Here is a 140,651-nt window from a genome sequence, read left to right as displayed (position 1 = left end):
TGACAAAGGCAGTGTGGTATAGTGGGAAGAGTGTTGTCAGGAGACAATTGGGTTTGAATCCCACCTCTGACCCTTACTAATTATGTAACTATGAGCAAACCACTCAATCTTTCCAAACCTCAGCTTCCTCACCTGTAAAACTGGGATGATAGTAACTATAGAATTTACCCCACAGGGCTGTCATGAGGGTCAGATGAGCTAATGTATATAAAGTACTTCAAAAGCCTTGAAATGCTAGGGGGATGTCAGCAATTACTTCAGTGTTCCATGATTCATGGCCATACATCATCATTGGGAGAAAATTGGTGATAAAAAGATGGATTTTGTGCCAGGGAGTGATTTGGGGTTATTGAAAGCACTGCCCTATTTCCCAAATGCAATCCAGCCCACTCTCTTTTTTCTCTTCAATTTCGAGGCCAGCTCACAATGTCTTTCCATCTGAAGGATGAGATAGATGTACTGAAGAACTAACTAAGCAGACTGCCCAGACAACTAGGGGATATCATCTGGACGATGAGTATTCTGCATCCATTTTTGTTTTCCTGCAGGTGGCCCAAAAGGCAATGGGAAGATACACAGTGGACATCGGTAGATTGTACTGTGTTGCCCCTGATGTCTTGTTTGCAAAAGTAGCAAACATTCATTCAGTTAACATATGACCAGGAGCAGTGAGAGGAAAAAATAGTAGTTTCTATGCTAGAATTCATAATATGTTAAATGACCAAGAGGAAGTCCTCCAGTGCATTGGATAGAATTTCTGTGGAGGATTTATGGGAGAACATGGTGTAGTGGTCTGACTGCCTTAGCAGTATGCAGACTGAATCAGTTTTATTAATGGAGCTGATAGTCTCTCAGTTCTTAGAAGCTGAGCCAAGGGACATGCCAGCTGGGAACACTCACTTGTTAATGGCCCAAACTGTCCAGCTTATTGGGCAAAATACAGGAACAAATGTGCCACTTCTCTACAGAATCAACCTAGGGATCCAAACACTCCTTGAATTTGAGATATGCAACAGTGAAGATTTTTTTGAGAGCTACACGAATTGTGAAATTGCCTAGGCAACCCTTGGGACCCATGTCCCTAGGCATAGGGAACAAAGTCTTTTATCAGTCACAGCACGGGAGGATGGTCTAATAGAAATTGGGTATGGCAGCATAGGTGAATGCCAATGCTTGACTAATAGCAGCACAGGAATAAGGTGCTATTATGACTTCATGTATAAGCAATTCAAGGCATACAATAGTAAGACAAGTCACACAATAATTCAAAAGCCTGGGAATGTTGCCAGTCTGTTGAATAGTTCCCATAGAAGTCCACAATCTATGCTAATGAGGTTCCCCAGATGAGATGGTATGAATAGGTTGTGCTATGTGATGGAGGGATTACCCAATTCATTAAGATCATGGATACATTGAAGTATATAAGAATGATCAAAATGACTTGTTCTTAATGAATTCATGCTGGTTCCTAATTATCCATTCACTCTTTTCTAAGTTCTTTAAATTTTTTTCTTTTTATTGTGAACTTAACATTCAACAACAAACATTTCAATGTATAAAAGAACAAGAAAGAAGCTTGTATAAGAAACCTGGAACTGCAGTTAAGAAGTATATATATATATATATATATATATATATATATATATATATATATATATATATATATATATATATAGTATATATATAATATATATATATATATATATATTATATATATATATAATATTGTATATATAAATATATATTATATATATATAGTCATATATGTGTGTGTATTAAAAAAATTAACAAGGTATTAATAAAACTGGTCTATTTGTGACCCTTCTATGCTTTTTTGTTTCATTTTGTAAACTAGGAAAGCGTTTTTATTGATTCTTTTTTTGGCTTGTATCTATCCCTCCCCACTTATATATACCACCCTACCACTCCTTTTCCAAGTAGAAGCCTTCCCTTGTAGTAATGTCATAGTTAAAATCTAGAGCTTCCAGGTCAAAGAAAAAATAATGTAAGCAGCCAGAAAAAAAGAAATTAAATACCAAGTTTCCACAGTCAGGGTCACACAAGAGTGTATAACAATTTTATAGAAGAAAGAAAAGCTTGGATATACCCCAAAGACAAAAGAAAAGATCTAGACCAAGAACACCATATTCTTTTCTAAGTTCTTAAAAATAATTAAAAATTATCCATTCTAGAATTTTGTTAGAGATTGACATCAAATTCATATGTATGGAGTTTCTGGAATCTACCCTTTTTTCTGCTTTTAAAAATGACTCAGTATTTGTCTCTTCATTTTTTTCTGCTGCTTCTTCTCTGTGATTTCTCAGAAATTAACAATTATGTGCCCCAGAGTTCACCATTTCAAGCTTTCTCTGCATTGTAGGATATAGTTTGTGCATATCTAGAGATATGTATTCACATATATAGTCCCTTGACTCTCTGTTACTATCCTTCATGTATGTTGGGACTTAATTCCTCCTTTGCAATGTTTGTTCGAGGTCAAAGGTAAGATACTCATTGATGAAGGTTATGGAATCAAAATAGAAATTGAGGAGTTGTGCATTCTTTTTGTCATTTGTTTGCATCATTCCATCTTTCCTGAAATGACTGAGCGAAAACAACAGCAGCCTTTCCCACACTGAGAGGTAACATGGTATAATAGAGTCAGGAAAGACTGGGTTTAGGTTGTGCATCTGACACTACCTGTGTGACCACAGGCTAGTCACATCATTTCTCCAAGTCTCAAGCTTCTTCATATGTAGTAGCTATCCAGCCTACTTCACAGGTTAGTTGTGAAGCTTAAAGGGATTAGTGCTTATAAAGTTATTTGGAATTAGTATGGTTCGATGTAAAGAGTGTTAGATTTGAGTGTTAGACCGGAGTTAAAATATGAACTCTAGCTATGTGACCTTGGGCAAGTCGCTTAAACTCTTTGCAATTCAGTTTCCTCATCTACAAAAAAGAGAGTTGCACTAAATGATCTTTAAGGTCACTTCCAATTTTACATCTATGATCTAAGTCTTAACTTTGCTACACCTCAGTAGCCTGATCTGTAAAATGGGAATAACAGCAACATCCTTGCTTACTTCATAGAAGTATTATCAAGATCAACTTACCTCCTATAGCTTGCATGCTCAGACATGTGCCCCAGAGAGTAAATCCTCACTTCTTTACTGTTTCAGGAACAAGGTGTGAATGCTCTGTCTTTGATTTTCAGTATTCTGTCATTTTTTTGTTCAGAGAGCAGTGAAGATCATTGTGTGGACACTCATGACAGTATTAACATACTGAAGGACACAGAGAGAAAACTGTACATGGAAATCCCAGGCTTCACATAGTCCTGAAGAGAGGTCTGAGAATAATTGTGGCTTCTACAGAGAACCGTGTGTATGCAGGAGATGTGGAAGGAAGGAATCAAAAAAAACATTTATTAAGCTCTTATCATGTTGTTGTTCAGTTATTTCAGTAATGTCTGACTCTCTGCATGACCTCATTTGGGGTTTTCTTGGCAAAGATACTTGGAGTGGTTTGTCATTTCCTTCTCCAGTTCATTTTACAGATGAGGAAACTGGGGCAAAAAGGGTTAACTTGCCCTGTCACACAGCTAGTAATTGTTTGAGGCTAAATTTGAACTCATGTCTTCCCGACTCCAGGTCCACTGTGCCACCAGGCTACCCACAACAACAACAAAACCCAGGAAATACAAGTACAAAAGTGATACAGTCCCTGCCCTTAAGAAGCATATCTCATTTTGTGTAACCAGCATTTGATGGGAAGGAGTCAAGCCTTCAAGTCTAATCTTGGTTTACCTTTGTCTTTTAAGGGAGAGTAACCAGGAAAGGTAGTGGCTTTGTTGCTTTTGAATAACAAAAAAAGTTCCTCTAGACCAGCAATATTTGGAAGGGCAGAGAGGTATAATTCTAGGCTGATATCCCCTCTCAGAGGAGAATAGAGTAGCCAGACTCTTAGCTTCTCCTCCTACTCCCTCTGGGTAAGAATCAAAATATCTCTTATAGAGGGATAGGCAAAATTCCAAAGATATCTATCCATGCCAACCCTGAGCCACCTTTTTATATATTTAGACATCTCATGGGGAAATACTCATCTTTCATGGGCAACCCACACTTCACAAAAGTATGAAGTGGAAAGGGTGCAGGGAAGGTATGAACATGGCAGCAGAATGGCAAGAAGATGGCCAGGGTGGATGGCTGGCATCTGGGGCCAGCTAGATGTAGTGGACCATTTGACTTTGTCCTCCCTCACCAGTCAGGACACCAGGGCTCCAATGCTCAAGTTCCAAAACTGAATGGAGTCCCAAGGGACTTTGGAGGTCTGGTGACAGAATCTCAAAACTGGAGAGAAGAAAGGGATTTAGAGCTTCTATGGGAGAAAGTGGGAGAGGAGACTGAGACGTTCAGCCTCACCCCAACCTGTTCCCAACCTGGAAAAAGGCCTCAGAATCTTTAGGATACCAAGAGGAAGGATTGGGACTGCAAAGAACCATGCTTGCTGAGCAGCAACCTAGACCTATCCCTTCACTCATATGATGAATCATGCAGACTGTACAGGTTCAAAGGGAAGGTAGGACCCACCACGTAGGAGGATTTCTTTTTGATGCTATTCAAAAAGGGGAGGAAAGTTTTCCTGTTAAGAGCCTGCTCTCAATCTCTCTCTCTCTCTCTCTCTCTTCTCTCTCTCTCTCTCTCTCTCTCTGTCTCTCTCTCTCTCTCTCTCTCTCTCTCTCTCTCTCTCTCTCTCTCTCTCTCTCTCTCTCTTTCTCTGTTTCTCTCTAACCCCCCTCCACCTCCATATGTTTTGTTCATTTGTTTAGATGTATAGCCTGTCCTTTGCCCGATGCCTCGTTAGCCCAGATGCTTGCAGGGGAGGTAAGGACCCTTAGAGAGATAAGAGCCATACTTTGTTGTACATTATTTTGTGTGATTCTCACAACAGCTCTATGGAGAAAGATGATGCAGATGTTATTATCCTCAATTTGCCAGTGAAGAAACTGAGGTTCAGGAAGATTAAATAATTACATAGACTTGTTCAAAGTCACAGAGAATCAGATGTAGGACATGAACCCAGGTTTTCCTATCTTTCCAGGGCTTACTTCAACACTTCACTGTGCTGCCATATAAATCAGAGGCTCTCTGTGAATGATTTATTTGAAACAAGACAGTTCATGTGAAAGTTCACTATCCATATTGGGAGTGGCAGGACTCCTGGTCTTTTCCTATCCCCACAAACATTGAAGCATTCCATGGATTAAGCATGTTTCCCCTGGCACCTCTGCCCTCAACAAGCCCCATGAGGTCCCAGGGTCTTATTTGGAAAGTGGTGACCCTGGGTGTCAGCTACTGTGATAAATAAAGCCCAGCTATGTCTGGATGAACTGGGGAAAACTTTCCTGATGAAGGCTGAAGGTGTGTGAAAAGTAGTGAGACAGGAGTGGGGTAGTAATGGTGTGGACAGGAAGAGTGGTGGTATGGGCTGAAGGTAAGAGAAATCCCCTGACCCAGAGGCCCACCCCTTACACCAACCAAACCCTGGCACACAACCTCTGAGAATGAGAGACTATTCAGGGAAAAGGGTGGCTGGGGAGTGGGAAGGGGATGGAGGGGGAGGAAGGGTTTGGCTCGCCTGGGCATGTGCCGGGGAGGAAGTCACATGTGGCACAGGCCTGACCCAGGGACCGTGCAGGGAGGGAGATATTTTAGTCGAGAGAGGAAGGGCCGGGTCCACAAGATGAATCACCACAGCCCTGATTATCCTGAGGAAAAACCTTGAAGGGTGGGAGAGCCTGATAACTGTCCTCTCGAGGTGACCACAGAGCCAACTGTCAGCTGGCTCTTGTGAGGAGCTGGGGGCAGAGCCCAGAAGGGTAGCTTCTCTCTCTCCCCCTCCCCCCCAAAAAGCACCTCTGGCCAAGGCCCTGAACATGCACAATGCTTGGACTCAAAAGCAACGAAGACCAGGATTATCTTTAGGAAACCTGACAGGAAATATCTCTCACTGTCTCTGTCTCTGTCTCTGTCTCTTTTACACACACACACACACACACACACACACACACACACACACACACACACACAAACACACACACAAAACTTCATCGCATTGTCCTTGGAGTAAAAACACTTTGTAACGAGGTCCTGTTGGTATTTCAATAACTTAACCTTATATATAGGATCCAAGTTAGGGCTACATTATTAATATAGTAAGTAGTATTTCATAGATTTCAGAGTTTGAAGGCCCGCTAGGTTAGACCACCTAGTCTAACCCCATCATTTTTTTCATTTTAATTTTTAGGCAATTGGGGTTAAGTGACTTGCCCAGGGTCACACAGCTAGCAAGTGTCATGTGTTTGGTCTGAGGCTGGATTTGAACTCAGGTCCTCCTGACTTTAGGGTGGGGGCTCTATCCACTGAGCCACCTACCTGGCCCCCCTCCATCATTTTTTATATGTGGAAACTGAGAGCCAGATAGAGGAAGGTCATTTAGGTAGTAATTAAAATGAAGATGTGAATCAGGGTCATCTGACTCCACATTTAGTACAGCTAGGTGGTGCTGGGCCTAGAGTCAGGAAAACCTGAGTTCAAATCTGACCTCAGACACTTGCTACTTGTGTGACCTTGGGCAAGTTTCTTGACCTCTATTTGCCTCAGTTTCCTCATCTGTAAAATGGTGGTAATATGGCACTTACCCCTCAGGGTTGCTGTGAGGATCAAATGAGATAATATTTGTAAAGTCCTTAGTACAGTGCCTGGCACATAGAAGGCGTTTAATAAGTGCTCATTGTCTTCCTCTCTTTCTCCTATACCATCATATCTCCACAATATACTGTGGATGCATAGAACCTCAGAACTGGAGAGGATTCACTAGTCCTGTTAGAATGTGAACTCCTTGAGATCAGGGACCGTGTTTTGCATCCCCGGTGCCTGGCACAGGGCAAACACTTAATTCAATGTTTGTTGACTGGTCCTAAGTGCCCAACCTGCACCTTAAACCACGGCAAGCAGAAATCCTTTGCCCAACATCTCTGACAGATGCACATCCAGGCTCTACTTGCCTCCAGCAATTGGGAAGATTCACATTTATTACATTCTGTTTTAGGATAGATCTGTTAGGACATTTTCTCTTCTATTGAGCCATACTCTGGCTCTCTGTAATGCACACCTGTTACTCCTTGTTCAGTCCTCTGGGGCCAAGCAGAACAAGTCCAATCATCCACCTCATGATAAGAACCAAATTTAATCTGTCTGCCACCTTGCCATCTTCTGCATCTGTGAAAACATCTACCATGTCCTCCTCAATTATTCTTGTTCACAAGCTGAACATCCCCAATTCCTTCAACCAATCTTAGTATATTTATATATATGTATGTATATATTTATATATAAAAGTATATAAATAAATAAATAAATTTAATAATAATAAAATTAAATAAAAATAAATAATAAAATAAATATAAATATAAATAAAATAAAATAAAACCACAAGCTAAACATCACCAATTCCTTCAACTAATCTTAGTATATTTATATGTATACATATTTATATACACATAAACACACATGCATACATACAATGCATGTGTATCTATATAATATACATAATAAGTATGTTATACTTGCATATCATACATCATATACACAGTATATTATATATATATATATATATATATATATACATGTATATACAAATGTATATGTACACATACACATCCTTAGAGTTAGACCACTTGGGTGTCTTAAGTGTCTGAGACCAGATTTGTTTTTGTTTTTGCTGGGCAATGGGGTTAAGTGACTTGACATGCAGCCAGAGTGTGGCTCAATAGAAGAGAAAATGTCCTAACAGATCTATCCTAAAACAGAATGTAATAAATGTGAATCTTCCCAATTGCTGGAGGCAAGTAGAGCCTGGATGTGCATCTGTCAGAGATGTTGGGCAAAGGATTTCTGCTTGCCGTGGTTTAAGGTGCAGGTTGGGCACTTAGGACCGGTCAATAAGTGACAGCTAGTAAGTGTCATGTGTCTAAGGCCCTATTTGAACTCAGGTCCTCCTGACTCCAGGGCCTGTGCTCTATCCACTGTGCAACCTAGTTGTCCCAAGGCCAGATTTGAACTCAGGAAGATGAGCCTTCCTGACTTCAGGCCCAGCGCTCTACCCATTGCACCACCTAGCTGTGCTAGCACTGGTAAACAAATAGCAATTTGGTGGGATGGGTCTTTACAATCCTAGCAGCAATCTGGCAAGTGTAAGTCAGGCATTCTTGGGTCCTGATCTGTTGGGCAGTGGGAAGTCATTCTTGGAACTTTGGAGCTTCTCTAAGATGAACTGCAGCCAGGTAAAACCACTAGAAGTCTTCTGAAGCAAAAGGCCTGAAGCAGTGCCCCAGCTTGCCAGGAGATCTGGATTTGTTAGCTGCTGAGCCAGTGTGGGTCATCTGTTCAGCAGTCTCACAAAGTATTTAATAGTCCAAATATTTGTCAGTATATACTCCTGAGTCTTTTGTGTTTTTAGCACTTCTATTGTGGTAGAGGAAATAAATAGTTTTCTGACCAAACCAGAGAACATTATAAAATGCAAAATGGATAATTTTTATTTTATTTTATTTTATAGGCAATTGGGGTTAAGTGACTTGCCCAGGGTCACACAGCTAGTAAGTGTCAAGTGTTTGGTCTCAGGTGGGATTTGAACTCAGGTCCTCCTGACTTCAGGGTCAGTGCTCTCTCCACTGCGCCACCTAGCTGCCCTTTTGTGCCACCTAGCTGCCCCGATAATTTTTAATTACATTAAATTAAAACAGTTTTATACAAACAAAGCCAATGCAACCAAGATTAAAAGGAAAGCAAAACGCTAGGAAACAATTTTTATAGCCAATGTCTTAGATACAGGCCTTATTTTTAAAATATATAGAGAACTGAATCAAATTTATAAGAAGACAAGTCATTCCCCAATTGATAAATGGTCAAAGGATATGAACAGGTAGTTTTCAGATGAAGAAATTAAAGCTATCTGTGGTCATATGAAAACAAAATGCTCTAAATCACTATTGATTAGAGAAATGCAAATTAAAACAACTCTGCGGTACCACATCACACCTATCAGATTGGCTGACATGACAAAACAGGAAAATGATAAATATTAGAGAAGACGTGGGAAAATTGGAACACTAATGCCTAGTTGGTAGAGTTGTGAATTGATCCAACCATTCTGAAGAGCAATTTGGAACTATGCCCAAAGGGCTATAAAACTGTGCATACCCTTTGATCCAGCAATACCACTACTAGTTCTGTATCCCAAAGAGACCATAAAAACAGGAAAAGGACCCACATGTACAAAAATATTTATAGCAGCTCTTTTTGTGGTGACAAAGAATTGGAAATTGAGGGGATGTCCATCGATTGGAGAATGGCTGAACAAGTTGTGGTATGTGAATATAATGGAATAATACTATAGTTCTATAAGAAATAATGATCAGGCAGATTTCAGAAAAATCTTGAAAGACTTATGTGAACTGGTGCTGAGTAAACAGAACGAGGAGAACATTGTACACAGTAACAGCAACACTGTGTAATGATCAACTATGGCAGACTTACCTCTTCTCAGCAATACAATGATCCAAGACAATTTCAAATGACTCATGTTGGAAAATGCTAATCACATCCATAGAAAGCACTATGGAGTCTGAACGCAGATTGAAGCATACTATTTTCACTTTTTTTGGTTTGTTTTTTCTTTCTCATGGTTTTTTCCTTTTTTTTCTGATTCTTCTTTCACAACATGACTAATGCAGAAATATGTTTAACATGATTGTACGTGTTTAACCTATATCAGATTGCTTGCTGTCTTGTGGAGGGTGGAGAGGAGAGAGGGAGAAAAATTTGGAACTCTAAATTTTACAAAAATGAAGGTTGAAAACTATCTTTACATGTAATTGGAAAAAAATAAAACACTATCAAGAAAAAAAAGGAAGAAATAGCTCTCCTATTTCTTACTGTTTTGTCCAATGAATACCTTTCTGGAAGGGCCATCATCCATCCCTTTTGGGGAATTCCTGGAAATGATTCATTGTTAAGCTTTGTTTAAGAGATTTTCCCCTGGAGTTCTTCTACTCTGGGTTAGAAGCACAATAAGCCAGAGTATGACAAAAATTAAGAATCCTTTCTTTTTTGGGGTTAGGCTCCCCCATGACTGAAAATCTTCACAAGACTTTTATAGGAGACGGGTATAGGAGAGGCTGTTATCACTCAGCATCCTTTCTTCCTTCAAGATTTACTCCACCTGCCTTTATCACCCTTTCCAGAGCCTTTCCTGGTTCAATAGATGATCTAGGCATATACAGATCAAGGCATATTTGCAAAATGTATGCTACGGGATGGGTAGAGATGGGTACTAGTAGCTTGACAGGCAAAGCAAGGTGTAGAGTATAAGGTAGCATTTGAAAGAAACTAGGGATTCTGAGAGATGGAGGCTGGGGATGGGGCACAGGGTATTCTCAGCATGAAGGGCAGCCTGTGCAAAGAGAGAAGTGGCAAATGGGGGGCCCTGGTGAGGAAGAGATTGTCTGGAGAGCAGAGAACATGAAGGGGAATGATGACTAGAAGTAATAAGGCTGGAAGTGCTTAGAATATACATATCAATGGAGAGGATGTGAACAGGGAGAAGCCTAGACAATTCAAAAAGGTTAAAAGATGAAACCTTTGGGGTGTTGGTTATGTCTCCTCCATAGGAATCATTAGCTGAATCTTGTGAGCCACTTGGGTAGGATTTAATTGGGTCAGGCTCTTGTAGATCCAGGCTGTAACCTGGGGTCTATAAGAAAAGGCTGCCAGAGCTTTGGGGAGATCCAGAGACAGATTAGAACAAGGATCAGAGTGGAATTTGATTCCCCTGGGAGGTGAAAACTGTGGATTGGCAAAGCCCTCTCTCGGACCCATAAGTACTTACTAAATGTTTTACTTCTCTATTTGCCAGCCACAGTCACAGGGATGACAGCCAAGGAGAGGCTCTTGGCCTGGCAGCTACCTAGCCTCAGGAAACGAGGGAAGCATATGGTGAGAGCTGCTTGACTCCGGCTTCTGGAGGACTGACAAGAGCCTTGGGTCCAGGCTTCTGGAGGAGGCAAAAAAAGTCCAGGATCCAGCATTCTAGAAAGAAAAGGGGGAGGGGCCTGGGCATTGCCTCCTGGAGAGAAGGGAAAGATGCTGTACAGTCTCACAATCCTTTGGAGAAGAGATGCCAACACCTCCTAGGAGGCGGGGGACCAGCAAAGGACAGAGCCACAATCCAGGAGACAAATTTCCACCCCTTACTGTGAGTTATTTAGACTATGCAGATCTGGTAATAACAATAGAAATAACTAGCATTTACAGGGTGATTTAAGGTTTACATATGTTATCATGTTTGAGCCTTACAACAACCCTAGGGGGTTGGTGGATATTATTATCTCCAATTTACAGATGAGGAAACTGAGGCTGGGAAAGACTGATTAACTTGTTCAGGGTTCCACAGCTAGTAAGCATTTGGGGCAGAAGCTGAAGTCAGGTCTTCCTGACTCTAAGTCCAACCCTCTGTCCAGTGATCCCCCTAAATCCATGGAGAAAGGAGCTCCTATTTTGGCAACTCCAAGTGCCAAATACATTTAAGGGAACACAAACCCTTAGGTTATATTATTATAATATAACCTTGTTATATTTTATATTATATTATTATATAATACATCCTTATTATAAGGCTGGAGATCTCTACAAGTCTCTAGGATTTGTTACCAAGCAACCCAAGTCCATTTTCCTTCAAGGGAAAATTGAAGGTAGTAGGATGAGGGGGAGGGACAATGTAGTTTTCTGAGAAGCAGGACTCATTAACAGGGGGAAGGTTAACTGTTCTGGAGCAATGTTTACATCGCCCTAATTATCCCCAGGGTGCAAGCTCAGTAAATAAAATAAGATTCTTTTGGTTATCTCAGACAGCTTCCTCTTACATTCCTTACATCTTCTTACAATTACAAAAAACTTCTTCCTTCTGAAGTTACTGTATCTCTGAGTACCTTCTCCATTATTGGATACTTCCTCTCATTGCTCTAGACCCAAAGGACCAGGAAGAAGAGTAGGTCCATCCTTATCTCTCATTTCCACTTCCATCACCTCCTTCAGCTGCTATCACTCAGCACCCTTTCCTTCTTTGAGATTTACTTCACCTGCCTTTTTCACCCTTTCCAGATTGTGGTTGCAATTATGTACCAGCCCCTAGGTCATCCTTCCTCTTTTTCCAAGGAATTCAGTCCCTGGCCCTCGGTACTCCTCTCTGCCTTTGCCTTAGATAATCACTGAATGGGTGTTGCCTCAGACAAACTGACACCTGGGAAAGACCCTAGCTTAAAAAGGCCAAGGTCTCCCATCTGGGGTCATTTCCAGTTGTCCTGACTTATGTCTTGCCACTGGACTCAGATGACTCTGGAGGAGAGAGTGAGGCTGGGACTTTGTGCAGTCCTGCCTCACTTATATCTATTTTGATCACAAGTCAAGACACCACCCTCTTGATGTCACTGGTCCTATTTGAGAATGAAGGACAAACAACAATGCATATTGACGTCAGCTCAGATTTCTCAGTTCTCATGACCTGTATCTTAACCATCAGCCACCTTCAGGAATGGACATATCCCTGTAAGTGTTCTGCCTCCATTATACAGAATTATGAAGTTCTTCCTTACTATGATCTCATGCCCTTCCATTTCTTCCTGTTTTTTTTTCACTCTTTCTGATCTTATTCTTTACCTGAACCTTGACCTCAGTCACTCCACTCCTGCTACCTCTCCCAGTTCATCACCCCTACTCTGGTCATTCTTTCTATCCTTCCCAATCTTGACCCTGAAGTTGACCAGTTCCAACTATACACTGTCCTCTACTTCTCAGTCCTTGGTACCTCATCCTATCACCTCTTATGTCCTGACAAACCCCTTATTCCCACCATCTGCCATCTCTCCTCTAACACATATGCCGATGAATGACTGGAGGAAGTCCTATAACCATGCCAACTGGATCCACTACAGATTTATGCAATCTAATCTTAACTTTGCTCTCATAGCTGCATGTCAATCCTTTTATTCTCCTGTAGTTGCCTCTTTATCTCATTTTTGAACAATTGTTCCAACTTAGCCCAACCACATGACCTCTTTCCCTCTCAGCAGAGAACCTTGCTTCTTATTTAATTAGAAAATAGAGGATAGCATAAGTTTCCTAATTTCTCTTATTCCTTACCTCACATGTCCTCAACATCATCTCAAACTCCATTCCTTTGTTTCATTTTCTACAAAGAGGTATCTCTTCTGTTTTGGAGAAGGAAATGGCAAACCATTCCAGTATCCTTGCCAAGAAAACTCCAAATGGGCTCACAAAGAGACCCCAAGTGGGGTCACATGACTGAAATGTCTGAACAACAACAAAATCTCTTCTGTTCAGCAAAGCTAAACATTCTGTTTGTCTCCTCAATGCCACCCTTTCCTGTGTCCTCTGGGAGTTTGTCTCTAGAACTACACTCTAGCCTCTTCCGTTCTCTCTTTTCCTGATTCCTTCCCTGAGCTACCAACATTCTCAGGTCTCTATCATCCCTAAAATACCTTCATTTGACCTTAACATCCTTTTTCTAGTCCACTTTGCTTTTTCAAAAGTTTTTCCCCAAAATGTATCTACCCTCCTATCTGTTTTCCCTCCTCTTAATCACTTCTCAACACCTTGTACTCTGGCTTCTGACCCAATCACTCTCCTGAAACTGCTTCCTCTAAGATTACCAATTATTTCTTAATTGCCAAATCAAATGGCCTTTTTTCAGTCCCTCAGCTAATCTGACACTATTGTTTCTTGGTTCTCCTTTACCTTATGACCACCCTTTTGATCTCTTTTCTCATCATCTATGCTCTATTCTTTGATAACTGGTATCACTAAGGGTGCTGTCTTAGGTTCTCTTCTCTCTCTCTCTCTGCACTCCCCCTCACCCCACTCTGTGATCTTATCAGCTCCTATGGATTCAATTGTCATCTCTATCAAGAGGATGTCAAGATCTACATATCCAGCCCTAATCTCTCTCTAGAGCTCTAGTCATAGATCACCAACTGTTGGCTGAACATCTCCAACTATATGTCCCATAGATATTTCAGACCTAACATTCTCAATATCTTACCCTTCTCTCCCTCCCCAACCATCTCCTCTTCCAAACTTTCTTATTTCTACTGAGGTTAATATTATCTTTCACATCTAGTTTTGTAAACTAAACATCTGCTTCAACTTTCCCCTCTTCCTCATCCCTTCCTCCCTTATAATCAATCAGTCACCAGGTCTTATTAATTCTGTCTCCACAACATCTCATGTATCTGCTCCTTCTCTCCACTCAGGTAACTGCTACCCTATTTCAGAACCTCATTGTCTCTTGCTTGGACCATTGCATTAACTTCCTAAGTGGACTCCCTGTTTCCAGTTTCTTCTCTCTCCAGTTCATACTCCATATAGCTACTAAAGTAAGTTTCCTAAACAAAAGGGTAGAACCACCTCTGGGCTCACTCTCCCAATTTCCACTCACACTGGAAGATTGGGTCCCCAGAGGAAAATTTACTTCTCAAGGTTATAGGGGTAACCCTGAGGGGTCACGGTTTTTAATACTGTCCCAGACAAGACCCTAACCAGTATGGTCCCTGACATTAATTAGCTTTTATAAAAGGATATTTATTAAGAAGGTATAGCAAGAACAGTAATTATAGAAACAACTCCTCCCAGCCCTCACAAAGCAGGGATCATATTCTCCCTTTGAACACATGCAAGGTCCCTGAGGAAAGTGGCCGAAACTTAAAATATAAATGTAATCAGGTACACTCTAAAGACTATATGAGGCTGAAAGTATCTCTAAACTCTTGGGTGGGTCATTTTCTCCCTTTTGGGCAGTGCTTATGAATTCTCCTTTGGGGGTATCTGTCAGTTTGGATTCAAGGATCATTGCTATGGCTGGCCCTTCTCTCTGTTCTATGTCTGGAGCTGCTGCCATCTTCAGGTGAACTTCTATTTGCAGGTATTCTGTCAATAACCCCTGCTACCATTTCCCATGACTCTGTTACCACCAATAGTTGTGTGTGGGGAACCTCTGGGGGAGAGGTCTTACCCGTTCTTTTGTTTGCAAATTCATTTCTGGCCTGCACCTTCTGAGTAATCAATTTCTATGGACCTTCTATTGGCAGCTAAGTGGCACAGTGACTATGGTGCTGAGCCTGGAATCAGGAAGACTTGAACTGAAATCCAGCCTCAGACACTTACTATTTTAAGTACTGTGTGACCCTGGACAAATCATTTAACTTCTGTTTGTTTTAGTTTCTTCATCGGTTAAATGGGAATCGTAATAGGATCAAATGAGATAATCTTTGTAAAGCATTTAACATAGTGTTTGACACATAGTAGGTACTCTATAAATGCTAGCTACTATTATTATCAGGGCAGCTAGGTGGCACAGCGGATAGAGTGCAGGGCCTGGAGTCAAGAAGACTCATCCTTATGAGTTTAAATTTGGCCTCAGACACTTACTAGCTGTGTGATCCTGGGCAAGTCACCTCTGTCTGTCCCAGTTTCCTCATCTGTAAAATGAACTAGAGAAGGAAATGGCAAACCCCTCTAGTATCTTTGCTCAGAAAACCCCAGATGGGTCATGAAGAGTCAGACATGACTGAAAAATAATTGAATGAAATTATTATTAACGACAGCCAACCAGAAGATTCACCAACACATAACACTATCTTCACTATCCCTCACCCATCTCCTCCCCATTCACTCACTGTTAGACAGACTCATAAAGCCTTGACACTGGGTTGGATTGCAAGCAGGCTGGAAAATAGCTGTATATATATATATATGCGCATGTGTGTGTGTATATATGTGTGTGTGTGTGTGTGTATAGATATAGATATAGATATAGATATAGATGTAGATATAGATATAGATATAGATATAGATATAGATATAGATATAGATATAGATATAGATGTAGATATAGATATAGATATAGATATAGATATAGATATAGATATAGATATAGATATAGATGTATATATAAAATCTGGGAATCCTGTATAGAGATGATAATTGAATCCATGGGAGCTGATGAGGTCCCTTGATAGAGAGTTAGGGGGTACCCACAGTTGGTGGGTGTGGCATAGACTAAGAATCAGCAAGGGAGACAATAAGTGGTTGGACAGATAGGAGCATGTCACAAAAACCTAGAGGGCAAAGAGTATTTAGATGAGCAATAGTATTAAATGCCACAAAGAATCCAAGTTTGACCAGATCATTCCCCTGCTCAGAAAGTTTCCTCAGCTCCCTATTTCCTCTAGGATACAATTCTCAGCTGGACATTTAAAGTGTTCTACATCCTGGCTCCTACCCACCTTTCCAGACTGCTTCTATACTCTTTTCCTTTCTACACAGGAGGCTAGTTGGTGAAAAAGCATGGAAGTGAGAGATAGAGTCTTGTAGGTAAGGAACAGCATGAAGGCCAGTGTTTCTGGACCGTAAAGCACTTGGAAAGACTAAAATCAGTGAGCTGAGACCTGAACTCAAGTCCCCTGACACAAGGTCAGGTGTTCTTTCATGTACAATTTGCTTGTATTTCAGGCTATCAAAACTCATGGGTTTACTGCTCCTCAAATTCAGCATTCTATCCCAATTCTTTCTTTTTTATCTATCTATGCCCAGAATGCACTCCCTTCTGATCTTTACATTCTCTGCATCCTAGAATCCCAAATTTCCATCTCAGACTTTTTTTTTTTTACTGGACCTGTGATTTCTTCAGGGTAGGGATCACCAGTGATTCAGATGCACTTAATTTGTAACCCATTGTCTTAGAGACCTGCTCAGGGTCAGACCACTAGTATGTGTCAGAGACAGGATCTACCTGATTTTAAAGCTAGTTCTCTATCTGCTACACCTGACTCCTTTTCCCTAGCCTTGAAGCTTCATCTCTCTTGCTATCTTCCATAGAAAGCCTTTTATGACACTGCCCCACCCCCAGTTTTGCTCTCAAATAATCAGGAATTACCTATAGTCCCCCATATATCCTCCAATAGACTGTAAGCTTCTTGAAATCAGGGGCTCTATTTTGGTTTTGTCTTTGTAAGCCTAGCACCCAGCAATGTACCTTGAACACTGAAGTCCCTTAATAAATTTTGTTGGCTAAGATTGCATGTTCTCCAGGTTCCATTGTTCAAATATCTTTAATTCCCCCTTTGCTCTCCCTCACCTTCCACATCTTCATCAAGTGCTGTTCATCTTCACATCTTTTCCCACATCCATTGCTTTCCTTCCATTCATTGCCACCACCCACAGACTCTAATCATCTGTTTAACGGGAAAAAAAACCCCTTCTAACTGGTTTCTCTGACTCCATTTGCTACAGGCCACTCTGCACAAAGTGTCAGAATAGTGTTTCTAAAGCCTAACTCTGATAATGTAACTTCCACACTCAAAATTCTTTAGAGTTTTCTCTATTGTTTCTAGGATAAAATTTGTCCAGAAAGGCTCACAGATTTCCATCTTTGGGAATGGAGGAGTGGGAGTCTTTTGAAATCTTCTGTAGGGTTTTTTTTTTTGCAATAGGATTTTAATACAAAATGGAACAGCTAAATTTAACTATTTAAGCTGACTTAGCTAGCAAATAGGACTTTGGGGGAACACCTGATAAACATGGTAACATGCTCAAGGAGTGACAGGGTTTTCATAGAGATTATTTGTAGATTTTTAACTACTCATCAGAAAAAAAGGCCTTTAAACAGAGCTTGTGGGAAGTTAGGCTTCTTCTAGGTTATTGAGCTTTCCTCATATTTTCTGATGAGGTAATCAATCAATAAGAATTTATTGAGCCCTTTCTGGTGCCAGGTGTTAGGCTAGGTATTGAGGTTACAATGTTAAAATGAAACATTTTCAGGATGCTTTCATTCTATCCAAGAAGACAACAGTTACATTTCCTCCTATACACAAAATAAATACAATATAAATTTTTTGAGGGAGTTAAGACCCTAGCAGCTTAAAGGTTCAGGAAAGATGTAGGTTTTAGTCTAGCACCTGCCACTAATTGCTGTATAATATTGGGCAAATCATTTTACCTTTTTAAGCCTCAGTTTCTTTATCTTTAAAATGAAGGGGTTAGAATAGATGATCTCCAAGGTCATAGGATCAAAGATGGAAGGGACCTTTTAAGGTAATTTTATAGGCAGTAAGTAGAAGATGCAGGATTTGAACTCGAGTCTTTTGGACCTATATCTATCATATTCTCTCCACTGTGCTATGCCGCCCCCTTTCAGGGCTCATATTCTATGATCACTATCAGAGCTCATATTTCTTAATGCTTAAGTTTTACAAATGTCTCCTCACAATGACTCTGTATGGTCAACAGTGAAAGTATTATCCCCATCTTACCGATGAAGAAACAGAGGATGGGGTTGATTTGCCTGCAGTAAAACAGCTAGTTCAAGTCAGAGCCAGGATTAGAACTGAGGGGTCTTGACTACACGTCCTAGTCTTCCTCACCTTCACAAACTTCAGCCAGAGAGAGTGAATTTCTCCTCTCCTTGTACTTTCGTCTCTGGCGGGGCTGCCTCCCTGCACCTGTAACCTTAGAAGGCCTGGCACTAGAATTGGCCTCCACCTGTCTGTCCTCTTAGCAGGGACTTTTCCTTGACACAGGCGATGCACCACTCCCTCATTCCCGCCAGGTGGCGCAGCGAATGCTAGCTACTACGGCTACCCCGGGGCTCTATCCAGGTGGACTGACTTTGTCCTGTCCCAGCCCAACTCTCCTGTCCCAAACCCGGTCTCGCAGCCTATCCCCTCTTCAGATGTCCAGGGGTCCAAATCCAGCCTGGCTCCAAGAGTGGTCGGTGCAGAACTGGCCATGGCATTCTACTTAGCAGGGAACCCTCCTCAGGCGAATGGGGAAGCCCCAACCCCTGTTTTGTAGAGCGTTGCCTCCCTATCCTGGACGATGCGTGGAGCCAGGGTCCTCCATCCATGGCTACAGGCTAGTCCCGAAGCACAGCGAACATGCAGGGCTGTGGTTGGTGTGTATGAGTGTGGGGGAGGAGTATGGTTACTGATTTATTTTTTAGTTTTTTAAAAAAAATATTATTTCCTTTTTTAGGAATAACACCAGGAGCGGAGTTCTGATTCCGGGCCCCACCCCCGTTATCACGGCAGTTCCCTCCCCGGCCCCCTGCGGGGCCACGAGCCTCAGGGCGGGGGCGGATAAAAGGCCGGGTGCGGCCGGGATGCTGGGCACAGTCCCCCAGGAACGAGCGCCAGATCGGTGTAGTGCTCTCAGTGCCAAAGACGACGACTTTGGGCCGGCCGAGGCCAGGGTTGCTGATGCCACCTCCCGGTTCGGGCTAGCAGCTGGGCTGGTGCGCTCTCACACCTAGTCCGGGGCCACAGGGCTCTCCAGTTTGGAGGGAGGGGACAGTAGGGGAGATAGCGAGTCAGTGAGTCTCAGGGAGCAGCCCGGGCGCGTCTGCGTGGCTACCTGGGCTCCAGACCCCAGCTCAGCGTCCAAAGCCCAGCCCCCTGTGCCAGGTGAGGTCCCCTCCAGCCCTGCATTGACAGCTGGGGCCGGCGTGCACCTGGGCGGACCTGGGGGCTCCACCACAGGGCTCCTGGAGCAGGAGTAGCTTGGGATTAGGGCAGAAATCTCTGGCCTCCTAGGACCCTCAGGACCCTGGCTGGTTCCCGACCAAGAGGGAGAGGTGGGGAAAGCCCGGGGAGCGAAGCGGGAGGTGCTGCAGTTCTCTGTGAAGAGGTAGCTCCCGGGCGCAGCGCGGATTGAGCCGGGGTGTTTGGTTTGCGCCGCCAGGCTAGAGGAGTGCGCGAGCTTGCGCGCGCGCGCGGGAAGATTGTATCCCCCTTCTCCTGGTCCCCCCCCACCAGCTTTCCCTCTTCCCTCCCCTACGCGAGGCCAGGACCCCTTGGTTGCTCTCGGCTGGGAAGGGGAGCCCAGAAAGCTACGGGATCGGAAGGAGGACCGTACGGCCCCGGCAGGTGATAGCGAGCGAGTTCTCACGCCCCCTCCTCCTACCCTCCACACAGACACACACGCGCGTACACACACACACGCACACATACAGCCCTCCTCCTCTCCCGGCCCCCACCGTCTCTCCCCCACTCCCGCCCCCTTCTTCTTTTTTTTTTAAGCAGCACCCTACCCCCACCCCCCCCACCTTCCCGGAGAACACGCCCCGAGTATTTGGAGGAGAAGAGGCAGATAGTAGCAGTAGCATTGAACCTGAGGGGCTCCGGCTGTGCGCAGACCTGCCGCTCGCGGAGCGACGGGCGACAGACAAGGCGAGAAAGCCGGAATAAAAGAAAAGGAGAGTGAGGGGTGGGGGTAGCGACGGAGAGGCTGGGAGAAGGAGGGAGCCAGGGAGACAGACATCGAGAACCCGGGAGATCAGACAGACGCGCACGCATACACACACACACACACACACACACACACACACACACACACACGCGGACCCTTAGCCAGCGAGCGCGGGAGAGAAGGCCAGTCTAGAGCCAGACGGACCGACGCCCCGAGACGACCCCCTGACCCCAGCCCCCCCGCACCCCGGAGACCCCAGGGCGGGATATGGTGATTGTCTCCACTGCCTCTCGGGATTTACAAAGACAGCTCCGCCTGCTCAGGGCTCCTGCTCCAGCTTCTGCCCCTAGCCCCCGGGGCCCCGTCCCTCGAGTCACCAGGGGGGGCTCAGCCCCGTGGGGGGCGACCCTGGCCCGAGACTGAGCCCCAAACCCCAGCCCCCTCCCTACCTAGTGCATGTGGAACTGAGCGCCGCCGGCCAGCGGGGAATATGAACCGGAAAGTAAGGCGCTGGATCTGCCCCATCTTCTTGAGCCTGGGCATCGTCTACATCAAAATTGGGTAAGGCACTTTGGAGGGCTGGGCAGGGCTGGAATGGGCGGGGGTGCACGGTCCAGGACGGGCCCCGAGAGCGTGGGGATCCCAGCAATCAGGCTCCCTAAGGAGCTCTTTGTCCCTTCTCCAGCCCGCGCCAGCTCCTGCCTCCGTCGGAAAGTTTGCGGTGCAGACAAGGAAAGGGAGGTTGCGATAGGTAGACCTGGGGGCGGCAAACTTCCCTCTCCAGGACTCTGGGCATTGGAGCTTGGAGCCTGGAGCGATGGTGAAGAGAGCGGAGAACCAGACAGGAGAGGCGTAGGGATGGAGATCAACGCGCGCTCACGTCACCAGATCCACCTAGACCCACAGATACAGAGACACATGCACACACAGACACGCAGGGAGACAATCAGATACAAAGCGAGACCCAGAGTCCCCGGACACCCAGAGACACAGACATCCAGAGTCATTGACTCAGTCACATAAGGTACCCAGAGGACACTCGCACTCTAGCCAGCCAGCCACTGTTCACACACGGTTCAAACTCACCCTCACAGGTAGTCACGCATACATATCTCTCTCTCTCTCTCTCTCTCTCTCTCTCTTTCTCTCTCTCTCTCTCTCTCTCTCTCTCTCTCTCTCTCTCTCTCTCTCTCTCTCTCTCTCTCACACACACACACACACACACACACACACACACACACACACACACACACACACACTCACACACACACTCACTCGCACGCTTATATCAGACAGATGCCTACTCCAATCCTACACAGTTCGGAACCACCGCCTCCTCGAAGTCTCTGATCGATTCATGGTCTAGCTAGCTATCCTCATTCCTAGGCAGCCCACTTTTCTATCTGCCTGGAAGAGGCAGACCCCAGGATCTGGGCGGGTGGGTGGGGTGCAGCAGTCAGACCTGGGGAGTGGGGGGAAAGGTCCTCACTAGCCCTCTATCTTCTGCCCTCGGGGCGCCCCCTTTATTGCACAGCGTATAAGTCTTCCCCCACCTCCCCAGCACCCACCACCCACGAACCAGAGACTTTCCAAACTAACCTTTCAGCCCCTGTGGGACCCCAGGACGCTGAGCAGGTGCTGTTCTGGGCTCGCTGGCTTCCAGCTGAGCACATTCCCCCTACTGCTCACTCTTCTTCCCTCATTCCCCTCCTCCCCCCCAGCACAGACCCCAGGCAGTGCAGCGCAGCTGGGGTGGGGGCAGGGGTAGCCAGCAGGCTAGGCCGCTGCCGTTTGTTTTTCCGATTCTTTTTAAAAAATAACTTTATTGATTTATTTTTCCGCTCCCCCTTTACTCCCCCCACCCCCTATCTCCAGTTTCTCCTTCACACATGCCGGCCTATCGTCCTCATTTAGCAATCAGGAAGCAGGGGGCAGTTTGAGGAATGGCCCACTAGCTCTTTATCTTTTAATTTGAAATGGAGGTTAAAAACAATCTCCCACCCTGCACTCATTGAACCTACTGCTTTCTTTCTGAGGTCAGGGAAAAGGTGCTATCAGACTCTGACCCAAACGTCCTGGCCACTGGAACCTCAGGTTGTACCCTGCTCAAGGGGCAGAGAATTGGAAGTGGGGTGGGTTCATTGAGAAGGGGAGGAGCGCTTTCAGTTTTCCTGGAGTCTGTGTACCACTTACAGTGGAGAGCAGATTCAGCCTGCTTTTCCACTGTCTGGTGCCATTGTGGAAAGGGCACTGAATCCATGCAAATCAGGAGACTTGTGTTCTAGTTCTGTCTCTGACCTCTCTGGGTCTCAGGTTCTTATCTGATTCTTGCATCTAGAGCTGGGGCCTTATAGCTTTTCTAGTCCAACCCTCTCATTTTCATAAGAGAACACTGAGGCACAGAGAGGTTAGGGGATTTGCCTAAAGTTACCCAGGTAGTAAGGACCAGAGATGGAATTTGAACCTAGGTTCTCTGATTTCAAATTAACTCTTTTTCTACTTCAAGTAAAATGAGGGAATTGGACTAGGTTTCCCTTGCAATTATAAGATGCTCAGTTCTTTTTGGAAATGTGTGGGTTCCTTTTGTACTATCATTACTATTTTACTTTTATGACTGAGCTAAGTCATATGTTAACTTATTATAGGAATCCTAGCCTTTTTCCTTAAGAAGATTTTTAAAAATTGTATACTGTATTGTTGATGTAGAAATCTCCCAGTGATACAGTCGGTGTCTAAACTTTCTCTTCTGAATTCTAGTCAAAATGTCATTAGAGAGTCATGGCATGTAAGCTGGAGCTTGAAGGAAACTCAATGACGATTCCAGGGCTAGGATACCTGTGGCCCCGAGGCCACATGTGGCCCTCTAGGTCCTCAAATGTGGTCCTTTGACTGAATCCAAACTTCATTGGATTTGTTTTGTGAAGTTTGGATTCAGTCAAAGGGCTGACCTTGAGGACCTAGAGGGCCGCATGTGGTCTCAAGGCCACAGGTGCCCCAGCCCTGATAGATCAACCTTTTCTTTTTACAGCCCAGAGAGGTTAAGTGGCTTGTACAGACTCTTCAGTATCACAATGTCTTGTTTTCTAATTCAGTTTCCATTATCATTTTCTTTCTTAACTGAGACAACTTTGGTTCATACTAATAATAGTTATAGGCTTATTGGCTAATTGCTTTAAATACTCTACCCATTCCTTAGGTTATTATTGCAAGTACATCCAATTTTAAGCAAATTCATTGCATAAAAATTCAAATTTACAAGTCTTATAATTGAAGGGAGTGATTTTTAAATTGTAATTGATGTCCTCAAATACATTTAAAAATGATTCCGTTTAGAAAAAAGTAATTTACGTGATTTATAGAAACACATTTATTGTACAAATCAAGGTTTATCTATATTGCCATCCCTTTACAACTAATGCATAATTGTTTTATTGTTATTGTATATATTGTCAATATCAGTTTTGTAACCATTCTAGAATCCTTCTTTAAAGCTTCAGGTTCAGAGAACAGACTGTTTTGAGCTGTTATTCTCTTGAACTAGTCACTTGAAATGAGTGAGTGAGGAAGATATTTGACTGAGATAAGGTTGTAGCCTCTGTTGTTAAAAAAGAAAGCTTGGAGTCAATGTTTGCCCCAGGGGGTGGGCTAGGTCTGACCCTGACCCCACAAACTGCTCCCTGCCTTGATGACCAGTCTGTCTCTCTCTTCCTTTGCAGGGGTTTCTCCTCCGTGGTGGCTCTTGGGGCCAGCATCATCTGTAACAAGATCCCAGGACTAGCTCCCAGACAGAGGGCAATCTGTCAGAGCCGACCTGACGCTATCATCGTGATCGGAGAAGGGTCTCAAATGGGAATCAACGAGTGTCAGTTTCAGTTCCGAAATGGTCGTTGGAACTGCTCAGCCCTGGGAGAGCGGACGGTCTTTGGGAAAGAGCTGAAAGTGGGTATGTTACCTCTTCCTTGTTTACTGCAGAGCTAGAAAGAATCTCAGGGCCACAAAACAGTGGCCTTATTTATTTGTGGACTACTGATTACCTTGTAAGCTCCCTTTACCTTATCCATTCCATCTGCTTACTTCATACCCTGTAGAAATGCAATTTTGAAAATTTGTTCTTCACTTGTTTCAGTCTTGTCTGACTCATCATGATCCCATTTGGGGTTTTCTTGGCAAAGATACTGGTTTGCCATTTCCTTCTTTGGCTCATTTTACAGATGAGGAAACTGAGGAAACAGGGTTAAATGACTTGCCCAGGGTCACACAGCTAGTAAGTACCTGAGGCCAGATTTGAACTCAGAGAGATGAGTCTTCCTGACTCCAGGCCTGAACTCCATCTACTTTTTCACCAAGATGCCCTTATTTTTGAAAATACTACCCTTCTTTAAAGGGGTCCTAGATTCACCTGTCTCCCACCCTTTAATGGAGAGAACTCCATCTCTCTCTCTCTGTCTCTGTCTCTGTCTCTCTGTCTCTCTCTGTCTCTCTCCTACACACACACCACACACACACACACACACACGCACACACTGTTCAGATATTTGTTTCTTCGGCAATCAATGAAAACTAGGAGATAAAGTAATACACAGTTAATGCCAATATTTGTCCAAATGCCAGACTTAGAGAAGTAACCAGTCCATGTGGATTTAATGTGGCCTCTTCTCTTTGGCTAAGCCGAGGGAGGCAGAGAGTTGTTGTATGATTTCGATCCCAAACCCCTGTCAAGAAGGAGGTAGTATTTTTTCTTTTGGCCCTAGTTATCCAGATGGACGGCTTATGATAATCATATACCACAGTTTCTTAAATAACCACTGATAAACCGCACTTTACTTGGGATATCACCTAATACCTCCAAAATTCCTTTCACCCCTCTTATCTTACTGGATCCTCACAACCACCTTAGACAGGGCAGGGATTATTATTCATCTTACAGATGGGGAAACTGAGATTCTGAGAAGTTAAGGAACCTGTAGCCAAGATCAAACAGTTAGTAGCAGTGCTGGAATTAAAAGTTTCTTTTACTCTATTACTCTCCCACCTGACACTTCAGGGTCTCTTGTTGCATTTTTTCTATTTCTCTTTTTTTGTGGAAGTTGACGGACTGCTTGGAGGAGTTATTGTTTGTTCTTGTATCAGAGACCATGATTTCTGGAGCAGAAATACTCTCAGGACAAAGGGGAAAACCATCAGAGTTGAGAATAATATTAGAAATATGGCATTCAAGTGGTTATTGTCAATGATGATAATCACCTTGGTGACTGTACTGTCTTGAACTCCTAAGCTTCTTGTCTCTGTGGCCCCACATAGAAAATCTTTCCTCAGGGTCACTTCCTGGAGGAAAGACAAACATGAGACCCATGGCCCTTGGGCATCAAATAGAGCAGCCCCCTTGGAAAGTTGTGGGGAGTTTACACATGAAGAAAGGAAGGACTCTCACTGTGATCACATTGCCTTTTTATGCTAGAGAGAATTCCTAACTCTTAGTAGTGGTGATAGTGCAACATATCTCACTTGGCTACAACAGAATCACACTGGCAATCTGCATTTTGCCCGTGGTCTCCTGCCCCTGACATCCTTAATTAAATATCATCCAGTTAGTCACTTCTCTGGCTTGAGATGGATTCTAGGTTTCATTCCTCGGAATCAGTCCTTGCTGGTTGCTTCTACTTTGACCTTCCTTTAGTGGGGTCAGATAGCCTCGGGGGCCTACCCCTTGGTGTTTGGAGGAGGATGAAGAGGAGTGCTTCTTGCCTCATCAGAGAGGTCTTCTTGGATAAGGAGTGAGATTGAGAGGTAAGGAGTAGAGGATGTGGCCATTGTGAAATGGAAGCCTGTTGGAGGTAAAGCAGCTCAGTAGAAAGTCACACAGAAAGAGGTGAAAGGAAACAGCAAAGAAGGTGTTAAGAAGCAGATGCAGAGGGCAGGAGAATGGTCTCATGGGGTCATGCAGAGCGGGCTTAGGGAATCGAGGAATCTCTGTTAGAAGGAACTTCAGGGATCAGGCAGCTCAACCCCTGCCTGAAATGTAAATCCTGACTTTGTGACATTCTCAAGGTCATCCAACCACTTTCTTGAACACTGTGAGTGACAGAGAGCTCATTACCCCCAGAAGTGGGGCATTCCATTGTTGAACAGAGCTTCTATCCTACTGTAAATTGAGCTCATTGCTGCAGTTCTGCCCTCCGAGGCTACACAGTCCGGTCTAATTCCTCTTCAAAGGGCAGGTGGATTGTAGAGATGTTTCTGCTAGTACTTTTCCAGGTTAAACACCCCTGATTCCTCCCATTGTTCATGGGAACATGATTTCAGTTCCTTTAGTCATTGTGGTTGCCCTCAGTTGGCTGAGAATGGGTGACTTGTAGCCATCACTGCTGGCTTCCTCTCAGGCACAAGTGCCTCTCTTATACTTTGCTCTCTGTTTTCTCTGCTTCCTTTCTTAATTTTCCCCTTCTTCTTATCCTTCTTCTTTATTCTTCCCTACCTATGCCTTAGGATGACTGATAGTAGAGTCAGTGTGGTGTTGCAGGTAGAGTGCTGGACGTGGAGTCAGGAAGATCTGGGTTCAAATCCTACCTTTTACATTTACTAGCTATGTAACTCTCAGCAAGTCACTTAACCTTTCTAGGCCTCAGTTTTCTCATCTGTAAAATGAAAAAGTTGGATTAGAGGTCTGTTTATAAGGTCCTTTCTAGCTCTGAATCTGTGACCCTATGAGCATGTGGTCCCTGATACAATGTAAGTTCTTTGAGGGCAGGGATTGTTTCATTTTTTTTTCTAGTCTTTGCATCTTAGGCACCTCACCTACTGTATCTGGCACATAGAAAGCACTTAATAAATGATTGTTGATTGACTGTTTGAAGTCTCGTGTAGCTCTAGAAGCTATGATATGTTATCCTGCATTCTCTAACAGGAAAGCGTCTATGAGAGAATCAGCCTTGATCAGAAAGAGAACTTAAGAAAGGACTTAATCTTGGAAATAGGATCAGAAGATCATAGATTTTTGAGCTGGAAGGGACCTTAGAGGTTGTTGAGTCCAATCTCCTCCTTTTACAGAAAAGGAAACTGAGGCCCAGAGCGTATAAAGACCTAGCAAGGTATTATGTATTGAGGCAGACCCTGAACCCAGCTTTTCTTGACTCTAAATCTGGCACCCTTTCCACTATATTATAGTACCTCTCAGGGGGAAAAAATTAGCCAAAGACAATTCCACAACTCAGTTTACTGTTTCCAAGTTAGTGAGATTGTGGAAACGTGGGTTCCTCCAGTGGTGGTGAAGAATGGGGCTGAAGAACAAGAAGACAAGGGGAAGAAAGCTGTTTTCCTTCTGCCATGTAGTCTGTAACTCAACGTGAGACACAAAATCCCACGAGGAGATATCTTAGTGAGGGGTGAAGGCTGGACTGGGCAAAGGAAGCAGTCTGAAACTTAGAGACTGATACGAGGTAGTCAGTCGGAGAAACTCTCCCCATGGAGGGAAAAGGTCAGTGAGTGGTCTATGCTAGGGCTAGGCGAGGGGGTGAAGCAATTATTGGACAGGGAACCAAAGCTAAGGGTGAAGGAGCCTTTGAAAGAGATGCTAAGGAAGCTGTCAAGGAGGCTGGCAGAATTCTTGGAGAAAATAAGTCAATATATTCTATGAAAAGCTAACAACTGCTAGCTATGTCAATAGGGGTAGTAGGAGCCAGCCTGAGTTTACTAAGAATAAGCCATGCCTAAATGAATTCACGTCTTGTAATCTGGCCTCTGGCTCTAGCACTGAAGAGGTAGTGTGGTATAGTAGAAAGAGTACTGTTGAAGGATCTGGGTTCAAATAATAGTTTTGATACTTTTTCATCTGTGTCATCTTGACCAAGTAACTTAATCTCTCTAGATCTCAGTTTCTTCACCTGTAAAAATGAGGGGAGTGTATTAGTGGGCCTCTGAGGTCCATTCTGGCTCGAAATCTGTGGTTCTATGATCCTAAGATCACTTCTTTGAGACAGTTCTCTTCATGCCGCTGTCTAGCTATGTACCCTTGGGCAAGTTGCTTAACTACTCTCAGCCTTAGTCTTCTTATCTTTAAAATGGGGATAATAATAGCACTTTCCTCACAGGACTGTGTGAGGATCAAGAGGGATAACATATGTAAAACTCTTTGCAAACCTCAAAGTGATACATAAAAATGAGCTGTTAATAATTGCTAAATCTTATTTGGCCTTTTCTCATCTGTCTTGACCTGTTTGCAGGTTGGGCACTTTTGCTAACTCCTCCCTCATAGATAGTCTTCTCTTCTGGCTTTCTTGACACTGTTCTCCAATATTCTCCCTGTCTGCCCACTTGGCCTCCTTTGTTAGATAATCATGCATGATCTGCTCCCCAATGAAAGGTGTGACCTAGGGTTCTGCCCTGGGCTCACCTGAGGTTCAGATGCCCCCCACTCCAAGACACCTTTTATCATCTTCCTACTTGTAAATAATTGCCCCTTCTTCAGATGTTATGTATTTATTGATTTACACATCATATTCCCCCCCCCAGGGGAATGTAAGCATCTTGAGGGCAGGGGCTGTTTTTTTAGTTCCTAGCATCTAGGACTGTACCTTGTGATTAGTATATGTTTAACAAATGCCCATTGGATTGAATTGACTTTATTGGTAGGTTTACTAGATCAGGGCAATGCTCTAGATGTAGTTACTCTGGGTTTTCAGCAAAGCATTTGATAGAATCTCTCAGTCGGTTCCTGTGGACTAGATAGAAAGATGTCAGCTGGCTGATAGGAGACAACTAGGTAGCATGGTGGATTGGAGTCAGGAAGACCTGAGCAAAATACATTTCCATTTTAGCCATACTGCCAAAAAAAAAAGGTGAGAAAATTATACTTCATTTTGTACTCAGGGTTCAACAGTTCTCTCTGTGGAGGTGAATAGCATTTTTTCATCATGAGTGTGTCTTGGGTCATTGTATTCAAGTCTTTCACAGTTGGTCATCATTACAATGTTGCTGTTACTGGGCACAATGATCTTCTGGTCCTTCTCATTTCACTTTGCATCAGTTCATCCACATCTTACCACAGTTTTGTTTTGTTTTGTTTTTTGTTTTTTCTGAAACCATCCCCTTGTCATTTTTTATAGCACAATAGTACTCCATCATAATGATATACCACAACTTGTTCAGCCATTCCTCAGTTGATAAGCATCCCCTCAATTTTCAATTCTTTGTTACCACAAATAGTTGCTACAAATATTTTTGTGCATATAGGGCTTTTTCCTTTTTCTTTGATCTCTTTGGGGTACAGACCTTTGGGGTATTGCTGGGTGAAAAGGGTATGCACAATTTTATAGTCCTTTGAGTATAGTTCCAAATTATCCTTCAGAATGGTTGGACCGTTCATAACTCCCCAACAGTGCATTAGCATACCTATTTTCCCTCATCCCCTCCAGCATTTGTCATTTCTGATAGGTGTGAGGTGGTACCTCAGAGTTGTTTTGATTTGCATTTCTCTATCAATAGTGATTTAGAGCATTTTTTATATGACTGTAGATAGCTTTGATTTCTTCTTCTGAAATCTGCCTGTTCATATCCTTTGATCATTTATTAACTTGGGAATGCCTCTTATTTTTATAAAATTGAATCCATGCTTTTTCAACACTCCCATTCTACCTTCTCTCCCCTCTCCTAACCATGGTTCCCCCTCCCCCCAGAAGAAATGTTCCTCAGATATGAAAATAACATAAACCAGGAAAGAGAGCTTATAATTGGAACTACCAGAGAAAGGACTCAAAAAAGTCTTGAGACCACCTGGAACATGAGGTTAAACCTCAATAATTTGGTCTCAAACTATGATTTCATTAGTATGAGGAACTCCCAGTAGGGAAGCTCCTTCACTGATACAGATCAGCCACTGTTTTATAACAGTCTCCAGAGAAGCCTGGAGCCCTTTGTCCATAGTCATACAGATTGTGACTCATATTGGAACCCTAGTCCTCAGGCAGGACTGGAACCTGGGTCTTCCTGATTCTAATTCTAGCCATCTGTCTCCTACGCCACACTGCTTTTCACCAATGAGTCAAAATCAAATTAGGATGACTATCCTGAATGTAAGTTAAACAAATCGACCACAAAAGTATAGGATGTATGAGCCTTGGCTTTGCAGCAGTTCATAAGAAAAAAGACAACAGGTTTTAATTGTCTGAAAGCTCAGTATGAGTCAACAGTGTGATGTGGCTGCCAACACAGCTAATGCAATCTGAGGTCATCCTGAGAGAAGTGTGGTGTCCAGAAGAAGGTCAGACCACATCTGGAGTATTTTGGGTGCCCTACTTTAAGAGGGGTATTTATAAGCTGGACATCTTCCATAGGTGTAAAGCAGGGTGGTGTGAGGTCGAGGAAAGCAGACCATCTGAGGAAGAGGCAGAGGAGCCCAGGATGGAGGCTTTGCCTAGCAAAGTGAAGTCCTAAATGGGGTTTGGGGGTGTGGCAGAATTGGGATTGAGTTCTTAGATATCAGTAGGGCCTCTGGAAGAGAGTTTAAATTTCTTTCACATGGCTTCAAAGGACATACCTAGTAGCAATGGGGGGGAAGTTAGTGGGAGACAAGTTTTGGCTTACTTTCTAACAAAATGGGGGAAGGAAGAAATCGTGGTACTATGGGAAAAGCACTGGATTTGGAATAGGAGGACTGGAATTCTTTCCTCGGCTATATTTGGAGTCAGCATGTTTACCACCTGTGTGACCTTGGACATGTTCCTCAACCTCTCTGAGCCTCACTGTCCTCTTCTGTAAAATGAGGCAGTTGGACTACATGGTCTTTCAGCTATAGGGTTTTTTTTTTCTTCCAATTTTCAACTCTATATGTAGGCTCCTGTGCTCAAGAAGAGCTTTCCAATAAGGGAATGGGCTGCTTTGGGAAGAAGATAGGAGGAATTTGCTGGAGCAATTCAGGCAGGAGAAGTAGATGATTGATTACCTTGTCAGGCTAATTAGAAAGGACTTCTAAGCTGTGTAGAGGACTGGGAGGTGGATAGAGCACTGAATCGATAGATTCTGGATCCTGCCTCAGACACTGACTAGCTTGGCGACTCTAAGCAAGTCATATAACCTCCGTTTGCCTTAGTTTCCTCATCTGTAAAATGAGGTCCCTTGCAGCTCTAAATTTATGATCTTATATGACCTCTGAGGTCCATCCTGACTCTGATTCTGTGTTCTGTGATTTTGTGGTAAACTTTAGGTAAAGAGAATTCACAGAGGGGCCAGTAATAGCTAGCCTTTATACAGTGCTTTAAGGTTTGCCAAGCACTTTGCATACGCTACCTCACTTGATCCTGTAAGACTATCCCCATTTGACAGATGAGGAAACTGAGGCTGAGAGACATTACGTGACTTACCCAGAGGCACACAGCTACTAGGTGTCTGAGTCAGGATTTGAACTTTGGTCTTCCTAACCCTAACTCCAACACTCTATCCACTGTCTTACCTAGCTGCCAATGAAATGCCAGAATTGGCAAAAGACCCAGAAACAGATCTAAATGGAAAGGAGTCCCTGGAAAGAATAGTATTTATGGGATGTACATTCCTGCATTCATGGGAGTGAGCCTCCCAAGGAGGTAGCAGGCAGGCCAGGTGGGAGGAAGACCATAGGAGTTTTAGAAGGTCAGTCCTGGTCACCCAAGGCTTGAAGTAGTTTCCTGCCAGTGTTTTGCATTTTGGATTAATGGTCCCACCCTCAAGCTGTAATCTATAGGGCCCTTTGAGGAAGCAGAGAAAATCCGGGGGAGGTGAGATATTAGGGGGAAGGTTGGGATACAGTGGACATGCATTGTCTAAATTCAGGACCCCTCAGACAGGACCTCAGCCTTTGGGATCTCCAGTAACAGCCTCGATGAGGTCTGGGAAACCAAACTCTTACTCTCTGTAATCCTGGCCAGCTTGTGTTTTCTCTCTCATCCTAACCCCCCTAAGGCTTGGAACAGAGAGCAAAAGCAGCTCAGAATCCCTCCCAAGATGTGGTTAAGCTGCTGTTTTTCCCTGTTCTGTGATCAGTGATTCCTTATTTACTGTAAATTAAAAATAAATTTGCCTAAGTAATCCTCCAAGTACACCCAGCAGCTTAAAAGGAAAAGCTGTCAAATTGGCTTGACCTTGACCTTGGGGCTTCCCAGGGCTGCTTCTGAGGTCTTTGCAGTGAAGGGCTCCCTTGGGCCCCATTCAAATTGGAGACCAGGATTTAGGGGAAAAAAATGGAATCAATCACTCAATCAACAGATATTCAGTGAGTATCTCTTATGGTCAAGACTCTGCTAGGATATATTATGGGATGGGAAAAATTATGAGATGAGGTCCTGCCCTAGAGTAGCTTCCACTCTCACTAGGAGGATGCAGTATATGGGCAAGGCTGTATACATGAGTGTTATGGTAGATAGTAGGCCCCATGAAGGTCAGGCAAGGCTTTAAAGGATGTGGGGAAGTGTTGTTACTGGTAGATGAATTCTGACCTCATAGCCCTTTGTTTGGTAACTCTTTAATGCGCTTGTCTTGTATTATTATGTATTATGTGTCTATGTTTGTGCCTTACCCTCTACTAGATTGCAAGTTCCTGGAGGGCAGATGATCTAGACTTTGTGATTCCTATAGTTCCTAGTTCAGTGCAATAGGGGCCTAATAATTATTTTTCGTTGTTTTTGTTTTTATTGTAAAGAAATGGCATGATCAGAAGGAGGTGGGAAGACTGGGCATGTTCAGGTCATAGTAAGATCAGTTTGCCTAGAGGGTGGCTTCTTGTAGGCTAGTGGGAGAAGAAGCTGAAAATGACAGAGAGTTAGGCCGGACCATGGAAATACTTGAATGCTATCCTAAGGACCTAGAACCTTACCTTATAGAGCATGTGGAAACCCTGTAGGCTTTGAAGCAAGGGAATGATCTAAGTGATAGAGGCATTTCAGGAAGATTATTGTCTCTGGTAACAAGGGAAGGGAAGGAATGAAGGCCAGAGAAACTGGAGATAAGGGGCCCAGAGTGGGGAGGGAGGCATTGTGATTATCCACATAGGAGGTGATAAGGGCCTGAACCAGTGTGGTAAGAGTTTCCTGGTGAACCTACAGAGGAGAATGTTATGATGCCTCATGATCAAAGTGGGCTTCCCTCTTGACATCATAGTGGCTCCCCTCCTCCTGGCAGGGGTTAGTCTCTGGAGACCCAGGTCTGGAGGGTTGGGGGAGGGAGGTTAGTGGGGCAGGTGGCAAGATTCTGGACCGCAGTAGGCCCTGCTTTGCTGGTAGATACTGGATGGGATGATGTCGGTTAGATGGCACAGGACATACTGCCCATCTTCTCACAGCCATTGGAAAGGAATGGGATAGACTGGAAGTGAGCAGGGACTTTCAGTGAGCTTTCCCTAGTAATGAAGATTAGAAAGAAAAAATTTTCAGCAAAATCGGTGGATGCGTTGGCCATACCCATGGTTCTCTAAAAGGAAAGGAGAGAGGTACATTGCTTTGTGCTCTTCTTTGGAGCTGTGTTTGTTCATTGAGTGAGTTTCTTTTGCCAGTCCAATTTAAGTTCATCCCGATAGACATTTCTTTAATGCCTACTATGTGCAAGGCATTGTGCCAGCTTGGGGATACAAAACCAAAAACACAGAGGCTTTACCACCAAGGAACTTAGACCATTGGCTGGTTTTATTCACTCCATGTTTCTGATTTTTCCAAATTCTGGGGATCTCACCCTGTTTGGAACCAGCAACCTTGTAATTCTAAGTACTGGCTACAGTAATGTTAGTGATGATGACCTGCCCATGATTAGGAGGACATGAAATTGGAGTTTTTTTCCCACTAGTGGGATCTGTTGTTCTAAGTCACAATAATCACGACAGCCCAGGTTCCTCTAGCACTTTGACATTTACAAAATACTTTCCTCATAACAACCCTGTGAGGAATTTGATACAGATATTCTTATCCTCATTTTACAAATGAGGAAAATGAGCCAGAGAGAGGATCACATGAATAGACAAAGCACTGATTAAATGCTTATTGTGTGCCAGGTACTGTGGCAGATACTAAAAGCAAGTAATCCAAGTATGTGTCCTCAAGGAGCTTCCATTCTAATAAGGGAAGCCATCACATAAAGGGGTTCTTTTATGTGCATGATGGGTTGGCTGGGGGTGTCCAGGGAGTGCTGCAGGGGTCTGAAATGCAACAAGATAAGGACCAAAGCCAGCCTATCAAAGCCTAAGGTGGCTCCTATTAGCAGAATCCATTTTCCTGTGAGAAGGGAGTGGATGTGATGGCCCAAGTGGAGTTGAGTGAAAATAGCTTGTCTGGAGATGTCCAGGTTGTGGACAACTACTCAGTGTCAGAGTTCAGATTTGAACTCAAGTCTTCTGACTCTAAGATCAGTGCTATTCAGTAGAATGTCTTTCAGGGCAGGGACTTTCTCAATTTTGCTCTTGTCGCCTCATTACTTAAGAGTAGGCACTTACTTTAAATGTTTGTTCAACAGGATTGTGTGCTGAGTTACCCACATTCTCTTACCTGTTCCTTCTTATGGGACCATAGAGTTTTAAGAACTAAAAGAGACTTTGGAGCCATTTGTCTAGCTCATTTCACAGATGAAAAAACTGGGGCTCATTGAGTGGAAGTGGCTTGTTCAAAGCCATGTATGTAGAACTCAAGCCTTATGACTTTGAATTCAGTAGAGCACATTGCCTCAGAAGCCTGGCAATGGAGGGAAAACCCAAACAAATGAAATCACAGATCCTTGAATTATTAAAAAAAAATACTGGAAGATTACTAGAATCAGACACTTGGCATTCAGTGGACAAAGTTGGTCATGTACTCCAACCCCCTTCCCAGTGGATGCATCCAGTCTACAACATCACCAACAAATATTGAGTCTTTGCTTGTAGTAATAATAGTTGACCTTTATGTTGCACTTTAAGGATTAGAAAGTACTTTACATAACTCATGCTGTCAACATGTGTTTTTGAGGTGACTTTAGGAGGGCTCTGGCCAGCTCTAGTCAGGGAATAGACATAGCCAAGATATTTGACTTGGAGGCAAGAATGGAACTTTCGAACTTGGCCTCATCTGCGCTAGTGCTCTTTTTCTGGAGAATGTTTAAGGTTTGAAGAACAAAGGGGAGGACAAACCACAAAGAACTGAGGGGCCATGGTGGCTGTCAGTTTTTATACTGCTCAGACCATACAATTTAGAGCTAGAAAGGAGCTTAAAGGCTGTCTTGTCCAACTCTCTCATTTACAGATGAAGAAACTGAGGCCCAAAGAGATTGTGACATTGTTGGTTTCGCTTTCTCCAGTTTCCATTATTTCATGTGTCTCTCTAATTTTTTTCATGAACTTCATGTCTATTGCATTTTTTTGGTATTCTCTTTTGTTGATAAGTTTGTGATTTTGTTGGTATAGGGACTCGGTCCTCTGGTGCCTAACCCTTCTCTGACCTGGTTGGTAGTCTTCAAGACTTGCTGTGGTCTAAAATTTTATCATCCTACAACCAACTCATTGCTCAAATTGATATACCCATCATTTATTCATCCAGTCACTAATGGTAGAGCATATTTAGGTTATTTTCCATTTCTTTGGAATTGCAAACAATATCAGTATCTTTAAACATATGCTGTCGTTTCCCCCCCCGTCCACTTATGATGACTCTTCAGGTACATAACTAATAATAGAATCATAAAGTCAAAGGGTCTGGCTATTGTTTTTTCCTATCTTCTTGTGTATGGCAGATTGTACTTCCAAAAAGTTTTGAGCTATCTCCAGTATATGAATAGTTCTGCTGCCATGTCCACTTTTGGATCTGTCTGTGTACCTATAAAGTTCTGTTACCTTTGATAGTTTGTTTTGATCAGGATATAGTCAAACATCCACATTTTGTCTCCTCTTCTACTAAGCTCTTCATGTATCACCTTAGATATATCTTTCCCCATCTCTTTGTATTGTTTATGTTTGTCATTTTTATGGGGATATTTCCACTATAGTCATAGACCATGGAGCCATTACTTCCTACTATAATATACCATTCAGTTATTGCCATTGGATATGTGGGTTGTTGCCAGTTTTTTTCCCCATTCTAAAGAAGGCAGTTAAGAATATTTTTGCATGGATAGGCCCTTCTCCTCGCCTCTCTTTTAATGATAGCTTTGGGATATAATCTGCAGGTACATAGCTGAAAACAACCAAAAAGATTGACTGACTTGATAAGGTAGCAGGTTGGCTCCAGCACATATTGTCCCTGACTTGGGACAAGAGATAGATTTCTTCCCAAGTTAGTGGACCTTTGTCATAGATTATCACATAAAGGGGGTGACCAAATAGCAAGTGATAAGGATGAGTCACACATTCCTAGAGGGACTTAGCAAAGTTGTTTCTGCCTTTGGGATCTCTTCCTCTCCTTGGCAGGGTCCTTTTAGCCTCTGATTAGAATGTTAAATAATCAATGGGTTCATGAAATAAAATTACACTCACAGAAATAGAGTTGGGAAATGGTTAGAGGTGACAGAGGTTGTGAGGGTTTATGGATTTGCTTTCTTACAGCAAATGTGTTAAGCTATTTAAAGCATTTAGAATTGGAATAAAATACCTTTCTCATGAAACTGAGATCAGAGGGATAACAGCTTAGACCTGTGAAGAGAAATGTCTCTTTGGGATCATGAATCTAGGGGGTATCTATGTGAATATGAGCATGTCGGGATTTTTGAGGAAGATATCTTAAGGATTATCTGTGAAGTATCTGTGGAGGGGGCATTCATAGGTTATTTATAGGAAGTATCTGTGAGGGGGCATTTATAGATTAGTTTGTACGTGGATTAGGGAGGTGTGTCAGTGGGGATGAGTCTGTAGGGTCAATGTAAGCCTCTTGAAGGCAGGGCCTATTTAATTTTTCTTAGTTTTTCTCTTTGTATCCCTGGCGCTTAGCACAGTGCCTGATACATATTAGACATTTTATGAATGCTTGGTGATTGGTTGACACCTATGCGTATGTAGAGGCATCTCAGAGATGTGCATATATATATAGTATTTCTATTGGAGTACCACTAGAAGGGATGTTTTGGGAAAGATATGAGAGGGTACATCTGAGGGATTTTTCTATGGGGTATGTCTTTGGGAATGTGTATTTATGTGAAGGTGTACCTAAGAGGTAGTCTGTGGAGGGTGTGTATAGAGAGATGTGTGTGGAAGGATATCCACACATCTATCCTTGTGGTTGCATCTGAGTGATTATAATCTTTCTGTAAGAGTGTGTATTGGAGTGCTGGTGAGGGTAGTTGGGGGTTATGGGTGTGTTTGTGATGGGGCATATCTCTGAGTCTATGGATTTGTTTGAGGTACTCTATCTGTGGGGAATTTTTCTGACAGGTTTTTTTTTCTGACTGTCTGGGGAGTGTGTCTGTGGGGTTGTGTGATACTTCTCTGATTATATCTACTCATTAAAGGGTCTTAGACAAGTTTCCCAATCTTCAAAATGGGGATGAGGAAACTGGACCAGATGATCTTTGAGGTTTCTTTCAGTTCTAACATTTTGTGAATCTTTGATTCTAAGCATGCCTCTGATATTAATAGTCAAGATTTATGGCCACAAAGGAAGAATAAAATGGAACATTGCACAGTTCTTCAGTGAGTATGACCTATGTTGACAAACTACACATTTGATGAAAGCCCCTTAAATTATTATTATTTGTTCCTTTAGAGCAGTCTTTCGCTCTGACTTACTTGGATAAGTTGCCTTGGTACTCTGTTTCCGTCATCCTGTGATGACACAGATGAGATGTTCCCATCGAGGTCAGCTTCAGCATTTGCAACCTAGTGACTGTAGTCCCAGAGCGGTGATCCAACCATGCTAGTTTTCTCACTCATCTAGACAAGCTGGTTTGGAGGATCTGCCTATTTCTTGATCATAGACTCAGGAAGACCTAGGTTCCAATCCCACCTTGGACACTTGTTAGCTGTGACCCCAGACAAGTCTTTATTCTGCTCTCTAAGCCTCAGTTGCCTTATTTGTCAAATGAGCTGGGTGGACTCAAGAGCCTCTAAGGTCCCTATCGGTTCTAAATCTATGATCATATGATCACCTTCCCCTCCATGATTAGATGAACATAGCACAATAAACTTTGGTCATGTGAGCTAATTTGGGAAAGGTATTCTTGTTTTTTTGTTTGAAAACACATTTAAGGATGCCATGTAGAACACTGTTGTTGCTCTAGAGTGTAGAGCAAGGAATAATGAATGGGCAGAGATGCTAGGGAGGAAGACCGACTCAATAACTTTCTAGTGTTGAAAACTGTCTAAATGGGCAGCCTTTTGAGATAGCGAGTTCCCTATTGCTGAAAGTGAGACTATAAAGGATACTGTAAGGGAGACTCTTGAATTAGGGAGGAGCTTAGAAAAGATGGCTTCTGGGGCAGCAAGGTGGTGCAGTGGGTGGATCACTGGTCCTGGAGTCAGGAGGATCTGAGTTCAAATCCGGCCTCAGACACTTTGACACTTACCAGCTGTATGACCCTGGGCAAGTCACTTAACCCCATTGCCTACTCAAAACAAAAAAAAAAAAAGGAAAAAAAAGAAACAATGACTTCTAATATCCCTTTCAAATCTCAGGTTCTGTGAACCATTTGAAGATGGTCTACTCTTCCATTTAAGTCTTCTTTTCTGTAAATTAAATGTACCTTGTTCCTCCAACCTTTCCTCATATGACTCGGTTTCCAGACTTATCATCATCTGGCCCTCAATGCTCTCTAGTTTATTAGTGGCTCTCTTATGAGAGGGTGCCACAAATGAAGGCATGACTCCAGATGTGGTTTCACTAGTACAGGATACAGAGACACTATTACTTCTTCTGTTCTGGAATGAACACCATACTTCTTTTAAGGTGGACTGATGGACTAGCTTTTTTTTTTTTTTAATCTGAAGCATACTTTTGAGTTATATTAAGCTTGGAATCCTCTAAAATCCTGACTTTTTCCCCGCATGAATTGCTATCAATATGGTAAATCTCATCTTGGATGGTATAAATGGAATTTGTGATTCAGATAGGAGTGAGAAGCAGCACGGTATGGTGGAAAGAGCCTGATCTTTAGAGTTTGAGGCTTTGGGTTCAAACCCTCACTTTCTACTTAACCTCAGGTTAAGTGACCTCAGGCAGATCAGCTCTCTGAACTTCTGTTTTCTTATGTGCCAAATGAAGGGTTTGGATTCATTGATGTCTACCATTCCCTTCTAGACTTAGTGTCTGTGACCTGTGAGGTCTGCCGTCTCTGCCTTGTTAGAAGTAGAAAGAAATCTAAAACTCATCTAATCTCTTCCTGTCTTTCTTCTTAGGATGAAACTAAGGCCCAGAAAATAGGAATCACTTGTCCAAGGTCCCACAGTAACTTAGTAAAAGAGATAAGAGACCCCTAGTCAGGTGAACTTTCTTTCCATCACACCGATAGTTTTGGATGACTACTTTCCATTTGTCCTTGGTTATGTGTACACATACATAGAGTTCCTACATTCACATACATATTTAAGCCATGCTGCCGAGACATTGGCACCCTAAACCTCAATACTCCTCCATCAATAACCAGGTGCCCTTCCTGAGTTTCTGCCTTTAATTTTAGCTTGATTTATAGCCCTATACCTAGGCAGGAAAAGCCAGATCCCAGGAACTAGGCCAGGAATGAGTTTGTCTTCATTGGGCCATTTGCAGTGGGAATCATGAGCTCAGAGGAGCCTTGAACGAAAGCTTACCAACCCACTGGACTGGCAAGATGGACTGTGTTTTCCATCTGTATATTTTCCTAATCATCATATATTTCAGCTCATGTCACTGCAGATAACTCCCTTTCTGACCCATTGCCTTTAAATAGCCTCAAAAAAAAATACAATGCACTTTGTGGTTTCCAGTAAGATACTGTAAATACACCCTGATAATATTCCGGTGCAGACCATTTATAGCAAGCCTACAGGGTGGTGGAATGGAATCTATTAGGCAGGTTTGGATACAACTTTATTTCCTCTGTCACAGCAAGCTGTCCTGGATTATTATCTTGCTGAAATGCAAAGTGGGAGTTTAACCATCCTCCCTGTTTTCATTTAAATGAACTAGAAGTGACAGGCTCTGGCCTCCACTAACAGGGAGAAAAGACTGTTTTGAGAATTCACGAGTTGTCAACACAGGTGTTCAATATTCAGAGTCAGTTTTAAAACAAAATAACTTTGAAGTCAATCTGTCTTTTCCCCCCATGGCAAGACCTCATCTTCAAGCTGGTATTTTTACTCTGGATGATGACTGGGCCTGTCAGCATCCTGGGGCTCTAGAGACAAGAACCTTCCTGTTTACCCCGGGGCTTGCTCTGTGGGCTTGACTGCCCCTCCAGCCTCTGGGGCATGAGCTGGTCACAGAAACCCAGGGTTTGAGAAAGAAGCTTCTGCTTTCCTGAGTGCCTCTCAGGTGGTCTTGGCCAGCTCCAGCCTCAGCTAGGGAAAGGGTGTTTGGGAGGACAAGGGCTCCCTCCCTTCTCATTATGTAGTAGCTTCCTACTTGTGTAAGACAGTCCCTAGGAGAAGAATAACCAAAAAAGGACCTCCATTGTCCTCGGTGGGGAGCAGCCTTACTGAACCTAGAATTAGCACTTGGACCCCAGGCTCGGCTCTGCTGGGCAGGCTTGCCTCTCTGTGCCTCAGTTCTGTAATCTATAAAACAAAGCAAGTGGGCTTGGATAGCCTTTAAGGGCTCTTCCAGTGCCTGGATTCTAAGGATTCTTCTAGCACTAAAATTCCGCGAAGCTCTGACGCCCAGCAAGTGATGGTGCTCATCGTCGAAACTTGTTGACATCTTTTTTGCATCTCAATTCAAAGAATATTCATAAGACAGCACATACAAGTCACTGCTTAATCATCATATAGGAGAGGGCTAATACAGAGACTTCGGGCATTCCAGTAGAGATAGCCCTCCTTCAGTGGGGACAAAAACCACCCAGACAGCTGCCATGTGGTAGAGAGGGGAACACTTGGCAACTCACAGAGAGCAAAGGGGCCTTTTGGACATTTTTTGCTTTAGGAACCCAAATTCCTTGCTTTGCTATTACACTCAGAAATATAAGAAGCTAGGAGGCGATTTGATAGAGTAGAAAGCATGCTAAACTTGGAATCAGAGGATTGGTGTTCAAATCTTTACTCTGCTCCTTTTAGTTCCTCTTAAACCTTAGGGAAAAAGCATGTTATAGTGGAAAGAGAATCAACCCTTTTAGAGGGCCTGTGTTCAAATCCTACTTCAGGCATGTAACACTTGTATAACCTAGGGCAAGTTACTTAACTTCTGTGGACCTCAGTTTCCTCATTTGTACAATAAGATGGTCAGACTCGAAGGCCTTTGAGGTCCCTTCCAGCTCCAGATCTGCGATCCTCTGTCTAGCTGTCTTCTGAGGTCTCTTCTAGCACTAAATCTGTGGTCTTAAGCTGGCTTGATTTGTCACTGAGATTTTTCCAAATAAGGCAGATTGGGCCAAGGCAAAATTATGCATTTAAGAGGCTTGCCTTTGACCCTCCCCTCCCAGGCTGCTCTAATGCAAGGATCTGGACCTTTCCGTGTGTTATGGTCTCTTTTGGTAGTCTGGGGAAAACATAGACCCCTTTTCAGAAGAAAGCTTTTAAATGCATAAAATGAAATGTAGGTGATTACAGAGGGACACAATTATATCAGAATAAAACTATCAAAATACTAAAAGAACAAACAAACACAAGTTCTTGGACACCAGATGAACACCCCCAGCTCTAGCAGCAGGTGCCTGGGGGTCATCAGGCTGATGGCTGGCTGTCTTGGGTAACCCACATGAATTGCATATAGACCTGAGCACTAGACCCCTTCCCCACTCATTTCCAGGAAATCCTGTTCTAGTAACTATGACCTGGGACAGGATCTGACTGGCGAATCCACCAAAAGTTGCTAATGACTGAATAGATCTTTTTGCATTTTCACAAAGCCTAATGACTTAAGTGAAAAAAAAAATGGTTTTCTCATGTCCAGGCCATAGGAAGACAGTGGGAGACACTTGGGGGGAAGGGGAGTTTCTTGGCAATCCTAAAATTCCGCCATATAGGCAGACACTTACCTGCCTCATTTATTTGACGCTTTAAGAATTACAATGTTTTCTTTTTTTTTTTTTTAACCACTCTGTCGGGTTAGTAGTGGAAGGATTACTTTCCTCCTTTAAGAGAGGAGGGAATTGAAGCTTATCTGGTGGAGTGACTTGGCCAAGGTCACCCAGTTAAGTGTTAGAGCTGAGATTTGAACCTAGGTCTCCTGACACCACACCTGGAGTTTTTCCCATTACATCACCGTGCTTCCTTCCTTCTCCACCCTGCTGTCAATGCTATCCCCTCTCACATCCCAGGACATGTTACTGAGGTCTTTTCTTTCTTTTTTTTGGCAATTGGGGTTAAGTGACTTGCCCAGGGTCACACAGCTAGTAAGTGTCAAGTGTTTGGTCTGAGGCCAGATCTGAACTCAGGTCTTCCTGACTTCAGGGCTGGTGCTCTATCCACTATGCAACCTAGCTGCCCCATGAGGTCCTTTCTTAAGGGAGAGATTTCAGTGATTTGAATATATATAAGGCAGAGATGAAGGATAGAGAAATTGGAAAGGCTGGTTAGGAGAGGGGCTGGATTTCCACCCGTCCTCCCATCCCCCTTCCAGTATCAGAAACATTAGACTTTTCCTCTTCTTCTGCTCAGTGTTGAAGTGCAGTCTGAAAGAGCAGAAGAAACTGTCCAAGAATAATTCTTTCTCTGCCCAGGCTGTAGCTGCTGTGTTGTTGCCAAGGTCAGCGAGACCTTGGGTTCCTGGCTGTGGAATTGCCCTCTCGTATGCTTTTTTGGGTAGATGGACCACACGCCACAGCTGAAACCGCCTTCCTGTCTCCCTTTCTCCCTGCCACACTCCCAGCCCACTGTTGGCTACCCTATCTTCCACATGAGTACCGAGCTTCTGGTCTTCATTTCCAGCTTGGAGGTTTAAAGAGGCATTGCCTAGAGAGAAGGCCTTGAAATCGGGAAGATCTGCCTTTTGCATATACTGATAGGGTGACCCTGAGAAGTCTCTTAACTACAGACTGTGCTAGGCAACTTTGTGAGATAGTAAGTTACATAGAAGGTGCCAACCTGCACTGCTAAAAGGAGTTTTATCACAAGGAAGTTCCTGAGACTAGTCATTCTCAAAATGTGGTCCATAGACCCCTAGTGGTCCCTGAGACCCTTTTAGGGATGTGTGAGGTCAAAACTGTTTTTATAACCATACTAAAATGTTTTAATTTCTAATACACTAAATGTCAATAGACACAACTCACATAAATAAAGGCTTTTTGGGGTCCTCTAAAATTTTCAAGATTGTTTAAGGGGTCCTGATACAAACAAGTTTGGGAACCACTACCCTCAACCAATGAAATCACAGATCCATTCCCTGACCCTCATCCCCATCCTAGCCATAATTTAATCTCTCCCTATATAGTCTTTACCTTAACACCCTACGGCTTACAGATGTAGTCAGTCAGTTAACAAGCATTTATTATGAGCAAGGCAATTGGCTTTCAAATAAAATGTACCCTGCTTTATGAGAACTTAGGACACCTTCCTGCCCTGTGGTCCAGAGCAGATGTTTCAAAAGTCAGAGTGACATAACAGCTAATGAGCCGTGGCTACCTGGTGGCTTCCCCGGGAAGATCCCTGCTAATGGCAGCAGCAAGGGCAATGATGATTCTGTAGCTAGAATTATTTTCTTCCTCCTGTGAGTTCTAGACACTTTTCATAGAACATCTCGAGAGAATTCCCTAGTGGCTCATAGCATGTTCACACAGTATCTACTCCATCCCTCCCCTTCCCCAAATTGCTGTTGGATACAATTATACCACACTATAAAAACAGCAGCTGACATTTATAGGGTACTTAAGGTTTTCATGGCCTTTTACCTACAAGGACTCAATTGATCTTCCCAATCACCCTGTAAGATAGGTGTTATGATCACCTTTTTTATAGAGGAGGAAACTGAGACTCAGAGGAGTTCAAGTACCCAAGTTCACCCCGCTGTGAAGTACCGGAGATCTTTTTAATTCTCAGTCTAGCTAGCACTTCATTCACTAGGTCCTATCCAGAATCATAGAGATGAGGCTGGCAGAGTGTGCATGCAGCTCATGACAGTGAAAACTGAGTCCTAGTGTGAAAAGGTATACCTTTTGACATTAAAAAAAGAAGATGCTTTAATGTGTGTAATGATTTATACTTTTAAAATGGTTTTCATACCTATTATTTAGGCAGCTAACTGACTCAATGGATAGGGTGCTGGGCTTGGAATGAGGAAAACCTGAGTTCAAATCTGGCGTCAGACACTTTTTAAGTGGTATAAACCTGGGCAAGTCACTTGACCTATGTTTGTCTCAGTTTCCCTTAACTGTAAAATGGGGATAATAGTAGCACCTCCCTCCCACGATTGTGAGGGTCAAATGAGATAATATTTATAACGTGCTTAGTGTAGTGCCTGGGATACAGCAGGCACCATAAATGCTATTGTTATTATTATTATTATTATTTCATTTGTTCTCTATAATATCTCCTTAATGTGGGTAGGTAGAGAAAGGAAATGACTAAGTCATAGAAGACATAATCGGTTCACTAAAAACAAGTCATGCCAAGTTATACTTATTTCTTTTTTTTTCTTTTGTTGCTTATAAGATGGCTAGAATACTTTAGAGTAAATATATCTTGATTTGATAAAACATTTAACAATGTCCTTATGATATCCTTGTGAAAGACATATAGGAATGTGGGCTGGATAATAGCACTGTTAGGTAGATTGGAAGCAAATTGAAGAACTGTGCCCAAAGATCATTGGTGAGTGAGTAGGATGGTGCAGTAGATAAAAAGTACTGGATCTGGACTCAGAGGACAAGGATTTAAATATCAGCTCTATCACTTACTTCCTCTGTGTGACCTTGAGTAGGTCACTTCATGACCCTGAGGCTCAGTTTCCTCATATGTAAAATAAGGCAGTTGGACTAGATGACTGCCAAGGTCCCTTGCGGCTCTAAATCTATGGCTGGATAATTGCAGAAGGTAGTCTCCCATGGTGGCTGTAGAGCGCTGCCCATAGGTTTGACTTGTTTGATATTTTTATCAACAAATTAAATGACAGTCTAGCTATTGTTCTTTTCACATTTGCAGATAACACAGAGCTGGGAGGGATGGTTAATGTATCACAGGATGAAGATTAAGAATGATTTTTGACAAACTGAAGGGTTGGGCTGAAATCAAGAGGAAACTTCACAGAGATCAATGTAAAATCTTATCCCTGAACTCAGAAAGCTAACTGTCCAAATGCAGAGTTCGGGAGGTATAGCTTGACCTCAGGTTTTGTGAAAGAGACATTGGGACTTTTAAAGGGGCTAAAGTTGACTTCCATCTTAACACTGCCATTTGTATGCAAAAAAAAAAAATCTTTAGGCATTATTCAGAGTCAGGAAGACCTGGATTCAAGTTCTTCCTTTCACATATAATGGCTTTGTGACCCTGGACAGGGTATTTAATCTTTTCATGCTCCTGGATAGCTTGTTAAGATGGTTAAGTTGTAGACCTGCATTGATAGAGGGAGTTTTCCTCTCTGGGAATTCCTTACACTAATGGAATCGCCAGTCAAGATCTCCATTTCCCCTCACTCCCTTCCCTGAAAAATAACTTTCTTTTTCAGCAAAGAGGAAGTAATGAATGGTCTCACCAGATTTGTTCTGGTCGCACACGTCAAGAAACACATTAACCAAATGAAATGTGTCCAGAGACAGGTGACCATTATGGTAAAGGCTCTAGAAACAATACTATATATAGGAAAATGTCATAAGCTACTTAACCCAGAGAAGAGAAAACTCAGCGGACACAGTAACCACCTGAAAATCTCTGAAAGGCAGTGATGAAGATGACTCAGACACTGATTCCAGGAACTACAACTAGAACTAGAATGTATGGGCAAAAGTTACAGAGTAGCTTTGTAAACAATTAAACTGTCCAATAATGGAATAATCTACCTTGTAAGGCAGAGGATTCTTTGTCCCTAGTAGAGTTCAAGCAGAGAGACCTGTGAACGATGATGTAGAGAGAATCACTAAGGGAGATTCCCAACAAGTGGTCTTCTGGCCTTGATTTGGTACAGAGGATGACATGTCCGGTTCTTTCTAGATTTAAGTTCTAGGGTCCTGTGACATCTAGGGCACTTCCAGTTCTTGAGGCTGTGATTCTGTGAATGAGGGGGCTCAGTGAGTAGAGTACTGGAATTGGAATCAGGAAGACCCATGTTCAAATCCGAATGGACACTTAGTAGTTTCACAACTATAGGCAAGTCACTTAAACCTCTGTTTGCCTTGGTTTCCTCCTCTGTAGAATGAGGATAATAACAGCATCTACCTTGCAGGGTTGTTTCAGGACTGAATGGAATGAGATGTGTAAAGAGCTTAGCACAGTGACTAGCACATTTTTTGTTGTTTAGTCATTTTAGCCATATCCGTCCCACTCTCTGTGACTCCTTTTGGGGTTTTCTTGTCAAAGATACTGGAGTAGTTTGCCATTTCCTTCGCCAGCTCATTTTACAGGTGAGGGAAGTGAGCCAAATAGGGTGAAGGGACTTGCCCAGGGTCACCCAGCTAGTAAGTGTCTGAGGCCGGATTTGAACTCAGGAAGATGAGTCTTCCTGACTCCAGGCCTGACACTCTGTATTTTGCCATGTAGTTGCCCTAAACTTATCATGTAGTAGGTTCTTTAACATTTATTCCATTCCCTCTTTGTCCCCCTCCCCTTCCATTTTCTTCCAGATGAGGAAATGGAAACTTGGTTGACTTTTCCAAGGTTGGACAACCAGTTTGTGGTGAATCAGAATTTGAATTTGGGTCTCTTGACTCAGTCAATAATTCAGTGCTCATCCCATTCTACCATGTTTCTTTTATAAACCTAGTTTTGTTTTGGGAAGGTTTATAGATTCTTCATTCTTTTCTCATACCCTGGCAGAAACCTCTCTCCTTTCCCATCTGATCACTTTATTATGTTCAGTCAATGTTATTGATCCACCAACATATATGTATTAAGCACATTCTTCTTTCCCTTTTCAAATCTCCCCTGTTTCCTAAGAAAATAGAAATGCTGTCACATTTGTGTTCCCAAGCTCTCTGGGCCAGACCAGCCTCTCCTCTCCTTAATGCTTTCACCCCCTTCATTCCCTTTGTTGTTCAAGTACCTAACCCTTGTTTGGGAAAAGATGTTTTTCTTCATTCCTTTGGAAGTTCAGCTCTTTCCTTCACCATTTTTTTTTTAAAGATTCCTTCTCCTTCCTGCTGAATAAGGTTTGCAGGGGCCAGCCCCATACCATATTTTATAATAGCACTCCACACCTTGGTAGGAATGTCAACAAATGACTCAGAGTGTCTGGATTTTCTTATCAGTTACCACTTGGGAACATCAGTTAGCAAATATTTATGGAGGGCCTACTATGTGAAAGGCATTGTTTTGATGCTCTGAAAACTGATTTCCTTATTCTCCTGACATGATAACTATGGTCAGCCCTGATACCTCATTTTTCTCTCCTTTTCCCTCAGCTCCCCTTTACCCCAGGACTTAACTATTTGCATATCATATTTATTTCAATCCAATGAACATTGAGTTTGTACTTAACTATATGCAAAGCTCTGTGGTAGGTGCTGGGGGGAGATTAAATAAGATCTAGCCCCTGGCATCAAGGAGCTTATAGTCTAGGACTGGAAATGGGGGTTAATCCATGGATTTCAGGGGGTTTGTGAACATGGATGGAAAAAAAATCATATTTTATTTTTACTAATTTCTAACTGCAATTTTGAAGAAGGAAATGGCAAACCAATCCAGTGTTTTTTGCTAAGAAAACCCCAAATAGGGTCACAAAGAGTTTGGACATGACTGAATGACAGCTGTAATTTAGCATTCCCTTCAACTAGGAGTGTAGGCAACAAACCACTGAATTAAGGCTTTATCAGACTGCCAAAGGGGTCTCTGACAAAAAAGGGTGAGAATCTGTGGTCTAGAAGGAAGAGGATGCCACATCTACAGAAATACCTTTTTTTTCTTCTCTGACCAGACCTTTTGTTTGTCTGATAAAAAGAACTCCCTCTAGCAATGCCGGGTTCCTACCAGCTCTATAATTTCTAGTCTCAAGAGAGTTGGTTAGGAACTGAAGGCTAAAGCACCTGCCTTGGGTCATAAAGCCTGTAGGTATTAGAGTCTGAATCCCTGTCTTTTAAATATAAGGCCACTTCAGTCTACCAGCCCAGGCAGCCCTTCAGACAAATGACAAATAAAGCGATACAAGGACATAAAAGAGGGAGAAATAAAGTGCTGTGAGAGGCCCCAGGAAGAAAATTGCCAGTTGGGGGTGGGGTAGTAGAGAAAAGGATGATAATTGTAAATAATAATAACTAGCCTGTGTATACAGTTGTAAGGTTTGCAGAGCCCTTTACAAAGGTCATCTCATTGGAGGATGACAATCATTCTCATTTCTCTAAGGTTTATAAAGCAGTTTCCTCCCAACAGCCTTGTGAGGCGGGTAGTATGGTACGGTGAGAAGGGGGGAAATGAGGGCTAAATGCTATTCTCTATCAACCAAGCCAGTAAATAGCAGAGATGGTATTTGAGCCTAGTTAAGTCATTTTTCAATTGTGTCTGACTCTCTGTGACCTCATTTGGGGTTTTCTTGGCTGAGATACTAGAGTGGTTTGCCATTCCTTCTCTAGCTCATTTTACAGATGAGGAACTGAGGCAAACAGGGTGAAGTGACTTGCCCAGGGTCACACAGCTATGAAGTGTTGAGGCTGGATTTGAACTCAGGAAGATGAGACTTCCTAACTCCAGGCCTAGTGCTCTGTCCACTGTACCACCTAGCTGCCTACCCAGATTTTGTGTCTTTCCGCTAAAGCCAATCTGCCTTCTCAGTGTCAGGAGTCCATGCTGTTGCAGTATTAAGCTACCTGGCACACAGTAGGTGCTTAATAAATGCTTTTGCTCGGTTGATAGAGGAGTGGCACTTGGAGGATGGGTAGATCTCAGTATCCAGAACAGAGGATGGGGGAAGGGTATTGATTGCCCTTGGGGTTTTCTTGAATTCTTAATTGGTTCACACCGGTTAATCTTGGCTTGGAAGTGATAAGCAATAAATGCCATCAGAGCAGAAGCCATCTTCAATTTCTCCTTTCTCCCATAGTGTTTAGTATGGGTCTGGGCACAGTGGAATGTAGAGGCTCAAAAGACTGTTCAGCCTGACTGTAATTAAGTTGATGCTCTCTTGCTTTAAGAGTGACCATAGAGCCTCGGAAAATAGATCCTCTCAACAGAGTTCATCTGGAGTATGTGAACTTTTTTCTTAAATGTTTAAAAAATTCTTTTTTTAAATTGTTTTTCAACATCATTGGTCTCCTTTGTTATTCTATGTATTTTATTTTACTCTTTTAAAAACATGATTCTGAAATAGGGTTTATAGGTTTCACCTGACCGCCAAAGGGGGATTCTTGATACACGCGCTTAAGCAAATGTTGAAAGACTTAGGGACACTGATCAAACTTGTGGCCAACCACGCGATTCTAGAGGACTCATTATGAAGCGTGCTGCCCGCCTTCGGACAGAGAGGTGAGGGACTCATGCAGATCTGAGACACATTTTGGGGCACGTGATCAATGTGAGAATTTGTTTGCTTGATTATACATATTTGGAGCAGGGGTTTTATTTGTCCCGCCTTTTCAAGTGGAGAGTGTGAGGCGAAGTGGGAGGGATTAAAGGTGGATTTTTGTTTGAAAAAATTAAGTAAACAATATTTGCATATTAAAAATAAAGGTTAAGAACTCTTCCTTTAAGGCCTCATTTCTAAAATATATAGAGAATTAAGGCAAATTTATAAGAACACAAGCCATTCCCCAATTGATAAATGGTCAAAGGATAGGAACGGGCAGTTCTCAGATGAAGAAATTAAAGCCATCTATAGTCATATGAAAAAATGCTCTAAATCATTATTGATTAGAGAAATGCAAATCAAAACAACTCTGAGGTACCACATCACACCTATCAGATTGGCCAACATGACAAAACAGGAAAATGATAAATGTTGGAGAGGATGTGGGAAAACTGGAATGCTAATACATTGTTGGTGGAGTTGTGAAATGATCCAACCATTTTGGAGAACAATTTGGAACTATGCCCAAAGGGCTACAAAAATGTGCATACCCTTTGATCCAGCAATAGCACATCTAGGGCTATATCCCCAAAGAGATCAAACAAATGGGAAAAGGACCCACATGTACAAAAATATTCATAGCAGCTCTTTTTGTGGTGGCAAAGAATTGGAAATTGAGAGGACACCGATCAGCTGGGGAATGGCTGAGCAAGTTGTGGTATATGAATGTAACGGAATACTATTGTTCTATAAGAAATGATGAACAGGCTGACTTCAGAAAAACCTGGAAAGACTTATATGGTCTGATGCTGAGTGAAGTGAGCAGAACCAAGAGGACTTTGTACACAATAACAGCCACGTTATGCAATGACTAAGAATGTTAAACTGAACCCTTCTCAGCATTAAGAGGATCTAAGACATCTCCAGAGGCCTCAGGATGGAAAATGCTGTCCACATCCAAAGAAAGAACTATGGAAGTCGAATCACTCTCGCTTATTTTTACCTTAAGTTGAATTTTGTTTCATCTTTCTGATGGTTCCTCCTATTGGTTTTAATTTTTACTTACAACTTCACTGATGTGAAAATATGTTTAATGGGTATGTAAATGTAAAGCCTATGTCAGATTGTGCGCCGTCTTGGGGAGGGTGGGGGGGGGAGAAAAAGGGAGAAAAAATTTTCAACTCAAAAGCATATGGAAAAAAAAATTAAAAAAAAAAGAAAAAAAAAGAACTCTTCCTTTAAATAGGACCCACTATTCCACAGAATTTGGAGTAATATTTTGGGACCCTATCCTAAAATTGCTGTGTTCTTCAGAGTTCAAGAAGGACTTCCCTAGTTAAGCCAAGTCAACAAGAATTTATTAAGCACCTACTACATAAGTCCTAGAGATACAAAGGCAAAAACAGTATCTGCTCTCAAGGAGCTCATCAGTCTAATGGAAAACATGCAAATGATTTTGTAGAAAAAAAGATAAACAGGATAAATCATCTTAGTATTCTCATGAACATAATTTTGATCTTGCAGATCCCCAGCAAGGGTCTTAGGGACCCCCCCAGAGCGACACCACTGGCTTAAAGCTACTCTAGGGGGCCCAGGTAGGAGCCTTTGCCTCCCCTCATCATAGGCTCTTCCATCTCAGTGGATTTGGAATCAAGTGACCTGGGTTTGAGAGAGTTCCTGGTGAGGAGCTTCCACTAACACAGGGGCACCTTTTTTGGTAATGTCAACCTTTTGAGAGGCAGCCTGGTATACCAGAAGGAGAACCAGCTTTGTGGAGTCCTGGGTTCAGGTCCTGCCTCTGACATATATTGACTGTCTGCCTCTGGGCTATTCCCTTAACCTCTCTGTGCTCCCAGGCAACTCCCTAAGATTGTTGATGACATTGTGTTCCGATAATGTCCGTGGGTGCTGCTTATCAGTATCTCTCTGTCCCCTAGAGATCAACAATGACTCGAGGGCAGTCCCTGGCTGCCACATGTTCTCTGCTTTCCACTCCCCCCTAGGTCCAGCACAATTCATAGAATCTTAGAACTAGAAGGAACATTAAAGACTATCTAGTGCAATTCCTCAATTTTACAGATGAGGAAACTGAAGCCTGGAGGGGTAAGATATCTTGCCCAAAGGCACATGGCTAACAATAGGCAAAGCCAGGACTCAGGCCTGTGTTTTCTGATTTTAAAGCCGATATTCTTACAAGTCCGCCATGTTGCCCTGCTCAGGCTCAGGCAGTACCAAGTACTCTGGGAAGGGGCTGTCTGGGGACTGGGAAGGTTCCCCAGTCCTCCTCTGGCTCCTTACCCAGGCAGTGAGAGAGACTCAGTTCAAAAACCACTTAGTAAACACTACATGCACACAGTACAAAGAGCAATTTTTTTTCTCTTCAGGTATAATTTATTTTTTTTTAATTTTTAATTTTTAAATTTTGAATTATCAGTAATCACCTCCATAAGCTTTTGAGTTTTAAATTTTTCTCCCCCTCCCTCCCCACTTCCCTCCCCAAGATGGCATGCAATGTGATATAGGCTATACATATATATTCCTATTAAACATATTTTCACATTATTCATGTTGTAAGGAAGAATTAGAACCAGTAGAAGGAACCACAAGAAAGAGGAAACAAAACAAAAGAGAAGAAAAAGAAAGAGCAAATAGTATGCTTCAATCTGCATTCAAACTCCATAGTTCTTTCTTTGGATATAGATAGTATTTTCCATCATGAGGCCTTTGGAGATGTCTTAGATCCTTCTGCTTCTGAGAAGGGTTAAGTCTATCAATATTAGTCATCGCACAACGTGGCTGTTATTGTGTACAAAGTTCTCTGGTTCTGCTCATTTCACTCACTATCAGACCATACAAGCCTTTCCAGGTTTTTCTGAAGTCAGCCTGTTCATCATTTCTTATAACACAATAGTATTCCATTACATTCATATACCACAACTTGTTCAGCCATTCCCCAATTGATGGGCATCCTCTCAATTTCCAGTTCTTTGCCACCACAAAAAGAGCTGCTCTAAATATTTTTGTCCATGTATGTCCTTTTCCCATTAGTATGATCTCTCCTGGGATACAGCCCTAGAAGTGCTATTGCTGGGTCAAAGGGTATGTACATTTTATATCCCTTTGGGCATAGTTCCAAATTGCTCTCCAAAATGGTTGGATTGTTTTGTAACTCCACCAACAATGCATTAGTGTTACAGTTTTCCCACATCTTCTCCAACATTTATCATTTTCCTGTTTTGTCATGTTGGCCAATCTGATAGGTGTGATGTGTTGTTTTGATTTGCATTTCTCTAATCAATAGTTATTTACAGCATTTTTTCATATGACTACAGATAGCTTTAATTTCTTCATCTGAGAATTGTCTGTTCATATCCTTTGACCATTTATCAATTGAGGAATGACTTGTATTCTTATAAATTTGACTTAATTCTCTATATATTTTAGGAATGAGGCCCTTATCAGAGAGACTAGTTGTAAAAATTCTTTCCCAATTTTCTACCTTCCTTCTAATCTTGGTTGCATTGGCTTTGTGCAAAAACTTTTCAATTTAATGTAATCAAAGTTATCCATTTTGCTTTTCATAATGTTCTCTATCTCCTGTTTGGTCATGAATTCTTCTGTTCTCCATAAATCTGATAGGTAAACTATTCCTTGCTCTTCCAGTTTGCTTACAGTATCAGCCTTTATATCTAAATCATGAACCCATTTTGACTTTATTTTGGTATATAGTGTGAGATTTTGATCTATGCCTAGTTTCTGCCATACTCTTTTCCAGTTTTCCCAGCAGTTTTTGTCAAAGAGTGAGTTCTTATCCCAGAAGCTGGGCAAAGAGTAATTTTTTAAAGGCAATCTGAGAAACAAGCTTTCCCCATCCTACAGTATGGTATTTATAACTGCCATCCTTAAATAGCCCACATAGCTTGTTTTCTTCTTATAGGAATCAGGAGTGGTTATTGGCCAGTGCTTGAGGAGGCCACTGGGACTTGGCTGCCCAGAGGCGGCACCTCCAGGAACAAGGGGGCACCTCTCTCCACCCTCTCCCCTCAGAGAGTCTACCGACTCACTGCTCACTTCATGCCTGGAATATCCATGGGCCCTGTTCTTGTTTTAACAATAGGAACAATGGGGTCTTTCTGTAGCCTTCTCAGCCAGCCAGGGATCGCAAGTATAGGCTGTGCGTATGCAAAACTCTGAGGACTCTTTGATTATTGGAAGAATTCTTGGTTTACTGGGGCAGCAAGGTGGTGCAGTGGGGTCAGGAATACCTGAATTTAAATCCAGCCTCAGACACTTAATAGCTGTGTGACTTTAGGCAAGTCACTTAATCCTGTTTGCCTCAGTTTCTTCATCTATAAAATGAGCTGGGGGAGGAAATGGCAAACCACTCGAGTATCTTTGCTAAGAAAACACCAAATGGGGTCATGCAGAGTCAGGCACAACTGAACAAATTATTTTTATTAATAATAATTACAATTATTCTTATTATAGTGATTCAGAAAACATTTGTAGGATATCTGCTCTATGTCGAGTTCTGTACTTTAGAATGATACAAATCAGAATAAGACCTAGGTGTTGTCCTCAAGAAGCTTATAGTCTAGAATCAAGGAATCTGAGAGTTGGAAGGGATGTTGAGGCTGCTCACTCCAACCTGTACCTGACTGAGAATCTCCTCTACCAAATCTCCTACAAACCCTCATTCACCCTTCGTTGAAGACCCCTAATGAGGGGGGAACCATTACCTCCCAAGGCAGCCCATGCCACTTTGGGAGATCTCTAGTCTTTAGGACATTTTTATTTAAATCAAGCTCAAATCTGCCTTTATGGCTTCTACCCACTGCTTCCAACTCTGCCCTTTGGGATCAAGAAGTGGAAGAAGCCAAATCTTTACTCCATCTGAGAGTGCTTCAAATCCTAGAAGATGTTGATCGTGTTCCTCTGAAACCTCATCTTTTCAAGACCAAACATCTGATCCTTGAACCAGTCCTCATATGGTGTTATCTCAGGGCAGTAAATAAACTTCTCTTGATGGTTTCCCCCTTGTCAATTTCCTTCCTAGAATATGGTGCTGGATATATAGAATATTAGTGGAACTATTATTATTAATGATGATAATAATAATCACACATTCAACTGAAGACAATCCAAATATAGTCTAATTAGGAAAAGTACAGCCTATACACCTCTTGTATAATGATCATCAATCCTCTCTCTCTCTCTTTTTTTTTTTTTGGCTAGGCAATGGGGTTAAGTGACTTGCCCAGGGTTACACAGCTAGTAAGTGTTATGTTTCTGAGGTTGGATTTGAACTCAGGTCCTGTGCTCTATCCACTCGGCCACCTAGCTACCCCCATCAATTCTCTCTTAAGGAGGCTTAAGCACTTGTTCATTTTTTTGGCTGCCATATGGCACTCTGGACTCTCATTTAGTTGACACCCACTAAGACCCTCAGGTGACTTTCAGGTGAATTTACTTGATAGCCTTGACTTCTCTTTTGTTTGTGATGTTGATTTTTTTCAGCTCAAGACTTTATATATATTCCTATTAAATTTCTTGAATTTAATGAATTCATGAATTTGGTTCAGTGTTCTAGCCAGTAAAGATTTTTTTGAATATTTAATTCTCCTTGATAACATCAAGAATGGAGAGGCATTTTCCCTCCCTTTCCCTTCCTTTCTAGGAGATAGACCAGCCTGGACTTAGATAGCAATTACTTGGCCAATGGCAGAAAGATAAACATTATACAGTATATTCAAAATCATCTCCCCTGCCCCTGCCACCTTAAACTTTCTCTGCAGCTTTTGACATTGTCTGCCATCTCCTTCTCTTGGATAAATTCTCTCCTCTCTTGACTTTCATGAACATTGCTATCTACTTGTTCTCTTTTTATGTATCTGACTATTCTCACTTTGTTGGATCAGCATCATCTCCCACCCCAATGAGTGGGTGTCCCCCAGTGCTCTATTTTGGCTTCTCTTGTCTCTCTCCTGTTGACCTCAGCTGTTCCCATGGGTTTCTAGATTGTAGTTTCATGGATTTAGATATGGAAGGAACCACCTGGTAAAATTCCCATTTTTCTTTGTTTTTACAGATGAGGAAACTGAAGCCTAGAGAGGTTAAATAACTTGCCTAGGGTTACGCAGATGGCAGAGAAAGGATTTGAATTGGGTTTCTCTGACATAAATCCAGTACTCTTTGCACAATACCATGTTTGCTCTCACCTTGTTCAGTTGTAATCTCTAGGTAGCTGACTCTGAGATCTACCATCTAATCTTAGATGCCCTTTTAAGTTCTAGATCACAAATACCAACCATTTGCTATATGCCTTTAAGTTCTATTGGCAGCTCCAACTCAACATGGCCAACACTGGATTATTATATTTCCCCCTTTCCCTTAAATTCACCTCTTCTCCAAACTTCCTTATTTCTGTTGAGGGCACCATGGACCTCCCAATGACCCAGGCTCACAATGTCAGTCGTACTTAATGCTTCCCTTCTTTTTCCATCAAGTCAGTTGCCAAATCTTGTTGAGTCTTTGATCACATGCCTCTGTCCTCTTCTTTGTACTCACACTGTTATTGCTGAGTTGCTTTTTCAGTTATGTCTGACTCTCATGACCCCATGTGGGGTTTTCTTGTCGAAGATACTAGAGTAGTTTGCAATTTCTTTCTCCAGCTCATTTTACAGATGAAGAAATTGAGGCAAACAGGGTTAAGTCACTTGCCCAGGGTCACACAGCTAGTGTCTGAGGCCAGATTTGAACTTAGGAAGATGAGTCTTCCTGACTTCAGGCCTGGTGCTCTATCCACTGCACCGCCTAGCTACTCACCCATACTCACATGTGCAGTATTCTATTTCAGGCCCTCATCACTTTTCAGCTTTGGACTATGGTAATAGCCTCCTAATTTATCTCCCTGCCTTAATTCTCTCCCTATTTCAGTCTGACTTCCAAAGAGCTGCAAAACAGTTTCCCTAAGGAATAGGTCTGACCATATCATTTCCCTGCTCAAAGATCTTTAGTTTTGCTTCCGGTATAAAATGTAAAGTGTCCAGCTTGGAATTTAGGATCTTTGATGTAGAGTGGGAAGGGATCCTAGTGGTCATCTATAGATGTCCAAGGCCCTACAAAATTTAGCTCCAGCCTGCTTTTCTTGCTTTATTTCATGGTATTCCACTTCATCCTGTATCTTAATCAAAGTGGCCTAAAACTGACCACTCTTGGCACTCCATCTGGACATTTCACAGACTTCCCTTCATGCCTGGTATGGAATTCCTCTTCCTCCTCCTCCTGGTCTGCCTCTCCAACCCTTCAGCTGAAGTGCCATCTTCTCTAGGAACCCTTGCCTTGTCCTCCACCTCCCCCAGCTTGAAGTACCCTCCCCCTCTTCACATTCCCATGGAGCATGCTTGCCACTGTTGTATTCTACTGCTAGCCCTAGCCCCAGAAAACGGTAAGCTACTTGAGGGCCTGGTCTAGTGCCCTGAATTGGTGATGAGTAAATGCTGAGTTGCAGTCACTGTAAAGTTTTCCCATCCCCTCCATATTAGTTTTTAGTCATTCATAGTTATTATTGATAGCCCTTGTGGCAATACTCATATGTTTTGATAAGTTCACAGGTTTGGAATGCACAATTTACACAATACGTTAATGATTTAGAATTCTTTAACAAAAATGCTTCACAATTCTATAGTGCTTTGAAGCTTATGAGTCACTTTTCTCTGTGAAGTAGGTAATACCTGTTGGTTTCCATTTTATGGTAAAATGAAAATTAAGTCAAGCAATGCACAGAGGAGTAGAAAATCTTGTGAGATCAGAGGTCAATAATAATAACCCATGACCTGCTGGGGATTGGAGAGATCTGAGATCATTCTCTCCTGTGGTGACAAAGTGGAACCTTCACCAGGTTGGGGTATGGTTAGGACTCAGCCCCAAGTTAGAAACAGTGACTGAGGGAAGAATTTGGAGGGGTGTCCCTTTTAGAACAGAAGGGAATTAATTATTGGTTTCTATATCCCTTAAGTTTCTTCTAAGCCATGGTAGCTTTTGGCTATGCCTCAAAGAGCCTTATAAGCCTTGTGCCCAGACCCACCAACGGCCAGAAGGTGTGTCTGCAGGAGGCTGACTGCAGCACCTGCCAAGAGCCTTTTGGAATGTTGAGTGCCTACCTTGGGGGTGCTTGGTCTTATCATTAGAATTCTGGGATTAAGACATATCTAAGAGGTCACCTGGTGTACCCCCTTCCTCCAGGTAAGACCATCCGATGAGAGTGGACCTTGTTTCCAAAGATCTCCTCAAAAGCAGATTTCTCAACTTCCTTTGTCTTGGCCGTCTCACACATCCTGCCTCTCCAATCATCCTCCTCCCCCCAGGAATTTCCCTTTATAATATTGCTCACTGTCAAAAAAAATTCTTCCTTAAGTCTAACTTGAAGCCCTCCTGATGCAGGAAGTAATTATAGCTTATTTTCTTTGGCCAACCCTCATGGAGAAGGAAATAGCTGATTATTATCTGTTTTGTAATGGACTTGAATGCTAATTGCTATTTCCTAGGTTACAATCTCCGAATCAGTGTGCTAAGATGCATTCATACATCAAAAAGTTGTATTTAGTGAACTTTTGTTCTGGGTTTTTTCGTTCCTCTTTGCTGATTTTTGATCAATGCCATGAGGAAGGTGGGATCCTTGGTGAAAGAAGGAAGGGGTTAGCTGATAGACGTGCACATAGTTCTATAGAAAATTCATGTAGAAGTTGACACCCAATGTGGGGAACTGACCGGTTAAGAGGCACATAGATAATTAGTGGCAGAGCTATTGACGTCTGCAGGAAACAAAGGCCAGTGCTCACGTTGTGTGTACGTCTGTGTGTATCCATGAATCCAGATATGTGGATGGATAAGTTCTTGATTTCCACTGCCACCTGCTTAGCACATGTCCTCTTTACCACCCATGTGGACTATTGCATCAGGCTCTTTACCTGCCTTTGGGCTCTCCTTCTAGTACATACTACTGCCAGAATAATCTCTTACCTGTGGATCTAGTTGGGTCATTCTTCTGCTTAAAAATCTTCAGTGGATCCCTATTGACCCATGTAAAGTTCAGAACCCTTTGTTTGACATTCAAGGCCCTTCACAGTCTGTTGCTACCTTACCTCTCTAGCCTTTTTTTAAAAAAATTATTCATCTCCATGTATTTAATGCTTCTGCCAAACCAAACGAGTCTAGGCCTCCTAAACACGCTCCATGCTCCACTTTCCTTAGCTCTGGTTGTGCTGCGACTCTGGCATGTCCTCCTTCTCTGTGCACGTTGGACTCATTTTCTAAAGCCTATTTCAAATCCTGCCTCCTTTAGGAAACCAAACCTGATCATTGTGTTGTTATGACCTTCCCTTTCTAGCCCTCTGATATCCTGATGACTGAATAGAGCAATTATCAAGTGCTTACTGTGTGCAAAGTGCTGTGGATATGAACAGAAAAGAAGACAGCCCCTGCCCCCCAGGATCTCCCATTCTGGTGGGGGGGAGGCTTTAGTTGAAAGTCAGATTGAAGAGTTCCATGGTCCTTAGGGGGCAGCAGCAAAGTGTATGACAATGCCTCTTCTTTAACGTCATTGCAACTTACAAAATCATATCAGTTTCTGATGCTGAATCATTTAACAGTGCCAGGGATTAATGGATCAGAACTTTCTTTTCTGGGTCTACAACAGAAATGGCTAGAGAACCTCCAGACGTAGTTAGCTGCCAGGCTGTATCTCCGTTGGGTCTGCTTCTGGGAATGATGGCCAATGGTGTTGACCTGGAACCATTTGCAGAGCCTCTTGGGCTGTTTCCATCAGGATCTGAGGGGAGACCATGGTCAAGTGGTGATGGTGATGGTTTGACTCGCTTAGTACATGGTGCCTCCTGTCTGTTCCTCAGAGTGCCCCACTGCCTCACATAGGCTGGCTTGACTGCTCTGTGAATGGCTGTTGGTGGCAGTTAGTGGGGATGCCTGGCCCCTTCTCTATAGGAATTGCCTCAGCTAGGTGGTGCAGTGGATAGAGTATTAGCTTTGGAGTCAAGAAGACCTGAATTCAAATCTGACTTCAGACGCTTACTATCAGGGTGCCCCTGAGCTAGTCATGTAACCCCTGTTTGCCTCAGTTTCCTTAACTTTAAAATGAGGATAGTAATATCACCTGAGGATCAGAGGAGATAATATTTATAAAGCATTTAGTATGGTGCCTGGCATACAGCAGGTGCTATATAAATGCTACTATTATTATCCATCTCTGTTCATCTATCTTAAAAATGCATATATGTATAGGCTTGTTTATGTTGGCAAAATGGATACATCTGTATGGGCATATGTTTGTGGTTGAGTATGGGTACTGCGTGAGTGTTTATATATTAATTGTGCTTAAATAGTACTTGAATGAATGAGTGAAAAAAAACATCTATTAAGTTGTTAGCATGTTCTAAGCACTGCTGAGTTCTGGGGATGCAAATAAAAAAAATTCCTGCCTACCTGGAGGTTACATTCTAATAGATGGAGGAAACATTCTAAACTTACATTCCTATGAGGAGAATGCTTCCAGGGAAAGGAGTTTGGATCTGGGGTGTTAGGATGGTGAGTTAATTCATACATAGGACACACCCTTTCCAGAAGCAATGGTAGTATCAATTTGCTCGCTGTTCCCAGAATAAGAGGCAGAAAACTGATTGAGGAAGGGATGGGATAGGTTCCTGGTAGAAAGAGAGATGACAAGATGACAGGGGTGTATAGATATGAGGCATGATTTAGGCCTGGCTAACCCTCCACCCCCACTTTCCCTGTTAAATTCCAGGCAACACCACCATCCTCCCAGCTTCTCAGACTCACAATTTAGGGGTCATCCTGAACTCCTCACTATCTCTCACATCCCTCCATATCCAAGCTGTTGCCAAGGCCTGTCAATTTTGCCTTTGCACCATGTCTCCAATCTGCCCCCCTTCTCCCCTCTGACACAGCCATCAGTCTGGTGCGGACCCTCGTCACCTCACACCTGGATTACTGCAATAGCTTCTGGGAGATCTGCCTTCCTCAAGTCTCTCCCCACCCCAATCCATCCTCCATTCAGCCACTAAAGTGGTTTTCCTGAAGCACAGGTCTGATGTGTCACAACACCCCCTCTCCCCAACCTTCTCCATAAATTCCAGTGGCTCCCTATTGCCTCCGGAGTCAAATACAAAATACTCTGTTTGGCATTCAAAGCCCTTCATAACAGCCCCATCCTGCCTTTCCAGCCTTCTAACACTTTCTTCCCCACCCAATGACTCTTAAGCCCAATGACACTGGTCTCCTGGCTGGTCCATGATCAAGACACTCAGTCTCTTAGCTCTGGGCATTTTCTCTATCTTCCATGCCTAGAAATCTCTCCTTCCTCATCTCCTCTTACTGGCTTCTTTTAAGTTTCAACTAAAATCCTGTTTTCTGCAAGAAGCCTTTCCCAACCCCTCTTAATTCTGGTGGCCTCCATCTCTTATTCCCATTTTTACTGTGTATAGCTTGTTTGTACATATCTGTATGTTTGTTGTTTACCCTATTAGACTATAATTCCTATTTATGCTGTGTATGGCTTGTTTTTACACATTTGTACATTTGTCATTTATACTGTTACACTGTACGCTCCTTGAGAACAAGAACTGTCTTTTGCCCCTTTATGTCTCTCTGGTGCTTAGTGCAGTGCTTGGCACATAGTAGGTGCTTGATAAATGTTTGACTGAGTCAATCAACAAGCATTTATCAGAGTGCTATGTGCCAGGCACTGTGCTAATCACTGGAGAAATAGAGAAAGGCAAAAAACAGTCCCTGCCCTTAGAGAGCTCACATTCTAGTGGAGGAGACAACCTGTAAGTAATGAGGTATGTACAAGATGTATACAACTAGGTGGCACAGTGGATAGAGCACCAGGCCTGGAGTTAGAAAGACCCAAGTTCAAATCCAGCCTTAGACATTTGCTAGCTGCGTGACCCTGCACAAGTCACTTCACCCTATTTATCTCAGTTTCTTCATCCATAAGAGGAGCTGGAGAAGGAAATGGTAAACCATTCCAGCATCTTTGCCAAGAAAACCCCAAACGCGGCCATGCAGAATCAGACACTCCTGAAACAACAAAAACACCTGTGCTTAGGAAAAGAAACAGAAGGGGCATCGGGACTGAACACCAACAACAGAGGCAGTCAGGGAGGGCAGCTGAGGGAGGGGGACCTAGAAAAGGGCTCCTTCAGCAGTTGGGCTTTAAGCTGAATCTTGAAGGAAGTCTGGGTGGAGGAGGCAGAAGATGAAATGTTGTGTTTGAGGAGGGAAAAGTAAGAAATGAGCTGGATTGTAGAGTTTGTGGAGGGGAGTAAGATTTAAGAATACCAGAAAGATAGGAAGGGGCTGGGCTAGGAAGAGCTTCAAATGCCAGATAGAGGATTTTATATTTGGTCCTGGGGGTAATGAGAGTCACTGGAACTCACTGAGCAGAGGAGAGTGACATTGTCAGGCCTCCCCTTCAGAACAATCATTTCTGTAGCTGAGATTGGAGTGGGGAGAGACTGGAGGTCAGGAGATAGATAAGGCTATTAGAGCATTCCAGAGAAGAAGGTGATGAGGGCTGGTGCTTTGTGGTTGGACAAGTAGAGAGAAGGGGGATGGATATGAGAGACGTTGTGAAGGTAGAAATGGCAAGATTGGCAACATTTAATATGAGAGTGAGAGAGAGGAGGGAAGGATGACATTAAGACTGTGAACCTGGGAGAATAGGAGGATGGCGGTGTCCTCAGCAAGAATAGGCAAATGTCGGATGAAAGAAGGCTGGCAGAGCATGGCTACATATAGTGGAGCTAGGCAAGTTTGCATTCATTCAGTGATCATTTTTGACCAGTCACCAGTCAAGATAGCTAGACTCTTGGGCAGGCGTCCCAAAGGCAAAACGATTAATTCTCCATTGATGGAGAGCATGGTTTTGGGATGTCCAGTCCAATGGTACTGTTCTAGGTGGGGAGAAATGGGGCCACGGGAGCAGCTGGTTTAAGGTTTTAAGGTTCATAAGAGCTCTTTTCCTACCATAACCTTGTCAGATAAGTGGTGCCAGAATTATTAGCCACCATGATAGGGAAACTGAGGCCCAGAGACACTAAATGATCTGTCCATTGTTACTCAAAATACTCCAATCAATCTGGGTCTCATAAGTATGGCTATTAGCCCCACTTATGTAGGTCACAATTTGTGTTATATAGTTAATAAGTGGAGGAGCTATCTTATATGTAAGTATATGTAGGGGTGACTGGGTAGATTTATTATATATTATGTCATTTATTATTATTATAAGATTTATTGACTAAATTCATAGATGACAGACAGATAGATGAGAGGCATGATATTACCTTCTCTCTTATTCTGTCCTGGCAAAAGTTCACAAGTGTCTTGGAAAGAAAACGTATGGGAAGTAGAGTTCTAGGCCTTCCCTTCTCTATGTAAAATTGATCATCTCTTCTTTAGTCTCAATTTAATTCAGTTGAAAAAATAATTCTTATTAAAGACTTTAGAGGTCATGTGGTGTAGGATGGAGTGCTGAGCTCAGTGTCAGGCAGATTTAGGCTTTAGTTGTGGCTCTGATGCTTATTAGTATTGTGATCTTGGGCAAATCACTAATGGTTCATGTGCCTCTGGCAGCTCCTTAGGACTTATCTACTATATTAGAGACAAGTTGGGATTGACCACTGGTGAAAGAAATTCCCCCATCAGGAGTTCCCCTCACTAATGAAATCTGTATGTTAAACCCTTCTGGGGGGGGTGTCTGCTGGTAAATGTTTAACAACAGACTCTCAAAACACAATGTAAGCCTGACACATTTTTAAGCTTATTCTGCATTTTCTCCATGACTTTTTATTAGTTTAGACAATCTACAAAACAATAAATCAAACCTTGATTTGTAGCTTATAGATTTCTAAGATGTAAATGGTAACTCTAACAAATTTAATGATCAGCTTGCCTCATGGCTCCAGTTCACCCCTACTACTGTATACAGACTCTTGTACTGGGTGACAAGTGCCTGCCAGGGTGGAGCCTGTAGTCTGGGTTCCCAATTCCCTTTCCCTCAGTATCCTGGTTCCTACCACGATGTGTTGCCTGTCTTTTCTTTCAGGGAGCCGAGAAGCTGCATTCACCTATGCGGTCATTGCTGCAGGTGTGGCCCATGCCATTACAGCTGCCTGTACACAGGGTAACCTGAGTGACTGCGGCTGTGACAAGGAGAAGCAGGGCCAGTATCACCGGGACGAAGGCTGGAAGTGGGGTGGCTGCTCTGCCGACATCCGCTATGGCATTGGCTTTGCCAAGGTCTTCGTGGACGCAAGGGAGATCAAGCAGAATGCTAGGACCCTCATGAACTTACACAACAATGAGGCTGGACGTAAGGTAGGCAGGCTGTGGGGTCTGGGAGTCAGGCGAGATGGGCTGGGGAGGGCGGGGCATCAACTGTCAATTAGATACTGAAAAATGTGTAAATAAGACATTTATATGGGTTTATATATCTGTATATTTAATATACACTTAAAATGCACTCTACTGTTTTAAAAAAAAACACTGCAAAAATGCAAATAATACAGTTCTCTGAATGTATGTGTGTGTGTGTGTATTGTCTGAACCCATGATTTCATCAGTGTGGGGGAACTCCCTGCTGTAGAAAATTCCTCCCCTGATGCAGATCTGCCTTTTATCTCTAACTTTCAGTCTTTGAGAATTGCTGGAGAGCCATGAGAAAGGGTAAGTGACCTGCTCTTGGTCACACAGTTCATATGTGTCAGAGGAAGGGCTTGATGTCTCAATTCCCATCATGCTGCCTGTCTATACACCCACACACATTGATGGAAGGTGTATCCTACTGTTAGTTCACTTCTCCCCCTCATCAATGAAATGGAAACGAGATAAAGCCCAACATGTTTTCCTAGAACTCTGGAGCCGCTTGGGACCTCTATAAGCTCCTAAAGTATTTCAGTTGACTTCAGCATGATTCAGCAGCCACTGAGAAAGCTCACATGAACTTAAGCAGTATTCATGGAACCCTGGTGGCCAGGGCAGAGCAGGTGATTGGTTGTCTGACTGGAACTTGCCCTGGTCAGACTATATCTGAAGGATGGTGTTAAGTTCTGGGGACTGCCTCTTAAGAATGACCGACAAATAGAAGTGTATTCGATGGAGGGTAACCAGGGTGGTAAGAGCTGGAAACAATGTCAAAAAATAAGAGAAGGCTTGGAGGGTTTGGGAGCATGCATTTGCTGCCTTTAAATATCCAAAGGGCTTTCGTCTGGAAGAGGGAATTAGCTTCTGCTTGGATTCCAGATGGGCCAACTAGGACCAAAGAGTGAAAGATACAGGGAGACAGATTTTGGCTGGAGAGATGAACTCATTACCATTGAAATGGAATGGGCTGCTCCATGAATTCTCTGTCAGTGGAGGAGTCCATACAGAGGCTAGATGACAACATGGGTCAGGTTGTTGTACAGGGAACTCATGGGAGGGGGTTTGAGATTGAATTGGATGCTCTCTAAAGTGCCTTGCAATTCTAGGATTGTGGAAGTCTAAGCTATGATGTTCTGGCCTCCATGTGTGTGTGTGTGTGTGTGTGTGTGTGTGTGTGTGTGTGTGTGTGTGGTTGTTTTCACAAGATGAAAAGTGGATATAGTTGCTGAATCACTGTCAGTATCTTTTGAAAGACCCTGGGGAACAGAAGTGTCCTCAAACTGAAATAGTGTAGATGACACCCCAGTTTTTATTAAAGAGAATGAAATATGCCGATTATTAGATTATGATCTTGACTTTTGATTTCTGGCAAGATTCTAGAACACAGGAAAGGGAGGGTTAGTGAATATTTAGAAAAGGAAGCTGTGCTCCCAAAGACCTCTCATGACTAAATCAAGAGCAAGTCATGCCAACTTAACCTCATTTTTTGGATATGATTACTACACTAAAAAGAATTGGAAACTGAGGGGATATCCCTCAATTGGGGAATAGCCAAACAAGTTGTGGTATATGATTGTGATGGAATTTGCCACCACAAAAAGCTGCTATAAATATTTTTGTATATATAGATCCTTTTCCCTTTTCTTTGATCTCTTTGGGATACAGATCTAGTAGCGGTATTGCTGGTTCAAAGGGAAAGCACAATTTTATACCCCTTTGGACATAGTTCCAAGTTGTTCTTGAGAATGGTTGAACCAGTTCACAACTCCATCAACAATTCATTAGTGTACCTATTTTTTCCACATCTCTTCCAGCAGTTATCATTTTTCTTTTCTGTCATATTAGCCAATCTGATAGGTGTGAGTTGGAGACTTAGAGTTCTGGGGACTCTAATTTTGCATTTCTCTAACTGATAGTGATTTAAAGCATTTTTTATGTAACTATTGATAGCTTTGATTTCATCTTCTGAAAGCTGCATGTTCATATTCTTTGACCATTTATCAAGTGGGGAATGGCTCTTATTTTTATAAGTTTGTCTCCATTCCCTATATATTTGAGAAATGAGGCCTTTATCAGAGAAACTTGCTGTAAAAATTTCCCCCAGTTCTACTTTCCTTCTAATTTTGGCTGCATTAGTTTTGTTTGTACAAAACCTCTTAATTTCATGTAATCAAAATTATCCGTTTTACTTCCTGTGATCCTATCTCTTTTTGGTTTATAAACTCTTCCCTTATCCATAGATCTGACAGGTACATTTTCCCATGCTCCTCTAATTTATTTATGATTTCACCCTTTAAGTCTTAAATCATTTACCCATTTTAACTTTATTTTAGCATAAGCTGTGAGATGTTGTTATATGCCTAGTTTCTGCCAAACTGCTTTCCAATTTTCCCAGCAATTTTTGTCAAATAGTGACTTTTTATTCCAACAGCTTGGCTCTTTGGGTTTACCAAACACTAGGTTACAGTGGTCATTTAAAACTGTGTATTGTGTACCTAATCTATTCTGTAGCCCTATCACTCTAAAAATGGAGCATCATTTGTGAGGAGCAAAGAAAGTGATAGTCTGGGCAGGATATCAGAGTTTCTGAGGGGTAATAATGTATACAGAGGACAAAAAGATGAAGACATGGAGATGTCCAGGTGAATCTGAGAAGATAAAAGTGAATAAGGATAAGAGTAGAGTCATATTGTTGGATTAAAAAAAATCAACTTCACAAATAAGATATGTGGCCAGGCACCAGTTTGTTCAGGTATTTAATGGGTTGGAAGCTTAATAATATGAGTGTATTACAGCAAATGACATGAACAAACAGCAAAAGTATAACAGCCAAGAAAGCTAAAATGATCTTAGTCTGCATTAAGGAAGGAATATAGCTTCTAGGGCTGTCTGTTGCCCTCATCAGATCACAATCTGGATGATCATGTTCAGTTTCCAGTGCCATACTATAGAAAGGACATTGATAGGTGGGAGATCATCCAGAAGGAGGTAATTGGGATGGAGAAGGGCCATATGGTTGGCTGAGGGAGTGGGGGAATGTTTAGCCTGGAGAAAAGATGACTTGGGTCTGGGGTGGGGCAGGATAGCTATTTTCAGGTATTTGAACGGCTGTCACATGGAAGAGAGATTAGATTTGTTTTTCATGGGCCCAGAGGGGAAGAACTGGGAGCTACGGGTTACAAAGAGGCAAATTTAGGTTAGGTTTGATGTAAGGAGAAACTTCTTATAATTAGAGTCATCCCAAAGTGGAATGGGCAGCCATGGGGGAGGAGTGGGTTGCAAGCCCCTACGTCGCACCCCTCCCCCGCCAATTTCTTCCAACAAAGGCTGGATGAGCATTCCTTGAGTTTAGTACAATGCCTGGCACTGGTAGGAACTTAATAAATGTTTATTGATTGATATATTGTAGGGCGGACACTGGCTGGCCCATTTAACTCTGGGATTGGTGAGATTCTGGGATTGAGGCAACTGGGATGTAGTGGGGAGGCAGCTGTGCTGTCAAACTAAGCAGCCCATAATACTCCCAAGTAAAGCCTGAACCAGATTAAAATGTAATTAGGAAATGTTTAACAAAATAAAAATACAGTACAGCATAAACAGTGTTAATTTGTGGTTTTCTGAGTCAATGCGTGGCCAGCTGGGATCTGACAGATTTAAAAGACTGGAGTTCTAGTCTCAGAAGTCATTTAACCTGTCGAGGCCTCAGTTTCCTCATTTGAAAGATTCAGTTCAATCCAACAAGCAGAAAGTGCTTACCATGCTCTAGGCATCGTGCTAAGTGGTGGGGGCACAAATACAAAAAGAAAATGAAAATCAGGGCTTGGTTAGATGGAGGCCCATGAATTTGTTTTCTTTAAAAAATGTTTTGATAATTAGTTCAATGTAATTAGTTTCCCTTGTAAACTGTACATTTTATTTTATACATTTAAAAAGATGATTCTCAGAGGAGGTCCCATGGCTTCCCAAGACTGCCAGAAGGGTCCATAACACCAAAAAAATGAAGAACCCCTGGATTAAACAATCTCTAAATTCTCTCACCTCACCAAAAACCTATCAGTTTATCAATCTATGAGATCATAATGGGCACAGCATAGTCTTTAGGCTGTTGCATCCTCCTTTCCAAAGAAAGGAAGCATGAGCTGATAGAAAGAGTCAGGGGTAGAGGGGCAGGAAACTGGGAACATTCACAAACTGGGTGACCTTGTGCATCAGTTTCCTTATTCATCAGTTGGCATAGGCATCCCTGCCCTGCCTGCCGTAAGCAGATTGTTGGCTAGATCCGATGTTTAGATGTGTGTAAACATACTTGAAAAAGGAAAAAAAATTAAAAAGACGGTACAGCTTCAAGAAAAAGACTGCAAGGCCCCTATGTCTGAGGTGCTGAGAGCTGGTGGCAGCAGCCTCAGCTACTGTGCAGCTGAATTAGATTTCCTTCAGGCTCCAACATGCCTCCTCATCAGCGCAGTAATTGCTATAGGGATCACTTTCCACCCGGCTGGCTGGCTCCCCTGACACTTCGAGAAGTGGTGGGTTGGCAGGAGATCCCAGAGTGCTTCTCTCTCTCTCTCTCTCTCTCTCTCTCTCTCTCTCTCTCTCTCTCTCTCTCTCTCTCTCTCTCTCTCTCTCTCTCTCTCTCTCTCTCTCTCTCTCTCCTCCCTCCCTCCCTCCCTCTCTCTTCTCTCTCTCTCTCTCTCTCTCTCTCTCTCTCTCTCCTCTCTCTCTCTCTTTCTCTGTCTCTCTCTCTCTGTCTCTCCTGTCTGTCTGTCTCTCTCTCTCTGTGTGTCTCTCTCTCTTTCTCTCCCCGTCTCTCTCTCCTCTCTTTCTCCCCCCCCCTTCTCTTCCTCCCTTCCTCCTCTGATGGAATAGAAAACACACTGACCTGGGTTATCTGATGTGAAAGCAGGCTAGAAACATATGAGAATGGGGTATAGTCATATTGGGGGGCAGGGTGCATATTATAGAATGTTCCTAAAGAATTAATTCTGGTCACAAACCTTCAATGGCTCTCCACTACCTATTGAGTAAAGTCCAGACTCCCTTTCCAGCTATTCTAGGGTCCAACTTATCTTTCTATATTGACCTGGGTTGTCACCCAACTGGGCTACTGTTTTTTTCTTTACTCTCTGATCATGGTCTATACCTGTGGCCTCTAGTGTGGCCCTTCATCCTTGAGGCTGCAGGTTGTCCACCCCTGGTATACATTTTATCACATCCATTCTCTCACTAGTGCTATTCCCTCCTGTATGGAATGCCCCTTTCCCTCCTGTCCTTCAAGATCCAACTCAAATACTAACCCTCCATTTCACTTTCTTCTCATTGCAACTTTCTTGGTATCTCATTCATGCTACTTTTCACATTCTGTCTCCCACTAGAGCTCTTTTTGTATATGTCTTATCTGCCCTACAGGAATGTCAGTAAGCTCCTTCCAAGCAGGGACTGTTTCTTGGTCATTTCGGTGTCCTCCTCTGTGACTCATACAGGGCTTTGGGTGTATCAGGTGCTCAGTAATGCTTGTTGAATATAATCACAAAATGCCACATCTGGAAGGAATCTTTGAGGTCATTTTACAGTAGAGGAAGCTGAAGCTTAAGAAATTTAAGGTCTAGAACCCAGGTTTCCTGACTTCTAGCCCAAAGTCATTTCCATTAGGCAAGATCATAGGGTCCCAGATTTGGAGTTGGAAGGAAGCTTTGAGGCTGCTGAATCCAATCCCCTTATTTTACAGATGAAGAAACTGAGGCTGATAGGTTAAGTAACTCAATCAATGTCACACAGCCAGTAGCTGTCCGAGGCTGGATATGAATTCAGGTCTTTGTGACTCCAGGTCCAAGGTGCCATCCACTGTGACATCTTGCTGATTCGGGATGGAGGCATGTTAGAGTGCAGTGTGGATATACTAATGAATGTTAAGGCTTGGCACAACCATGTTAGGGCATGCCATATGTGTTTTAGGGCAGCATGTGGCACTGTTAAGGTACATACATGTAGTAAGGGGTGACTTTTGGTCAAATGGTGACACCTGAGCAGCTTTTCTTTTCTGCTCTCCTATATTACTTTCCTATGCCCCCTTGTCTCTTTTCCAAACTGTCCTAAGACCCCTGACTTGGAGGCCTCCCCAGGCCTACCCTTCCCTATAATATTTCATGGTCTTCCTACTAAAAAAACGTGACCAGTTCTGTGCCCTATCCTTTCTTCTTTCCTCCCTGTTCATTTAATAAGCCTATTTGAATTAGGGAATAACTGATGATAAATCACTGTGTTACTCCATTGAAGGGATTTTTCATTTAACAATGGTTAATACTTTGGACATAATACTTTAGTCCAAAGAAATGAAATCTGTAATTGTAGATTTAAAGACCTGGTGGTAAGGTCGGTGGGGGAGATATTTTGGAGCTGGTGTGGGGAAGACCTTCCAATTGGCTCTCACTATCACACTGTGTGGTGAGGACTGATCCTATGCAGTCCTTATGTGTCCTGGAACAGAACTGGGAGGAAGATGAGCTAGAGGTCTGAGCGTCACCATCTGCTGAGATGACTGGGCAGCTGTGAGAAGGCAAGGCCTAATTCATCCTTTCCCAGCTTTCTCAATGCTCCCTTCATAGCTCATCTACAGGCTGACAGTCAACCGTGAGAGAGCTGTGCATTCTTTTTCTTTCTCTTCTGGGTCCCTGCCTGTTGGCACCATCTGGACTCAGTGACCTTCCAGGACCCTGCCGGATTTAAATCTACAATCTTAGGGTCTAACCCCAGTTGGCTACTGCTTTTCCAGTTCTGTTCCCTGGGCTTGTGGGATCATAGGTCACGGGCTTGGAAGTCACCTTGGGGGTCATTGAGACCGACCCTCTCATTTTACAGATGAGGAAATGAAGGCTCCAGAGCTCACTTACAGACAATGTGGGACTTGCCTGTAGTTGTTAAAAAAGCTACTTACTTGTAGGTATTAAAAAATGGAGTAGGGATTTGAACTTAGGTCCTCTAAATTCAAAATCTTTGTATTAGTAATAATATCTGATATTTACATAGTATCTATATATACACATACACACACACACATACATACATGCATATATCTGCATATGTATATATTATATAGACAGATAGCTTTACAGGCTTTTTTTGTGCCTTGACAACTCTATAGAAGATATTATATATCTTAATATAATATTAATATCAATGATATAATTAATATTAATAATTATTGATATTATTATGGAACTACATATTAGACATCTATTACACATATATACCATATATGTGTATATATATGTTCATGCACATACACTACAGTTGTCATTGTCCCCATTTTACAAATAAGGAAGTTGAGGCTCAGACAGATTAAAATCCTTGAGTTTGGCCTCTCAGCTAGTTAGTACCAGAGGCAAAATTTGAACATAGATTTTGTCTTTGAGTATAGCCCCTTATCCACTATACCATGCTGTCTCTTACTACATCATTCTAGATGTGAATTGCTCCTTTTCCTTCATTTTGAATATTTGTGTTAGGCTGAGTATATTTATGAGTGTGTATGTGTGTATGACTTTATGAGAGATAGATCCAACTAATATTTTCTTTTCTATGGGTATCCCAGACATGGGGCCAAGAGAAGTTTATCAGCAGCTCCTAGAACAAGACTGAGGTACCCAGACCCACGGGCTTCAAGACTGCTTTGCTTTAGGCTGGATCAGCTGGAGGGTCCAGTCCAAGGCTGCAGGATGGACCTTTTTGGAACTGACCCAAATCTGGCCAGGCTCCTGCCTGTGGCTGCTCCTATCACCCTCTGATCCCTGAGGGGTTGGAATTGTTGTTCCTCTCAGGATCGGGGGGATGGGTGTGTTTGAGAAGTGAGAGTATATGCCTACGTCCTTCATGCCTTCAAAGGGAAGGAAGAGAGCCACTCCAGAGAACTGTGTCTCTGTCAGTGGCTGTCAAGGATTGAGATGAAGGGGAAAGGAGTGTGAGACACTTCTATTGTTCTTAGGACCTGTCATCCTGTGTCACTTGCTTGCTCTGTGTGGGTGGCGAGGACAAGATCAAATTGCTTTTTTTCCTTCTGGCTGCCCTTTCTCTCTCCCTTCTCTCCCTCCCCCCACCCCCCTTCCTTGAACAGCAAACCCGTGTGTTAGGGCTACCTCGTGCTGTCTCCTGAGTCACCATGATCCGTCATTCCCTGGTGGCTGTGACCGGAAAGCAAGGGTACCTCATGGTGGCTTCTGATTGGCTGTCTCTCCCTAGAGCAGCCCCAGTCATTTGTGGGAGAGAGAGGGCTCATGGTGATACTTTCTTAAACTGTGGGGTCTTGTCTGGGGCTGTCTGGAATGAGGAGAGCTCTGGAGAAGTATGAGGATGAGACATGCTTTCCCTCCCAGGAATCTCCTGTATGGGGCTGAGAATTGCCCTGAGGCCAGGTTAGGAAGTGGTTTCTAGTACCATCCCTCAATCAAAGTCCTGTTACACTAGCAAAAAAGACTTCAGCAAAATATTCATCACTTATGACCAAGTGGGATTTTTACCAAGGATGCATGGATGGTTCAACAGTAGGAAAGCAATCTAGAAAGCAGTCTCTGCTAAGAAAAGGAATCACTCCGTCAGATGTAACACCATCCCTCTTCTATGAAGGCAGTGTGGTGTAGTAGATACAGCACCAGGCTTGGAGTCCAGAAGACCTAAGTTCAAATTCCACTCTGATCCTTTATTACCTGTCTGATCTTGGGGTGAGTCACTCTCTGGGCTTGGGTTTCCTTGTCTGTAAAGTGAGTGGGTTGGACTAAATGCCTTTTAGTTCAAAAATCTATGATTCTATTGCTATCAAGCAACTGGTAAATAGATGTTGTGCCCTGACTGTGTACAAAGCGCTGACTGGAGTGTCCTGGAGAAGTGCTAGACCCCGTGTCTGCTCACAAGGAACCTAAAGCCAAGCTGGGAGGTTAAGCCTAGTGGTCAGCGCTTTCTCCCACTGAGAGATGTGTGTGTGTGTGTGTGTGTGTGTATTTGTGTATCTGTATATTTTGGTTTTCTTGCTATTTCCTTCCAGTAGAATGAAAGCTCCTTGATGGCAGGGACCATTTTTGGTTTTGCTGTTGTATACTCAGAGCCTGGGATAGCAGGCATTTAAGAAATGTTTACTGGATTTATTATACTGAAAACTCAAACCCATAAAAAGTTTCCTAATGCTATAAGGCAGGTTGTCATGTGTGTTAAAGGGATGGAACAGATAGCACACAGTACAGGGGCTCCAAGAAGAGAGAGGTCCTTGTGGGCAGATGTGTTTAGGGAGGCTTCAAGGAAGAGGAAGAGGCAGAGCTTAAGCTGGTCCTTGAAGGATGAGTACAGGCAGGCTGAATTGGGGTGGCTTTTTCAGGTAGAGAAAAGGCATGAACAGCAGAGCTGCAGCCAGGCATTTTTTTTACCTGGAGCAAAACCTGCTGGGAGTGGATGGGGAGTTATGGTAGTGCAGAGGATAGTCTGACCACAGATGCAGTTAAGCTGGAGCTGATCAGACTGGGACACTTGTGGGGAGTGGGGAAGAAAAATTTCCCTATGTTAGGATAGCAATGGAAAGTCAAGCTAGAAAGGTAGGTTGGGACCAGCTTTTCTGGCTTCTCTCTCAGTCCCATCCTCTTCCCTATACCCTTTGCATATACTCTCTTATGCTTGTTTCTGTTTTTAGAGTTTATAGTATTTAGAAGGGAAGGCTAAATCCATAAATAATCAACAGGGTGCAAAGATCATGGGATTTTAGAATGAGAAGACTCTTTAAAATCATTTAGGCCAGTTACTGAGGCTCAGAGAGGAGAAACAGCGTGCCCAACCTCATCACGCAGGTTGTAAGTCATAAGGCTGGTATTCGGAATTGGATCTCTTGGCGCCTCACTGATTCACTAGCATGTGTTAGCGTCCTCTGGTGACCGACCAGCAAGTGTAAATGGCTTAGACTATGTCAGCAAACTGGGCATGTTGGGTCCATTGTTATCTCTAAGCCAGGGACCTAGAGCCTTGAACTCCCTCCTTGACAGTTAATATTGTTCCTGCTGACGCCCTCTGTATTGGTTTGACCCCACCCACCTCCTGTTTCTCCAGGCTCCAGCTCTTCATGACTTTGTAATTCTTGCTGTAGGCACCCTCCTTAAATATACAGATGGACATCTCTCTATGATGTAGTAGATGTCTTCAAGAGATGCTGTGGCCAAAATATTTATTGCCCGTGGCCAGCCTACCAGTCAGTCAGTCAACAAGCATTTATTAATAGCACTTACCATGTGTCAGGCATTGTGCTAAGTGCTGGAGATACAAAGAAAAAAAAACACAACAAAAACAACCCAAAACAAACCGAAAACAGGTCTCTCCCTTTAAGGAGCTCACATTCTAATGGGAGAAACATGTAAATGATGAGATACATCTTAAAAAGGACATGTGTGTATATTATATGATGTAAGATATATAATACAGATGAGTATAATATGTATAAGTTAATTTACATGTTCATTATAATTTATGTATAATATACATTATATATGTATATAATTTACGTGAGATACATAAAGTACAAAGTATGTGTACATTTGTATATACATATAGTTTGCATTTTACGTATCTTGTCATTTACACGTTTCTCCCATATACCTGTATTTATATAAAAATATAAATAAACATACATGTGTGTATATATACATACACACACATACACATATATAAATAAATGTATATACATGTTAGAAAGAGAGAGGGAGAGGAAGAGAGGGGTAGTGAGTATTCTCTGGCTCACTATCCCAGAGTGAGGAAGGCTACATCTCAAAGTTCTAGGGTACAATGAGGGATGGAGATGTCTTTCTTCCTAAAACCACCAGTTTGAGCCCCCATCAGCAGTGTACCAGTGACAAGTGTTCTACTTCCATTTAATCACTAAACATCAATTAGTTTTTACAGAGGGATATTTATTTCAAAGATATGACAGTAACAAAAGTACAAACATTTCCCCCCAGTACCTTGGGGGACACACTTTCCCCTCTTCCAATTCAGTCTCTGGGAGGAGTGGGCTCAAAATTAGCTCAGTTCTACCTAGCTTTGGTTCCATCGAATTCACATCCAAATACAGCATTACTGTTGGATGCTGGCCTAGGTCCCAAAAGGTCACTCCCTTGCCCCCAGGATTGTTGCTGAACTATCAGCAAACCCAGATGCTGGGATGCCAGTATCTTCGGTCCTTTCACCTAAAATGGAAAAGAACAAAAGTTGAGTCAAGCCAAGAATTCAGACCTGTCCGTCTGGTATCCTTAGAGGGAAGAAGGCCCCTGGTCTGGTGATGCACCTTTCCAGATTTAGCCAATGTGGTTCTCAGATGAAAGATGCACAGTCCGTGATGCCGCCCCTACTTAAAGCTTTCCCAGCTTGGTTGACTTTTACTTGCATTTTCCTCCCATTACCTTTAAGAACTAGAGGTTATCTTTATACCACGACATCAGAGTAGGACTTAACAGGAGGGTCAGTCTATTTAAAAGATCAGCCAGTCATAAATGGCCAGCTGGTTAGGCCTGTGATACTGTGCTGTCACACACATACTCGAGTGATGACTAGTTTCCTCCTTTCCCTTAAACTTAACCACAGGTACAATTTATTGTTTTCTACAATAACTGTCTTCTAGTCAAAACACCCCCACAAAGTTCATGAATTGTTCCTCTCTAGAAGAGGAAATTCACTCTCTTTCTTTACATAACTAGAAGGGAGATGGGTATGACCACAGACAGGATGACTCTGGGAATGGGGGGAGGGATTGGGAGGGTAGAGAATTTCCTCGGAAGGTAGAAATGCAAAGGGTATAGTTTTGCAAGTACACTGGACACACATGGAATAAAGGGTGGGGAGCTGGACAAAGGAGGAAGGAAGGAAGAAGGAAGGGAGCAGGGCCAGGAAGGGATGAAGTTTATCCCTGAAGGATGTTTGGGGGACCCTAGTATTGGGAGGGGCCACAGGAGGAAGTCAAATTTAGACCTGTCATTCACTGCCCTTGACCTAAGTTGAGCTGGCCTGAGCTGTCATGGCTGGAGGAAAAGCCACAAGTTGGTTTAGTGGAGGGATAGATCTGAACTAGTTAGAAAGAAAATCCCTTTACTCCCAGGGCAGTAAGTCTCTCCCTTCTAGACCCTCAGTTCATCTCTTAACAGACCAAATGAAGCAGAGGGTGAGGATTAGAGCTTTTTGAGCCAAGCCTTGAGAGCAATTTCCTCTTCAAATCAAGGTTGCTGGCCACACCCTCCCCAAGTGACCCCCCCCCAAAAAAAATTTCTACAACACTTTTCTTTGCATTGGGTGCCCTTGGCCTTCTGATTTTTTTTAATCTTGGGAAATCTAGCATGATATAGTAAAAAAAAAAATCCCTGAATTTGAGGTCATGCATCTCAAATTTTGAGTTTGTGACCGGGGTCAGGTGAGTATGCTTCTCCAGTCTCAGTCTTCTTACTTACAAAAATGGGTATAACAGTTACACCCACAAACCTGTTGTGAGGATTGAATTAGAGCTGGAAGGGAATTTGAAGATCATTTATTCCTGTCCCTTCGATTTACAGCTTGTGGAGGCTGAGTCTCAGAGATGTCAAATGACTTGTCCACAGTCACCCTGCTGGTTAAGGGCAAAGGTTGATACCAGAACTCTAAGTCCAGTGTTCTTTCTTTCATTCCATGACATCTCTTTAATCCTCATATAATGCACTGGAACCATTCTGTCAATGAAACTGATTTTTTAAAATGTTGTTGAGGCAAAGTTGGCCTCAGAGTGCCCCTGACTTTAGAGCAACCATGCTGTCAGGGAAAGCCTCTGCTTTTAGGGTGTGGCTAGTCCTGGGAAGGATCCATAGGCCAGCTGGTAGGGAGGGTCGGTTGTGCCCAGACCATTAGGCAGAGGTGGTTAGGGACAAGAGAGCCTTCTGGTTAGGATAGTGGTGTGTGTGTGTGTGTGTGTATGTATGTGTGTGTGTGTGTGTGTGTGTGTGTGTGTGTGTGTGTGTGTGTGTGTGTGTAATGAAGCTAGCAGAGGATCCCCTCCTAGGGGGATGGGTCTAGTTTTGTCTCTCAAGGGCAGGGCAGGCGGGACTCCCACCTCACCTAGCCCATACCCATTAGTGATGGACTTTGTTTTGTTAAGCAGCTCTCCAACAAGGGCAGGGCCTGGGAAAAGGTGATCCCATGGTACTCCTCCTTGTCCAGGTGGTCAACAGGAACTAGGCATTAGGAGTGGGGACATAGAGATTCCAGACTTTCCTCACCCTTTTAATTCTCCAGATAAAAGCTCAGCTTTAGTCCAGCCTTGGTAGGGCCAGAGGCTTCTGCCCATCCTCCTCTCTTTAATTCTATTAGCAGACATTTTTAGCACCTAGCTCACAAGGTTGTTGTATCAAGGGAGACGATGTGTAAAGCATTTTGTACACCTCAAAGCGCCATGTTAAAAATGAACTATTATTATTTATACTGTTCTCAAGTGAACAAAGCATTGTTATTTCATTCGATCCTTGAAGCATCATGCCCTGATAGCTCTATACTACAAGTACTTTTTTTTTTTACAGATGAGAAAACTGAGGCTTGAGGAAGTTAAACAACTTCCTGGTTACCTCCTAAGTTCATAAGCATCGGAGGTAGGATTTGAACCTGGATCTTCTTGACTCCAGATTCAGTGTCCTTTCCACTCATCTCTGCCATCTCTTTTCCTTTCGTTCTCTTCTCTCGGCCTTCACTGCCCCTGTGGCAGTGACCTGAGTTTGCTGATGTGACTAGCACTGTTGCACAGTGGTTAGCGCCATAAGCTGGAGTCAGAGGGTTCAGATACTATCTGTGCTACTTGGTACCTTGTGATCTTGGGGTAAGTCAAAGGCAGGATTGCACAGTGCAAAGAACATGGGCTTGGCAATTAAAGGGTCTGAGTTCAAATCCTGGTCTTGGGGAAATTGCTTCCCCTTTCTGGGTTTCATTTCCTCTTCTGTAACATGAGTGGGTTACAGCAGATGGTCTCTGAGGTGCCTTTTAGCTCTAAGCCTATAATTCTCTGTTGCTTTCTCTGGCACTCAGTCCCCTCAGCCCTTGGACTACTTGGTTTCTTGGGACCCTGCGGATTCTCAGCGTGATGATCTCCTGATTAATGGTTGAGTTTTGCTCAGTGGGGATCAGTGGAGCCTCTTTGTGCCATCATGGTGATGACTCCCCATCCTTCTCTCCAAGAGCTTGATGACTCACCTTGGCATCCCCTTTGAGCTGCCCCAAGTAGGCACCCACCTCTTGCCCAGACTGGCCCTCCAGTCCAATCACATGGGCACCATCTAGAGGGAGCAGAAAAGGAAGAATGTGCCTGGGGTCTGGCTGTCTCACTGCCCTCGGGCTGGATGATATTTGGAAGGATCAAAGATGTATTTTTATCACTCGTTCATGCGCTCCTGCCTTGGAGATAGTCGTCCTTGGGCAAGACCCGACCTGACAGACAGGCTCTGTGTCTTGTCAGCAGCAAGAGTGAGAGATAAAGGGGATATTAATGTCATTCTGAATTACGAGATGGCATCAGGCTGCCACGGAGTCAAAATGGTTGAGGAGGAGCTCTCTTCCTACTGCTAATGTGAGATTCTGACCCTTCTGCCCGAGGGACCTTGACTCCCAGCTGACTGCTCCGTCTCCGGGGGTGGAGGAAAGGCTTCCTGATTCATCCTGCAGATTAAGGGATGATGAATTTGCTTGCTCACCTGCAGTCAGCTTTAGAGGCTCAAAGCCTGGGAGCCCAGTGTGAGTGGTGCCCACGCCCAGCTTGGATGTGGGGGTGGTGAAGGGAGCCGTTCTACCACACAGAGTGTGCATAAGTATTGGGGTTTGGTTGTTTACTCTGGGTTCTCCCATTGCTGCTAGGAAGTGTCCAGTATTGGGGATATCTGGCCCTCATTCTGATCTAAGGCATCACATGGTTTAGGAGACGAAGCAATCAGGGTTTGGAACTTGGCTCTGTTCAACCTTGGGCAAGTCATTTGCCTTATGGCCTGAAGCGTCCCCATCTGTCAAATGAGAAGGTTGGACTGTGTGATCTTTGGGGGCCCTTCTCTTCCAAGTGTTATCATCTTAGGATGTCTCAGGGAAACTGAGGCAGCATGGAGTGGCTGTTTTAAGCTCTAGGAAGCAGCAGGTCAGTTCAAAGCGTATGAGGGAGAAAACCACTGGGCCTAATTCTAGATGGTTCTATCTCCCAAGAATAATTTTTCTGAGCCTCTAGGGACAGTTGCCCCCCCCCCCCCCGACCTGGTTGGGCCAGTGTTTCTACTCTGTATTAGTACCTTAGGTCCAGGGTGAAATGTTACCTGTTATGGGGACTTTTGGGGCCAATACTAATTCACTTCCTCAAATGAAACCCAGAGGGGCCTCATGTGATACCTGCATATGTGGAGAAACTAAAAGTAGCCAGATGGAGTGTCTTTTCTGTAGGGTCAAACTGTCTTCTTTCCTATTGTTAGGATTCTCCTCCTCCCCAACCCCCCTACAATAAGCCCCCAACAAGTCTTAGGTGGGAGTAGATCTCTGAAGTAATCCCTTCTTATATTTGGTGCCATCTAAGGAGAATGAGAAAGCAGAGATGCCCGTACTGCCCAGGGGGCTGCTTCAGACTAGGCTAGTACTAGACCAGGTGGATGAGGGCTGGACCAAGTCTGGCTCCATCTTGCTTCCCACTCCCTGCAGCCCCCAGGGTGGGGGACAGGAGGGGCAGGGGTGGCTGGGGCTCAGCCTGATTGGAATGTGCAGCTCCAGGGAGGTGAGCTCAGGGGGATGGAATTTCTCCCTAGCAGGAGAGTGAGGGAGTCACCCCACCAGGCCCTTGGTGGTGGGATTTTGGTCGTGTCCTTTCCTGCCCCTGTCCGGGTGCTTGTGGCGTCAGTGAGAGGTGGATTCCCTTCCCTGCTTCACTGTATGGTGAGTCAGGGACCTAGGAGGTCTTCCAAGGACCCATCTCCATGACTACCAGGACAGAGCAAGTCGGGGGAGTGGCTGGAGATAAAGATCTCCCCACAATGCGGCCCTTTCAGCCACAAGGGCCACTTACATATTTGCCCCCTCTGAAGGGCCAGGAAGCATGACAAGAGCCTAGCAAGAGTGACTGAGGTTTACAGATTCTCCTCCCGCCCTGAGACTATGACAGGGGCTCAGCCTGGGAGCCAGCCACCACCCCACTGGGAAACTCTCTGCATTTCCCTTCTCTGAGGCATGAGTTGGCTCCAAGTTCCCTCAAGTCTAGGTGGGTGAGGCTGTTTCCAGCTCCTCCCACAGGGGTGGGGGTGAGTGCACAGACCTGGGCCTCTGGCCCAGGTATGTCTGGGGTGGGACCTGGGAGAAGGGTGTCGCTGTGGTGGACTCTTAGCTCCAGGCTCCTGTCTCCTCTGCTTGGCTAGTCCTTCAGGACACCATTCTTTCCCCTTCACTTCTGGGAGGAGGTAGCCAGAGGAGCTAGGCTGTGGGTTAGTGGGCAGCTAAGGCCTGCAAAGAATGAGCACAGTGGAGCTTCTCTCTGCACTGAATGGCTCACTGGGGCTGTTAGGGCAGGAGACAAGATGAAGGGATGAGTGGGGAGGAAGGAGTGCCCATTGAGTAATGGGGAGACGGGGGGGGGCAAATCAGACCTAGAGAAGGAGGCCTGTCATGCCTCAGAGCCCATGCTCCTGAAAACGGAAACTGGTGAGGAGCCAGCAGGGTGGCTGCTTGGGGGACAGGCGTTGCAGCGGAGATGGGCACCAGCTGCAGACTGGGGTTTTCCAGCTTCCTGAGATGACATAGCGAGCAGGCATCTCCAAGGTCTAAGGAGCTTATGATGGGGACCTTGATAGCAAAGGCATGGTGGTGGTCAGGAAGGGTGGAGCTGAGATAAGAGGGATTCCTGGGAAGCTGGGAGAGAAGGAGCTGCCAGGGAGAATCTCAGGATTCCATTTCCCACAGAGAAAAGAAAAGGGCCAGCAGTCGCAGCAGCCTTCAGGGCCTTGTGATCCTCTTTCTCAAGGAGATGCCTTGCTCAGGTCCTGGACGATGCCCCTACCTCTTCTCCAACTGTTAGCACTGCAAGAGAAACCCAGCCAGTGTAGACAGGCTAATCCCTTTGGGGAGGTTCCCTACCCCTTTCTCCCTCTCCCCCAACCTCCCCATTTTTAGGAGAAGCCTCCTGTCACTCTGGGATTTAGTTGCCACCATAGGAAAATTCAGGGTGCCTCTGCTTGGGGGAAGAAGTGCTTACTACCAATGGCACACATATAACTAGGAGCTGCCTATGGCTGATAACTTCTCTGCTCTCCTGGCTCCCAATGCCCTGCCATGCTGCTGGAGCTAGGAGGTAGAACAGTCTACTACCAGGCCACTGGGGCCACCTCTGCTCCCGACAGTAATCCCTGCAGCTTTGGGACTCCTGCCCTGGAGTTGGACTACTTTGGTTAGTGAATGGGTGAGCACAAACCCAGTTAGCCCACTGTTATTTCACTGCTCCAGAACACCAGACCAGGTCATACCTCACACCTTTTACAACTCTTTCTCTGGACCTCAGGAATCTAATCTACCACACTGCTATTGTTCCTGGAAAGGACATCTCAATTGACTTCCCTCTGGGATTAACTCACCATCCCTGTGACTTCCAGATTTCTTCCTACCTACCACTCCCCTATAATATGTGTTGTCTTCCTCTATTAGAATGTAAACTCCTTGAGGGCAGAGACTGTCTTATTTTTATATTTGTATTCATCTCTACCTTTTCCCCCCTCCCTTCAAATCCAGCCCAGTGGCTGGCATACAATATTTATCACATACTTATTCATTCATTCATTCATTCATTCATACTTTCATTCATTCATTCACAGATCTATCCATCCATTCATTCATTCACTCATTCATTCAGTTTCCTTTGCTAAAAATTTCTTTCTCCCTCTTCTTTGACTTTCCAAGTCCTACTAATCTTTCAAGGCTCACTTCAGGTCTTCCTTTAAGCCTTCCTTGATTACTGCTTCTGTCTCTTATCTCTCCCTTCTTTTCACTAGCATCTGAACCACACAATCTCATACTTAATCACAGGCTGTTTTGTACTATTGAAGGTGAGGATTTTTTTTTTTGGCTGTTGGTGAGGATGAGAGTGGTGGTTTAATCAGTGTAGGTTGTTGAAGATGAAGTGATCATTGGCTGTGGGAGTGGAGACGATGGCTGCTGAAGATGTGGCAATGTGGGGGACAATTCCTTTTCCTCTCCTTTTAGCCCATCACAGTTTGCTCTTTAGCCAACTTCCTTTTGGAAAATCAGCTGGATTGAGGCCTTTAAAGGTCTTTTCTTTGGGGATTTATCATTGTAAATCTAATTAGATTCTTAAACAAAAATGTCCAGCTCCTGGAAAGAAACACTTAGAGACTGATCTCAAAATTTCCTCTAAGTTTTAATCTTTTTTTTTGTTTTGAAGTTCGCTGCCTTCCCAACTCTAACATTCTGTGTTCTAAAATCCCATTTACTAAGGTCTTTCTCATCTGTCATTCAATGTGCTAACATTCCATGTTCTAAGGTCTCTTCTAGCTCTGATGCTCTGTGCTTCAAAATTCAGTGTTTTAACATCCCTTCTGATATTTTATATTTCAGAATTCTGTGTTCTAAGGTCCCTTCTGGGTCTGATATTTTGTATTCTAAGAAGTCCCTTCCGGCTCTGACATTCTATGTTCCAAAATTCCATTTTCTAAGGGCTCTTTCAAGTCTGACATTCTGTGTTCTGAAATTCTATTTACCATGGTCTCTTTTGGCTCTGATGTTCCAAGCTCCTTCCTAGCTCTGACATTTTATTTTTTAAGGCCGAGGTGTCAAACATGTGGCCTGTAACACTCCCATTGACATGAACCAGATTAAGATGTAGTTGGGAGATAGTTAACAAAATAAATAAAAATACAATAAAACATAGATAAGATTACATTTTAAAACTGTCACTGTATGGCCCCTGGGGATCTTTACCTATGGATTAATGGTCTACATTTCTATTTGAGTTTGACCCCACTGCTCTAGGTCCCCTCCAGCTTAGACTTTCAATGTTCTTAGGTCTCTACCCTTTCTAAAACCTTACATCCCCACTATGGCCTAATAGCTTACAATGTACTTCTCTAACCCTACCTGCCTCAACAGACTGTGACCTTAACTTGGCCTTGTGTCATTAAGATTTTTGGACACAACCTAAAAGAAAAAGCAGTTTGCAATTTTTCTACTGGTTGATTTCCATAAGGGGCTGGGGAACAGCCCCTGGGCTGCAGGGGACATCAGACTCCATCATGGCAAAAGGCTCAGGTGTCTAGTGGCGAAACCTTTCCCCTTGGGGCCTCAAACATTGGCCACTCGATTTCACCCAGGATATGGAAAGTTTAGTTGATGGCCATTCAACTCAGGAACATGTTTGAAATCCAGCCCACCCTGGAGGGGCTAGAGTCATTAGTTTCAGGGGTCCAGTCTTAAGTGAGATGAACTCTTGGGTCTCAGTTTACGTTTCAGTGAGCCCTGAGTCAAATGCTGCTCACTGGTGACAATTGGGCCTTTGTTCCCTAGGGGTGGAGCCTTCCAGTTGCTGGGGACCCACAATACTCTGTGTGTTATCAAATCTGAAGGGGCAGGAGTTGGGAGCAAGGAGGAAGCAGAGAAGCAAAGACACAGAATTGGTTTCCAGAATGGTAGCATTTAGGGTGGGCACGTGGGGGGTTGGCGTAGGAATAACCGACACGGATATCTCTGCCCCTTCTTTTAAGCAAACCGGGTCTATGACATTCCGGATAATGTTAGGGGCTAGCAATTCAGTTGAGAAAAAGATTCATCACAGGACATACTTAAATAAATGGAAAGAACTCTGGATTTAAAAGACAGAAGACCTGGGTTAAGAGTCCCCAGTCCTGGTATATTTTTGTCTGTATGACCCAGGGCAAATCCATTAACCTTTCTGGGCTTCCATTTCCTTGTAACTAGTGAGAAGACTAAACAAGATAATTATGAGAAAATACTTGAAAACTGTAGCATTGTGCAAATATTATTTTTGATGTAATAATGTAACTAACAGTATTTTATGGAGGCACTGTGGCATGGTGAATAGAGTGCTGGTCTTGGAATCTGGAAGACCTGGGTTCTTATTCTGCCCGAACGCACTAACTCTGTATGTTATGTACCAGTTGCCAATCTACTTTCAATGACACTTTCAAGCCATGAGTTCCCCACGTGTTCAGGAGAAGAAAAAGACCCCCAAACTCAAAGCCATAAAACTTTGGTGGATCTGCAGTCTTTTCCATGTGGGTATTCCCTCTGTTGGTCTGTATTGAAATCAGGGTTTTTTAAGCTTTTTGTGAGTCTCATGAGCCCCTTGTGCAGTGTCTGGTGAAACCTTTGGACCCCTTCTCACAATCATAGCTTTAAATGCTTAAAATAAAATATGTAGGGTTACAAGGAAAACCAATTACATGGAAATATAGCTAGTATATATGAAAATATATATTAAGAAAAAAGTTAAGAACCCTTAATCAAAACCTTCTGCTCCTGTGTGATTCTTGTTCAAGGTTTCCCCCTAGATTTTCCACCAAGAGTCCACCCAAGATGCTGAAGACCCTTCTCTTTTTAAGGTTTTGCTGGGACCAGTATAGGACTCAGGCTGTGACCGTGTGTTATCCCTCGCTTTTGCCAAATGACCGACCAAATGGTCCAAGAATTCTCAAAGAAGCTCAGAGAACGAAAAATGACCCTTGTACAGAATATGACATATTGCTGCATGTCTACTCCATTGAGTTAGTCCATCAGTATCTAGGAGAGGTGCTCAAGATCAGTAGTGACTGGATTGTATTTTGGGAAGTTTGCATGCTCTTTTGATCCCCAGCTGATCTCCAGGACACCATAAAACCCTTAAAAATAAAAGATCCTTTTTCTCCTGATGATGATGTGAATCATGGAGCACCACATTCTCTAAAGACTTGAAGTTATAGGTGGGTCAAGTGGAAATATTTCTGATAATGACCTTTACAGAACAAGTGGTTTAAGGGGCGTTATCCAGGAAATGCAATAATTTCTAACGATAGCTGACCACTTTCTAGTACATTTAAAATGGAATTTGATTTACAAAAATTCAACTTACTAAAAGCAAAGGGGATAAATGGCAGCTTCCCTTCAGTCAGTGCTTTCTGCCTTTCCCACCCACACCAAAGCTTTTAATAGGAGCCACGGACATGAATAATCTTTTATTTTTAAGGGGTTTTTTGTATGTTAGAAAGTAGCTTGGGATCAAAAAAGCATGCATAGTTCCGTGCAATGAGTTGGCTTTCTTCATCCTAGTCAGTTCTCTGGGTTCAACTCACTTCTACTTGAGTGCTTCTTCTAGACACTGATAGACTAATTCAGTAGAGCAGACATCCAGCTCTATGTCATGTTCTGTACAAGGCACATTTTTAATTTGTTGCCACACAGCTTTCAGGGGAAATATAACTTTTGTGTGAAGCAAAGTTCACTCTTAACTTCTTTGGAGAATGAGATTCCCTGAATAAATGAAATGGAAAATGAAAACACATTTATTCAGCAATTACTCTATGGCAAGTATGGTGCTGAGGAAAAGGACCATGCCTTCTTCAATGCTGTGCTGACCACAGTACTTTACACTGAACCTAGTACAGAGTAGGTACCCAGGGAATATTTGTGGAATAATAGAATGAAAAGAGAAAAAGACATCAAGGTGCTTTCTGCCACTCCAAGATAGTGTCCTCTATTTTATATTTTTAAGGTAGTTTTTGGTAGTCTTTTCTTGGTCCAAAGGGAGACTATTTTGACCTAAATTCTGGCCTTTCTCTGTTCCCTCTACCTGACTCTGGGTCATTTTACTGCTCACAGGCAAAACCTCCCAGAAAAGGGTAAAGGAAGGAATGAATCCCTTTGTCTCTTGTTAAAAGCTTTGGTGTAGAAGAGGGGGAAAATATTGTCTTTGGGGAGGCTGCTGTTTATCCCTTTTGCTTTGAGTAAATGAGAATGAGCCATCTTTTAACTGGAATCATTCCAAAATGCTTGGAATCTACAGCAAGTCAAGAGGGCTATTTTAGGTGACCACATTGGGGGAGTCCATTGGGCTTGGGATGCTTGGCTTATGGGAATAATAATAATGATAATAATAATGATGATTTTCTTAGTGCCTGACAGTTTGTGAAGTACCTTACTCATAACAGTTCCAAGTATTGTTATTTAATGTAACAACTCAAGTATTGTTATCCCCAATTTCCAGAGGAGGAAACTGAGGCCCACTGAAGGTAAATGACATGCCCAAGGTTATAAATTAGTAAATATAAGAGCTGGTTCTCAAACTCAGGTTGAAGCCAGGGACCTTTTCAGAATAGGCTCTTCTTGTAAATTCATTGCACTTCAACCACATTTACTTACTTAGTTGTCTTCTAGGCGCATATGCCCAGACTTGTGGTAATGACAATAGCTGCTTTTTTTTTTAAATAGTACTTTAAAGTTTGTAAATCACATCATTTGAGCCTTATAGCAACCCTTACTTAGTTCCATTTTACAGATGAAGAGACTGGGGCTCAGAGGGCCTCATGCTCATGATCACACACAGCTAGTGTCAGAAGCAGGATGTAAAACCCAGGCTCTACCCATGGTGCTACTGTGCCTCCTATGATAACTGTGGAAAGAGAGAAAGACCTGAGACCCGTTTTTTGATGTGAATGGCATGAGCCCCGTTTGGGCACACAACTTGTTCTGGAAGGTAAGACTAGTACAGATGAAATGATGACAATAGCTGACGATTGTATTGTACTTTAACGTTTGAAAGACTTCCTTTACACACAGTATCTTGCCCTATGGGGCAGATGCTATTATTATTCCAATTTTGCAGTTAGGGAAACTGAGGCAGACAACTGTGAAGCAGCGTACACTGGGCTACATGCTAGTATGTGTCCAAGGCAGAACCCAAACCTTTCTGACTCCGAAGTTCCTCATTCTTTTTATTACACTGTGATTATAGAATAATCCATAATGGTATAATTAAATGCTAAAATGAATGGTGGTGAATCGAGGTTCATTAGGAGAAAAGAGAGTGCTGCATGGACTGGAATAGTCTGCAGCCTCGGGGAAAGGGGGAGGGGAGGGGGGAGGGGGAAGGAAACAAGCATTCATTTAATACCTACTAGGTTTGCCTGGAGAAGGAAATGGCAAACCACTCCAGTGTCTTTGCCAAGCTAAAGTCCATGGGGTCATGAAGAGTTGGATATGACTGAATGACAACAACAGTGTGCCCAGGCTCTGTGCTAAGTGCTTTACAAATGTTATCTCACAACAACCTTGCGAAGTAGGTGCTGTTATTATCTCCACTTTACAGTTGGGGAAACTGAGGCAGGCAGTGGTGAAATGACTCACCTAGAGTCACCCCTTCTAGTAAGTGCCTGAGGCCAGACTTGAACTCCGGTCTGTCCAACTCCAGGCCCAGGCACTTCTATCTTTTATGCCACCAGCTGCCTCTAGAAAGGAGAGTTTTCTCTCGGACTTTAGGGCAGCATAGGACTTGTATATGTGAAAAGGGGTCAGGAGAGCCCTATGGGGTGGGGAGGGAAGAACAGCTTGATTAGAGGCACAGAGATGGAATGGAAGTGGTAGAGACTGAGGCTTTTTAGCATTAATAATTAACCCTGAGGAGAGGAAAAATGGGGCCAGATGATAGAAGACCTTGAATGCCGGCTCAGAAGGTTTGGCTTGATTTAATTTAATTACCACCAACAGTGGGGCTGGTGAAAGGCAGAAGCTGACTAGCCAACTTATATTCAGAGACATCTATGACCCTGAGATGTACGGTCACTGGTTGCCTTCATGACAGGAGGGCAGTTTCTTGGTGGAGTGTGTGTGGGAAGGGTTGGGGGGGGGCGCAGGTATATCTCAGCTGAGCTGTTTGGATTTTGATGGCAGACACACCCAGGCAGTGTCCCCACATCTAGTCTTTCCAGTTTGAGTTTCTACAACTTAGTGCGGTATAGCGGGAGTCTACTCTGGGCTTTATTGCTCACTAGCCATGGGGAGACCTTTGGTAAATCACTTCCTCTTTTCTGGTCCTCAGGTTCCGTATCTGTAAAGTGTACCAGATGATCCCTGAGGTCCCCAACCAGTCAACAGTTCTGTGCTCCACCTTCAGGCTGGCCCACCTTAGCCCCTGGGCCCTTGCCAGGGTCTCCCAGTTAGCCTGGGTTCACTCTGCTATAGTTGGGGGTGGGTGGGCTGGGGCAGGAGGACAGGGAGTGGGGGTCCTGCCTTTCTTCCTGGGCTCCTCTGTTGGGTATTCTAGCCATGCTCTTTCTGCCTTTTCACAGTTGTGAGTCTGTCAGCATTTTAATTACAGCTCCCTCCTTTCAATGGTTTACAACTCAACCGTAAAAATGTGCCCTGAGCTAAAACTTGGCACCTGTGAGTGATTTACTCCTGTGCTCATTTCTATATTTGGTGCCATTGAAAACCCAGTGGCCAACTCTTCAGAGTCAAAGGAAAATAAAGGCATTTTTAGGGTTTAGAATGGATGGATTTTCAAGTAATTTTTTTATTTGGAGATATCTTTCTACGGTTAAGAAAAATTCCAGAAAGTTTAAAAAATATTTAAGATGACCCAGTGTTTTAGAAGGAACCTTAGAGATCACTTAATCTCTCTTCATATAGATAAGGAAACTGAGACACAGAGAAGTTTAGGGATTTGCCTAGGGTCACACAGGTAAGGAGATCTGAAGACAGGAATCCAGATCTTCTGACCCAAGGTGCAGAACTTGCTCTGCTTTACTAGATTAGCTGGTTACCCCTGTGTTGAGAGAAGGTGCCACCCTCTCCTCATAATTGGTTTATTTGCAAGATTTTTTTTTAAGTTATTTTTGCAAATTATTATTTGCATGTGCTCCTCTTCCCCGTGGGCTGTGTTTTTAGCTGGAGTTGCTCTGCTGTTAGTTTATTAGTTGGTCAGAGAGGCTTACTAGGATGTTCAGTACAATTTCTTCTCCTAGAGCTAATTCTCTCCGGGTTTGGAAACCCGAGCTAATTCTGCGTTCAGATCCTCCCATGGTAGTCAGCTAAAACAGTCAGATCTGGATGGGGACTCCCCCACGACTCAATCCTTTTTTAGTCTCCTGAAAGAGTGGGGCTCCTGGGCCTCCAGCCTCTTTTTGGAATGAAGGTTCTCTAGCCAAAAGGATGAGGGGCAGACTACGAAGCAGCCTCCCCCCATCATTACCTCGGGGTAAAGGGGTAGTGGTTCATGAAGATTCTCCCCTCTCTCTACCCCACCTCCCAGTCCCCACCCAACTCATAGCTGGAAATGGGGAGGAAGGAGGGAGATAACTGAGGGTGGTTCCTAAAGCTGGGCTGGAAAGTAAAAGGATTCCACCAGAAACAGGAAAAATGATATTAGGAAACTGGGCTCTGGGAGCCTGACTCCGGAGGGGAGAAGAGGGGGCAGGATGGAAGCTGATCCCAGCTCCCAGGATGGCTAAACTGGTCACTGGGATACCAGCTTCCTTTCTCCAGATATGTAATAGAAAAGAGGATTTGGATCATTTGGGAAGGAGGGAGGGGCTGAATTCTGATTTGGGAGCCATTTGGCCTTTGTGGGGGAAAAGAAATGAGGGGTCAGGACTGGGAGGATTAAAAACTCCTCTCTTACAACTGGCCAGCACCATTACGCCTTCACTCATTCATTCATTCATTCATTTATTCAACAAATAGTAATTGAGTGCCTTTGGTATGTAAAACCTCGAGCTAGGTGCTGAGGGGGCCACAAAGATGAGCTGTGATTCAGCTCTGGCCAAGGAGAGAGAAATGCTTCTTGTCCCATTTTCCTTCGAGCTTCTCAGAATCAGTCTCTGGCCAGGATCAGTGAAAATTCAGGAGGGTGAGGGTTCTTATGTATTGACATTGAATTGAGGACATGCCATTTGGCAACCATGGCTGAATTGGGTCAATTACTCAGGTGCAGAAATCGATTCTTAAGGTGGCTAAAAGAGGGTGCAGCCTGTGATGCTATCACAGTCAAGATTCATTAAAAAGAGGTAACAGAGAGAGAGAGGACCCATGGGAACAAAAATGGGGGATGGGTGGGAATCCCCAGCCACTGAGACAAAAGCCAGAAAATTCCTCTGGTCTAAATGATCCAGGCTGGCCACCTGCACTGCTTGATTCGGTAGATAATTGCTCAGTTCTTCAACTGTAGATAGTACTTTTCTTTGGAGGATTCTCTGAGGGTACCTTCAGGAGATGTGCCAGGCCTTTGGTGCCAGAAGAGAATTTGGTCTGGGATTTTGTAAGTCCTTTGAGGCAAGGAGAGACTGTACCAAAAGCTTCTTCTTCCTGGCTTCCCTTCCCTGACAACTAGGGCCTCAACTCAGTTCACTTCCTTTCACTAAATTTTTGCTGAGCGGTTACTATATTCTCAGCCCTGTACCAGGTCGCTTGAGAATTACAAGACAAATGCGCTGACTTTAAGAAGTTTAAAGTCTCACGGAGGATAGAAGATCTGTATACATGAAACAGTTAAATTATCATAAAAGGAAAGATGAGCAGTTCCTTTCTCTGGGCCTCAGTTTCCCCATTTGTAAAATGGCATGATTGGCCCAGATGATCTTATAAAGGGCTCTTTTTATTTTTGATCCTATAAGAAGCACAATATATGTCTGATATAAGCAGTTAGGTGGTACAGGAGATAGAGCGCCGGTCCTGGAGTCAAGAAGACCTGAGTTCAAATCCAGCCTCAGATTCTTACTAGTGGTGGACCCTGGGCAAGTCACTTAATTCCTGTTTGCCTCAGTTTCTTCATCTGTAAAATTAGGACAATAAAAGCACCTCCCTCCCAGGTTTGTTGTGAGGATCAGATGAGATATTTGTAAAGGGCTCAGCATGGTGTCTGGTGCACAGTAAATGCTATATAAATGTCAGCTATTATTATTGGTGTACATGGTGCAGATCATAAGTGCTAAAGGAACCTGGAGATGGAGAGAAAGAATAGAGAAGGAAGGCTTTCTAAAGGAGGTAGGTTGAATTTGGATAGGTGGAGAGGAAGGGGAAAGAGAAGTAGCAGAGATGAGAAAAGGGGAGACTCTAAGCATGTCTGGGGATCAGTGAGGGTGGATGATCCAGTTGGAGCCATGCATGTACACATTGGGGAGTTATGGGAGCCACATTTGGATGGGTGGGGTGAGGCAAGGCTCTGGAGGGCCTTGAATGCCAGACAGACTAGTTAGGATTTGATCCTAGAGGTGGTGGGGGTGGGGTGGAGAGTCAGTGAATGTTTCCAGCAGCCAAATGGCATGATGAAACTTGAACTTCCAAGGAGTACAGATTTGGGCCATGAAGTATCACCCTCCAGTTGGTGTTGAAACAGACAACAACGTCATTTTCCCTGCAGACGTCGGATGGACGGACCTGAAGCAAAGCTGTCTGACTCGGGGCAATTTCTCTTGCATTCCAACCACCATGTTTGGAGATAGCTGCCGTTCCCAGCTCAGTTAAACAGGAATATTCGGCAGAAGCCACGAAGCACAATATGACTAGAGAATGTGGCCAGAAAGAAAAACTTGAACTATTCACTGAAGAATTCTTCCCCCCTCTCTTGCTTTCATCTGGATTGTCCAGAAGGAACACACCTGCATCTGAATGAGGTGGGGAGGGACCAACATCAAGTGATGTGGAAGCTGGGGGACGGGAAGGATGGTGATAAGAGTGGCTCCCGTGTCTGCAGCATTCTCCAGGCTTCAGGAACTCTTTCTTCTCACTGGCCCCAGGGAGCAGGCAGAGCCAGGAAAACTGAGGTCTCTAGGGACATGAGACAATTTGTCCCAGGTTGGAACTTCAGCCAGATCTTCTGACCTGGGCCAGGGCTTTGCTGCTCTGAGCCTAAAGCATGTGAGAGCAGCCCAGTGACATAGACTTGTGACCTGAGTGAGGTCTTGTCCATGGGGCTGTGGCCCCAGGGACCGATGCCCAAGTAGAGGCAGGGAAAGGCAGTGAAAAAAGTGTCAGGCAGGAAGACCATAAAAACCCAGGTTTGTGGGTTTTTATGTGTCTGTACCAGTTACTACCTATGCGACTGAGCAAGGTTGTCCTCCTATCATCATCTTCTTATTGATGTATGTGGCACAGACCATAAGTGCTAAAGGAACCTGGAGATGGAGAGAAAGAATAGAGAAGGAAGGCTTTCTAAAGGAGGTAGGTTGAATTTGAATAGGTGGAGAGGAAGGGGAAAGGGCTTTCTGGGTCTTAGTTTCTTCAGTCGTAAAATGAAAAGGTTGGATTCAATGATTACTGAAGTTCCTCCCAAATCAAAACCTGTGATCCTATGACTTTGGGCAAAGCATATCCTGTATTAGGGCCTTGGTTTTCCGATCTGAAAAATGAAGAGGCTCAATGCCAGATAATCTTTAAGGTCCAGTTGGAGTTTCATACAACTCACTTTTCAACACTCTTAAGTGACAAAGGTATTTGGACATTTGTCTTCCTAAGGGCCCCTAACCACTCCAGCCTGGGTAGTTCTTGATTGCATTCTTGACTTTGTCTTGAGGTCCGTAGCCATCTTTGAGGCCGAGCAAGAGACTTCTGTGCCCCAAAGCAATAATATCTAGGTCTTTCCTAGACTCTCTTACGCCTCTAAATTCTTGTGGTCCAGCCTGGTCACCTATAGCCTTCTTTCCAATGTTCTTTTTTTTCTTTTCCTCTTTTACTGACCTCCAAACCTCTCATAAAAGCAAAGGTCCATCTTTTCAGTACTGACATTTTACCATTTTGCTAGAGCACCACTGCTTCCAAAGAAATAAAGGTGTGTGTTACACAAAGTATGATGGTGAGGGGCGTGGTGGATATGAGCAGGTTGTGGCCCATAGCCCATAAGGTAACTCTGAAGAGCAGGATCACATCTAGGGATTGTACAACAGGAAAAGAAGTGGATGGCCAGAATGTTCCCCAGGTACCCTGAAGAAAGTCAGGCCTCAGGGGGCAGCTAGGAGGCACAGTGGATAGAGCACCGGCCCTGGATTCAGTAGGACCTGAGTTCAAATCTGGCCTCAGACACATAACACTTACTAGCTGTGTGACTCTGGGCAAGTCACTTGACCCCATTGCCTAGCCAAAAAACAAACAAACAAACAAAAAAGAAAGTCAGGCCTCTAGCATGTTGGCAGACCCCCTGTGGCAGACTTTTGGAAGGTCATAGAGAAGAGCTGTGTGGAATGGGAAGAGAGGGATGGATTGTCATCTGCAATACCCAAAACACTGTTTTGGGCAAACTCCCAAATCAATGAAAGATCATAGTTCTGGTTGAGTTTGAGTATTTAAAGATGATCACCATGGGACAGCTGATCCCCAGCCTCTTTTCTTTCCAGTTTAGTTGTATATCAGAAAGAACACTGGATTCAAAGTCAGAGGAATTCCGGCTCTGCTACCTGTAACTGTGTAAAAAATCACCTTTCTCCTCTGGACTTCATCTTCTCCATCTGCAAGATGAGGGCTTTGGACCAGATAATTTCTGAATCCCATGATCCTCTGATTCTCTCTGATATATCTAAGTCTGGCCACAGTTAATCCCCTCAGAACTCTCTCCCATCTGGTCATCTAGTGTTCCTTAGCCCACTTCCCTTCTCAGCTGGGACCCCTCCCCCCAACTCTTCCTCCCTTGTCCTCTTTTTTGTTTCCTGTCTGTCCTAACATCAATCTCCTAATAACCAACATGCTCCGGAGTGGGTAGTGATGACCACTCCCTTCCCTAGTACCCTATTACTGGTGACTGGATTAAAGTGAAAACTAGGCTTGGAGTAAAGAGACCAGAGCTTCAGCCTGGTATATGATATGGGACAAGGCAATTAATTTCACTTTGTTCTGATGGCCTTAAGTATAACTAGGAGGCAGTAATTCCCATTTTCCTCTTTGGACTTTTGTGACTCCAAGGAAGAAATACTACAGCTTTAGCTCTTAGGAGAAAAAGTATAACAATCCATTCTAATTATCATTATCCTTATCACCAGCATCATCATTATTAAGGCATTATGGGTCAGGAAGTCCTGGGTTCAAGTCTCAACTGGCTGTGTGATGATGGGTGAGATGCTTAACCTCTCTTTGCTCTGTAGGCAATTCTCTAGGGCTAAAGATTGCAGAAAAGATGCCAGCTCATATTGGTGGAGGGAGTTTTTCTCATCCAGCTGGCCCAGTTCCTGCATATAGTTGAAGTTTGGGGTTATCTCTGAGCAATGCTTAAGTCTCTTATTCCTATCCCTTCCCAAATTGTATTGTTTATTACTAAACCCAATGGGACTATGTCCCTGATAGCCTCTTGCTAGGGCTGCTACTGAGAACGTGATATGCATATTCTCCTAGCTCTGCTCCTGACCTAATAGAAGCTGGAATGCTATAAGGTAGAGGGCACAAGGGTAAAGGGCAGGAACCAGAAGGCCCAAATAATCCTAACCCTGATTAGTGGCCGCCATTTTGAGAGCACTGCTTTGTAAAGGTTGTCTCAACTGATCTGCACAATCACCTTGGGAGGTAGATATTATAACCCTCCTGTTACCCATAGAGAACTGAGGCTCTCCAGAGGCTAAGAGATGTGCGTGTTGGTCACACAGTAAGTCAGAGGCAGGATTCCAACGTCCACCTTCCTGATTCTTAAATCCAGTGAGAGGGAGCCTGATATGGGTAGTGGGTAAATCACGGGACCTGTAGTCAGGATCCTTGAGTGCAAATCCTGTCTTAGACATTCACTAGTTGTGGGGCAAGTCACTTAGCATCAATTTTCTCATCTGTGAGATAAAAAGATTGGACATCATAGGCATTAAGGTCTCTAAATCTCCAGCAGGTTCCCTCCGTAGACGAGCTGAGCTATTCTTACTTAAATCCCTCGGTGAAAGATCTCAAAAAGGAAGAACACACCGCATTCTGCTTTAAGACAATTTGGCATGTAATCTGCGGTACAAAACCAATAAATTAAGAGGGAGATGATTAACCTTATAAAATGATTCTCCGTCTTGCAGATGAGCTCATAGATCCTAGGTCTAGAGATGACCTCAGAGGCAATTTGATCCAACCCTCTCATTTTACAGATCTTGAAGAAATTGAAGCCTAGGGAAGTTGTGGCTTGTCCAAGGTCACACAATTAGTGTCAGAAGCCAGATTTTGAACCCAGGTCCTCTGACTCCAGAGACATTGCTCTCCTTCAAAGTCCCTTTAAATAAAGGTTGTCCCAGTGCATCTAAGTATTCAATTCAGTAAACATTTAAGTGCCTACTATTTGCAAGACACCCTACTAAGTTCTGGGGATACAAAAAGGGCAAAGCATAGTCCCTGCCCTCGAGGAGCTTACAGTCTAATATCGTGCAAACAAATACATACAAAGCAAACTACATACAGGATAAATGGCAAGTAAGAGAGGGAAAACACTGGAATTAAAAGGCATTAGGGAAAATATTTGAGGAACAGCACTGGTCTAGAGTAGAAACATGCTGGGTTTGGAGTCGGGAGACTGGTATTAGCTGTGAGAGCATGGACAAGTTGTCTGATTGCTCTGAGCCTCAGTTTCTTTTTCTGTTACATGGTAAAATGCTAAGAATATTCATATCACTATGAGAAAAAGCACTTTATGAATCTTAGAATGTTCAGAAAATGTAAGTGATTGATCCCTGGTTTCTTTTGGTGAGGAGCCTCTCCCCACCCTCCTGCCCACTGATGCTGCCCCCAGTTTCTCCTGCCTATCTCTTATTTTTGCAGAGCTGTTTGTAAGTTATCCCTTCCATTAGTCTGTGAGCGCCTTCAGAGAGGGGGCTGTTTTTTTTTTTAACCTTTCTTTGATCTCCAGAACTTAGCACAGAGCCTGGCAATGATTGGTGTTTAATAAATGCTTATTAACTGACTGGCTCTTTGACAAAGGGCTGGGTGCAGGGGTGGGGTGAGCAGCAAAGATAGTTTCAGAGCTCAAGTGTCTGCTCATTTCATAAACAACCTAGTTACTGAATCTGAAATGAAAATACTTGTACACTGTAAGGCAGAATTTAATTTACATGAATCTGATTTCCCCAGAACTTGATAGACCTGTGGCTGTTGTGGACAGGGAGGGGTTTCTGTGCTCCAAGGGCCCTCTAGTCCAGGGATGCACTCTAAGTTGGTAGAGTAATCTCCACCCCCTCCCCCCCAGCCCGCCCTCCCTTCCAATTCAGGACCACTTATATTTCTCTGGTTTGGGACACACAACTCACTGGTTAGACTTTGAAAGATTGGCTGTTGGGAAAAAGTAGCAAACCAACCCAAGTGTGATAGTATCAATTCTGGGGATGAGCCAGGAAGTCGTCTTGCGGCCAAGTGTTTCTCAAGGCCCCTCCTCAGCTCTCGGCTTGGAGGATGCCTGGGGCTCACTCTGGTATATTGTTGGTACTCCCTAGGTGAAATGTCAAGGGGAGGACAGTTTCCTCCTTCCTTCCAAGGGTGTGAAAACTCCCTCCTTCCACTTCCCCTGTTCCTGGTACTGGGCAGAAGTGGACAGAGAGGTAGGGAGCTGGGTTCAGGGATACCATTAAGTGTATGGAGTCATGGAATTTTTCAGAGCTGGAAGGGACCTTGAGTATTCAGACTGACTCACTCATTTTGCAGATGGTGAAACTGAGGTTAGGGTGGTAAAGTCACTTCCAAGGTCACCCGGTGAATAGCAAAGATGGAATGAGAACCTTGACCTTGTGGCTCTGAGCCCCCCCCTCCGGCTTCCTCTTTGATCCTCCAAGCACTTCTGTGTGGTATTCACTGTGTATGAGAGAACCAGTTCTGAGACTGGGTGAGGAGACAGAGAGCTGGGTTCACCTCAGGTTGTAAGCTAGACTTTGATGTGGGGCAAGAACTGGCCAACTCGAGCAGAAATGAGGCAAAGAAGGGCAGATAAATCAGAGATACAAAAGTGGACCAGCTGCAGTGTGAGACCAGGAAGCCAGTAGTCTCAGACCAGGGGTCAGCATGGAGGGAAAGATCAGAATGTAGCATTGTGCCCCAAGTCCAGGCAGGGAGGAAGGCAGTTGGAAAGCAGGTGCCCAGGTAAGGATCATCTGCCCCATTTTACTGGTGAGACAATAGAAGCCCCACCAAGAGAAGTGACTTATCCAAGGTCACACAGGTATTAAAGAGGGAAGAGCAAGGATTTGAATAATAGAACTGCAAAAGAACTTAGAGGTAATTTATTTCAATCTCTTCATTTTACAGATGAAGAAACTGAGGCTCACAGAGGTTGTGAGTTGACATTTAGCAGCTGTGTGACCCTGGGCAAGGAACCCTCTCTGTTCCTCACTTCCCTCATCTGTAGAAAGGGGATCGTAATAGCACCTATCTCTCACGGTTTCGAGGATCAAACGAATTAACATATAAAAGTACTTTGCAAACTGTAAAGTCTTTATAAATGCTAGTTGTTTATTATTATTATTGTTGTTGTTGTTATTGTTATTATTAACCAAGGTCATACAAGTAGCAAGCATCAGAACTAAGACTTGTACCCAGGGTTTCTAACCCCAGATTCATTGCTCTTCCATCCTACCCACTGAGACTGAACAACAGGTGTGGGCCACGTTAACAATAGTGAGGAGAGAAACAATCTGATATCATGCCAGCCCTTTGTCTGAGCCCAAGAAGCCTGACTCTTCTCTACCGAGGTAAGAGGCTGGAGCAATGAGCTTGTAGTCGGCTCAGCCTGGGTTCAGATCCTGCCCTTGATACCGGGGACAAGTCTAGCTGCTCACTGAGAGTCAGGTGCCTTGCTAAGATCGACAGGAGGGAAGATTTGTCTCTGGGTGACACTGAGCAAATCAGTTCCCCCCTGTTACTCCTCAGGCATCTCCCTTTAAATTGTTTACAATTGTGGTGTACTTTTTAAGAGGGAGTTGCTGCCCTTGTAGCAGACCTGTGTCTTGCAAGAAAAGACAAGCATCTTCTTCTTCTTCATTATCATCATCATCTTCATCATCATCATCATCATCAACCTAGCTTGCCTCATGGTTACTGAGGGCTCTCATGGGCACTCTTTCACTTGACCATAGTCATCCTCAGAGGTAGGAAGTGCAAGGATTATCGTTCCTATTGTTTGGATGAGGAAACTGGGCCCAGAAGTGCCTTAACCACAGCCACACTTACTCTAGTAAGCAGCTGAAGAATGAGGATTTAAATTCCTATCTTCCCACTCCCAAGTGTGACGGGCTTTCTGCTGCGCTTCATTGCCTTCTTGGATGGAGTAGACAGTGAGTGGAGAGTACAGAGGAGTCCCAGACAAGGGTGGCAGTGGTGTCACTGAGCCCAGAAACTTCCCAGATGAATGAAACACTTACATTTTTGTTTGGGGGGGGTGGATTCTGAAGATGAAACATGGCCAAGCATGAGATTTTTTGGACCACCTGCCTCCTTTGATCCCAAGGAAGTCCTGGGGAGGAGCCTGCCGAGTGACCAGCCCTGGGCCTGGCCTAGATTATATCCAGTTTAATGTCAACCCAATGAGACCACTGAGGCTTCCCAAAAGCATAGTTTGCAGGATTAGGGCTGGTGAGGCTAATGTGATTATAGTTCCATCACTCTGTTTTCTCTGAAATGCCTGCTACATGCTGATCATGGTAACAAAAGGAGAGGCTGCCTCGCTGTAGTGGGGGTGGGGAAAGAGGGGGATGGAGCTCACCACCCAAGTCCAACACCAACTCCAAGCCTCCTGGGACACCAGGCAAAGGCCCTCGTGGAAGGCAGGTGTTTAAGGAGGATTAAGTCACTTCATGCAGGTGATAAAGTGCAGAAATTCCAAAGTGTGTGTGTATGTGTGTGCGTGTGTGTGTGAAGTTGTAGATTAGGATCCAAGGATTAGTTGTTCATAAACAGGCTTAGGCAATTTCTCTTTTTACAGGTATCAGTAAAATCATTGACCTTTACTGCTTACCCAGAATGAAATTTGAGAGTCAGCATGGCACAGTGGATGGAGAAATGTCTTGGAAGCCAAGAGGAGCCAGGTTCAAGCCTTGCCTCTGTAAGAGACTGGCTATGAAATGCTGGGGAGCCAACTTCTCCTTTTGGCTCTTCAGGAAACTCTAATATTGCCCATTGCAAAGAAGGTGAAGAGGGAGCAGGGCCTTGTTAAAGGGCGTGTCTTCACCCAGGAGCTCACTGTGCCTAATGAACTAATAGTTCTGTCCCCTACTCCTGTCAGCGTAATCATTGACATGAAGCATCCTCACTACTTATCCAGAATGAAGGCTGAGAGTCAGTTGTCAAGGGAATTCCATTCATTTTGACAGAGACGCAAGTTTAGGTGGAATGTTATTCCTGCCCTCACGAATTTAAAATCTAGTAAGGGAATATGGCAAGTACACAATAATACCTTTGTTGTTGTTGTTTTCTGTGGTATAGTAATTCTCTTGAGGAACTTCCTCTACCAATGCAGATTGGCATATTTTGTGCAATTAAGGGTCTTGGAGAGTTGCATGAGGGCACTGAGAAGGTATATGATTTACCCAGGGTCCTACACAACCAATATGTGCTACTATCTTTCCTTCCTTAAGTCAGCTCTTTATCCATTGTCTTCCTAACATTTATCCATTGACTTCCAGAGATGTGAGATGAAAACACCATCTGAAACTATTGACGTTCCTAATTCAGTAAAAACAACTCACATTTTTACAGTTCTTTTGAAACGTTATCTTGCTTGATTCTCAGAATAAGAGAATGTAAGCTCCTTGAGGGCATGTGTTTTTTTTTTTATTTGTTTTTTGATTGCTATCTTTCTGTATCTCTAATACCTAGCACAGAACTTTGCACATAGTAGATAATTAATAACTGCTTGTGGAATTGAATCGAACAGTGCCATAAGTAGGCAGTGCCAACATTACTATATCTGACACCTTCAATCTAGTTCCACCCAATACAGAGATGGCCCTGGGTTCTTCAAGCTTGTGTCAGTATACACAAGCCTATTAAAGTAGAGCGTCTGACTAGGGACCCAGTGATTACAGTCTAGGGACTCCATAGATTACAGCAGGAAGTATGGGGGAAGGGAAGAGCACTGACTCGAGAGTCAGAGACTGGAAGGAAGTGGTGCTTTCCACAGAAACAGGTAAGTTTGGAAGGTAGGCAGGAGGGGAGGAAAAGTTATGAGCTCAGTTTTGGACATGTGGAGATTAGGGTGGACGTCCGGCTTGAAATTTCCACCAGTTACTTAATTGGTGGTGTTGGAATGAAGCTGAGGGCAGAGCCTGGGCTTGGATATATAGGTCTTGGAGTCATTTACATAAAGATAATAGTTAAACTCATGGGAACCAATGAGAAAGAGTAGACTGAGAAGAGAAGAGAGCCTAGGACATAATCTTGGGGAATACCCATAGGTAGAATGGGTGAAGTGGATGAGGAACAATCATAGAAGATGACAGATATGGAGCAGGTCCATAGGCAGGAAATAGAGCAGGAGAGAGTCGTGTTATAGAGTACTTGAAAAGAGACAATATCCAGGAGGATAGGGGGTGGGTCAAATGTAGCGAAGGGGAGAAGGTTTAGGACTAAGAAAAATGAATAAGAGATCACTCATAAGTCTACTGTGCTGTATGAATTAAACTCCAATTAACCAGAACCCAACTTAGCAGCATCTTTAATTAGGTGTTAGGAGAAAGTGCAGATAGCGGGAAAAGAAACGGACAACACAAATGTGCATAAGAGCAGAGTGCCTGACACACACATAGTAAGTGCTTAATAAATGTTTGTTGACTTGCATTAACTTGGCTTCACCCATGGGATGCCCTGAATTGGCTTCAGAGAACAGAAGTAAAAACACTGGGTGAAAAAGGTCATAGGCAAAGAGGTAAATGTAAAATTTCCTAACAATTAGAATTGTCCCCAAATGGAATGGCTCACCTCTAGAGGGGGAGGGGGAAGAGGAGGTGGTGGTGGTCCCAGGTGTTGGAGATCTGGGGGCAAAGGCTGAATGATCACTTGTTGGGTATTTTGTAGGGGGAATTCTTTTTTGTGTACACATTATACTTGATGGATGCAGAAGCCTTTTCTACCTTTGACATTCTGTGATTCTGTATCACTCATTTTCACATTGATGGCCCTAGGGGCCTATAATATCCTTTAGTTAACAAGGTCACACACTGCTAGACTTTGCTGATCAAATTAGGTACATTGGACTCAGACATGTTAACAAGAATTTTCAGCAAGTGTTGAGCTAAAACACGGTTCTCTGGTTTTCCAAATTAACCAGAATATTAAATTCACCAGAGCCCATTTCTTGACCATTCCATTTAGCTGAGAATCTACTAGGGGGCAGTTAAGTGGCATAGTGGATAGTTGGGCCTAGAGTGAGGAAGACTTATCTTTTTGACTTCAAATCTAGCCTCAGACACTCACTAGCTGTGTGACTCTGGTTAAGTCATTTAATCCTTTCTGCCTCAGTTTCCTCATCTGCAAACTGGAGGAGGAAATAACAAACCACTTCTGTATCTTTGCTAAGAAAACCTCAAATGGGTTCACAGAGAGTTAGACGTGACTGAAACAACCCAGCAACAATTGTTGTGATTTGGTGTTGGATATTTGGGTTGAAAACAATGAATGTGGCATGAGGCCAAGAGGTCTAGTGGAAAGAACTTTAGATCTGGCTCTTTAAAACTGGTTCAAATCTTAGCTCTGCCACTTACTATGTGTGTGGCCTTGATCAAATACCTTCACCCCTCTCGGCCTTATTTTCCTTATTTGTAAAGTGGAAGGGTTGGACCAGAGCAGGGCTTCTTCATTGTTTTTTGTGTCATGGACTCCTTTGGCAGTCTGGAGAAGCCTTTGGACCCTTTAGCAGAATAACATTTTAAATGCATAAAATGAAATACACAGGATTACAAAGGAAACCAGTTGTATTGAAATACAGTCATCAAGATATTTTTTAAATAGCAAGAAGTTAAGATGGGATCTCAACCAATAGGTTAAGGACCCTTGGACTAGATGATGTGAAAAGTCTCTTCTAGTTTGAAATTCTGTGATTCTACAATGCTATAATCTCCTCCAGGGCAAGAACTGTCTTTTGCCCCTTTTTGTATCCTAAACACATAGTAGGCACTTAATATTTAATGTTTATTGACTGACTGTGGCCCTGTTCAGCCAAGGATCCCACATTTTTGAAAGTTTCACAGAACAAATATGAAAATAAGGTAGTTGGGAAGGTTTCAGTTTATTCCTGTCTAAGGGGAAGAATAATGGATTAACTTACATATGCAGGTCCTTTCTAGACAAAGACTTTTCTGACAGTATGCAAAAGCAGAATGCCACTAAGCTGATTCTGTCCCGGTAGCCAAGCCACACAACCTTGTTACTAACTAGCTGTGGAACTCAGATTTGTCACTTTAATGTCTCTGTGCCTCAGTTTCTCTGTAAAACAAGTGGATTGGACTAGATAATTTACCCTTCACCTCCCCTGGGGTCTTTTAAAAAATTTTTAAATTTTTTTAGCCCTAACATTCTACGTTCTTGGGTCCCTTGCTGCTCTGATATTCTCTCTTCTGAGGTTTAACATACTATGCTCCTGAGCTCTCGTATTTGTAATCAGTGCTCTTAGGATAAATTCAGAATTACAAGATGGAGAAAAGTCCCTATGAAATGGGAGGGCAGGGAACGATTGCAGGAGGAGGGTCTGGCCCCGGGGCTTCATTTAAATGACTTTCTCTCTCTCTCTCTCTCTCTCTCTCTCTCTCTCTCTCTCTCTCTCTCTCTCTCTCTCTCTCTCTCTCTCTCCCCCTCCCCCCCTCTCTCTTCTCCCCCTCCCCCTCTCTCTCCCTCTCTCTCCCCCTCCCTCCCTCTCCCCCATCTTCTCTTCCCTCTTCTCTCTTCCCCTCTTCTCCCTCCTTCTTTCGCCTTTTCCTTCTCCTTTCTCTTCCTGCAGATATTAGAAGAAAACATGAAGCTGGAGTGTAAATGCCACGGGGTGTCAGGTTCGTGCACCACTAAAACCTGCTGGACCACGCTGCCCAAGTTCCGCGAGCTGGGCTATATCCTGAAGGACAAGTACAACGAGGCGGTGCACGTGGAGCCGGTGCGGGCCAGCCGCAACAAGCGCCCCACGTTCCTTAAGATCAAGAAGCCCTTGTCCTACCGCAAGCCCATGGACACGGATCTGGTGTACATCGAGAAGTCACCCAACTACTGCGAGGAGGACCCCGCGACGGGCAGCGTGGGCACCCAGGGCCGAATGTGCAACAAGACCGCCCCCCAGGCCAGCGGCTGCGACCTCATGTGCTGTGGTCGAGGCTACAACACCCACCAGTACGCGCGCGTGTGGCAATGTAATTGCAAATTTCACTGGTGTTGCTATGTGAAGTGTAACACGTGTAGTGAAAGAACAGAAGTGTACACCTGTAAGTGAGCTGCGTGGGTTGGGGAGATACTGGGGGACTGGGTGGGTGAGGGGGATGTGGACGGAAAGGGGGAGGGAACGGCGATGTGCTGGGCCGTCCTCCCATTCTCCCCCTCACCATCCCACTGCCCGCTGAGAAAGGAAAAAGATGGAAAAAACCGAGGAAGATGTTGGCATGTGATCTAGCCTGACCTTCTCCAGGCTGTCACCGAGATCTACCGGGCCTCTTCCAAAAGACCAGCCTTGGGTGGAGGTTTTTTTCCTGACTTCTTATGGGGAAGCTGGTACGTTTCCTGTTAGACCCAAGAGAAGAGCAGAGAGCAGCCAATCCCATCCTCTCCACAAGTACCCTCAGCCGCTAAGTCACTGGAGTCAGTGTGGGCCCGGGTGGCCTTAGGCAGACCACCAGGCTGGGCCAGGCCAGGCCCCTGGGGCTCAGGGTCAGCCTCCCCCTGGGAGCGAATGGATCCATCTGCACAGTGACTGTTTGCTCCCCAGGAATCAAACATGGCATAAGCACTGCGACTGACTACGAGAGAATCTTGGCATGGGGCCTCAGCCCCCCAGCGTGATTATCCCTGCAGAGTGCTACCCACCAGGCGCATTGTCGCCTTAGCGCTCATGGAAGTGCTTCAGGAAACTCTCAGCTGGTTTTCGTCTCACTCAAGTCACTTCGGCAAGCCGCGATTGCTCCTGCTGCTCAACGTTGGCTAGAAATGAGATGGCCTTCCTTTGAGCTGCCATATTATTATTATTATTTTTTAAGCAGGGACGTCAGGCTCCCGGGCTTACTAATAGCAATATTTAACAATTTATTCAGATAAAAAATAATATTAATTTATTTAATTAAAAGAACTCTACCACCACTGGAAAAGATTCTGCAATCAAAGTAGGCTCCTTGCTTTCGTTGTGAGATAATTTTGTCAACTGGGCAAGGAACAATTGGAATTGTACATAGTTATTCTTTATGCAGATATTTCTACTAGTTGATTTTGCAAGTTATTCCTTGCAGTCCTAGATGTTTAAGTATAAAAGCAGGCATCTTTTTACATATATATATTTTTTGCTGTTTGCTGCTAGTTGTCTGGAAACTCAAGTTGGCATTGATCTTGAGATCTTTACCAGTACATACCAATACCTTCTTTCCCCCCATCCCCTGCCAGGTAAGACTCACCATCCTGAAAATCGAGTTTGAGATGCCTATACAGAGAGACAGAAATGAACTCCAGACAATTTCCATCTTTTGGAAAGTGACCCATAGGATAAGAGAGTATATTTTGTAAGAGACTATTTTTATATGAATATTTTATTTATACTATGTTTGCCTGTATCATGCTATAACCTGTTCTACTTCTCAAATCAGGCAGCCAACTCATCCTGTTTATCAGAGGAAGGCTGGTGAGGCCTTGGGATGGAGGAGGATGGAGCTCCGAGTGAGCCCAAGTGGGTCTCTTCCCCTCATATCACACAAACTCCCTCTTGGGATCCAATTTGCCAAGCATGCAAAAGATCCTTCAGTCACATGGTTCAAAAGCGTGATTGGTATTAACAGGATACTCTGTGAACCCATTTGGAGGAAGAAAAAAAAAGCCAACCCCAACAAATTTAAGCTCCCTTCCCCTTGTGGCCTGGATCAGTCAACTGCGGCCCTGTGATTAGCAAAAGCAGTGGGTGTATTGGCCCGGAAATCCCCACATTGTGGTACTGTCACAATGGATCGGATCAGCCAAGATCAGCAGGCTCGGACGTTGCCGACCAGACGAACACACACACACACACACACACACACACACACACACACACACACACACACACACACATCACTTGCCTCCCACAGATAGTGGTTACTCCAGAACCCTGTTTTAATGATGAAAGGGGTTTGAGGAGATGCCTTTGAGTTGCCTAGCTCCTACCAACATTTTCTTAGAGGACTTTTCCATAAGATGCCAAAATATCCCATCAAAAAATAGAACATTCAACCAGTTGACCTTTGGGTTCCTCAGCCTATTCATTGCCAAGCAGCTGCAGCCCCAAACTGACCAGTGGACTGGAGAGTGCATTATCCAAGACTGAAAGTGCAAACCACCCAAGGCAAATTGAGAAAAAGTAGGTTCTCTCTTCTTCCATCCTCTCCTGTCCTCTTTTTTCTTTCCTTCTCTGGGGGGACAGGTAGAGAGAGGCACTTAGGAGTTAGTAAGGGAAAGTTTCTAAATCATGGAAGCTCTTCTCTCCCCAATCTTGCCTGGATCTCCACCCTCTTACACTCATTGCTTCCCAGGCTAGGAAGGTCTCATTTGGGAGAATGTGTACATGACGTAATGAAAATAACCTTGAATTTGGAGACCTAGATTTGAATCCTGACTCTGCTGCTTAATTCTTGTGTAAGTTACCTTCCTTGAACCAGTTGCTTAACTTATCTGGGTCTCAGTTTCTTTATCTGGGGTTGCTCTTAACCATTTTTGTATCATGGCCCCCTTTGGTGAGCTGGTGAAGACTGGGCTCCTTCTCAGAATAAAGTTTTTAAATGCATACAGTACAAAACATAAGATTACCAAGAATAACAACTCTATTGAAAAACTATATGAGCTCTATTTAAAAATGCAAGTTCACGGACCCCAGGTTAAGAACCCCTGGATTAAATGATCTCTCGGCTCCCTTCTAGCTTAAATCCTATGATTCCTAGAGGATTAAGTGCCAAGTAGTTGATGTGTCCCTGTAGGTGGGTCTGCTTCCATATGTGGCTCTGTATATTGTTTGCGTGTGGGAGCATAGGATTTAGAGTTGACTGGGACCTGGGGTGGCTTGAACCAGATTCAAATGTAATTGGGAAACATTTAACAAAATCAATAAAAATACAGTAGAACACAGATAATGTTATGTGGTTTTCTAAGTCAATATATGCCCACAAGGATCCTTATGCACAATTTGGTGGTCCCCCTTTCTGTTTGGTGTAATCTAACCCCATTATTTGAAAGACGACACACAGAAGTTTAGAGAGAAATGATTTGCCCAGGACCATATAGGATTTGAACTCAGGTCTGCTGATTCTAAATCCATTGCTCCTTCCGTCACCACTACCATCTCTATGTAGCTGTTTATGTAGCCAAGTCTATATAGTCATCTTACCTTGTTTCTGCATTCATTGCCTGTGTTCTATATGTTTCTGTGTGCTTGTCACTTATTTTTTTTTTCTACCTAGTGATGAACAGGAGTTGATGGAGGTCATTGGTGTCCTGTTCTTTTTGTATACCCAACTTTTCCTCTTGGTATTTGGGAACTTTTTCTAGCTCCTGCTGGAGAAGGAACTGCCTTTTAGAAGAAAAGACCCTGGGAGAGTATTGGGGCTACTGACTGATCCACAATGCCCCTATGATCATGACACCAGCGAAAAGCCAAGTAGAATGGGGGCCCAGGGTCTCCAAATCACACACCTTTCTGGGGTTGGTCATCTGATTAAGTGGGATTTGGGGGTAAACCTCTTCTTAGAAAACAGACTCTGCTCCACACAGAGTGTAATTAACCCCCTAGCCTGGTGTGCCTCTGCACACCTGCCACCTCCACCCTCCTAGCAGACCTGTTTCCCTACCATTCAGCCCCAGGTGACCCCTATCAAATTGTCATTTACCTTCACAGTGGGGAGTCAGAGCCCCAGCTGAGCATATAATTAAAAGAATGAAAGTATTTTTGGTAATAAGAAAGTTGTTATCTTGTCAGGTTGGTTATTTTCATGCAAAAACATCCCAGGCAGTCCTTGCTTTGGGTTTGGCTTTGGAGATGCACAGCAGACACTGCCCTCGGAGGTTACAAGTCCATCAAGGGCGAGGCCTGTTTCATCTTGTGCCCCAAAACACCGAGGATGGCTCCTTGGAGCTCCTACCCTTTCTCCTACCCCCCCCCCCCTCTCTTCCTCCAGTGCGAGTATGGCCGCCCCCGTCCCGAATGAGTCCATCTCTTCCTGCTTTGGAGTTAGAATCGGGGGATAGATGTCCCATCTCTGCATGGATGGTGGCTGTCATCTTGAATCCTGGCCCTCGTTTGTGCCTGGGGCTTCAGTTTCTCCATCTGTAAAATGGGGATAATAATAGTTACCTCCCTCACAGGGCTGTTGTGAGGATCCCTTCGTTGGTGTTTGTGTGGCACGTTTAAGCTGCAGAGTGATGATGGGCGCTAAGCATTATTATAAGCTCCTTAAAAACACCCTTCTTCCAAACACTTTTACTCACAGGAATAAACATTTGGATCTCTGTATGATGAGAGTTTTCTTTTTCCTTTTGTTTCCTGAAGAAGTGGCTTTCCTCCTCCCTTCCATCCCCATCAAACACCCCCACCACCACCGAACAAAAATTGAAAACTTAAATCGTCGGTTAATATTTGGAAATGGTTCCCAAAAAGGTCCTCTCTAAGGAGACAGTGTGGTGGGAAGCGAGACAATACAATGACCTGTGTTCTAGTCTCAATCTGCCCCTCATGTGCTGTGTCATTTTGGACAAGATCATTCCCATCTGTGGGCCTCCACCATGAAAATGAAGTGGTTGAATTAGGGATTGCTCTCTTCCAGCTTGAACGTCTTATGAAATTTCTACTGGGAAGTTATTCACAAGACCCTTTAGACATACCTCAGGCCCCCTGGATTTGACTAAACTTTAAAACCTAGAAAAATAAAGATTGAAAATGGAATATTTTCAAGGAAAGATTCTATATCATGGGTCAGGAGGATGTGCTTAAAGTAATCTCCGTTGAAGGGTTGTTGACAGAGAAGTGGTGTACAAATTTCAAAGTACTATAGAACCAGTGTGGTTCTTACTCCATATAATAGGCCAAGTGCAGCCCTTTGACTCAATGCAAATCAAAGGGTGCTAGAGGGTCACATGTGACCTTGAGGCTGCAGATTCCTCACCCCTGGTCTATACACACTCCCACAGCTCTAACCAGACCCCTGAATGGCTTTTCCCCTGTCTCAGGCTTAGAGTAGATTCAGGGGAAGGAGCCTCTCACATGTCCCTTGTCTTATTCATGCTGCCATCTTTGCCTTTTATTGGCATTTTCAAAAGATGCTTGGCCTGTTGGATGGAGTAAGAACCACTCACATTCTATAGTCAAAGGGCTGTACTTGAGGACCTACAGGGCCACAAGTGGCCTTGAGGCCTCAGGTTTCCCACCCCTGGGTAGATGAAAGCTGGAGAAATGCTAAGGAAGCCATGTCCCTCTTAGGCTGGGCCTAGCTTTGGTGAATGAAGTTCTATAAGATCACAGACTTAGAATTGGAAGGGACCTGGAAGACCATGTAGTCTGACTCCCTCATTTTACAGGTAAGGAAAGTGAGGTTCACACAAATGAAGTAATGTGTCCAGGGTTCCAAAGGTGCTGGGATTTAACTGCATAACCCATACCCAACACTACCTGTATGACCTTGGGCAATTCACTTAATCTTCCTGGGCCTCAGTTTCTTCATCTGTAAACTTAGGGGGTTGACTTTTGATGTCTCCAGTTCTATAGCCTATGACATACTGCTATTTATACGTCATTGTTTGGCCTTTGGGTAGTCAAGGCTGACCTGGAGTGCTGGGGGAGGATATATTTCTCTATGTCTATGGGGGTGGAAGAAGGTGCCAGTCATCCATGAGAGGAGACAGATGGACCCCTGATGTAGGCTCTCCCATGGCAGGGCTTTAAGCCATCCCCTTTTCCTTGCTTAAAGGCCCTATGTTTTTTGGGGCAAAGCTGCCAGGTCAGTCCCAATGGGGGAAAGGGCATGTGATGTGGCTGAGCCATTTTCATTGACAACCACTCCCCTTGTGAGTTTCAGTCTCATTCCAGGCTCAGACAAGGTCGAGATTCCAGATTCACCTTCTACTTTAGGAAGTCATGGTTGAGTATAGGCCGAGGACTTCTCATCTCCATAAGAGAATCCAAGTGCCTCATTCTATTCCTGATGTTCCTTGGCAGACCCCAGAGGAATCAGGGGAATCTAGCATATTAGAGTCAGGAAGCAGATGACCTAGGAGGTGGAATAGGGCAGTGGAAAGAGGCGTGACTCTGAAGCTAGAGGACTTGGGTTCAAAACCTACCTCTGATATTTACTACATGTGCGATTTTGCACAAGTCACTTGGCCTCGGTCTTCTCATCTGTAAAAATGAGGGAGTTGGACCAGATCCATTTGGCCCTAGGTTCATGATTAGAAGAGCTCTGCAACTGAATTTTAACTCTGCTACTTAGCACTGACGTGACCTTGGACAAGCCAGTCTTTTCAGTTCCTTGAGATAATCTTTAAGGTCCTTTCCAGCTTTAAATTCTACGATTATCTTTCCCACACTATTCATATGTTATAAATGAGGAAATGGAGACCCCGCAGAGTGACCTTAATTTTAGGGCTCCCAGATGCCAATGGCATGGAATAATACCAACAGCTAACCTATTAACAACAGAGCACTTTAAGGTTTGCAAAATGCTTTACATCCCTTATCTCATTTGATCCTCAGAGTCAGACAGCCAAGTGTCAGATGCTATATTTGAATGGAGGTCTTCCTGACTCTAAGTCCATCACTATTCACTGTGCTCCCTAGCTACAAGAGATAATGTGTAAAGTGCTTAGCACAGTGCCTGCGCAGAGTAAGTGCTTAAATTCCTCCCTCCCTTCCTTCCTTCCTTCCTTCCTTCCTTCCTTCCTTCCTTCCTTCCTTCCTTCCTTCCTTCCTTCCTTCCTTCCTTCCTTCCTTCCTTCTCTCTCTCTTTCTCTCTTCTCTTTCTTTTTCTTTCTTTCTTTCTTTCTTTCTTTCTTTCTTTCTTTCTTTCTTTCTTTCTTTCTTTCTTTCTTTCTTTCTTTCTTTCTTTCTTTCTTTCTTTCTCCTCTCTCCCTCCCTCCCTTCCTCCTTCCTTCCTTCCTTCCTTCCTTCCTTCCTTCCTTCCTTCCTTCCTTCCTTCCTTCCTTCCTTCCTTCCTTCCTTCCTTCCTTCCTTCCTTCCCTCCTTCCTTCCTCCTCCCCCCTCCTCTCCTTTCCTTCCTTCGTTCCTTCCTACCTAAGGAAGGGTGACAGAAGTAGATGACAATAGCCGAGCCCTGCCACCCACCACTCACACACTCTGGCTATTCTCTGCTTGGGGATCACAGCAACAACCCATATGTGGGTGGTAGGGCTTTTAGACTGATGTAAACACTTTCTCCACAACAGCACTGTGTAAGTGTTATTGTCCCCAATTTAAAGAAGAGGAAAGTGGGACTCTAAGAAGGGTCTTAAATTGTCCAAGGACACATGGCTCGCTAAAATCTGAACACAGTTTTCTCCAAGCTGTCATCTCACTCATCACCCCATTTATACACTACTAATATTAATAGAGCTGTGATTTCATGGGCATAAAACATTCCTGTTGAGGAACTCCTACAAGTCAGATATGTATTTTTTCTGCAGCTTTCAGCGTTAAAAAGAATTGCCTAGGAGAATTGAGAGTTTAAGAGACTGTCTCAGGAGCACACAGTCAATGGGCAAGATTTGAACCCAGCCTATTTTACAGAGGAGGAAACTGAGTCTTAAAAAGATTTGTGACTTACCCATGGGTCACACAGTTTGTGAATGTCAGAACTCAGATTTGAACCTAAGAGTTTTTCTGCTATACCATACAATACTGGCCCTTTTCTAACCTGCTGAATGGACTGAATTCAGATGTGATCCCATGAGAGCTAAAACCCCAGCCAGCAAACGGCCCTGAGAATGCAGGCTGGAAATTGGAAGAGCAGAGCCCTGGCCTCTAGGAGGCAGGGGCTGGAACAAAATTCACTGCAGGGCAAACAGGAAGCCTTTGCAGGGACCCCTTGGGGTCTCTGACTGCTGACAGAGAGCAGAGGTGCCCTGGGAAGGACCCAGCCCCCCAATCTGTCAGGGATGCTGCCTTGCAGAGCCCGGGCCTAATCCATTGTTCTCCCTTTCTCCCGCTACAATGGCATCTCTTCCATTGACACAGCAGCTACCAGTTGCTACGACAACGCAGACAGCCTGTAGAGAATGCTGTCAAGCTGCTCCGAGAACTTTCCTCCTCCCTTAGCAAAATCGTCACGAAACCCAACAGGCTTGGTTTTGTTTCTGCTGTTCATGCAGGCAGCGTGAGAGCACACACACACACACACACACACACACACACACACACACACACTCACAACACACTACACACACATACAGTAGCCCAAGGAAAAATGCTGAAAAGAATCCCCATTCAGAAACCCCAGTGGAAATGCCAACAGAGAACCCTCCCTCCCTCTTACCCCTGGCCCAGCCTCCATTCATGGAATGTTGGAGCTGGGAGGAATCTTAGGGATCCTCATCAACACCATTTTCACCAATCTCTGATCTTCCCAACTGAGAACTGTCACTCTCCCTATTTCCTAAAATACTCTGGGTCTTTCTCTCTCTCTCTCTCTCTCTTCTCTCTCTCTCTCTCTCTCTCTTTTTTTTTTTTTGCTAGGCAATCGAGTTAAGTGACTTGCCCAGGGTCACACAGCTAGTGAGTGTCAAGGTCTTTCTCTTTTAAAAAAAATTTGTATTTTTTTAATGGATATCTTTTGGTTTTTACATTTCAACATTTCCCAATGTATCCTCCACACCCTTCCCAGAGAGCTGTCTCTTTACAGCAAGCTAAAAAGAAGTAAAAAAAGCCCAGCAACACAAACATCCCAAAAAACTCTATTCTATACAGTGTTCCACACTCACAGTACTCCATAATAGCAAGGGACAAAAGCAACAGTAACCTCCACAGCCACCAAGCATTTATTAAGTGTTTATTCGGCTTGACCTCTGCTGAGCACTTTTACAAACAAATATATGGAAGTGCTTTCTTCCAACTCATATTTGAGCCCAAGCTTCGTCATTATAACTTCACAGCTTTCACTTTTGCTTGTTTTGATGTTCTTTCCATTTTCATTGTTGCAGTTGTTATGCGTGTTATTCTTGTGGTTCTGCTTACTTCACTTCATTTAAGTCTTTCCACATTGACTTCTTAACAGCATTCAGCATATTGACTTCTTAACAACACAATAATACCCCAACACACACACAAAGCATACACACACACAGAGGCACACATGCACGCTTAACTTATTTAGCTATTCCACAATCAATTTTGCGTCTACTGTATCTCACAGAATCAAAGAATCAGGGCAGCTAGGTGGCCCAATGGATAGAGGGTCTTTCTCTTTTGTCACCATCACCCAGGGTCACCCAGCCAGGTGATATCAGGCCTAGGATTTGAATCCCAAGGGTTTTCTGGCTCTTCAGCAGTCTTTCCACTATACTACAGCCATTGTCTACCTCGCATCATTCATTATTTGTCATATACCACTCTTCCCCCCATCTTCCCTCCACCTCTACCTTGAGACCATAAGTTCCTTGAGGTCAAGAATCATGCCATCTTTTCAACTTTCTGTCTCCAGTGCTTTGTCCAGTGCATAACACATCATGGAAGCTTGATAAAGATTTGTTTGATCAAATTATCAGCATCATCACCACCACCACTGATTTCCAATTCAACAAACATTTATTAAGCATCTCATATGTTCCAGGTACTGGGCTGAGATTAGGAATGTATTACATATACAATGCCTGGTATTTAGAAGACATTTTAATAAATACTTGTGGATTTATTGGTACAAAGACAAAAATGAAATAGTCCCTGCCCTCAAAGAGCTTACATTCTACTTGAGGAATACAGGATCCAGGATAGGTAAATAAAAACAAGATAATTTGAGGAGGGAGAGAGGAATGTCAGGGAAGGCTTCCCAGAGGAGGTGATGTTTGAATTCTGCTTTGAAGGAAGAAGGATGGCAAGATTCTGATAGGCAGACGTGTGGCATTTTAGTCATGGAGGACAATTTGTGTGAATGAACGGAGAACAGAAATGGAATGTCAAGTTCTGGGAGCAGCTAGTAAACTCGTTTGGCTGGAATAGAAGAGTTTGTGAAAAAGAGAAATATTAAGTAGGACTGGAGAGTTCCCAGTCAGGCTCCAGTTTCTTGGCGGAGCCTAGTCCAGGAACTTCAGCTGAGAAAATGTTGGGCATGGGTCTGAGAAGGAGGGGAGAAGTGGGGCGTCCTCTTAATGAGCTAGCAGAGAGCTAGAGATGCAAACCATAGCTGGGGGGGGGAGGGGGGATCATCAGCCTACTCATGCAGGTGCATACAAGGACACAGAGATATCTGCCTCCCCAGGGAGGCAGATGCACGTACATCTCAGTGCAGGCGCATAGGCACATGGACACACAACCCTTCTTGTCATCGGCCAGCTCACTGGGGCCTGTGAATTTGTGGGCATGGAAGCTCTCTCCACCATTCCAGATCACAACTCATCTATAAAAGTGAAGGGAAGTGCAGAAGTATGCTGCCTACATTCACATAGCTCTGAGTGCGTGTGTGTGTGTGTGTGTGTGTGTGTGTGTGTGTGTGTGTGCACGTGTGCGAGGGTAAAACTTGAACCCACACCTTTCTGGATGCAAATCCAGCAACATAGATATCATATATGTGTGGAAAATAGTTTGGGTTTCTAATTTCATTTGCCTAAGGAACTCTCCATGAGGAAACTCTATTGGGACACCGATTGGCAGCTCGCCTTTGCCTTTCGGTCTTAGACAATGGTTTAGGGCACAGTAAGTGAATTCCCCAGGGTTACATGGCAAGGAATGGCAGAGGTACAACTCAGAGCTGGATTGTCCTGACTCTGAAGCTGGCCCTTTGGCCCTTGAGCACCACTGCACCTCACATCTGGAGGCAATTGAGCTGGGATTTCAACCATTTGGGGCAACTCCTGGCTGAGAAAATGCCCTCTATTAATGCACCTTACATTTTTAGACATTTGTCTGAAGGCATGGAGAGATTTAAGTGACTTGGCCAGAAACTTGTCAGAGGCAAGACTTAAACCCAGGTCTTCCTAACTCAGACTCTGTCTACTATACTAACACTGCCTCTCTCTTATCTCTCTGTGTGTATAATGTATATATATATATATATATACACATATATACATGTATGTGTATATAGATAGAGACACATATCTATATAATGTCTGTATGCATGCCTATATACACACAAGTGTATGTGTGTATATTGTAGCTAACATTCACATATCACTGTAAGGTTTGCAAATTGTTTTACATGAATTATCTTGCCGGGCGTGATGGTACATGTATAACCCCTGCCTCAGGGAGGCTGAGGTTGGTGGATTGCTTGACTCAGGAGTTCTGAGTTTCAGTGGGACTAAACCCATTAGGTATCTCCTAAGTCTGGCACCACTATGGTGAACCTCTCAGCTGCCTGAGGACATGGGAATCCTGAAGCTTCCATGATGATCTGCAGTGAAGTTGGGCTGTTAGGAGCAGATGCACCTCCTGCCAGGGCAACAGGAGACCCATCTCAGAAATATAGACAAACCCCAAAACCATTTAATCCTCTGCCACAATCCAGGGAGGGAGACGTTATGTCCTTACCCCAGTTTTGCAAATAAGGAAAGATTGAATGACTTTCCCTAGGTCACGAAGTCTGCTAAGCTCTAGGGTAAGATTAAGTCAGGTCTCCCTGACCAAAAGTCCAGTGAGCTCTCTTAGTCTCTCTGTCTCTGTCTCTCTGTCTCTGTCTCTCTGTCTCTCCTTCTCCCCCACTCACTCCCCACAACACACTTCTGTCTTTGCAGCAGTTTAAAATTCACCACAATGACCAAATAAAAGAAATAGTAGAGGTATTATCCCCATTTTAAAGATGAAGAAACTGAGCTTCACAGAGGTGAAGGAGGTAATTTGCCCAAGGTGGTAAGCCACAGAGTTGGACCCAAACCAGGGTCTCTTCATTCAGGCAGGTTAGTACTCTCCGCTACTGGGCTTGCCACAGAAATTGGTGCACATGAAAGCCAACCCACGAGCAAGCACAAGATCCATGTGCCCCTAGCACCCATGTTGATATTCCCTACATGTTTACATGTGTGTATAGCCATGTAGGAATATATCCAGGCTCATGCAGGGACAGAGACCCGCCATCTTGGCATCCTCACGCACACCCCTGGGGCTGGTTTCTAGAAGCTCAATGGTCAGTCAGGACTGTGGAGCTCACAGGGCACTTTTTCCTAACGATAGCGTTAGGAGCCATGCTTAGATTTCAAGGCCATTTAACTCATAATGTACCATGAGCCCCTAGGTTTGAATTCCTTCAAATCCAAAGACTTCTCAGTTCCTCAGAGTTCCAAGTCCAGAGTCCTGGAGTCAGCATGCGGTAGTGGACAGAGCACTGAATTTGGAAATCAAAGGACCTGGGTTCAGATCCCTACTTTGCCTCTCACTCCTTGTGTGACCTGGAGCAAATGTCTTCACCTCTCTAGGAGTCAATTCCTCATCTGTAAAATGAGGAGATTGGATTAGATCACTTCTAAGTGCTACAGGACCTGGAGTTAGCAAGACTTGAGTTCAAATCGGCCTCAGACAATTACTGTCTGGGTGACCCTGGGCAAGTCACTTCACCCTTTTTGCCTCAGTTTCCTCATCCGTAAAATGGGCTGGAGAAGGAAATGGCAAAACCACTCTAGTATCTCTGCCAAAAAACCCCAGATGAGGTCACGGAGAGTCATATGCGACTGAAAAACAACTAAACAGTGACAAAGTTTCCTTCCAGGTCAAGATCTCTGAATCTATGAAATGATAGTTCTCTGAATCAAGTCATGGACTTCTATGAATCCAAGGCCATAAATCCTGAGCCTCCTGAAACTGGGCTGGTAGGGCCTGGAAGTTTCCACTGCATCTCTGGAGGGGTAGTCAGCTGCTGGGTAGCAGCTCCTGCTGAAGGGGAGGGGAGGGGAGAGGAGAGGGAGTTTGGGGGGGAGGGGAGGGGGCAGGAAGCAGGTGGGGCTGGTATGTGGTTGTTCCTATGTTAGAAGTTGCTAAGTTGGGGACTGCCTGTGCTCATAATGATTGAAACTCACATATGGAAACTCGGATCATCAATGGGGGCAGGGAAGCCATTTGACCCAAAGGAGTCCCCAAGGGCCTTCTCCACGAGACGAAGTGTCTTCTCCACTCCTAATTACTCGGCACTTATTTTCTATACATTTTGTATATTTGTAGTGGCATACGATCATTGCTTTTGAGCTGGAAGGAACCTTAGAGGTCACTGAGTCTAACCCCTTCATTTTACAGATGAGAAAACTGAGGCCCAGAGAGATTCTGCAACTTGCTTAGGGTCACACGGTTAGAAAATACCTAAGGCAGGATCCCAACCCAGGACTTCCTCACTCTGAGTCCAGTGCTCTATCTACTACATACACACATATGCACATGTGCACACACATATATGTGTTATGTCCAGTGCTCTATCTACTACATACACACATATGCACATGTGCACACACATATATGTGTTATGTCCAGTGCTCTATCTACTACATACACACATATGCACGCACCACATGCACATGTGCACACACGTATATGCGTTATGTCCAGTGCTCTATCTACTACATACACACATATGCACATGTGCACACACGTATATGCGTTATGTCCAGTGCTCTATCTACTACATACACACATATGCACGTACACACATGCACATGTGCACACACGTATATGCGTTATGTCCAGTGCTCTATCTACTACATACACACATATGCACACACACATGCACATGTGCACATACGTATATGCGTTATGTCCAGTGCTCTACTACATACACACATATGCACGCACACATATGCACATGTGCACACACGTATATGCGTTATGTCCAGTGCTCTACTACATACACACATATGCACGCACACATATGCACATGTGCACACACGTATATGCGTTATGTCCAGTGCTCTATCTACTACATACACACATATGCACATGTGCACACACGTATATGCGTTATGTCCAGTGCTCTATCTACTACATACACACATATGCACGTACACACATGCACATGTGCACACACGTATATGCGTTATGTCCAGTGCTCTATCTACTACATACACACATATGCACATGTGCACACACGTATATGCGTTATGTCCAGTGCTCTATCTACTACATACACACATATGCACACACACATGCACATGTGCACATACGTATATGCGTTATGTCCAGTGCTCTACTACATACACACATATGCACGCACACATATGCACATGTGCACACACGTATATGCGTTATGTCCAGTGCTCTATCTACTACATACACACATATGCACACACACATGCACATGTGCACATACGTATATGCGTTATGTCCAGTGCTCTACTACATACACACATATGCACGCACACATATGCACATGTGCACACACGTATATGCGTTATGTCCAGTGCTCTATCTACTACATACACACATATGCACGTACACACATGCACATGTGCACACACGTATATGCGTTATGTCCAGTGCTCTATCTACTACATACACACATATGCACACACACATGCACATGTGCACATACGTATATGCGTTATGTCCAGTGCTCTACTACATACACACATATTGCACACCACACATGCACATGTGCACATACGTATATGCGTTATGTCCAGTGCTCTACTACATACACACATATGCACGCACACATATGCACATGTGCACACACGTATATGCGTTATGTCCAGTGCTCTATCTACTACATACACACATATGCACACACACATATGCACATGTGCACACACGTATATGCGTTATGTCCAGTGCTCTATCTACTACATACACATATATGCACGCACACAGATGCACATGTGCACACACGCATATGTGTTATGTATGTGTGTATGTATATATCTACTACATATATTCATATACTATATATTCTCATATATGTGTGTCTAAATAGGTATGTATTATCTATCTATCTATTTATCTGGATATATCTCCTCCACATATAAATGCCCTGAGGACATTGACTTTCATATTTGTCTTAGTAACCCTAAAGCCTAGCACTGTGCCTAGCATACAGAAGGCACTTAATGAATGCTTGTTGATTAGTTGTGCTCAAATCAACATCAATCTTTCTCCGCCATAGGTGTCCCCATCACAAGACAGTGGGCCGTTGCGTGGGGATCTGGAGAGAAAGCCACGTGAAGGCCTAAGACATGGAGACAGGGGTATGGGGGCTCTTGGGATACTGGGCCTTACACGTTGATCCTGCAACCCAGGGAGAGAAGGACTGGATGTCTTGGTATGTGAACATGGCAAATGTTCACATTTTTTTTACAGTTTCCCCATCTGTAAAATAAAGATAATTGTATTTGTACTACCAATCTCACAGGGTGGTTGTGAGGAAAGTACTTTGAAAACCTTGCAGATTTCCACACTGTAATTTTTCCATCAAATTCTTACTCTGATTCTGGGTTTTTAAAGGCAGAGGGAAGGCTCTAGGTAAGGCAACAGGAGGTAGGTGATAGAACACTGCAGTTGGCATCTGGAAGACCTGTGTTTAAGTCTCACCTTCAACATTTACTAGCTGAGTAACCCTGGGCAAGTCGCTTTAACTTTTCTGTGCTTTTGTTTCCTCATCTGACAAACATGGACGACAATGCCTACCATACAGTGCTGTGACGATCTAAGAAGAGGAATGTAAAACTCTTCACGAAGCTTTGAGAACTATTTGTGTCAGTTATTATCACCCAGTTGGAAAGTTCTCCAGTATGATCCTAGTGACATACAGTATAACTGTTGTCGGAGAATCAGCCAGCAAAGCTCATTACTAGGTTGGCAACAGGGAAATGAAGTTTGGCCAGAGTTAACTCTCATTTACCGAGTTGTAGAAGGGTTGTCTCTATACTGATGAAATGACTGATAGTTGAGGGTTTTTTTTCCATCCACCACCACCATCATTATCTGTAAAGACACAGGAGCACAATGATTTGCTATGCTGAGGAATGAACAGATGCAAGGTGAGATGTAGAGTTGTTTCTTCCTTCCACACTCCACCACCCAGGTAACACAATGTCATCTACTTGCTCCTTATGTCAAGGTTACATTGATGCCAGTGATTCATCAACTAAATAGCACTGGGAGTCGCTCAAGAGACCTGGGCTCACTCTCTGCTTCTGCTCAGATGACTTTTTCCCAATCTTAGCATTTCCTGTTTGAGGACCTGTGAGGGTCAATACCATGCTGTGTTCTTGGCAAAGTAGAGCAGGGGCTCTCAGGCTGGGCATCTGAAGCTTCGACGGCAGCCTGTCATCCCTAGAGGATCCCTTTCTACTTCTACCTTCCTTCATTTCACTCTGGGCTGGCTAAAATGACTGGGATTACTCCTGGTTCTGCCTGTTAAGAAGGCTCATGTCCCATTCTTGGACAGTTTCATTTTGCCTTAACTATCATAGTTCATATCTCTAAAGTGCTTTAAATTTTACAAAGTGCTTTCCTCACAACAACACCATGGGGTAGGTAGTACAAGGAATATTATTCTCATTTTGCAGATTTAATCACCAGAGGGCACTGCTGGCCACTTACTGTCATGTTCAACAACAAAGACTAAGCTCTTGGCAGTTTTAATTCTCCCACTGGTTGCCAGAGTATAATCGAGGGAAAAGCCAAACTCTTTATAGTTCTCAGAAAGCTGGCTACTTCTTCTCTTAACTCTCTACTTTTTGTGATTAGGAATGCTTGCTTCCTTAGTCTAGGAGTGTGATTTGTTTAGATATATTCAATTATTCTATTGGCTCAGCCCCCATCAACTGGAAAACTCTGCTCTATCCTCTTTGTTGCTGCCTTTTGCTCAATCACCATGGTAGAGTTGAACTGTGTAGAGTACTTTACTCATATTCATAGAAGCAAAGAAAATTATGTCAAGAATAACTCCCACTGAGAGATCTTCACACGTGTGGAGACTCCCAAAGCATCCTGTAACTAGTCAATAATTAGTCCTGGCCTGCAAACCAGGAGTTCTAGGAGCACAGTTTAGTTGCTTTGTTAGCTACAGATGATCACAGACAGGAAAGAGATCAGAAGAGGGCATGGAGAAAATAAATTAGTATAGTTACTATTTTGTTGAAGTACATATATTTATATATTTTTCAATTTAGCAAACTGTAGATTGTTTGGAATTTGTTATTTTTATTGGCGACTTCAAAAGTCTGTACCTTCTGTGTTAATGAGTCAGTGTGGCGCAATGGGAAAAATGTTAGATTTGGAACCAGAGAAACTGGGGTCTTGCTCTCCTAACACCCCCCCTGCTACAGAAAGACTTTCCCAGCCCCTCTTCTTTCTAGCGCCTTCTCTCTGTTCATTATTTCCTGTTTTCCTGCATATTGCTTCTTTGTACATATTCGTTTACCTGCTGTCTCCCCATCAGACTGTGAGCTCCTGGAGGATAAGGTCTGCCTTTTGCTTCTTTTTGTATCTCTTGAGCTTAGTACAGTGTCTGGCACATAGTAGGGACTTAAATGTTTATTGGCAGACTATTTACTCTCTGTGCAACCTTGGGCAAATCTTATATATTTACAAAATTTTCTGGGCCTCAGTTTTCTCATTTGTTAACAAAGGAATTGGACTAGATAACCATTAAGGTTCTTTTCCACTCTTAATTAATTGGGCCCCTGTAAGAAAAGGTAAGCTACCCTCCCTCATTGAATGTCTTTGAGGTCTTCTAACACCTAACAGGTCACTGTCTCTACTATACCATGCTATCTGAATTTTTAAAGGGTTCCAGCACAAAACTGGGCTGGAAAAATAATTTCAGGTGTAGGTCTGAAGAATTTTAAGTATAGATCTGTCATTTGATGATCAGACTAGCTACATTTGGAGAGGTGATCATCAGAAGGATAGCCACAGTGAAAGACCATTAGTAAGTTCCTGTAAGTTCCTCCAGGGCAGGGACTGTCTTTTGCCTTTGGTTTTTTTTTTTTTTTTGTATCACTAGCACTTAGAACAGTGCCTGGTGTATAGTAGGTGCTTAATAAATGCTTTTTGACTGATTTCTTTCATCACTGAGGGTGGAAGGAGAGAAGTACTAACACCAATGGTATTATAGATCCTTGAAGTCTGAAAGTATTGTTTTTCCACCTGGGCTTCCTACCCTTCTGGGTAGATGAGCCTCTGCTCCTACTGATAGTAATAATAACAGTTGCCACTTCTATAATGTTTTAAAGTATACAAAACACTTTACGTTATTTTACTTGAACCTTCAAGCAACCCTGTGAGGTAGATACTAATGGTGCTATTGTCTCCATTTTACAGATGAGAAAATTGAGGCTCAGAGACATTACATGACCTGCCAGTGATCAAACAATAAGCACCAGAGGCAGGATTTGAACCCAGATCTTCCAGAGGCCAACTGCCTTTCAGTACACATTATTATGGTGCTTAGAGAATCCATACCAGCACACCAACGGAAAGCCCAGGATTGACAACTGGAGACTTACGAAAACAATTTCCAAACCCACCATGGGCTTCCTGGGCTTGTCATTTAGAGCTAATTATATACTGTAGCCAGGGCATTATTTCCTGAAAATATGGGTATCCACTTACCCAGAGTGAGGTGGATAACATCTTCATCTGCCAGCGGCAGGATTAGTTCTGACAGAGTTATGTTTACCAACATAAATTTTATCACCTCCTTCTCTCAGCCCCTCCATACACCTGGAATGCGGCAGTGGCTGCTGATTTATGGCGGACGTCTTGACGACGTCTGTTTTTGTTGGAATTGTGCCATCACCGAGTGTCTGCTGTTTGGCCCCACTGGGTCACGGCAGCATATCAGTCAAGGAAGCCACTTAAGTAAATTATTGAGCACTTAAATTGACTTTTTCACTTAATATGTAATTACTTCCTTGAGCAAAATACTTTCCCTGACATCACCAGCCCAGGATGCTGGTGCTCCTATCGAAGAGGTCGTATTGACTGGGTATGAGTGAGCTAGTCCCTTGGGGCAGGGAGGGAAGGGGGTGAGGAGGGGAACTAGGTCCGGGAATTGGACTTAGACCCTTCAGAATCCACTGACCTCTCCCAGTGGTGGGAGAGTGGAAAGAATGCTTTATTAGGAAGGAAGAAAGCAAGCATTTATGAAGCACCTACTATGTGCCAGGCATTGTGCTGAACACTTTACAAATATTATCAGATTTGATTCTCACTACAACTCTGAGAGGTAGGTGCTATTATTATCTCCATTTTACAGTTGAGGGAACTGAGGCAGACAGAGGTTAAGTGACTTGCCCAGGGTCAAACAGCTAGTAAGTATCTGAGGCTAGATTTGAATTCAGGGCCTCCTGACTCTAGACCCAGCACTCTATCTACTGTGCCACTTAGCTGCCTCAAGCGCCTTTTGATAAAGAGTCAGGAGACTTGACTTACTAGTGTAGTTTTGGGCAAATAATTTCCTTTCTCTGAGTCTCAGTGTTTCTCCTCTGTAAAATGGGAAGAACCATGGCCCTACCTATTCCATAGGTTTGTTGTGAGGAGCAAACAAGCCAGTGGAAGTGAAGGCTTTGTAACAATAAAGCGCCACCAGAATGTCAGCTGCTATTTCCTGATTGTCACTTTCTTGGGCAGCCTGGGTACGGAATTCTTCAGTGACTGCCCCTGTGTCTAAGACCTAAAGTCATCTGCTGGTGTTCACCCTGATGGTATAGCCTGTTATCTCCAGGACTGGGGTCCCTGGGAGACTTTGGTGTCATCGTAAGGGAAACAAAGTCAAAGCTATGGATTTGTCGATGTTTCTTAGTTCCTTCCTCTGTGTCTTAACATAGTGTCTAGACTATTCTAAATAATATTCATCTTTGGGAGGGCCCAGGCCTTATTTTTCTGAATTCCTCAAAATGTCTAGAAGGGCACCGGGTACATGGTAGGTATTCAGTAAAGATGTGTGGATAGAGCGAATGAGAAACATTAACAGTGAGAACTAAAGAGGGAGTGTGTGTATAGGCCTTCAGGAAAGTAGTGAAGGGGGGACGTTTTCGATGTAGAACTGTGTGGCACAACTTTATGGTGAAGGAGAATGTGGTGGTGGTGGGGAGGCAGTATGAGGTACGGCATATACCAGAGCTGCTCTTGGGATGTTTCTACTATGTTGGGACTGCAAAGAACAGCTGGATTCAGTTGAGGTTCCCCCAGGATTGTGGTTAGCCAAGGTATTTAGGACAAAAGCACAATCATTGTGGGAGGGAAGCTGAGCCGTAAGCCTTAGAAGGACAGCCGCTGCTGCTAGTGGCCCCAAGGAGGGCACTGATGGAGTTGCATGAGGATGACTGTGTCACACAGCCAGGGGCAGCTGTAGCCTTGACAAAGCCTTCCAAGTCCCTATCCTCATGCAGGCGGAATGGCACTGGGATATGGAAATCACATTGGCCAATCTTTGGGGTTAGTCATGGCGCAATTTTTGAAAGTTTTGTAGGTGAAAGTTTTGTACTTCAGTGGTCTTGAGGTTTCCTTGAATTCCCCACTGTCTCATCTTGTGTAGTGTTTACACCTTGACCTTCCATGAAATGTGATGAGGATTTTGTTTTGGGCTATTTGTGTGGGTCTGGGATTGAGTCCTGTACCACCCCAGAGTGTGGGCACAGAGTGCACCAAAAGGGGCATCTGAGCAACAATGATGATGATGATGATGATGATGATGATGTGTGTCTCATATTCAGCCTAGAACTGCACATATGACTTTCAGCTGCTCTACTCAATCCCTCCAGAGAAAGGCTACCCAGTGGCACCATTGGGCACTTCACTCAAGACTGTGGAGGAGGAGCTGAGATAACAGTAAATTCATTCATCAGATATTTATTGAGTAGTTGGTGAGCTGTGTATATAACAGTTGTAAACCAAGATATAGGTGAGAGTATAATAAGAAGAGATACAAAGGGAGAATTCTATCCCTCTGGGACTCAGTGAACTTTTCTATAAAATGGGGGGAGGCTATTGGACTGGATAATTTCTTCCAGCCTTCATGTTCTATACCATCATTTTCTATGAAGACAGAGACAGGATGAGGGAAGACTTCATGAAGGTTGGTGACATTTGAACTGGGCATTGAATGATGAGTAGGATTTCAGCAGCAGAGAAGGCATGCCAAGCATTGGGATTAGTGTGGGCAAAGTCTCAGAGGTGGGAAAGTACAGAACAGTGCCTAGTCCAGTTTAGCTAGAACTGTAGGTGCCTGTGGGGGAGCAATAGAAGATCAGACTGGAAATAGAGGTTGAGACTCAACTGTGGAATGTGATTCTCCTTAGGTCCAAGCAAAGAACCATGAAAAGTGCTTCCTCGGGGCAGGAAGCATTCTCTGGATTGGGGTGGGCTGTGTGTAAGCTGATTGTCATCTCTTCTGATCTGTTTCCTTTTCTTCTGTTTAGTGTTAGCAGAAGTTGTAGCATCTGAAAATCATTGCTAGAACATGCTGAACTCTTAATAAAAATTCCAGAGAATCTTCTGGGCAGCATATATGAATTTTAGAAGAAAGACATCCTCCATTTTTTAGGAATGTCTGAGAATCAGGAACTAACTTGTCAATGAGGTTGCTGGCATCCTTGCTATCTTCTCTTGCGATGGCAGAGAGTGACCATTTTCATAAGAAAATCAGCAGGTTGTTCATAAATAGGCTATTATGAGCTTTAGTTCATTCAGTAGAAAGATTAATGAGATTAGTTAGAAGAACTGGGTTCAAGTCAAAATTCTTTCACTTAGTGGGTGAGTGACATTACCCTGACTCACAGAGAGCCTCATTGCATTTGGAGACCCTTGCAGCCAATGCTGACTGAATGGCTGACCAGGATGCTATTCAGGGAATTCCTGTACTAGGTCCTCAATCATACTTAGACCTTAATGTAAAAGGGTCAAGGTCTCACACTGCATCTGGGACCATCTCCAGTCATCCTGATCTATGTCTTGCCACTGGACCCAGATGGCTCCAGAGGAGGTAGTGAGGCTAGTGACTTTGCATGACCCTTCCTCACTTAAATCCAATTCACTTGCAAGTCATGGCATCACCTTTGCAATGTCGTAGTCCTATTCAAGAATGAAGAGCAAACAACAGGAGACTGGATTAGGTGCTCCTCCCTCCCTTCTTTTCTTTTTTTCCTTCTTTCCTTTCTTCCTTCCTTCCTTCTCTCCCTCTCCCTTTCCTTTCCTTTCCTTTCCTTTCCTTTCCTTTCCTTTCCTTTCCTTTCCTTTCCTTTCCTTTCCTTTCCTTTCCTTTCCTTTCCTTTCCTTTCCTTTCCTTTCCTTTCCTTTCCTTTCCTTTCCTTTCCTTTCCTTTCCTTTCCTTTCCTTCCCTTCCCTTCCTCAGGAATTCACAGAAATACAAAACATTTAAGTTAACATTGTGAGGGCGCTAGGAGCATCTTGATTGCCCTGGCCCTTTACACCCCTTCTGTGGATTGTTCCCCCTGGTTCCTCCTTCCTTAGGGCTGATTTCCCAGCATGTGCTTATCTAAGCAGTATTTCTTTTCCATTCCACTCCATGCAGAGAGAAATAAGGAAGAGCTTGGATCAGTGAGCCAATTCCCTGGCCCTTAGAGGTGGGAGGGATTGGCTATGGAGGGGCACTGGTGGTGGAATTTTGAGCCTTCTGGGGGAAGAAGTGTGGAGCATTGAAGAGAATACACACTATTATGGGAGGATTCAGCATCCTCTGCAAAATGAGGAGTTTGAGTTCAATTAAATTATTTTGTCATGGACCCCTCTGACAATCTGGTGAAACTTCTCAGAATTTTATGCATATAAAATATATAAATTATATGTTCATGTATATGTGTGTACATATATATATTCATAATTGAAGGAAAAGCTAAGTTTCAGTTAGAAATTAGTGAAAATAAAGATGTAATTTTTTTTCCCATCCAGGGACCCTGTAGGAGCCTGTGGCCCCTAGGTTAAGACCGCGTGGACTAAATGATCTCTTGAGATTTGTTTCCAGCTCTAAAGCGATGAGAGCACCAGGCTGATGTACTCTTCACTCTGTACTCAAGGTCTCTTTCTTGCTTTTGGAGCCTTTTTAGCTTTGACAATCTGTGTTCCAAGGTTCTTTCCAGTTCTTGACTTTCTATGTCCTCAGGTGCCTTTCCAGCTTTAGCATTCTAACGTAAAAGCTTCCAAGGTTTTGTCCAGCTCTGTTATTCTGTGTTCTAAGGTTCCCTTGCTGAGTCTATCATTCTGAGAATTGCCTTTTTTTTTCTTCTTTCTGGTTTCCACATCCTCAGAGCCTCAGGCCCAGTGAAAACAGAGGGTTACAAGGAACCAGGCTTCAGAGTTTCAGAAAGGAATTGAATGAAACCCATGCATTCAAAGTCCATTAACTCAAAACTTGTGAAAATTTTGAGTGAGGGTTAGGATGAAGCTTGATGTTGCAGTCTGATAAACAATTTAATAATGTCCTACTTACGTGATGCTCTGTGGCTATAACAAAACACTCTCACAAAGCATTGCTGCTCATAGTAGCCTGGGAGGAGGGCAGAGCAGGTATCATGTCTACTTTGTGGAAGAAGAAATCAAGGCTCAGAAAAATGAAGGGATATGGGGGGTGGCAGCTTGGTGCTGGGAAGGAGCAAGGGATTTGGAGTCAGGAGATCCACATCCAGGTTCTGGTTCTGCCACTTAGAATTTCCAGACATCAGGCAAATCGTGTAACTTTTTTGTGCATCTGTTTCCTCAAGTACCAAATAGACTAGATGGCACTTACATATTACATTTACCTCTAAATCTATGATTCTATGAGCCCATGACTGGTTGAACATCCACCCCACAGTTCTAAATGGCAGGGCCAAAATAAGAATCACACTTTATGATCCCAAGCCTAGAGTTCTTTCTCTATACCCTAACATAGTGGAGCAACAAGTTTTTCCTTCCTTAACCTTTGGGGCTTTTGGAGGGGCGTTGCTCAATTTCAAAGGCCAGGGGTGCCGGAAAAATGACACAGTAGCTTCAGGGCACCTTAAGACAGCTGCATGGAACACCTTCCCCATGTCCTGGGCATGACCTCAGCTCTAATTTCAAGGGGCCGGAGTTTCCCCAGATCAAAGGGAGCAGGGGCTCTGGGGGCTGGATCAGACGTCCATCTGTCTTCAGTGAGGCTGTCATTTATGAAAGTTTCTGGTGGGTCCGAAAAGAATTTGAAGCCAATGGTCCTTTGTTTACTGTTAGGGCCAAAGAAGTTTTCTCTGGTTTGAGGGTGGAGGGTCAGGACGTTTCAGGAACTTGGTACATAGGGAAGTTTAGGGCCATAAAGTTACTTAAGTCATTAATCCCAAAGCTATTGTAGGACAGCAAAGAGGACCTGGGATTAAATCCTGTGTCTGCCACTTACTACCTATGAGACTTTGGGCAATTCATTTAATCTTTCTGGACCGTGGTTTCCCCAATTGTAAAATTAGGAGGTTGTATTAGAAGACTCCTCCCTCAACCCAAAGACTTTTCCAGCTCAAAATCTATAATCTAATGATCCTGTGATTGGGAGGCAGTTGTAGGATAGTGGAAAGAGCAATGAATTTGGAGTCAAGAGATCTGAGTTCAAGTCCTGATGTGACTATTTGAGAAGCATATAGCCTTAGGCATATCATCTAACTAGTCTGAGCCTTAGGTTCCTCATCTGTAAAATGATAAATCTTTCCCCCTAATCTTATTCCTCTTCTTCTTTCTGTGGCCCTAATACTGGCCCTGTTATTTTCATCTCTTCTATCTCCCTTTTCTCTAGTGACCAAGCCCTTTAGGCTCCCTATCTTTGCCATCCTTTCTTTCCACTTGATTTCCATAGCTACGGACTAGGACTAAGCCGTTACAATGTTCTTCTGGTAGGCATTCCCACCTCCACTCTCTTCTACCTTCAACCTATTCTTCAAACTGCTGTCAGTCATGTTATGTTCTGGGCCTGGAGTCAGGAAGACCTAAGTTCAAATCCAGCCTCAGACTTTTCCTAGCTAGGTAACCCTGGCCAAGTCTCTTAACCTCTGTTTGCCTAAATTTTCTCATCTGTGAAATACGGATAATAATAGCCCCCACCTCCCAGGGTTGTTATAAGAATGAAATGAGATGATGACTGTGAGGCACTTTGCAAACTTTAAAGCTATACATAAATGCTGGCTATTATCATGCCACTACATTGCTCAGAAATCTTGAATACCTCCCTATTGCCTACTGATTCACAAAGTCACTGAATTTTGGAGTTAGAAGGTGTCTAAGTGGCCATGTAGTCTAACCATACCATAAAAAGGACTCAGTAGGTGGTCACCCAACTTTCGCTACCCTACTAAGTACCCAGGTTGTCCCTATCATTTTGGAATCAAAGTTAAATTTGCCTTCCACCCCCTGCTATTGGCTCTGTCCTCTGGGGCTAAAACAGAAAAGCCTAATTCTTCTTCCACGTGACAGCTCTTCAAATACTTGAAGACAGATAGCACGTTCCCTTAACTTGTCTCTTTTCCAGACTAAACATGCCCAATTCTTTTAACCTATTCTCATGAAAGGAACAGCTCTGAGGATCAGCCATAATAAGGAGTTGGTGTCATTTAGGACATAGGTGCTGGGCTTGGAATTAGGAGACCTGCTTTCTCACCCTCTTCTGCCACTTAATAACTGGGGTGACCCTTAGAATAGCTGGATAAACCCTCCCTTCTTTGGCCCTGGTTATCTCATTAGAAGGACATGCAATTTGGATCAGATGACCTCTATGTTCTCTCCAAGTTCTAACAATCTGAGAATCCTTGAGTCTAGAACACATTTAACCCTTCTGAGTCTCAAGTTCCATATCTATAAAATGGGGTTGATAATATTCATACAACCAGTCTCACAGAGTAGAAATGAGGGCTGTTAGAATGTCGGCAAAGCATTTGGCAAACTGCATTGCTCTCTATAAATGCAGCTATTATTATTAATTTATCTGCTTCTCAAGTTGGCCTTTTTATATATAAACAGAAATGATTCTGCTGAGTGAATGAGTGCTTGACACCCTCTGTGACTGATTGGTTTGTACTGAAAGCTCAGGTTATTTCAAGATGTTGATTATGATCAAAAACCCCGGGATCCGGACAAGCACAGATGAAGGGTTTAATTGTAAGCTCTGAGAAGAGCTTTCTTCCCTGCCTTTGTTGGGAGAAGTGAGTGTTACAAATGGATTCCTCTAGGCTTTGGCTGCCAGCAGGTGTTGATGGAGAGATTGACAGTGAGTGTACCAAAGAAATGAGATATAGCAAAGTCGGGATTGAACCTAGAGACTGAAAAGCTAATTAGGTCAATTTTGATTTAGTCACCCACCATATTAGTTCTCCTTCCTTTCATACCATTTGAAAATCTGATGAGCATACCTTCTATATGTTCAGCCAAATTATTGATAAAAAATATTGGGTAGAACCATGCCGATGACAATCCTGTGCCACTTCTACTCCCAGCCACCCATTAAGCAACATGCTTTGGGCACATAAAATTGCTTAGGCTAACTGCAATACCACTTAGGCCATAATTCTCTACCTTTTTCACAAGGATAGTGTGAGAAATTTTATCAAACACCTTGTTGAAATCCAAGTATATGATATGTGCAGAATTCACACTCTTGGTCAATCGCAGTCTTTTCTATTCTTTAAAGGACAATTAAAAAATCCTTTTCTCTGTGTAGCCTTTCCTGATCACGTCTATTGGTAATGACCTTACTCCTATACCTCATCTTGGGCCCTACATAAGTTTTATCATGTACTATTTCATATTATAGTTTATAGTGTATATGTCCTATTCCCTTAAGCATATAAGCTCCATGAAGTTAAGGACTATGTCTTATATAAAATTTATCTCCTCCCTAGCACCTAGCACAATGCTCCGTGTAGAACTATAGGTACCTAATAAATGTCATTTGTTGATTTCTCTTGATCCACCAGCTTAGTAACCTCACACTCAGTGCAGACATTCAATTAGCTTTAGCCTTACTCTAGATTTATGGAACTCAAGTCATTCAATCTCCTCCCCTAGGCCCTCTCTCCAGGTAGCAGGGATTATAGGTGTGTGCTGCCACACCCAGCTTGGTAACCCTTTATAAAAAGGAAATCACATTTATTCTTAGTGAGCCTATGCTGGTTCCTAGTGATCACCACTTCCTTTTTGAAGTGCTTTTAAATTATTTGTTTGGATTCATTCTTGAATTTTGCCGTGATTGGATGTCAGACCTCCTGGTTCTTGGTATAAGAATTTGTCTCCTGCCCCTTTTGAAAATTAGAACAGTATTTGTTCAGCTAGATTTTCCTAGCACTCTTTCTGGTGCCTTGGAAATCATTAACAATAACTCATCTGTGGTATTATCAGGACTATGAGGTGTAATTTGTTTGATCAAGCAGACTTTAACTTAAAAGTCTCTTGATGTCTTGTTATCTGTCTTGGGCTCTAAGATATTCATGCTACCCTTTCTCATTTGAAAATCATTCTCCTTGATGGATGAAATCAAAATAAAATAGGATTTGAAGAATTTTGCTTTTTCTCCATTGTCTGCTAACATCATACCATCTGTCCCAAGAGAAATGCTTTCCTTCTTACAATAAAGAGAGCTCACATTTATATGGCACTTTACCTATATTATCTCATCTATCTCTCAGAACAAACCTGTGAGGCAGATTGTAGAAATTTATTAACCACATTTTACAGATGAGGAAACTGAAACTCACAAAGGCTGTGATTTGGCCAAGGTCATATAGTTAGTAAATGCTTGAGTTGGGACCAGAAGCAAGGTCTCTTCACTCCAAACTCATGTTTTTTTTTTTCCCCATTGAACCTTATTGCCTTGCTTTGAACAAAGCAAAAACAATACTTTTAGTTGTCCTAGAATTCTCTATCTCTACTGCTTGGCTCTTTTGACATTATTCTTTTAGTTCTATTCCATTTTTTTGTATTTGTAATTTGTTATATGCCCCTTCTTCTAGTCTTTGTTGACTTTCAAATTTGAGCTCATTAGAGAGCTCCCTTTGCAGTCACATCACGGTCTACAAAACTGAGCTGATTCTCTCTTTTCTTCCTCTCTGTGATCACTTGCAAATGTATTGTTAGAATTTTTCTTATAAGACCCTCTAATTCCTCCTAAGGTATCTTCCTTTTAGAATCTCAGACCATCCTGTGTTTAAACTCTGAAATCTGACTCTGAAATTTCAGGTATGACTGTGTCCGTCATTCCCTGTGGCTATTGTAAACTCTAAGATATCCTTGTCACTTTCTCCCAAAGTTACGATCACTTACGTATCCCTTGCCCTCTTTCTTTCTTAAAAATTTTTATATCATGAAGATTCTCTGTGTTGTCTTTTAATTAATGCTTCCCATATGACTTGCTCTTGATGAAGCCATGCTGACTCTTGGTAATCTCTGCTCCCTGCCCAAGACATTCACTAACTAGTCCTCTAATATGTATTCTAGAATATTGCACTGAACTGAAGTCAAGTTCACTAGTCTACAGTATGCAGTCTTCATTATCATCTTTTTAAAAAAATGTGGGCAACTCTTTCCCTTCTCCAGTTCTATGATGCTTTTCCTCTTCTCTATGATCTTTCAAAAGTCATTGCTAACAACAACATAGAAATCACATTTACACATTCTTTTTAGCGTTCACAGAAGGCAGTTCATCTGGGCCTGGTGACTTGAACTTAATGAGGACAGCTAAGCGCTCTCTTAATATGGTGTCTAATCGATTGCGTTTCATTTTCCAATGAACTATTGTGATTCTGTTCTCTTCAGACCAAGTATCATTCTTTGTAATCTGAGGTTATTGTGAGAAAAGTGCTTGGTAAATTTCAAAACACTATAGAAATGTGAATTCTTCTTTTTCATTTCTCTAGGGGGTAATAACAGGATTGACTCCTTAGTGGTAACAGGCGAGAGGAAAGTCTTTAGTCTTCTGTTGTGTTGCATGGTGCTGTCTTTCTAAAAAGCTTATGGTTTCTCTTCCCTAGGATGAATAATTTCTCTTCTTTCTCTGCTCTTTCACTCTCCAGGCTTTTGACATGGTTTTATTACTCTCTACTTCTCTGAATTTTTCTTTCCTGTATTATTTCTTCCATGCTGTTTAGAAAGCCATTATCTTCTTAATTAGCAAGGTCTAAAAGAACAGACATTATGTTAAGAGATCTGAGACCGAGTCATAAGTTTTTCACTGATGTGACATTTGACAAATCATTTCCCATCTTTGTGTCTCAGTTTCCCCAACTGTAAAATTCAGGGGTTGGTTTAAAATGATAGCAAGGCCCTTCTATATGTAATAATCTGATCTATATGCTCATGTATTTTGGGGGTGATTATTCACTTTATAAAATGAGTTTTCTTGTACTAATGGATTTACTGAAAATGTTTCTGGTATGTTTAAGTGTTTGTTTACTATTTGACATATAGGAAGATGAGGTGGAGAAGAAGGAAGAGAAATTTAAAAGTGTTTAGTATCAGAGATTTAAAGCTGGAAGGGACTTTAGAGGTCATCTAGGCCAATGAGGAAACTGAGGCCAAGAGGAGTTTTTGTGATTTATTAAAGATCACACAGGTGACAGAACTGGGATTTGAACCCAGGTCCTCTGGCTCTAATTCCCGTGCATCATACTACTTTTTGGTATGAAAGAACCCTGGGTTTTTGAGTCAAAATACCTATCTGCTGATCCTGACAATACCATTTGACTTGCAGTATGAACATGAGGGATTCATATCCTTTCTCTGAGACTCAGTATCCTCCTCTGTGAAATGAAGACATGGGGCTAGAGAGTCCCTTCCGACTCAACACTCTCAAATTATTGGATTGGAGAGAGCCAACAGGAGGTCAAAGACATGTCTGCAAACTGAAGACCCCTGATTTAGAGGCTGAGAGACAAAAGCAAAGCAGTGAAGGATTTTACCATGGGTGTGGCCTGGGGGGGGGTGCTGACACTAGAAGACACATTCCCCAAATTCCTTTTTCAAATTCTGTCCCCAAAATCATCCTCTCAGACCCCATGGAATGATAGATGCTGTGATGAGGGATTGGGAAACCCCATGGTGGTGGATGAGCGCTTTGCCCCCAGTCTCCTGGAGTTCAATGCCAAGGTGAGCTGAGCTGGCTCACAAGTTTGAACAGGAGCCCTGAGGCCTGGCTCAGCAGCTGAGCGGCTCTTTGAACAGGCTCAGCCAAAGGTCATTATCGGGTAGACTTGGCCTCGACTCCCATTTTGCCTCAAAGCCTGTAATTTCCGGACTACCACAAGCAGGCTGAAAGCCCCCTGTCTCAATGGGAAGGATTTGAGGGAGCTTTGAAGCAGGGCAAGATGGATTTGCCCAAAGGGTCTGAATTTGAAGGGGGAAAAACTCTGTGGCAGAATAGTGGTGAAATGGAAAGATTACTGGCCAGGATGGGACTCAGGAGATCTAGGGTTCTAGACAAAACTGATCTCCAACTTAATGTTTGTTTGATTTTAGGCATAAGGACTAGATCTGTGACTTCATTGATAGTGGGAATTCCCAGATGTGGAAACTTCTTTTAATATGCAAGTCAAAATCTTTTCTGTAATTTACAGTCTTATGCCTAGAACACTAAAAGGTTAAATGACTTGTCTTAGGTCACAAAGTTATTCTATGTGAGATGCAGGACTTCTTTCTGGCTCCCAGGCCAACTTTATCCACTATGGCATATGGCTTTTCTGCACCTCAGTATCCTAATGCAGAAAACAAGTAGGTTGGACTGGTTGATTTCTTTTCTTTTCTTTTTTCCACACTTCATAGTATTTTTTTTTTCCTGCTACATAGTAGATTCTTTTAAAAAAAATTTTTTTAAATATAAATTTATTTAGTTTTAGCTTTCAGCATTCACTCCCACAAGTTTTTGAATTCCAAATTTATACCCCATCTTCCCCCTCCTCCCACCCCAAGATGGCATGCATTCTGAATATCCCTTCCCCTAGTCTTTCCTCTCTTCTATCTCTCTCCCCTTCTCTTATCCCCTTCCCCTTCTACTTTCCTGTAGGGCAGGATAGACTTCTGTACCCCATTTTCTGTATTTCTTATTTCCCAGTAGCATGTGAAAACTTTTTAAAAAAACATATGTTTTTAAAACTTCAGGTTTCAAATTTTCTCTCTTCCTTCCTCCCCACCCACCCTCACTGAAAAGGCAATCAACTCAATATAGGCTGTACATGTGCAGTTATGCAAAACATGTCCATAGTAGACATGCTGTGAAAAACTAACTCTATTTCCCTTAATCCTATCCTGCCCTCCCATTTATTCTATTCTTTCTTTTGACCCTGTCCCTCCTCAGAATTATTTACTTCTGATTACTCCCTTTCCCAATCTGCCCTCTTCTCTATCATCCCCCTGCTCTCTTGACCCCTTCTCCCCCTATTTTCCTGTAGGGTAAGACAGATTTCCATACCCAATTGAATGTGTTTGTTATTCCCTCCTTAAACCAAATCCTATGAGAATAAGATTCACTCATTCTCTCTCACCTTCCCCCATTTCCCCTCCACTGTAAGAGACTTTTCTGTTTTTTTTGTGAGATAGTTTACCCCATTCTACCTCTCCCTTTCTTCTTCTCCGAGTATAATCCTCTCTCATCCCTTAATTTTATTCTCCAGATATGACCCCCTTAATCTTCAACTCACTCTGTGCCCTCTGTCTATCTATCTACATATACATCATCTTTCCATGCAGGATTGTAAACAGTTCAATCTTAATAAGTCTCTTATGATTTCTCTTTCCTGTTTACCTCTTCATGTTCCACTTGAGTCCTGTATTTGAAAGTCAAATTTTCTATTCAGCTCTGGTCTTTTCATCAAGAATGCTTGAAAGTCCTCTATTTCACTGAATGACCATTTTTTCCCCTGAAGGATTATACTCAGTTTTGCTGGGTAGGTGATTCTTGGTTGTAATCCTATCTCCTTTGCCCTCCGGAATATTATATTCCATGCCCTGCGGTCCTTTAATGTAGAAGCTGCTAAATCTTGTGTTATCCTGATTGTGTTTCCACAGTACTTGAACTGTTTCCTTCTGGCAGCTTGTAATATTTTCTCCTTGACCTGGGAACTCTGGAATTTGGCTACAATATTCCTAGGAGTTTTCCTTTGGGGATCTCTTTCAGGAGGAGATCTGTGGATTCTTTCAATTTCTATTTTGCCCTCTGGTTCTAATATCAGGGCAGTTTTCCTTGATAATTTCTTGAAAGATGATGTCTAGGCTCTTTTTTTTGATCATGGCTTTCAGATAGTCCAATAATTTTTAAATTCTCTCTCCTGGATCTATTTTCCAGGTCAGTTGTTTTTCCAATGAGATATTTCACATTGTTTTCTAATTTTTCATTCTTTTGGATTTGTTTTACAGTGTCTTGATTTCTCATAAAGTCACTATCTTCCAATTGCTCTATTCTAATTTTTAAGGAAGTATTTTCTTCAGTAAGCTTTTGGACTTCCTTTTCCATTTGGCCAATTTTTCTTTTTAGGGCATTCTTTCTCCTCATTGGCTTTTTGGACCTCTTTTGCCATTTGGGTTAGGCTATTTTTTAAGGTGTTATTTTCTTCAGTATTTTTTTGGGTCTCCTTTAGCAAGCTGTTGACTTGTTTTTCATGATTTTCTTGCATCACTCTCAGTTTTTCCTCTACTTCCCTTACTTGCTTCTCAAAATCCCTTTTGAGCTCTTCCAAGGCCTGGGACTGATTCATATTTTTCTTGGAGGCTTTGGATGTAGGAGCTTTGACTTTGTTGTCTTCTTCTGGTTGTATATTTTGATCTTCTTTTTCACCAAAGTAAGATAATATAGTCTGACTCTTTTTGCGCTGCTTGCTCATGATCCCAGCCAATTACTTGAGTTTTAAAGTCTTTGTTAAGGTAAGAGTCTGCTTCCAATGTGGAGAATGTATTGTCCCAAGCTTCAGGGGTTTGTACAGCTGTTTTCAGAGATACTTGTTAGGGACCTGTAAATTTTCAGTTCTTCCAAGGTGGTATGATAAGGGGCAAGGTGTTTACTCCTTTCCTGGCCTGTGACCACAAGTATTCCTTTCTGTCCTGTAACTGTGAGGAAGGGTTCCTCTCCACAGCCACTCCAAGCTCTACCACGCCAGCGTTCCTCCTCACCCCAGCCCCGCTGCCCAGAACTGTGACCCAGATCCAAACAGGGACAAAGCAAGAGATTCCTGCCTCAGCACTGGCAAAGAGATCCCTGCAGTCCCTCTCTGATCAGCCACTGGATTCCCCCTCAGTCTGTGGGCTGGAAGCTCGGGAAGCAGCTGCCACCCCCCCTCCCCAGCCCAGGACCATGCTCTTGGGGAATGAAGCTGAGACCCTGCCTTCCTGTCTCAGCACCGACAGAAACAGACTTTTCCCACTGACCTTCTAAGTTGTCTTTGGCATTCTTGGATTGAGGAGTCTGGAAACTGCCACAGCTGCCTGCAATTCAGTCCTCTCAGGCCTGCTCCAGGTTTGCTGCAACCTGCGAGCCCAGGTCGCACTGCGCTGTGCTCCCAGCCTGGCGCGATCACCTTTCTGATCAATCATCTGGCTTGTCTTGGGCTGGAAATTTGTTTCACTCTGTCTTTTTGTGGGTTCTTCTGCTTCAGAATTTGTTTAGAGCCATTTTTTGTGAGTATTTGGAGGGGTTTGGGGGAGAGCCCAAGCAAGTCACTGCTTTCACTCTGCCATCTTGGCTCCCCCCACTTCATAGTATTTTAAGGTGCCTTCCAGCACTAATATTCTCTGTTCTCCCTCCACTAAAATCTCATAACACAGAGATGACCTTGATGTCTTGAAGGCCTTGTCAATGGAGTGAGCACTCAGATGAGTCCTACCAAGCTGGAAAGGTTGCGATGTCCAGTCCAGGAAAATATGGTGAGGCTAATAACCACATTGATCATAGGTTGATAACATTTTCAACCATAGCTGTTCCTGAAGACCATCTACTAAGTTGGTAGCTAGGAGGTGCAAGGGAGGGAACATTGAGTCTGAAGTAAGGAAGACCTGAGTTCAAATCTAAGATACTTTGTAGGTATGTACCTTTGGTCCAGTCAAGCCTCAGTTCCTTATCTGTAAAATGGAGATAATAATAGCACCTATCTCCCAGGGTTATTGTAAGGCTAAAATGAGATCATGTTTTTGAAATATTTTTCAAACCTTAAAATACTATATAAATATTGACTATTAGGGTTACAATTATTATTCTTATTAAGTTGTGTGTTCTGAGAGTCTGAAATGTGAAAAAGTAGTATATTCCAGGCACCCTACAAAAGCATGAAGGTGAAGCAATGTCAGGTTCATGGAGCAGCTAGTAAGCCAGTTCGGTTGGAACACAGGGTTAGGGGAAAAATGTGAAATAAGGCTGGAGAGGCAGGTTAAGAACCAGAGTGGGGAATGATACATGTCAGTCCAAAGTGCTTCTTTTTCATTCTAGAGGTGATAGGGAGCCACTGATGATTTTTGAACAGGGGAGTAACATGTTTGTAGAGGATAGATTAGAGAGGAGAGAGATGGTAAACAAGGATAAAATAAGTCAAGGGGAAAGGTGATAAGGGTTAGGATAGCATTACCAAATCCAGCTCTGTGGGATGTGCATTCGTAGGCAATTGTGGCTCTGCCCTTGGAGGTGTAGCTGCACCCAGAAAAGTACAGAGCAGAGGGGCCACACAACTATAACAACATTTATTAAGCACCTGCTTTCTGTCAGGCATTGTCCTAAGTGCTTGGGGAACTCAATGCTCAACTGGATCTGTGATCTCATAGGCATAGGGATTCCTTCCAGCAGTGCAGATCACAACTGATCCATGGACCCATCTCGAGAATCTCTGGTTCATATCTCCTGCCCATAAATTTGCTTCAGGGTCTGGCCACAAAATATGCTGAGGGCAGGGGTAGAGAGCTGTTTGCTAAATTTTAAGTGTGAGCATTTATACCTTGGAGATCGGCAATGGCTGCAAATCGGGGCTTGATTTAATGTTTTGTAGATTGTTTAGATGTGAGAAAGTGTTGATGATGCAAATTATGCTTGAAAGTAGTTCATACATTCATTTATTTGGAGACACTTTCAGGAAATATTGACCTGAGCACAGTCCTAGCTAAGGACCTTTCCTTATTTTTCCTGACCTTGTAAGGATACCAGTAAAGTACATGGACTGTCTGCTATTTATCGCTTGATTTTGACATGTGAGAAGTCCAGTTTTTTTTTTTTGATTACACAATTCCCTGATGGCATTCTCCATCTCCACCCTTGCTTTTTTTTTTTTTTATTTCTGACCCTTGAAACAAAAGCATTGATAATACAAAGGTAAAAATGAAAAAGCCCCTGACCTCAAGGAGTTTACATTCTACTAGGGTGGGAGTGAGGTGGGGGAATAATATGCAGGTGGATAATTAATTACAAATAAACACATAGTAATTTTTGAGAAGGGAAATGGGAGAACCAACACTGGGGGAACCTCTCAAAAAAGCCTCTTGGAAGGTGGTGGCACGTGAGCTGAGCTTTGAGGGGGCCAGTGATATTTAGATGTAGAGGGAGAAAATAGCATTCTAAGCCTATGAAATTGGACAGAGGTGAGAAATGGGGTATCCAACATGGGGGACATCAAGTAAGCCAGTTTGGAGGTAATGTGGAGTAAATCGGAATAAATATAATTATCCCTTCTACAACACAGGGGATGGGGTGGGGGATAGGGATATAGCACCCCTATGATCTGGAAAATCTTGTAAAATTTTTATGTACTTCTGAGTTTCTAAACTTTTTCTGTGTTGTCTGCTGGTCTTCACATGTCATCTGTGGCTTCTGCAAAACTCCCTAAAAATTCCCTTTTAATTTCTTCTGCTGACCCCATGATATATCAAAACCATGATGGCGAAAATCTTGATGTGAAAGATATACCTGCATTGAAATTGGTCTGGAAAGATGTGTTGGAGCCAGATTCTAATCAAATTTTTGTTGCACCTCCTTGAGTACTCAGTTCTATGCTTAGCTAGGCTTCTGGGGGGAAAAATAAGAGGGGAGATAAGATATGGTTCTTATTTTTGAGAGCTCATAATCTAGTGGGTAGGTGGCTAACTCACTAGAAACAATGACTTCTTTTTTCTCTAACTTGAGAATAATTGAAGTTTAAACATTCAGTTTAAACATCCATCATCTTTTGACCCAGGTATTGAGTGCCTTCTCTTTCTGTTCATTCCCCAGTTTTTCCTGACTTTTAAACTTTGAAGGTATGTCTGTAGCTTGAGGACTGGTGCCTTCTCCATCTGGATATCTGTCTAGTTGGGAACCTGCCACCTTCCCCAAGAGGCACCCAAAAGACCTGAGGCTAGGGAGCTGGGATGCAGGGATAGGGGTGGGGTCAGAACCCAAAGTGCATCCTTGCAACCCACTCAGGGTAGAAAGTCTTTTCTCAAGTCTGTCCTCTCTCAAGTGAAGGGGAAGGCTGAAGAGGACTAGTTAATCAGCCAACAAACATTTATTAAACATTATGCAGCAGGCCCTATGCTAAGTAATGGGGCTACAAAGAAAAGCAAAATACAATAAAAACAAAACCAAAATACCTAAAAAACTTAAAATGGTAGTACTTGAGTCTGATAGCTAATGTCGAAGTCACAGGAACACCAAATCATAGAAGTTGAGAGCCAAAAGGATCTTAGTGGCCAATTGGTCCAATCCATATATGAAAAGGAATTCTACTAGAACATACTTGCTGGAAGGTCAGTCAGTCCCTTGCATAAAGATCTTCAAGGAAGGAGGGAGGAGCCCACCACCTCTTGGGCCAGCCCATTCCACCTTTGAACAACTCCACTAGTTAGGAAGTTTTTTCTGACCTCAAGTCTAAACTGGCTTCTTGGAAACTTTGACCCACTGTTCCTTCTGTGCCCCAGGGGTCAAACGGAATAAGGCTATTTCCTATTTCACACAAGAGCCCTGGGAATACTTGAATGCAT

General features: G+C 43.4%; 1 protein-coding gene across 1 annotated transcript; it reads left to right on the top strand.

The window, feature by feature from the left end:
- Nucleotides 1–19,181: 19,181 nt before the first annotated feature.
- Nucleotides 19,182–108,158, top strand: WNT7A (Wnt family member 7A). Its single transcript, XM_020981257.2, has 4 exons — nt 19,182–20,939; nt 24,095–24,321; nt 64,200–64,471; nt 103,404–108,158. The coding sequence occupies exons 1-4, from the start codon at nt 20,869–20,871 to the stop codon at nt 103,881–103,883; spliced, it is 1,050 nt and encodes a 349-aa protein (XP_020836916.1). The 5' UTR covers nt 19,182–20,868; the 3' UTR covers nt 103,884–108,158.
- Nucleotides 108,159–140,651: the final 32,493 nt, after the last annotated feature.

Source organism: Phascolarctos cinereus, unplaced genomic scaffold (genome assembly GCF_003287225.1).
Source record: "Phascolarctos cinereus isolate Bilbo 61053 unplaced genomic scaffold, phaCin_HiC Scaffold_4;HRSCAF=312, whole genome shotgun sequence".
NCBI lineage: Eukaryota > Metazoa > Chordata > Mammalia > Diprotodontia > Phascolarctidae > Phascolarctos > Phascolarctos cinereus.
The sequence above is the reverse complement of the archived record's forward strand: the minus strand, read 5'-3'. Positions and strand labels throughout refer to the sequence as shown.

Excerpts from the sequence above, each read along its gene's own strand:
- WNT7A (XM_020981257.2), top strand. The coding sequence starts at position 20,869 with ATGAACCGGAAAGTAAGGCGCTGGATCTGCCCCATCTTCTTGAGCCTG. Across the intron at positions 24,322-64,199 it reads TGGGAAAGAGCTGAAAGTGG|GGAGCCGAGAAGCTGCATTC; the intron begins GTATGTTACCTC and ends CTTTTCTTTCAG. Across the intron at positions 64,472-103,403 it reads ACAATGAGGCTGGACGTAAG|ATATTAGAAGAAAACATGAA; the intron begins GTAGGCAGGCTG and ends CTCTTCCTGCAG.